This window comes from Ascidia mentula, chromosome 6, assembly GCF_947561715.1.
Source record: "Ascidia mentula chromosome 6, kaAscMent1.1, whole genome shotgun sequence".
In the NCBI taxonomy this organism is placed as follows: domain Eukaryota; kingdom Metazoa; phylum Chordata; class Ascidiacea; order Phlebobranchia; family Ascidiidae; genus Ascidia; species Ascidia mentula.
Genome location: NC_138571.1, coordinates 6,981,692 through 7,091,476, shown reverse-complemented (window position 1 = coordinate 7,091,476; position 109,785 = coordinate 6,981,692). Strand labels below are relative to the sequence as shown.

Here is a 109,785-nt window from a genome sequence, read left to right as displayed (position 1 = left end):
GCTTTTCGCAGCCATAAGTTTAACCGGCTGTAACATTATCTCGTAACTTTAAGCATCTAATCCATTTGTTGAGTAGTAAATAATAAATAAATGCACTTACCTGTTAGGGCAGATATATTCTTCATACAGAGAATAAACACAAAAAGTTTTAAATGCATATTGGTATAGAACGTCGATACATAATCAAAACAATTTGCTGAGCTGTGTGATTTTGTTGCTTAAAGGCCCATTTACACACGAGCTCAGTAGGGCGCAAGCGGTGTTTACTGGAAAATTTGGGACCACACTTGTTTAGTAGTCCATTAAATCTACAAAAACAAACAAGTTTGTTCCAACTAAATAAATTACAAAATGAAAACAGGTACAGGTACCAGTATGGGGATGCACCTGATAAATAACGAAAATCAAATTCATCCGGAGTTCAGACGCTTTGCCAAACACCGACATTTTATTTCGCGTATTTTACAGTTGCACCCGCAATACCGGCACCTTCAAACGATCTCCATGTACTATTGAAATGGAAATTTTGCTCGTCAAGCAACAGCAATCACATGCAAACACAGCAAAAGCTCACAATGAAACAAAAGCAGGGAGTAGTCGGTATTGTAAATAACTCGTTACGTATCTGAAACTATGATACAGTCGATATAGCCAAGCGCCCAAAGTTTGTGCAATCATTAGACAATAAATTAATGACAATATTCCTGCTCTCATACAGGATATGACGTGCGACGATTGCATGAAGAATAACGTTAATCAAACGATCGTATTCATACGTGAGAACACCTGTTGCCTAGCGACGGTTAGCTTTTTCCTCGTCCTTGTGTGTCGCTAAACATTTGAATTTACTTACTTTCATGACGAAGCAAGATAAAAAAACCAAAAGTTTAAACAGGTTTGTTATGACGCTTTGTAAAAACACCACATTAAATCAAAGTGCGATAATCGAAATACTGACCCAAGATTATAGGGTTTTGAATTGCACTCGTTTATGTATTTGTTCTTTTGGCATCTATGACAACATTGTCGTTATAATTCGTTGTATATATTTATGTCATATTTTCATGTTATTTGTGTTCTTTGTTACTACCCACTGAGCAATAAACGATAGTGGTAAAATCACTGCGTACCATGTAAGCATCACTGTCATATGACCTGTCTCATAAACTTATTGGCTTTTCTTCTTTTTAGGGGAACTGTAGTTGCTGTTAATTATGTTTCTGAATCAACTACATATTGTATTTTAGTACAAAAATACATATCAGTAATAAATTTTATACTTATAATATCTTTTTATTTTGCTAAATTAGATAATTCCAATTAATTCACAGTACAATCCATAAACTATACCCAGCATGCAGTTATAGCAATCAACAACTACGCCAACAGCATACCTTCCTCTAACACTGAAGTGCCAAAATAACATCCTTTAACGATTAATTTGCACTAACTATAACAGGGTATACCCTTCTTTTAAATTTAAAGGAAGTCCAACCCAGCGGTACGGGTTACTTCATGAGACTAATTAGATATTAAAAGCTCAGCACATACACATTACCACAGTATAATGTATATTGGTTTCAACACATCCTATCCTTATAAAGTACAATTGTCGCTGTACTGGTATACATTGTACACTGTACAGTGTGAGGCCAAGTAAATTTGCTCGTCAACAAAATGTTTGCGTTGATGTGTTTAACATGATGTTTTCTTTTCAAAGAAACTTATCTAATGAGGAATTCGATTTCAATACTGTAGGACCATACCTCAAGAGCTTATTACAGGTGATTACAGGATAACAGCACAAGCACTTACAACGTAACTTTAACGAAAAGCAAACAGCAAAGAGCGAGGGTCAGAAGCTAGCGAACCACCCCAATAACAAATTCTGTTCCGCTTATTCTTCCTGTGTTATCACACCTGTGGTTTGTGAGACTCCACTTCAATGTTTTTTTCAAGACGTTCTAAAACATGCATTGCAGCGAGACATATTGGATCTCACAATACTGCCTGACAAACCTGAAATAAAAATGTCGTATGTTCTGTAGCAGCTGCGAGCATCTATTTCACTACACAGTCATGTATTTTTTGTCCCTTTCCCACCAATATTTCACCTGCATTTAATGCGTAATTTGCATATGTTCCCGCAATATCGGCACCTCAAGTTTCATGCACTACTGAATGGTGCCGAACTGTACCCTACTGTGCTTGGAATTTTTGCTTATTGATCAATATCAATTAGATCCAAAGACAGTGGAAGCTCACAATGGAACAAAAGAAGGGAGTAGTCGATATTGTAAATGACTCTTTACGTATCTGAAACTATGATACAGGCGATATAGGCAAGCGCCCAAAGTTTGTGCAATCATTGGACAATGAATTGATGACAATATTCTTGCTCTCATACAGGATATGACGTGTTATAATTGCATGAAGAATAACGTTAATCAAACGATCGTATTCATACGTGAGAACACAAGTTGCCAAAGCTTGACGTTATGTTTCAAGGAAGCATCATTGTACACAGCACTTTGCAAATTTAAAAACTTCAAGAAAATGGCTTTAAATTCATTTATGTTTCTGGTAGCCGCCACTAAACCTTTTGTTTAGTTTTTGGCATTGAAGGTTTTGGCATTTATTAGCCTATTTCGGCTCAGATCAATGAGTAATCCGAAATGCCCAAAGAAATCGGCACCAAGAATCGGTTGCGTGACCTCGGCAACAACAAAATGCCAAAAATTTCACCTAAACCAATGTTAAGGTTGATTTTTCGGGGGGGCCAAATGTTGCAAAGGTACTTCCGTTTGCTGCAACAAGCTTCAAGTTTTATTTGACAGCCATTGCGATCCATTCTATTTACAGGAACCACACTTACCGCGGCACCGGAATCAATCAAATATCTCTGACCAGTAGTTTTGTCAGTTCCATGCAGGAGGCGGCGAAAACGACCAGAGGCACAAGCCGCCATTAGTGACTGGTCTCGGCGTTTCCCTTGTGCCTGCAGGGAGAAACGTAGTTTGTTTACCTCTGCCAATTTAGGCTGTGGGTCAAGCAAGTCGATATCATTGTCTGCTTTTTCAGCGAGTTCATTTGAATCCAAATCCAGCGTGGCAAGAACAGTTCGAAGATTTGCTGGAAGTCTTTGCAAAAACAACTCGGGCAGAATATGCTTAGCTTTCACGTTACCAAGTAGATGTTCCATGTCGCGCAACATTTGCGATGGTTTTCGGTCACTTAGTTTTTCGGGTTGAAGAAATTTTTGAAGCCTTGGCGTTGGGACATACCCACTCTTCGCAACAAGGCATTCTTTGTGAAATGTTCTTGTCTGTTTTGATAGCTAAACAAACGCCACTGTTATTTTTATTAAAGATCCCCGTGAAAAACAAAAACTTATTTGTCGTGGACCTAAAAACCGCATCGCGCTTGCACTAGATGTGGTTTCCAACAGGAAAGATTGTTACCAAACATGTTGCATTATTACGAAACAAGTGTCATTTACCGTTAATGTAAAGACGAAATGTATTTTTTCTTGTTTTCTTTTTCTTGTTTTTTTTTAGTGGAAAGTCAATTAGTTTAGTTGATGAACACGTTGCCAATATTGCGCATGTTGAAAAAAACGTTAGCACACGCAAATGTACAAATTTTGCGACTGTCGCCCCTAAAATTCTCTTTTATAAAGTAGACGCACACAAGTTATAGTTCAAAACAAGGTTTTTTTAAAAAATTTCTCTTCAAAACGGTAGGCACCTTGTCGTGGATCATGTAATTATCTCACCATCTATCCACAAATCATGCATTGCAGCGAGACATATTGGCCCTTTGGAATAATATGAACTTCCACATAAAGTAGATGAACCGACCGTTGGACAGTTGGGAGGACAAATAACTCTCGATATGGAATAATTAAGAGCCGATAGTTTGGTGTTGCAAGTCAGTAACCCTGTTTACATGGCCAAGTCGACTTAAGCATCAAGTCGACTCGTGACCCGGTCACGTGATTTTCAAATTCGACCCGCGAAAACGACGAATTTACATGGGGCTTTTAAGTCAGCTTAAGTTAAGCTGTCTCGGGCTGACAGGCTGTAAATTCAGACTCTGTACTAAATAAATTATCAATATTTCTAACCTAGGCATGCAGAGAAAAGTTATTGGCAGTTAGTTTACGCAAATGCTTGCTGCAAATTGGTCCTTGATTATAATGTGAGTTTACTTTTCCAGATATAATAGATGATTTAACTAGAAAGCCTGCTGCAACCCATATTTTTTTAATTTCTGATTAAACTAAAAGGCTGCATTTTCCTGGAATGTGTTCACAACAACGCCATGGTAAGAGTATTCAAGTCAAAATTTCATGTTTAGTAGTATTAATTATCTCTGTCCTTCTTCACAGGATCCTTTTCAGAAGCTGTCTAATCCGGTAATCCCATGTACAATTGAGTGTCAGAAAAGACTGAATGGAATGTTTCATACCAGCCCAATGTTAATTAATTTGAAACAAATATACAGAAGATGTGATAGTTACATAATATAAACTTGTGTCAAACAGAAAAGGTTTACATAAGCCTGCTTTTGTATTTTATGGTTGATTGTTGTTCACATAATCCTTGCATAAATAAGATGCAGTAGCCTAAATATGAATAAACAACCAGTTTGCATTGACTTGTTATATTATAGCACATCCAGCAGCAAATGAAAACAGTTAACACAAGTGCATTCTTCTTTCAAACAATTGTCAGCATTCCTGCAATGCATTTGTTTCCTTCAGGTCTCCAAAATGCAACTTAGGTCCTCAAAACGAATGTTGCTTTTTTGTATCTTGATGCTTGTACAATTCATTTAACACTTGCGCAGTATTTATCAAAATTAACTCGAGTAAGCACATCCTTCTCGCCCCTGCAACATAGAGCATAGTTGTACTAGAACTAGTTTATTACTTTTAAGGTTTATTGTAAACAGCAAACCCTCAACGCACAACCTCATAAACAAATTACCTAATCCTAACTTCTTCGCGGCGGGTTAGTAACCCCGTTTACATGACGGTTTAAGACGGCTTCGAAGCTGACTCGCCGATCCGACTCTCTCGTTTTCGGCGAAGAGAAAAAGGCAAGCGTCTTAAGCCGTCTCGGCCTTCGATCTAACGCGGAGAGTGGTTTACGGGACAGCTTAAGCGATTAAGTCAGCTTAAACCCAGTTGCGACAAGTGCCGCGAAGAAGTTAGGATTAGGTAATTTGTTTATAGTTGTGCGTTTAGGGTTTGCTGTTTACAATAAACCTTAAAAGTAATAAACTAGTTCTAGTACAACTACGTGAGTATGCTCTATGCTGCAGGCGCGAGAAGGATGTGCTTACTCGAGTTAATTTTGATAAATACTGCGCAAGTGTTAAATAAATTGTACAAGCATTAAGATACAAAAAAGCAACATTGGTTTTGAGGACCGAAGTTGCATTTTGGAGACCTGAAGGAAACAAATGCATTGCAGGAATGCTGACACTTGCTTGAAAGAAGAATGCACTTGTGTTAACTGTTTTCATTTGCTGCTGGATGTGCTATAATATAACAAGTCAATGCAAACTGGTTGTTTATTCATATTTAGGCTACTGCATCTTATTTATGCAAGGATTATGTGAACAACAATCAACCATAAAATACAAAAGCAGGCTTATGTAAACCTTTTCTGTTTGTCAAAAAAAAAATATATATATGACAAGAATGCCATGACACAAGTTTATGTTATGTAACTATCACATCTTCTGTATATTTGTTTCAAATTAATTAACATTGGGCTGGTATGAAACATTCCATTCAGTCTTTTCTGACACTCAGTTGTACATGGGATTACAGGATTAGAGAGCTTCTGAAAAGGATCCTGTGAAGAAGGACAGAGATAATTAATACTACTAAACATGAAATTTTCACTTGAATACTCTTACCATGGTGTTGTTGTGAACACATTCCAGGAAAATGCAGCCTTTTAGTTTAATCAGAAATTAAAAAAATATGGGTTGCAGCAGGCTTTCTAGTTAAATCATCAAGGACCAATTTGCAGCAAGCATTTGCGTAAACTAACTGCCAATAACTTTTCTCTGCATGCTTAGATTAGAAATATTGATAATTTATTTAGTACAGAGTCTGAATTTACAGCCTGTCAGCCCGAGACAGCTTAACTTAAGCTGACTTAAAAGCCCCATGTAAATTCGTCGTTTTCGCGCGTCGAATTTGAAAATCACGTGACCGGGTCACGAGTCGACTTGATGCTCAAGTCGAACTTGGCCATGTAAACAGGGTTACTGTCAGAAATATAACAATTGATTAGTGGACACCAGCGTAAATGTAAACACCACGCAAGGAATCTGCATTTAATAAGTCTTCCTTATTATTTCTAATGAAGAAAACCATCTTTCATGAGGGATCTATATATAGTTTTAATGGGATGACAATTTAAAAATTTGAAATGTTGATCTTCATAATAAATCTACGCTCAAAGCAACCAACAGTTCCTGCTTTGTCTAAACATGGCGATTACAATAAAGGAGCAATGTGACAACAAGTGATTGACCAGGTATATTATGTTCGAGGTAAAGCTTTGTTTAAAAAGCCTGTCTTTCTGTGTTTTGAGCTCATTTTGTTTTTTCTTCTTGTGAGATAAAATATTTCGCTCACTAAATGTCATTCATTGACATAGTCGGCCCCAGAAATCTGGGTTTTTCGTAAAGATATTGCTAAATGTTTATTGACATATTTTGCTTTTGAGCAAACTGCAGCCGCTTTCTACATCATAAAGCGATGTTTAAGCTAAATATTTTACATCCTTGAACCCGATTTTTTAATTATTAGTAGCAAGAATTTCGCAGCGATAAGTTTACCGGATGTTACCTTATCCCTTAACTTTCAACATCTAATCCATTTGTTGAGTAGTAAATAATAAATTAAATGCACTTACCTGTTAGGGCTGATATATTCTTTATACAGAGAACAAACACAAAAAGTTTTAAAGGCATATTGTTATAAAATGTCTATAAATGATCAAAACAATTTGCTGGGTTGTGTGATTTTGTTGCCTAAAGGCCCGTTTACACAAGAGCACAGTACGGCACAGGCGGTGTTTAAATTACTGGAAAATTTGGGAACACACTTGTTTAGTAGTATTAAATCTACAAAAACAAACGATTTTGTTCCAAGCAAAATAATGAGAAAATGGAAACTGGTACAAGTACCAGTATGGGGATGCACCTGATAAATCATTCAAATCAAATTCATTAGGAGTTCATACGCTTTGCCAAACACTGACATTTTGTTTCATTACTTGTCAATGCGTAATTTACAGTACGCACTCGCAAAACCGGTACCTTCAACCAATCTCCATGCATTATAAAAGGTGCCGAACTGTACCCTACTGTGCTGAATTTTTGCTCGTCGAGCAAAAACAATCGCATCCAAATACAACAGAAGCTCACAATGAAACAAAAAGGAGTAGTCGGTATTGTAAACAACTCTTTACGTATCTGAAACTATGATATACGTTTCTGAATCAACTTCATATTGTATTTTAGTACAGAAATACATATCAGTGATAAATTTTACACATTTTGTTACATAAGCTAATTTCAATCAATTCACAGTACAATACAAATTTATCCGCAGCATGCAGTTGCAGCAAACAACAAGTACATTAACAGCATACCTTCCTCTAACACTGAAGTATGGCCAAATAACATCCTACCATAACTTTGCAAGGTCTAAAGCAGGGTATACCCTCCCTTTAAGTTTAAATGAAGTCCAACACAGCACGACGGGTTACTTCACGTGTCTACTTGGATGTTAAAAAACTCATACATACAAATTACCACAAGCACATACACATTACCACAGTATAATATGCTTGTCACACCATTTCTTGATTCGCCAACATAACTCATTTGACCAAATTCACGGTAATGTCGACTGGTCCTCCACTTGCTGCAAAACAAAATTCTCCTTAACCTCGAAAGATTTTTGTCGTTTTCCACACGCAATTATCTATACATGCATTGCAGCGAGACAAATTGGACCTTTGGAATAATATGAAATTCCACATAAAGTTGATGAACCAACCGTTGGACAGTTGGGATGACAAATAACTTTCGATATGGAATAATTAAAAGCCGGTAGTTTAGCGTTACACGTCATAACTTTTGACGTCAGTAATAAAATTTCAGTAACAAAAACCTGTTATTTTCAATCGTAGCACGTCTAAACAATAAACAAAATACGCGGTGCTGTGTGGTACGTAACCTATGCGAGCTGTTGTAAACTATCATCTTTCAAAGTATGACTTCCGCTGACACCTTAGTGCCTAAAAGACCCCTTACTATCACAACAACAACAACAACAAATTAATGAGATATTTCCAAGAATTGATTCATCTTTTCAGACTCTCTAGGAAGTTGTTAGCGTATAGTTACGGGCGATGAAAAGGACAACTGGGCGCATGAACTTTACAGCAGAATATTGTTACGAGCTGATTATCCCATGTGCAAGAATAATAATTTTGCCAACACAACAATCACTGGTTAGACATTATTATAATACGTAGAAAACAACTGTTATTGTGCGACTTCTGTGCCTTCTCCAACATTGTACATTATTGTAAGCTTGACGTTTTACAGAAGACAGTTCATGGTCGTACAAAGACATACAGGTGAATGACGCTAAATTCGAATTCGCTTCGCCCAATCGCTCCTCACGTTTTTTTTGCACAAGAGGAACGACGGAGAGCTCAATCCGTTCGAAGGTGGTGGATTGAATTCGCTTCGCTTTCAATCCACTTCGAGAACAGACGAATGCGAAGGGTTTTTGGTGTGCGGTTTTGTTAAGTTTGTCACAGTTTATTTCTTTTTTTTTTCTCCGATTCCATCGCAAACGGCATGTTGTTCGAAAGAACCTCCCTTGTTTTTAGATGTTTGTTTACTTTACCGCTTTTTTGAGCAAGTAAAAATGACCAAACCTCATATGTAAACACATGTGAATTATGGATCGGATTGAGATGTTTCAATTCGTCTTACTTCTGACCAATCCGATTCTCTTCCTGTCGCACTTGTAAACGGGATTTTATGTCCGCTGCACCAGCAAACCAAATATGATACATTTACGATAGCAACGGTAGTCAAGTGAAAGACTTTGTATTACGGCAATTGCTAAATGTATATAAGCACCGATGTTACGCACAGTAAAAAAATACGCGTTTTTATGGAGTTTACAGGCAACAGAATGGAGTTCACAGACAACAGAATCAAGAAAAATGTAGTTATACACAAAACTACTCAGATATCTTTATATATTTAATAATTAGCGCAAAAGGATATCTTAAAGTGCATGTGACATATTAATACTAATAATATTAAATTGGACTATGAACCGCTCTGTTTACACCAGCGGTTCTTAAATTGGGTGGCGAATAAGCTAGAAACCTCTGTAGCTCAAAGTAAAATTGCGACGGTTTCTTTGGTGTCATTGGATTTTACATAAACGCACGCTTCGCGAAAATACTTTTTGTGTGTAATAAAACGTTCTACATCAGTAAGCAGCATTTCAGAAAGGAATGTACCTTTACCCAATACAGTCAAGCCTCTTCCTGGTTTATTCCGCAGTTGATTACAATCTGCCAAAACTAACTTTCTTGAAATCACAATAATTGCTTTGTACAAGTCACAGATATTACAACAAAATGACGTCAAACACGGGTAATAGCTTGCGTAAAAATTAGTTTATTTATTCTGTAATTCGATTATAACCACAGTTAAGCACCCTACGCTATTTCGTTTGACTAATCGTCATACAGAATGTGGAATCCTCAAAATATGACATTATTTTTCTCTTTTCTACTGACCGGTTACAAATGCATCACGGACTCAATCGGTTCGCGGCCCGGAGGTTGGAATCCCTGTATTGATATATTAAAAAACAACGTCAAACTTACAACAGTCAATGCCTTCTCCTGTGTAGTTTTCGTTGCAAGAACATTGAAAACTGCCAACGGTGTTGATGCAAGTTGCATGTTGATGACAGTTGTGCATTACATTCGCGCATTCGTTTATATCTGAATATGATAATTACGATCAATTTCAGTGGACTGTTACATGCTGAGTGGCATTTAGCTCCGAAGTAAACGCGAGGCATGAACTTCATTAACAACAGCACCTTCAACACGGCTATAAGTGAAAGTTCGTAAGGCCGAAAATTCAGAACTATCAAATATTCTGCTGCTTAAACATGAGAAACAATACAACATGAAATAATTAACATTTTCTTTCTGTTGGTTGACGTCAGCTAAGAAAAGATTGGCGCCAGAATCAATGTGAGTTGTAGCGTATTATTTTTTAAGCGTAATTTGCACTTTCAAATCGTTTACGACTTACTTGGCACATTTAGTACCAAATATTTCAGCTTTTAGAGCAATTTCTTACCTATTTCACAGTCTGACCCGATCAACCCGGGGTTGCAAGAACAATGTTGGTCGTTAACTCCAGACAAACATTCACCGTTGTTAGAACAAGTTCTCAAACAATCTTCATCTGAAATATTGATTGGAAAACAAGCGTTATTTCGTTGATAATTTATTTTCACTTTCAATCCCTGTTTATCTGTTAGAAGGCTTTTTGTTAACTTGCGAGTGAACGAAAAGTATTGACTTGATGAACCACACGATTTGCTAGTTACACCACCCTTGGTCGAACCAATAAATGAGCGTCTTCCGTTTCTAGAATAAAACGTCACGTATCTTCCACTTCCTGAAAATATTCATGATTGATTCAAACAAACCACAAAGTGTTAATTACACCAACTTACGCGACAAGATACCAGCGTGAATGGCAAAGGCACAAACCGAGGAATTCTTGTTGTACGAATTTGTTCCACAGACGTAGTTGGACGAACAACCAGGTGGACAAAATACATTCCCGGAGCATAGCTTACTTTCAAATGTGTACGACCATCTTGCAAACGAACAACGCTTGCTTTTCAATCCGTTCCTCTCCAATCCTTTATATTCATGTATTGGATCGCTTTTGTATACTTCAAAGTAGCCTCCGTTGTCTCAAATATTTGGTTTAAGATCAAATAAAAGAGAATCCATTAAATATACTGTAAATGCAACTTACTATCCATCAGTCCTGCATGCATTGCAGCCAGACAAAGGGGACCAGTGGCGTAATCATCACTTCCACACAAATCCGAATATTGTCTCAAGCAGTTGGGTGGGCAGATTACTTTTGAAATTGAGTGATTTAAATCTGATAACCTTGTGTCACACGTTGCTGTGGAAACGAAATATTTAATAGACTTGTAAGCAGTACATGAAAATTTTGTGAGTAAATTTGAAACGCAGCTTACCTGTCAACGAATTGCATTGATTCTTGCATTGTAGATAACAAAGCAGGAAAGCTTGCAAATAATACTTTAACATCATTGCTACATAAAATGAAAGAACACACGCTACAAGAAAACAAGAAATTTAAAGGTTTAAAGCAAATTAAAAATCGCAATATTAATAGTTTTATCTCGTATATATTCCCGAAAATGGATTTGCGATGTTTTTTCTCTCAAAAATATTCCACTGTTTATAAAAAGCTCTGTACACTGAGTTCAAAACTTCGTATCTACTGGCAAAAGCTCAACCTACTGATATCTGTTCATTTGTTTCAATAAACTTTAATTTGCAATTGTTTATAAAGATGACGAAACGACGAAATTTTTGGTTTAATTAACTGCAACTTAAATTGTTAATGACCATCACCCATTCGGGACAGACGCTGTGTGCAATCAATTACTTTGCTTCTCGCGACGTACATTTGATGACGCTTATTATAAATGGATGAAGTTTGCTGAATATAAGCATATATTGAAAAGGTTTAATGTCCCACAATTCATCATTCAGTCTTATGCTATCTCCCCTATTAATCGTCTAAATTTAAACCATTTCTTCCCCATCAACGAATTGCATTCATTTTGTTGCTGCGACAAAAACTAAATGTCTTGCAAACACGCTCCGAAATTCCACTTATACTTTCACCCAGCACACAGAACATAACACACTGTTTTTAATAAAGAACAACGTAACGCGACAGCAAGACACCGGACCTGGAGAGGTTTATAATTAAACCAAAAACACAATATACTCCCAACACCTTTAAGCTGAACAAAAATAACACATTCACCAAGCTGGTTTGCGAAATCATCTGATGCAAAACGATTTTTCCATTCAAAGAAAAATGTGATGCAAGCGCGCCTAAAACACCCCCCACAACATTAGACAGAGTATAGAACACAACATACAATTACTTTGGACATTTAGTGATTTAAATCCGACAACATTTTGACACACGACGATGCGTTTAAAGAGGAAATATATTTAATTACTTTAGAGTCTTTTGAATGGCTTCTTTTCCATCATTTCCTCGGCTAAATTCACACATTGCTGACCGGTCAATAGCATTGCATTCATTTTGGTGCTTCCAGTAAACCGTCAGTATTTTAAAAAAATTGTAAGTAACACTTTAATAATAAAACCAAGTTTTGATTAGAAAAAGGAATCCTGTCTCACTATGAATAATAATCCAAACCCGAAAACCACATAAATTTTGCTTTCACCGCAAAATTTCTTGCAAATGCGCTCTAAAATTCCACCTAAGCCCTCACCCAGCCTTTCTTCTCGTGTAATTTGTTTGCCAATATATAATTTTAATTCTTACGTAAGCCGAGTGTTCCGCAACCTTTTGTTTGTGACATCATAGTTTCAGTAAGTTAAACGTTATGATGTCATAATAGAAGTTGTCGTAAAAATGTCATTTTGATTCAGAGCTATACCTTCACCCAGCACCCAGCACACAGAACATAACACACTATGATTGCTACATAAAATGACAGAACATCGGTTACAAGTAAACAGGAAACGTAAAGATATCAAGAATATTAAAGTTGTATTGCGCTTAAATAAAGGACAAGTTTCTGCAAATATTTTAAATTCACCAAGCAAGCAATCGCAACATTAATAGTTTTATCTCGTAAATATCCACGAAAATGATTTGCAATGTATTTTTCTATTATAAATATTCCTCTGTTAACAAAAGGTCTGCACTCTGAGTTCAAAGCTTCGTATCTACTGGCAAAACCTCAACCTACTGATATCTGTTCATATGTTTCAATAAGCTTTAACCGTTATAGCAATTGTTTATCAAGATGACGAAACGACCAAACCATTTTCAGATGACGGACTGATTTTTAATTAAATCAACTCTAACTGAAATTATTAATGATCATCACTCATTCATGACAGGCGCTGTGTGAATAACCATTAGTTCAATCAAATAATTTGCTTCTCGTGACGTATATTTGATGACGTATGTTTCAAACGGAAGAAGGTTACTAAATATAAGCATATATTGAATAGGTTTAATGTCCCACAATTCATCATTCAGTCATATGCTACGTCACCCATTCTCACACAGATCAAGGCTGAAAAACATCCAACACACTTAAAGGTAATCAGACTGAAGGTTTGTCAGTAACTTGGCAATTACTTTCAAAATTAAGAGAATCCACGCGATGCTTCGTCAACGTAAGCAAAGTAATAGAGCTTTGAACTCTTTCGACAACGTTCTCTTCCATCGCTTGATTGTCTAAATTTAAACCATTTCTTGCCCATCAACGAATTACATTCGTTTTGGTGCTGCGACAAAAACTAAATGTCTTGCAAACGCGCATCTTTTGAAAGGTTTCTGCGCCATCGTTTTCTCGACTAAATTCACACATTGCTGGCCGATCAATGGAATTTCATTTATTTTGGTGATGCGAGTAAACCGTCAGGATTTGGATAATTTACATGTAATACTTTTAGTAATAGTAAAACCGAGTTTCGATGAGAAAAAGTAATCCTGCCTCACAATGATATCTTTTTAATGTGACAACTGGCGTCACTGATCATCCGCCGCCAACTGAGACCACTGACGTCACACCTGATCAGCACAATGAAGCGACTTCTGACGTCGAGGCGGTGCGCCACCACAGTATGCTGAAGCAAGCGTGTAATTGGCAGCGTTGGTCAAGCGCCCGACCCATATACTAAAATGAAAACCTGATTGGGATTCGTGCCCAGGACATTCTGGGTTCCAATCACGGTATGGTAAAAAAAACATAACAAATAATACCGCCTCAACCTCAAGCAACAGCGATGTTACGTTCACGTGTTCACGTAACATGGACATTGGACATTTACGCATATCATGAACATTGATCACAAATAGCCAAATTACGTCATTAAAGTTCGGGACCTCTCAAATTTGGACTGTACTGCGGTAAAATAGGAATGCGCATTCGTTGGTGACCTCATTTCCCAATTTACAGTAGAACTATGCTTTTGCAAACATATCACGCTATTCTCACGCGAAGTTCGTTGCTATTCGCACGCTATTTTCGTTGTTCTGTTTGATTGATAAGTGGTTGGTCACTTCTTGACCACTTCATTAAAATGACCGCTTTTCATGTACGCACGAGATCTCACGCGATTGTTTGCTGAAGGTTCGCTTCTCACGTAATTGAGATGGGCTGCTGTCCATCAAGATAAGAATAGCTTTGTCGTCGTAATTTTGAACCGACTTTTTTTGTTGTCGTAACTTAGAACTGACTTGTATTTTTGTGTATATATGTGCATGCTTTCTAGACTAACCCAGTCACGCTTACTCTCAGCATCTGTCTACTTTAGCTATGCGTTGCTTGTAATCAGTTGATATCGTGATCTCGTAACTTGTAAATTTTGATTCGACATATTCAATATAATCGCATATCCTTAGTCTAATAAATGGTAAAGTAACTTGGTATCAGGTTTGCAATTAAAAGCAGGTCAGGAACACAACGGTTAGAACTCACGAGTGGCCTTATGCCAAATGAAATAGTCAAATAGGATTCTGTTATTAAGTGTTAATCAATCTTGTTAATATCCAACATTAAGTTAACAACATTTGGCATATAGGTCGCAACAAGCGTGCAACCATCTCCATCATCAACTTCCACCCCCAATCCAAATCTCAACGAAGAATTCACGGAAGTTCGCCCCAGCAAACGGAAGACGAGTCCAACTCACCTCAAAGTCACAGAAGATCCCCTGATGCAGTACAGCGTACACGACAGGCGAGAGTATCAAATGACTTTGTTGCAACTTGCACCTTTCGTCAGATGTGGCAACTTCGCCGCAGAAGAGGTTTACCTCAGTCTTTCACGCTACCTCAACATTAAATGTCGGCGACTTTAATAGAATAGGATGTACTTGCGGATCATGTTATAACCTTGCACCGGGAGAGAAATTAGTGTGCAGTTGTAAAGCAGTAATCCCCGATGATTTTAACTCAATATGTTTTTCACCAACCCTCTCCCCCACCATTTTGTTGCGTGTTTATTTATTTATTTTGTTTTATTTAATTTCACACAATGGCTTCGTATTTAAAGATTTGCACCCTTAATCTTAACGGCCCCGGCAAAGCCCCCAATATGAAAGCCTTGTTCCGGTACTTTTCCTCTTTAAACTATGACATTTTTGCCCCCAAGAAAATCGTTTTGCTTCTTCACCCAAACCTCCGTCAATTTTCCCGCTGTGCCCTAAATACACAGTCCAGAATTGATAGAATTTATCTTTCCTCTTCGTAAATTCCCAAAAACATTTATTCACCCCATGCCCTTTGTCGGATCATGACTCTGTTTCGGTTTCCGTTAACCTTATCTCTGTCCCACCCAAGGGACGAGGGAAGAATAAAACTAAATCCCTTAACGACCCTCTTTTTCGCCTCGACTTTCACCGCTTTTACCCTCTATGGTAAACTCTCGCACCTTTCCACTCTAACCCCATAGACTTTTGGGTAACTTATAAATTTAAATTTAAATCACAGATAAAACTCCACTCGAAACGCCTGGGTCAACAATTCCGAGATCAAATCTACTACAACAGCAAACTCGACATCGCCCGCCAAATTCTCAACGACAACCCACCTCCTGAAAACTTCCGTCCTCTCCTATAAAAATACTCTTTACCTTTCTAAATCCCGTTCTTTTATTCTAAAATCCCTTTCCTCCGACTTCCACTTTAAAAATATTACTGATAAACTTCTTTATTCCTGACTGCTACCCTCACGCATCCACACTTCTATACCCGAGCTTCAAGACATCCACGGCCTCCCTCCTCCTGCACCCCAAGAACTTCTTTCCCACACCCAGCAATTCTTCGAAACTCGTTATTCTGATAAACACCTTCCAATACCCGACCCTTCTAATTTATTTGTAAAACTCCTTCTGAAGTAATACCAGATCAAAACCTTGCAACCTTATCGAACCCCATCACACTGCACGAAGTAAGAAAAACACTTTCCCTCTTTCCTTCTGTCAAACGGTCTTAGCATCGAGTTTTACTCGCTTTACTGGGACCTCATCGGGGCCGACCTCACCCAAGCTCTCAACTTTTCCTATTTCAACTCTTTCAACCACAACAGAATTTATCCTATGACATCTGACCATGATCTACATGAAAAACGATCCCACTCTAAAATAAAATCTCTTTTCTCTTTAAATTACTGATGTCAAAATTCTCCATAAACTTTTGAACCTTTGACTTAAACTTGTTGCGACCTCTATGCCAATTATGAGCCTCAATCCGGTACTTAACAATATTATTTATGATCGATGGGAAATCCTATTTGATTAACGCATTTGACATAAGATCGCACGTGAGTTCTAATTGTTGTGTTTTCCTAACCTGACTTTAATTGAAACTTAATGCAAACATTCTAACAATATTTATTACCATGAACAAATTTGGATACGAAATTAACATGCGCAATTATACCAACGCCAAACTGAGTGAACTTACGCCCAAACGCACAGACAGAATTGAACAGAACCAAATCACAAAATCAATGAACTGAGGTGAGCACAGTACAGCTGCGCTGCTCTGCCTCGGCCCGCCTCAGCTCAACGCACACGGAAAGTTACATTACAATCACCGCCTATTGGAATTCCCAACTACTCCGCAGCTTTCCTTCATAGAATATGATCTTGGACTTCCCCTCAGTAATCTCTTTAACCTTCGTACTACAAATTACCTCACACACGCAACAACACCTTATTCCCAATTTATTATTATTATATATCACCAATTATCACTGTCCACGTTTGCCACGCAAGCGTGACTGCTCGGGCGTATAAAAACGAGTAAAATAAAAATAATTCCAAATATATTATAAAAGGTGAGTGTAAGTAAACAAAGAAAAACATGTGAGTAAAAGTGAAGGTGAAGTGAAAATACAAAAAGAAATAAAGCGCGTGAAAAACAAAACGAACAAAGACGTTTACACCCATACGATGACGTCACCGCGTAACATGAAATATTCCAACCGCTTTCGTACCTATTGTTGTCAGCCCTTTTATCCTTAGACTGCCCATCTTTTAACATTGTTATCTGTCTAATATTATTTATTGTACATTTGCATCAATTTATTGCTTCTTCGATTTGGTTGTTTTATAAACACAGTTCCTTGTATGTCTGCGGCAAGCCAGTTGAGGCCTGTGATGTCACAGTTGCTTATTGTTACGTTCCAATTACTGCTATTGTTTCACTGTCGCTCGGTTTAAAAAAGAAACAAACCCTGAATTGGGATCGAGAAGAAATTCATATTTTGAGATCTTGTCGGAAAATTCTGGTTTTTAACATGGCCTGAAACTGACGTCATGCCCCACGTGACAGACGCCACTCAAGGCCACGGCCGTGACGTCATCATTTGGGGTGCAGTGAGGACCTGGGTGTTGACAAGAAACCTTGTTACACAATTTCCCTCACATAAAACCTTTTCCATAAGTTTTTGAGATTGCACCGCGATATCCGGGCATTTCTGTAAATATTTGCGGTAAATTTGCGTGAATGCATTTTTGAGTTTATCAGAGAAACCCAACTGAACTGAATCAAATTTACTGACATCCTCGAATCAGAAATCAACTGTCAAATCTGATGGATCAATGTTTATATTTACAGATTATCAACATAAAGCATGGAAACGGTTACATGCGATATTACAACAACGACATGATATACAAGGAATGATAAAACGGAATATGTTGTCAATATCTAATTGACACGTTGACATAATTCTATGGAAGAAGTGGCATCCGAAACACAGAAAATGTAATAATAAGTAGCGTCGACTTCATATTTACAATTATTACGTTGTGTTTTTTTGGCATCAACCGTTTTTTTATTAACGTCGGATAATAATCACGCTGTAAACCAAGTTTAACTCATTTACAGCGAACGTGCTATTCGTCCGTTGACACTTCCAGCAACAAGCCGCCTTTTTAAATGAGTCACGTTGTAATCCGAACTCAAATAACCTGGTATGCATTTTCTATATAGGCCACATGTATTTGCGTAAAAAGATACGAAGGGACAGAGGACAAAGGACATATAGAACAGAGACTTTTTGTACGCGTGGTTTGTAACGTGTTATTGCTAATCCTCGTGCGCTTGTTTATTATGTATTAAACTGATCGATTGACTTTGGGTTTGATAGCAGCCTTTTTATCAGGAGTCAGATATACTGCAGTGTTATTATTTGTGTAGACGTTTTAAGTAACGCCCTACAAATACCATGATAATAACAAACATGCAGAAAAGTGAAGTTCTCTTAACACAAAAACTGTAAGGATTTGTGAAATTAATTCGGTTCGGTATAATTGCTTTCCTGTTATTTACGATTTAAAGCCTTTATCAAAACAGGTGAAGTATTTACAATGTCTTTCAATAATTGTAAATCAACACAACGTTGCCATGGTAAACGACGCAATGTTAATTTTCGTCACTTTAAACCTCCCCAACATTTATTCGCATTTCACTTTCATCTTAGAACTTATTATTCCGCTCCATGATCCCTTCCAATAATACCAACTCATATCGTTGTAAGCAACACTATTAGAAGTTCTAGACCACAAACCATTGAGGCGGGCATCTGAACAAGCACGATGCCACCAAGCTCCACCATGAGTCACAGCACAATTACCTTCTGACCACCTGCAATTATAATTAGGTCGGTTGTCAACAACTCTGTGTTACAACTTATTTAAACTCATTTACAACTTATGTTTAACTAAAACTTTAACGCAACCCCCTGTTTCCGAGCAATCGATTTTGCAATTGTTGATTTAGGGTTGGCGGTGTAAAGTATTTGCCTTGTCAACGAAAATCAACTATTTGAGGAAATGCATTTTATGTTTTTTAAAACAACTCGATTTACTTCGTTAGTGAAACAGAAATATAATCAGACACGTTGTATCATTTTTACTCACACATCATTTTCTCTGTTGCGTGTTGTAAATCTCATCCCGTTTAGACTGTACTTCCAATTAATCATGGAATCTGATATATTCCCCGAATATCCGGATATAGTAATTGTGTAAGAACTTCCTTCATCGCCAATGCTGAAATTACTGAAAACAACAATGTCATAATGTTTAATTTCATGCAAAGTAATTTAAATAACAACGGATAATTTGTTGTTTTAAATCAATCCGCTTACATTGGTTTGTTGCTCATGGAAATGATTGTTAAAAATAAAACCCTTTATGACGTAATAAACGATATGTGTCATACATTGTGTCGTGTTGTGTGGGATAATTATTTGTCAACCAAGCAATAAACACAAAGTGGGATTAGAAGTTTTGAGAAGGAAACCCAGATATTTTTCAACTATAAGTTCACAAACGACTTGAGGTCAATTTTTAAGCAACCTGAAACCTGTTCCAGCATACGATGCTGACATTGCAAGATGTATTTGGAATAACTTACAGGAGAAGTACAGTTTGAGTTTTGCCGAGACTATTCTGTAACCCGCATTTAACTATGTTGTTTGTGACGGAGTTTCTTAATATTTCTGATCCTACGTCACTGGCAGGGGACGTGTGCCTCGGTTAAACGTTCATTTAAGGCGATTACAAAGAGATTTTATTGTAGCTAAAGAACAAAGCGGATAAATCTAACTTTCCAGTCAAAATGCAACGTTGTGGCAAAGGTCAGTACTTCGCAATCAAGATTTTACCACAAGGAGTTGGGCAACAACGACCGCATAAACTCATCTGGGCAACAGACTTTCCTGCAACACTGCGACTATCGCCTAAGGCAGTGGTTCTCAACATTTTTTATCTCATTTCCCACTTCCAGTGTAAACGGAATCCTTATTTCCCAATGGTATTTACATTTTTTAACTGAGAATTTAATCATTGTATTTTCGCTATATCTGTTAAACTTTTTTTAACTTTTTCTACCGCATGGCATTACCAATTACCAATAAGTGTTCAACACACAGTGAATACAGATCTTTTTATTTCTTTTCCGACTATTTTTGTGTATTTCGGTGCCGACTAATTATCCACGTACAACCCTTAAATTCCCCACAGGATAAGAACCACTGGCCTAAGGAATTAACTCTGCATGCCAATGCACCCATTTTCTTGAATAGACACCCAACAATATCCAATCAACCACGCAACGACCAGCAGCTAACCCAAAGGGTGGGCAAAGAGAACACAGAGTGTTTACACTATACAACTTATACACTGACAATCAAGTTGTGTCAGCGTCTTACACGTCGCGATTACGGGATTTTTTTTGCCTCATTCAAAACATTGGAGCCGAGCATGTTGGGCAGAAAATTGAAATTTCAAATACTGGATTATGCATGGGTGTTAGATGGAGAATATAATATCTTTTTATCCCATATATCGATGCGGAACACAGCACTAATATTCACTGGATTGCTGCCATCAATTGTCAAACGGTTTGGCCGTGGTTAATTTCGCTTGAACTGTCTTCCAGATGCCTACGCTTCAGAAGATTTGGAATCAAGGGAATGAAAATTTTCTGCAGCCACATTCTCTAAGCGCAAAAAGGTGGCGTTCGACCCAATCCGAGCCCCACTGAGCTCGGTCCCGGCAATCCGCGACCAAGCGATCGCGCAAACCTCAAGAGCGGTGATGTGGGGTCGTTACGAGTTGATTACCATCCCTATGTGTGTGCGGTATCTAAACTTTTTGTTTCATAATTTTTCCGAACCGAGTAAATGCATTGAAACACAGCAAGAATATTCTGTGTTGCTTCAAACTTAAAACACGAATTTTGTGAATCTGACGTAATAAGGGGGGTATTCCCCTAATGTCTTTTAAGATTTTGTTAGTTATGACGACATGGCAGCATCGGGTAAATTATCGTTGGAACAAAAGCATTAAATTGAAAACGTTAAATACGTCATAGTCTCACCTATACTCGGCAAAACCTTGACCTCCGGAAAAATCCTGAAGGTCAACACGAAGACGACATCTAGTGGACGCATTGGTGATTTTATGCAGTTTCTCCAAACCTGATAAAATTTGTTGGTTGCAATAATATTGCTGAAAACACTGGAATTTAAATTGGATTAACTGATACTGTTATATTGACTCTAGAATTGTTACGTAGCGTGCTTGAAACGTTTTGCTTGGTAGGCCTGTATATTTAACTGGGTGTGCACAAGTTATAACAATGTGTTCAGTAAAACAAACCAGGAACTCCTGTTGCTGCCAGTCATAATGCAATTTAAAATGTCCTGCTCTTCTGGCATAAAATATACGTGCTGTATTTTACGACGTTTCGTCTGCCATTCAGCGAGACTTCATCAGGTATTGATGCCGCAATTTCAAAGTAAACTGCACTAAAACATTCAGGAAAAAAGAAAAAAGGACAGGTTGACACCGCTTGTCAGATCACGTGACAGAGGCAAAACATGAAAGACTGCGGGAGGCGCAACAGTTACAACAAATTGTTATAAACTGCCGGAAAGTAAACACAGTGTTCTTTGTCGTTGACGCACCCACTATTTTTGTGAATGTGAAGCGACTCAAGAAAGAGCCGCTTGGTGTGATCCAACTCCTTTTTCAGAACTTGGAAAGGGGTTTATCGAAGGCAACTTCGTGTCGCAATGTCACCGCATGCTTGGCCAACGCAGTCTTGCTGGCATTTTTCGATGCGACATCACGGCGATGCTCTTTCAGTCGCATCATAAAGGCCCTTCCGGTTTCGCCGATGAAAATACCATCGCAATATTTGCATGGTATTAAATAGACCACTCTCTTTGGCTCGGAAGCCCCCGTAGCAATGGGTCGTGAAATTAGATTGCCAAGTGTTGTATGGGGCTTAGTGTAGACTTTAATGCTATCCGACATCAATCTTCGCAATGTTTCGTTAAGGTCAGGGACGAAGGGAATAACAACTGCTCCGCTAGTGGGCGTTTCATCCTTACGGGTGACTGCCGGTATATTTTAAGCGTGCCATAACAATGGTGATTGCTAGGGATATCGGTACATTGGTGAACAATGACACCACATTAAAGGATACCATGCTTCCATGTTGCGCCACTCGTAAGCTCCGTACCTCGACTGCAAACTCGCGTGAGTTTTTTACATGGTGCGGACTATTGCCCAGGAATAGGAACGATTATTTTAGCATTTTTGAGTCGCTTCACATTCACAAAAACAGTGGATGCGTCAACGACAAAGAACAATGTGTTTACTTTCCGGCAGTTTATAACAATTTGTTGTAACTGTTTCGCCTCCCGCAGTGTTTCGTGTTTTGCCTCTGCCACGTGATCTGACAAGCTGTGTCAACCTGCCCTTTTTTCTTTTTTGTGCCCCTAAATGTTTTAGTGTAGTTTACTTTGAAATTGCGGTATCAATACTTGATTAAGTCTCGCTGAATGGCAGACGAAACGTCGTAAAATACAGCACGTATATTTTATGCCAGAAGAGCGGTACATTTTAAACTAAAACAAACTATTATTCAAAGTTTTGCAAAATTTGTACTTGGTTAAGGATTGCTTTATTGGAATACAAACCCATCCAAAATTCTGTTGATAGATTCCCAAACCCATTCTTGTAATCCACCCAATCTCTATCGAAACTCACAGATCCATCATAACGACGCTGGAACACCTGGTATTTATCAAGTAAAACACTTGACACTGATTTTCGGTGAATTGGTCTAAAAAAGTTAGATGACCTCTTTGTCAATATATGACTTTTCACATTCATGTGTAATTTCCTGACCTTTATAAACAACACAATCCCGGGCGTATGGTTAAGCATTGTAGTGTGAAACCGTATATTACTTGGCGTGCATATTCACCTCGCTTAACCAACTTAGCGCTGGTGCCATGGATTGTCCACCCCTGTTATATTTACCACAGTATGAATACCTGCCACCCATCTTCACAGTAAACTTCATCTCCCGTTATGAGATGTTGGCGACCTTTAATATCTGAAGTTTTACAGGAAAACGGTGGAAGAGAATCTATGAGATTCCTCCAAAGATCTGCAGACGGTTAAAACTCATCAGATTGGCAGAAGTATTTGAGTTAAACTCATTCACACGCGAGTAGGCGGTGAAAACACAACAATATTTGCACGACCTGCATTATGACCTATACCGGTGCCAGATGGAACCCTCTCTGAGTCGCACCTGATGACGTATATGTTGGGTTTGCCAAAACCTTTGCCCGTAACTCACGTCATGACTCGCTTCTGCTCCTAGTGGTGTAGATTGGTGAGCACGCAAGTATCTACACCGCTAGAGGCAGAAGCGAGTCATGACGTGACTTACGGGCAAAGGTTTTCAGAATTTGACACATATGTGAGATTTATACTTAAATAAAGTAAAACTCAACTGCTGGAAGTGTTACTCAGTTGACCTTGCAGTTGATCCACTCTGTTCGACAACTCTGTGAACAAAACTTACGTTAACGTTGACATGTTTTATGTCACTAGCATTACCCTTGTTACCATGAACTCCAATGAAATCGGTCTGCATTTCTTGGATTTGTTTTTTGTCTTTTTTAAGTTGGCCTGGAAACATGCATGTTTTTCTAATATAACTCTTAAGAAACAAAACAAGGTATTTTTTAGACTAGTCCAGGTCAGTGCGTCTTTGTGTTATTCACCGAAATTAATAAAGTGCCTGATGTTATTTACTGTGCGGACCTTCTCAAAAAATACAACATAATTTTTTCCCAACATCGTATGGAGGAAAACCACATATTGATACTTTTCTTCACGTTTTCTTTGATTATCTGTGTTGTTTATGCACGCAACGCACCCCTGCTATCCCTTTGTTTTCATCGGTTTCCTGCACTCACATGTAATTTTGCACAAGTGTAAAAAAAACTTCACCGGGTTTTCTTTGTATGGTTCAGTTGTATTTTTTTGCTGGTATTAGTTAAGTTGTAAGATATACTCTATACACAAAGGTCATTAATGTAGTCAGTAACTGGATAGCTGCACTAGTAATCACTAGGTGGCGATGATAAGGCCAAAAGGTGGCGCTATAGAAAGATATTTTACTTTGAATATCCACCAGGTCAGTCTGTTGGGTCTGAATTTCCTGCAACTTGTTCGTAAGTTGACCTGAAAGTGCGATCTTTAACGAAAAAGGGAAATATTTTTATTACAAAACCGGTAATATTTAATTCTTTGTTTAAAGTAATTATAACTTCATTTGTATTTAAGTGTCAGCTTTCACAATCTCATAAATTCTCATATTTTCCTACCATTGGTCACGAAGATCTGAATCAAACCCTGAAAAATATTTTGTTTTATTCCGTGATCTTTAATGTGGACAGAATCTAGCCCCTGATGTTGCACAGCCTTAAAACACGTCAGCAATTATCAAATGTTTGAAACCAAGTGTTTCTGATTTCCGCCAGTTGGTTTATTTTTTAATTTGTGAAAAATTGATTTTCGCCTACAGCATCGGTCATCATCACTTTCTGCAAATAAAATGCATTAAAACACTCGAAGCTACATGTACCTAAAATAAACAAACAAATAAAACTGAAATGGTGAACACAATGTCCCCTAACACTGCATCTACACAACTGCAAACACCATTGCAGTGCAAGGCCCTCTAACACGGGAGACAGAAAGATAAGAGAGTGCGAATCAAAACAATGACGACCCGCAGCACGAACGCACGACGTCATTGAACAACATTAAAACAATGGTGAAAGATGTATTCCATCCATAAAACACAACACCAAATAAAACTGCCAGCAACTGCATACGAATTCGGGGAGAATCATTTTTTAATGTTTATTGAAACTTGGGTGCGGTTCAGCCATTTTGGCTTCGCACACATCCAATCCTTCAGCCATAGACTGTTCTACAAACACAACCCACAAAACAACTTGAAATGCTTAGACGCGTTCCTGCCAATGGGTGCGCGTTTGTAAAATGGTGGCGCAGAGCCGTCTTGTCGTTGCTTCCCAACTTGCCTTTGGTTGAATTCCAATCTGTGTTGTGTCCATCTTGTTGAAAATTTATTTTTGGTTTTGCCAACGTATTGATCATGACATGTTGTGCACGTCGCAACATCAATGCTGAAACTCGCACACGTTACATGTTGCAGCAGTTTATATTGTTTGCCTGCTTTTGTTGTTAATGTTGTCGTTTCATTAACCATGGATATGTAGTTACCATGGTGACTGCCCAATGCGAACCGCCCACAAGGGTATACCTATAGCTATAGCTACCAGGACGGTCGTTGCAGTTCGTTTGCAGGACAAGTTGATTGTCCTCGGTGAAGCATTCCGCTTGCGCCGCAACAACGAAAGACAGAACTTGGGGTACAGCATTTCCTCAGGTTCTCAAGCTCACACAAAAAGAAGGGCAATTAAAGATCCAGGCCCAAATCGTTTACAAACGACCCCCCTCCTTGGGCGACATTTTTGGAATTCAACCAAAGGCAAGTTGGGAAGCAACGACAAAACGGCTCTGCGCCATCATTTTGCAAACGCGCATCAACCGACAGGAACGCGCATAAGCATTTCAAGTTGTTTTTCGGTGGTATTTGTGGAACAGCCTATGGACAAAGGACTGGATGTGTGCGAAGCCAAATGGCTGAACCGCACCCAAGTTTCAATAAAAATTTAAAAAATGATTCTCCCCGAATTCGTAAGCGGTTGCAGGCAGTTTTGTTTGGTGTTGTGTGTTTTATGGATGGAGAACATCTTTTACCATTGTTTTAATGTTGTTCAATGACGTTGTGCATTCGTGCTGCGGGTCGTCATGGTTTTGATTCGCACTCTCTTATCTTTCTGCCTCCTGTGTTAGAGGGCCTTGCACTGCAGTGAAGTTAACAGTTGTGTAGATGCAATGGTAGGGGACACTGTGTTCACCATTTCAGTTTTATTTTATTTGTTTGGTTATTTTAGGTACTTCGAGTGTTTTAATGCATTTTATTTGCAGAAACTGATGATGACGTATGTTGTACGAGAATTCGATTTTTCACAAATTAAAAAAATAAACCAAATGACGGTAATCAGAAACACTTTGTTTCAAACATTGTTTTATTCCATTCGTATTTACCCAAGTAGTGGAAGCTTACAAGATCTACGTTAGCTCCCAAACCAGAAAGGAAACTTTCATATTGGTCATGATTGAATATATCTCGTTTCACAAAGCACACGGTTGATTTATTACGCTCCAGCTTACGTTTACCCATAGCATGTTAGCATGCAAAGCTAATTTCTTACTGATATGAAACTTACCAGAGCGAGAGCTGTTGCGATAACCAGACCCTGTACCACCAGCACAATCTTCATTCTTCTAATCTCAGAGCGTAACTGTGGCAACTTCTCTTTCTCCGCGCTTTGCTGAGGTTCCTCGTAAACTGATTGTTGTTAAGTTTACAGACGTGCTTTTAGTTCGGGTAATTTAGCTTCCAACAAAACCTTACGTTACGAGGTCTAGTATCTTTCTCCTTGAGTTTGTCATTGTAATATTCCAAATCACTACTGTCATTTCGGCGAAATATTTTTTTGTTTCAACGAAATATAATTCACGCATGAATGAACACCACTTCAAGGGATTCATCAAAAACAAAACACAACTACATACCCAAATGAGAACACATTGACTATCGAAAAACATCAAATGTAACTTTAACATACCTATGCTATCGAACCTGACAATATTCGTTCACATAAGATATACTTTAAGGTCAGAAAACTTGTAAATTTGATGCGATCATGTATCAAGCAAATAGTGGTGTAGTCGCTTGATATAGGCGAACATTTGAAACCTTTCCGGGCCATAAGATTTTTTTAAATTTTGCACAGAGATGGCCTGGAGCCTGCTGATGAACGTGGTATAAGTTAAAATACCAACTCATTTCAAATTTCCCAGCGAAATGAACTTAACTGCAGGTCACCGCCTGTGACGGCAAAGAGCCCATTCCCAGCATACATCTTGGCGACAAGGTCTCTTGTATAAGCGAACATTTGAAACCTTTCCGGGCCATAAGATTTTTTTAAATTTTGCACAGAGATGGCCTGGAGCTTGCTGATGAACGTGGTATAAGTTAAAATACCAACTCATTTCAAATTTCCCAGCGAAATGGATTTAACCGCAGGTCACCGACTGTGACGAAATAGAGGTCATTGCCCGCATATACCTTGGCGACAAAGTCTCTTGTATAGGCGAACATTTGAAACCTTTCCGGGACATAGGATTTTTTTAAATTTTGCACAGGGCTTGCCTGGAGCATGCTGATGAACGTGGTATAAGTTAAAATACCAACTCATTTCAAATTTCCCAGGGAAATGAACTTAACTGCAGGTCACCGCCTGTGACGGCAAAGAACCCATTGCCAGCATACAGCTTGGCGACAAGGTCACTTGTATATAAGCGAACATGTTCGGTTGGGTTTGGGTATATTTGTTGTTTCGCCTTAAGCAGCTTTGGTTTTGTTTCCGGAGTCCAGCGATTAACTCGGAAAATCATTCCAAATAGTGGTATTCCCGGTTTGTTTTTATTAACGCCGGTGCAGTTGTCTTGTCGCCTGGTCCTCACCGGTGGTTCACGGTGTAAAACTTGCAATGAAAAAATTGACACAATTTGTAAGTACTTGCGTTTACATCGATTGAAAAAGTTTACCACGAAAAGTCGTTTGAACTTTCTTCGTTCCAAAGATCTTTGGACCGGAATGCAAGTTAACAGGCGATTTAAAAAGTTGCTGAATTTTTGTGAAGTCCATAAATTACAAAACACATTGATTCAACGTCTTGATCTTTCTCCACATAGCCCAGGTCACCAAAAGCAAAATTTGTTTTACGCCACATTACCATCTTTAGTGGAGTGCCTACAAGAATGCCCCCACAAGTTAAAACTACCAAATAAGGCCGTAAAAGCAGTTTTGAAACATTGCAAACTTCCAGTAAATGAAAAAAACAGGATGAAAGTGAAAAAGTTTGGCTAGAAGATAAATCATTTCGCAAAACGGCACAGTCGTATTTCAAACAACGTAATTGTTGCGAACCATCACCGAAGTTGTCCACACAGCCCAAAACGCCTTTCGGTGAGGCTTTATTTTGTATTTGTAACGCGCCCTATGATGGCGCTTTAATGGTTGAATGTGAATCTTTCCAGCAATGGTTTCATCCCAGATGTGTATTTGAGGAAACGGCCGTCGCTGTAGGTTTAACGGAAAATCAATGGAAACGGTCGCATTTGGTTTGTCCTGGATTTGATTTGTGCTCGAAATCTTGTTTTGTATAACATAGGCCATTAAAATCCGATGATTTTGCTGTTGGTGGTGATAAAACTGTGACAAACAATAGAGAGCAAAGAGTGATTGACACCGATGAAGAGATGTTTCCATCATCGTTTTCTGGACTAGATTTTCAGTCGCATGTAACAAGTTCACCTGTCGCACTTTTACCTGCTTTTACTACACCCTTGACAGCTGTATACACAATTTAGAAGCATCAAACTGCAGTGAAACAATATCGCGATATGTTTGACAAATTATTGCCAGAGGAACGTTGGTTCGGGGCTTGCACATATTTGCCTTCACAATCAGTTTTAAACAACATTAAATGCGAACATAGTGGCAGCAAACGAATAAGCGATTTATGGTTTGTAAATTTAAATATGCAGCGACTAAAAATGGATAAAAAATTTATTCGTTGTATTTCGGCGCATTTTCCTATGGTGGTAATGTATTCCGACGCACAGATAAAAAAATTTTATCGCGTGTGCGCGTTTGATATTGCGTATTTTGATTCCACTGGCACTGGAACTTCCTCACATATTGGCGCCAATGTCTATTACAATCCGAAATTATGTGAACGTTTGATAGATGTGGTTTTAAGCAGAATATGTTCAACGTCTAAGTTATAACTTATAATGCTTGGGGATTTGTCACGGCAATTCCACGACGGTAAATCCACCAACGAACAGGCCAACATGTTTATTACGTACTCGAAAGATTGCAATGTGATAAAGAGTTGCCTCCACCAAACAATCCTTCACAACAACAAAACTCAAGGAATTATTGAGCAAAATTTTCGAGATTTAAAACGAAACATAATTGATGGAAAGCGAATAGCTCGAATAGACGATTTTGCTTTGAAAAACTATGATGCCATTAAAGTTTTAGAAAAACTCTGCCGATTCGTTAATGAGCTTTCGTGGAAAACCGAACAAATCCCCTTCAAACCCAAACAACACTAAAACCGCTAAACGAACATTGGTTGTGGAGTCAAAGTTTAAAAAGAGGAAAAGAAACAAAACTAGTTTTTACTCTTCGGAAATCATATGTAAACGTTTGAAATACGAAAACCAAAAATCACTTTCTCCACAACCAATGTCAACACTTAAATGCACCCCGACGATGACAATTTTTACAAACTGTCCAAAACAAAATGAAAATTTTTTACGACTGTAAGAAAATTGCAGATTTCGTTTGGAATCATATACCTTTAACCCCAACTTCAATTTTTGACACCGCCCTCGTCATGCCCTGTCGTCAGTCAGTTTCTTGGTTAGATTTGTGTTCCCTTTGCAGTAGACCTCGTGGGAAAACTTATTGTGCTTTAACTCAAAACCCGGCGAAAACACATAACGACTTAACAATTAGTTGGTTAACGGACAACGTTCTAGATTGTTATATTTCCAGAACACTCCGTTATTGTAATTTACGGCGCCTTTGGGTTTGTGTCAACTATTACAGCGGGAGAAATTTTGCAGGGCAAACAATTCAAAAATATTCGCAAAGCACTTCATGGTATGTTTCACAACGAACGTTTGTGTGAGCATGTTTTTATTCCAGTTCTTTTTGAAGGGCATTTTGTGATTTTGTGGTTTAAAAATTTTGAGAACGAAATGGTTCTTTATGATTCTACTGGAAGTTCGCGAAAGGAACTCAGGTCTTTAGTAAGAAAATTTTTAATTTCGATTTTTGTTTCAATAACCGGTCGTGATGTTTCTTTTAAATCCGACTCACTAGTACATCAAAGCGATCTGTCTAGTTGCGGTTTGTGTGTATGTTTCACCATAGAAAAAATTGTAAACAACGTAATTGGGATTGATAAGATGGAGTTCGACGTTGCACGATATCGTATTTGGATGGTGTTTGCGCTTGTCCAGGAATCGATCAGTTGCAGTGACAAATTAAATACTTGGATTGTTAAAAACAAGCTAGTTTTGGCCGGTCTTACAAATTTATACAATAACTGCCGGTTAAATTCTGTGTTACAAGCTCTTCAAAGTTTGTTAGATCGCCCTTGAGTTTTTCCCAGTAAAACAACGATAGAAGGTAGGATTGGTCACTTAGTTTGTCATCTTACACTGAACAACGTTGATTTCTCATCATACTTGCAATTGGTTAAAGACGTTTGTAGTCACCCTAATTATAATTTAAATGAGAAGCAAGACCCCACTGAATTTTTACTGAATTCCCCCCCTTACAATTTCCCAGGATGAAATGAACAATATAATGCGATTCGTTGAATATTCGTTTTGTCGACGTCTCCTGCGTCAACGACTTGTTGGTAGTCAGGTTTTCCGTGAATCATTTTGCGGCTGAGATTTGAAACCAGGTTCGATTGTGGAAGGAAGCATGTTGAGTGAAATGTTGATTGACAAAATACTGAATGTGAACTTTTCCTAAACAACGTTTGGTACTTTGCTATTTAATGAGTACGAGTAGCAGTACATGCGAGGAAACGTGTTGAAGGGTCGGTTTCAAACCATCGATTTGTGTTTAAAAGGACGCAGTTAAATTTGCCAGCCTTCTTATGTATACTTGTTGTTTTCCCGTTCATTTGGTATACATTTTAGATTAACAAAAGTTTTTCGGAAGTGGGTGGCTGACTACAAAATGGTTCTAAACCAGTGTATAGGAACACAACCATGCATGTGAACTAACTTATCACTTATGTTTTTGTTATACATTCAGAATAACACAATATGTTTACATTTCAGATCAGTTCTTTTCTTCATTTGGATGTGATTGCATCCAAATGTAGTTTTATCTGCAAAATAAAACCACTACGATTGCCGGAACTTTGACGTGGTGTACCGGCTTTATACCAATACCGGCATACTGATACAAAATAGGCTAATTCATTACATCTCACATCCAACCGCCTCTATGCAGTCACCCACCATAACCTGCGGTTAAGTCCATTTCGCTGGGAAATTTTGAAGCCCGTTGGAATTTTCACTTGTATCACGTTCACCTGCAACCTCTAGGCAAGCCCTGTGCAAAATTAACGAAATTCTATCGCCCGGAAAGTGATTGAATTTTCGCCTATATGTCCAGATATCTCCGCCGCCATTACGCTCACAAACAGCCTCTATGCCGTTACACACAACGACCTGGGGTTGAGGCCGTTTCGCTGGGAATTATGGAACCGGTGGGTATTTCAACTAATACCAAGTCCACCTGCATGCTCCAGGCAAGCCCTGTGCATAATTTAAAAAAATCCTATGTCCCGGAAAGGTTTCAAATGTTCGCCTAAACAAGAGACCTTGTCGCCAAGCTGTACGTGGCCAATGGGCTCTATGCCGTCACAGGCGGTGACCTGCAGTTAAGTTCATTTCGCTGGGAAATTTGAAATGAGTTGGTATTTTAACTTATACCACGTTCATCAGCAGGCTCCAGGCCATCCCTGTGCAAAATTTAAAAAAATCCTATGGCCCGGAAAGGTTTCAAATGTTCGCCTATACAAGAGACCCTGTCGCCAAACTGTACGTGGCCAATGGGCTCTATGCCGTCACAGTCGGTGGCCTGCAGTTAAGTTCATTTCGCTGGGAAATTTGAAATGAGTTGGTATTTTAACTTATACCACGTTCATCAGCAGGCTCCAGGCCATCCCTGTGCAAAATTTAAAAAAATCCTATGTCCCGGAAAGGTTTCAAATGTTCGCCTATACAAGAGACCTTGTCGCCAAGGTATAAGCGGGGAATGACCTCTATTTCGTCACAGTCGGTGACCTGCGGTTAAATCCATTTCGCTGGGAAATTTGAAATGAGTTGGTATTTTAACTTATACCACGTTCATCAGCAGGCTCCAGGCAAGCCCTGTGCAAAACTTGAAAAAATCCTATGTCCCGGAAAAGTTTCAAATGTTCGCCTATACAAGAGACCTTGTCGCCAAGGTATAAGCGGGCAATGGGCTCTATGCCGTCACAGTCGGTGACCTGCAGTTAAGTTCATTTTGCTGGGAAATTTGAAATGAGTTGGTATTTTACCTTATACCACGTTCATCAGCAGGCCTCAGGCAAGCCCTGTGCAAAATTTGAAAAAAATCCTATGTCCCGGAAAGGTTTCAAATGTTCGCCTATACAAGAGACCTTGTCGCCAAGGTATAATCGGGCAACGACCTCTATTTCGTCACAGTCGTTGACCTGCGCTTGAATCCATTTCGCTGGGAAATTTGAAATGAGTTGGTATTTTAACTTATACCACGTTCATCAGCAGGCTCCAGGCCATCCCTGTGCAAAATTTAAAAAAATCCTATGTCCCGGAAAGGTTTCAAATGTTCGCCTATACAAGAGACCTTGTCGCCAAGCTGTACGTGGCCAATGGGCTCTATGCCGTCACAGGCGGTGACCTGCAGTTAAGTTCATTTCGCTGGGAAATTTGAAATGAGTTGGTATTTTAACTTATACCACGTTCATCAGCAGGCCTCAGGCAAGCCCTGTGCAAAATTTAAAAAAATCCTATGTCCCGGAAAGGTTTCAAATGTTCGCCTATACAAGAGACCTTGTCGCCAAGGTATAATCGGGCAACGACCTCTATTTCGTCACAGTCGTTGACCTGCGCTTAAATCCATTTCGCTGGGAAATTTGAAATGAGTTGGTATTTTAACTTATACCACGTTCATCAGCAGGCTCCAGGCCATCCCTGTGCAAAATTTAAAAAAAATCCTATGTCCCGGAAAGGTTTCAAATGTTCGCCTATACAAGAGACCCTGTCGCCAAGCTGTACCCCAGTCAGAAAATTATCCCGGTATCACTCATGTTTTATCAAGCCATCATTAATTATCATTATAGATTTGCACCCCCAAATTCGGCAATAATTCTGGGATATATCCCCATGTTAATACATGAAAGGTAACACCTGATCATGAATGAATATACTTGACCGTCATGAGTGAGAATATGGGATATATCAGATACTGCTCATGGATAATCACGCTAATGTCGGGTATAACCTAATTCTGCTGCATTTGCTTGAAAAAACGACATGCTCACACAATATATCTTTTCATAACTTTATTGAGAACCAAAACGAACATGTGAGCTCACAACGACATTGACCGACTGCATTAAACCGGACAGAGCGTGTTTTTGGCGTCAGTCGCGGTCGACCTCGTCAAGAGGTTCCATAAAACTACCGCTTGAACTGGCGCATAGCCTTCAACGTTTTTTCCCTCCGTCCCAGTCTTAGGTGTTGGAAAGCACTACCACGATTTCTTTGTTAATATTGGAATTTTTTAATCCTTTCATCCCATAAATTGTAGAGAATCTGCAAAAAAATCAAAAGTATAAATCAATTAGTTCTGGTTGTGTGATGTGACCGCCATCACGACCAGTGAATGTTGGTGCTTAATGGGGTGTGAAACGATGAACAATGGCATAACAAAGCCGTGCGTATAAGGGAGTCCCAGTGGAATAACGCTCCACTTTACCCGTGGTTATGTTCAGTAACAATAATGTAAAAGATTTCCAAATCCTTACCTAACAGTTTGAAGAACAGCTTTGTGTCTTGAAATGCTTTTTTGCTGTGATGGCGCTGATTACCAACTCAAGTCCCCTCCGTGAATAGGCATTCTTCTTTTGTTGATTTTTTCTTCTTGCCCACTTGTTTTCTTGATAATTTGTCACAAGGTTTGTAGAAACTCATATTGCTTTTAGTGCGAGGCATTTTGCTAAACACTTGAAAAATTAAAAGTAGCTAATCCTGCGAAAACAATTATATTTGTATACCGGTAGCCTAGTAAACATTTAGCCCGACGCCACGCATGGTAGCATCGAACATTAACTCAGCAAGTACCTCACCTAACATCCTTCCTTTTGGCGACAACAAAACTAACAGGATACAAACTCACCTTTTTGCACTAATTACTTGCTTGGCCTTAAGCACCTGAGCCGAAGCTTTTATTAATTTGATACAAATACGTATTTCAGTAAGCGTGGCTTATTTCACTGTTAACAAGCAACACTTAAAAAGTTAGAGCATCCTTTTTGTCCCAACTTTCTATAACTTTGTGGCGCACATATTTGGCGCGATTTTTTTCAAATTGAATTTTGAAAAAGGGGGTGACGTCACACACCACCGGCTGCGGCACAGATTGGGAGTTAGCTTGAGGGAATGTGGTGATTCGCTGACGGTTATATCGTAAGCGAACAAAGGAATTGTTGCGCATTTGTTGGGGGAGGGCATCTAAATTCGGCCGTTAATGTCTGGGCGATGGAAACTTTGCGCTGAATATGGAGACACCATGGCTTGTAATGCATAATTGGTAATGCAATGAATTGTATATATTCTATTATTTTACAATGCCTTGATTGCAGTACTCAAACCGAAAGACCTAAATCATTATATTGTCCAAACCCTAAGACCCATAAAATCAGTAAGAACATGGAATTAAATGGTCGGGAATTGCCTAAATTCGTGATTACTCAAATGAAACAAATCCGAAAAAAGATAAAATTTGCGCAGCCAAACAGTCAATACCATATATTACGAGATTTATTCCATATTTTCGTCAGATTACCACAGGGCTTGTGGTATAATTTGGGAATAAATCACAAAAAAATAGTTTACTTGTCATATGCGTGTCAACGATATGATAAACTTCCGATCTTTATTGCCGACAATCAGTGATAACGCCTTTCCGTGACAAACTAGGAAAGATCACAGATAGCCAGTGGTCTCCATTAATGATTCAGTGATACGACTGGGATAAAGTTTGACTGGGACGCGGGCAATGGGTTCTATGCCGTCACAGTCGGTGACCTGCAGTTAAGTTCATTTCGCTGGGAAATTTGAAATGAGTTGGTATTTTAACTTATACCACGTTCATCAGCAGGCCTCAGGCAAGCCCTGTGCAAAATTTAAAAAAATCCTATGTCCCGGAAAGGTTTCAAATGTTCGCCTATACAAGAGACCTTGTCGCCAAGCTGTACGCGGGCAATGGGCTCTATGCCGTCACAGTCGGTGACCTGCAGTTAAGTTCATTTCGCTGGGAAATTTGAAATGAGTTGGTATTTTAACTTATACCACGTTCATCAGCAGGCCTCAGGCAAGCCCTGTGCAAAATTTAAAAAAATCTTATGGCCCGGAAAGGTTTCAAATGTTCGCCTATATCAAGCGACTACACCACTATCTGCCTGATACATGACTGCATCAAATTTACAAGTTTTGTGACCTTAAAGTATATCTTATGTGAACGAATATTGTCAGATTCGATAGCATAGGTATGTTAAAGTTACATTTGATGTTTTTCGATAGTCAATGTGTTCTAATTTGGGTATGTAGTTGCGTTTTGTTTTTGTTGAATCCCTTGTAGTGGTGTTTATTCATGCGTGAATTATATTTCGTTGAAACAAAAAGTCCATTTTTACTGGCGTTTCATTATGTAAAGGTTATGACGTCATAATACACGTTGTCAAATAAATGTCATTTTGGTACAAAGCGTCAATTGTGACGTCAAAAGTTGTTAAAAAATAGTTTTGACTTTTCTGCTTTATTCACACCGGTTGGGAAACCGCGTCAGACAACAATATCTTAGTTTCTCCACACAAAGATAATAAAATCGGTTTGTACGACTTACTGTTTTCCTGGGGAACAGAGCGAGCCGTCATTTCATAACTTTCGCGATTCATTTTCGATGAAAATGTTGATCGACCAGAAAATAAAAACAAACAACCACCTCTACGTGTGCGCAAGATGATCTAACACGAAACTTTTTGGAGTGCAGCCAACAACACAAGGAAGTTATGGTGGCATTTCTTAAGGAGCAGGAAATGCGTCGGTTTCGCTTTTGTTGTCTACGTTATTTCATAACCTTTGTTTTCCACTTTGTCATGCGTTCAAACCTATGCCTGTGGGCATAGGCGTCGATTTTTTAACGTTTTGTAAAATATGAGGGTGACTTTTCCAGGTTTTGGAAACACGCAAAAAACATTTCGTCAGTCGTATTGCCCTAAACATAACGCAAACAACGCAAGTTTCGTTTTGTGTCATTTTGTTGCGTAACAATCCACGAGATTCTTGTGTTTGTCCTGATTGTGACGGTGATAACACAGGTCATTTGAAACTAGCTTAACCCTTTAAGCGCCACGGTGCTTTTTTTGATAAATTATCAATTCCGTTGTGATTGGCCTAGAGACATAAGGTTTTCAGCAACAGACAACTTGAAGCGTGAAGTTTATTGAAAAAAAAAATAAAAATACATTTGTATTGAAATTTTTTAACTAATTAGTCATTCATTTGATGATGATTATCATTATGAACAAACCAGCACAGCAGGTGGTCTGATTGCATGTCCAATTAAATGGCCAACTACCCGTTGGGAGTAGCGCGAAACGTTCTACAGACGAATTGTGCGCGAGGGTCTCAGCTTTCGATCGGCGGTTTCCGTTTCTCTCTATGACGTCACAATGGCGAGATGTGCGCATGCAAATTTTGACTGGTGGTATTGCTGTATTTTTTGCGTACAAAACAACAAAATAGCAGGAAGAAATGTACATAACATGAAATAAACATTATGAGGGTGCAGTATAAAAAAAAAAATAAAGAAAAAAATTATAATAAATAAACAAAAAAATTTTTTTTTTTTCGCCGAAGCAAAAAAAACACCAATTTACAAAAAAAAATAGAACACCTTCATTACTTATAGTTACAGGTTTTTATTCTGGTTCCATAACACTGGTTTTGCTTTCCGGACAATAGACAATTGAGTAATTCTTTTCTCAGCATAACAATCGCCAATGGTTTTCGGAAGGGTATATCTAAAACATATCCACGAAAAGTTCAATGATGATGATTTAGTCATGTCACAGACACCTCTGTAACATCCCTGATGCATAATTTGCTATCAAAGCATCATATATTGAACCATATTCATGCAATTTGTTCAAGAATCAAAGGGTTGTGAGTGTCGTTGAAGGCATGACTCAGTGAATACGGTCGCTTCAATTTCATACAGCTGATTTTTTCCTTGTCTTTTTTCTAGAGTGTCTCTGTCATGCTGTGGCTAAGGCTTATACACTGGTAGTTGGCTTGTATATTCAATTATTGATATTCTTTTCTTTGCATAACAATCGCCAATTGTTTTCGGAAGGGTATATCCAACACAGAACCACAAAAAGTTCAATGATGATGATTTGGTCATGTCACAATCACCCCAGATTGGAAAATATGTCGTGCGCGGAGGATTTATCCTCCGCGCAGAATTTTTAAAATCGGTCGAAAATCCGCGCAATTTTCGTTATTTTACTAGCAATCCGCGCAAAAATTATTAATCCGCGCACAAATCGCTTGCAACACTGATGACTTTTCCCCAAGACCCCAACTGTTCTGTGCCAATGTTCGGTTTGAAGGCTCTTTGGATATGCTTCACTGACCTGAGCGTTGATTTTTTTCTCTCCTTCTCTCGAAAATCACGAACAACGAAAAAAGGACAAGGTCGAACGGGGTGAATGCAGTATTTGCCATCTGTATTTTATAATGGCGAAATTACGCATATTCGTCAAATTTGGAAATCCATTTGATCTTTTTTTGGAAAAACATGCGTTTTTGAATTCTTGGGCCGAGTTTTCTGTGCGCATATATAGGAGGTTACAGTCAACCTTACTTAATGTAGTTTGGGGATTAGCCTATGTTTCAAACTCACTTTGCCGTAATGTTTGATCACATTAAGACGGAAGATTGCGACCCAAGCTAAGAGCCATTTTCTAAAATTGATGTTTCTACAACTCGGTTTCTTGAGTTTTCCTTCTTTTCTAAAACGTTCACCAAAGTTTCTTTCGATGATGGAAGATCGTTTAATGCTGCCTTATTTAACGAAAGAAAGTTTATCCGCGCCATATAGGTACATCGACCCCGAGCTATACGCGAAAATTGGTCAGGAATTTTGCTTGGTTTTTCATATTATGTATGCAAAAACAGGCACTGAAGCAGTTGTCGAGTCAATCTACGAGTAATGGAAAAAAGTTTTGAAGTTCTCAAAAACGGAACAATCGTTGATTGTTCTATGCCCCATGCAATCCAGTGTGACGAGGCGTTATACGAGATGGCCAAACTTTATGTTAAAGGCAGCAAGAAACATGGGATGGCACTCATCCCTGTATCGAAAGGTCGTCGGAGTAAACATAGGCATGGCGCTGCTTCTAAAGTGGTTACACGACAAAAAAATTAGGAACCAAAGTTTCCCTTTCTTGCATAAATTTTCGTGATGGCAACTGGCAAGTTACAAATCAGGCGTAAATAAAGTTAAAACGTTTTGAAACACTTGTTTTTGCTTCACAGTTGTTTGTGGCAAATGGTTTTGTTAGGTTAAATGCGTTGTAGCTCCGTGCCAGAAAGAAGAACACCATTAATAAGTTCCTGGAGAAAAAAGTTGTAACCACGGGATTCCAACTCGCAACCCTCCAGACTAGCTTTCGCCACCCGTGGCAACTACGCCAATTCATTGTACCTGACAGCCGCTTCAAAAGCGGATATAATCATCTGTTAAAAGTGCAATTTTATTTAAGTAAACGCTAATAACATTAAAGTATTATGAATCGGTTCTTAAAAATACATTATTCCAGTGTTTTTTGTCAAAGGGAAAATAGGCTTGTTACTAAAGGCACAGTGCACTAAACAACAAAAAAATCTACTACAATCCGCGCAAAAAAATCGCTATTCCGCGCACAATCCGCGCAATCACCACCGACAGAAAAAAATCCTCCGCGCAGTTTGCAAACTTTCCAATCTGGCAATCACCTATGTAACATCCCTGATGTATAATTTGCTATCAAAGCATCATATATGGAACCATATTCATGCAATTTGTTCAAGTATCCAACAGTTGTGGGTGTGGCTGTGGGCGTCACCCAGTAATTAGGGTAGCTTCAATTTCATAAAACTGATTTTTTTCCTTGTTTTTTTTCTACATTGTCTCTGTTATGTTGTGGAAAAGGTTTATATGCAATGGTAGAAGGCTTGTCTATTCAATTATCAATATACTTTGATGTTATGCCTTCTTTTTCATCAACTTGCTGACATACACTACCAGTTAAACACAAAAAGAAACAAACAAAAAAAATTTTTTTAGAAGTGCTGTCAAATTCATCTGCTATCAGTTAGCAAACGCCTGAGCTGTGTTATAAAGTTTACAAGCCCTTTTACAAGCAATAACTAACAGTATAAGTAGGTTATACCAAAATAACTCCCTAAAATTTCAGTTTACTAGACAGCACCGTCGCTCAAAAATATCAAATGCAGCGACCCAGTCGCTTTATTGCGTCTTGGTGTTCACACTGATTCAGTCAACAGTCGAATTATTTTAAAATTCGCACAATTTCGGGAGTTATGGAAATTTTAAATAGGGTACCTTAAAATTTTAAATAGGAAATTTTAAATAGGGTAGAATTCTTTCCATCAATTTGGCGTCCAACCATGCACTTACATCTTCCCAGAATATTGCAACATTTGTTACACACAAAAAATACATGCTAAATTGTTTCCATTTCGTTTTCGCAAAGAAAAACACATTCACCCGTGCTGTCAACCAGCCTGAAGCCAAATAAAGCGTCATTCGTTACCAATGCCCACAAATTTAACTTTAAAAGATCTTAATTTCGTTTTCAGAGTGCATTTAAAATTATCATAGTAGAGCGACTGCTATTGGGTTTCCGTTAAGGTCGATTCCATGTGGGTTTCCCGTTTGTTTGGTTGTTTTCTTGGGGTTTTTCTATTTTGTTGGAATGGCTTTTATAAGCTTAAGGTCATCTGCGTAATTTTTGCTTGAAGGTTTGAACAAACTACAGACTGCGCTCCATGGTAAACCGGATGCTCGGTATTATCTTCATAAATAAAGTGATGCATAGGCCTACGCTATCGGTCTGCCTATATATCAGGTCTTCGTAGGTACCAACGTCAGGTACGATGACTCAGAAATTCGCAACCGCACCCCAGTCTCTTGGTTTTCAGTGAATATATTGTTCAGTGAAAGAACAACGAATCAGTTACGCTAAATCGTTCACAGATTCGTGATGACAGCAGTGTAGAATGGGTGAGACACAATACATCAGCAACAAGACAGCATTGGGGTAGTCAGTACAAACAGGGCGCAGTTTAGCGCAGTCAGTTATACAGGACACGTTCAGCATTTCTGAAGTCCACAGTACCACGTTTCCAAAGGCACTGTGGAGTTAGCTTAGCGTCTAAATCATACAAACAAACGTGACAAATTGCCAATGTAGTCAACTGGCTTACAAAACATTGAAAGAGGCACATGACAGGACTTTAAGTCTACATAACGCTTCACAAACATTAAAAGTATTACTAGAACCTAGACGAAGTCAAATCTACATTATAATGTTAACGATTACTGTGGCTATTTCCCGCAAGTAAGCCAGCGAGCACGCTTTGTGAGACAAAAGGATGCGATGATGTGTTGCAAATGTGCACATATACACACATGGGTTTAAGCAACATAGAAATGTTATTAAATGGTTAAACTGTTCGTAACGGTAGACACTAAAACCATGCTTAAACCACCTCACGGACGGGCGAAACGGGATTTCCCCGGTTCATCGTGATATGGTTAAACTAGCTTTTCAGACATGTTTGTTGGAAATATCATTCTTTCTGAACTAAAATAGTTATCAAGGCATTGTATAGAGGTATTTTGAAAGCAAGCAAAACATATTCTATTAATGAAACATTTGTTTCGTGCACGAGTTGCTTCGGCAATGCTACACACGTACTAAAGTATCGAAATTTCTCGACTTTAGGCAAATCTACCAAGAAACAAAATGTTCTCAGTGCGTCATAACGTTTTTGCATAAACAAACTAAATATTAGAGTTATAATATTGCAAAGTCTTCGTGAAAACTAATGTTGAGTAGCCACGCATGAAACGGGGAAATCCCGTTTCGCCCGTTCGTAACACTGGGTTTTAATGAAAATGTACGCACAGCGGCACCACGTGGTAACTTTTCAGCATTACAAACGCGCCATTAAAGTACTCGCCAACGAACAGTGATGTTTCCGCTGCAATCAGTACAGTGACATATGTCACTTTTTCCAAGCATGTCACTTCACGTGTCACAAAACTTCAGCATGTCACTTTGCATGTCACCGTTGGTGCGTGTCACTTTGCATGTCACCGTTGGTGCGTGTCACTTTGCATGTCACCGTTGGTGCGTGTCACTTTGTATGTCAGTTTATTTGTTTGTGGTACTGCGTGATCGGTACCTTCTAATACTACAGGTCCGCTAGGTCCGCTAGGTCCGCTAGGTCCGCTAGGTCCGCTAGGTCCGCTAGGTCCGCTAGGTCCGCTAGGTCCGCTAGGTCCGCTAGGTCCGCTAGGTCCGCTAGGTCCGCTCGGTCCGCTAGGTCCGCTCGGTCCGCTAGGTCCGCTCGGTCCGCTAGGTCCGCTGGGTCCGCTAGGTCCGCTGGGTCCGCTAGGTCCGCTGGGTCCGCTAGGTCCGCTGGGTCCGCTAGGTCCGCTGGGTCCGCTAGGTGCGCTGGGTCCGCTAGGTGCGCTGGGTCCGCTAGGTCCGCTGGGTCCGCTAGGTCCGCTGGGTCCGCTAGGTCCGCTGGGTCCGCTAGGTCCGCTGGGTCCGCTAGGTCCGCTGGGTCCGCTAGGTCCGCTGGGTCCGCTAGGTCCGCTGGGTCCGCTAGGTCCGCTGGGTCCGCTAGGTCCGCTGGGTCCGCTAGGTCCGCTGGGTCCGCTAGGTCCGCTGGGTCCGCTAGGTCCGCTGGGTCCGCTAGGTCCGCTGGGTCCGCTAGGTCCGCTGGGTCCGCTAGGTCCGCTGGGTCCGCTAGGTCCGCTGGGTCCGCTAGGTCCGCTGGGTCCGCTAGGTCCGCTGGGTCCGCTAGGTCCGCTGGGTCCGCTAGGTCCGCTAGGTCCGCTAGGTCCGCTAGGTCCGCTAGGTCCGCTAGGTCCGCTAGGTCCGCTAGGTCCGCTAGGTCCGCTAGGTCCGCTAGGTCCGCTAGGTCCGCTAGGTCCGCTAGGTCCGCTAGGTCCGCTAGGTCCGCTAGGTCCGCTAGGTCCGCTAGGTCCGCTAGGTCCGCTAGGTCCGCTAGGTCCGCTAGGTCCGCTAGGTCCGCTAGGTCCGCTAGGTCCGCTAGGTCCGCTAGGTCCGCTAGGTCCGCTAGGTCCGCTAGGTCCGCTAGGTCCGCTAGGTCCGCTAGGTCCGGTCTGTGGAGAGATACCAAAGTCGAGGCAGAAACAAAGAGGTAATTGCTGCGATTACGCGACAAAGGAGACTTAGAAGAAGTAGTGCAGGTAAAAAGACAAAACGCATGCGAGATAACTAGCGAAAGCGTAAAGAAGACGGGGAGTAGTTGTTAAAGAGAAGAGAGGAGTTTGAAAAGATCAAGGTTAAATGTTTCGAGTTATGACATGCCGAATTTTCTACAAGATCAATTATTCCTTTTTCAGTGCTGCAAAATCTGGAATGCGATTGGAAAACTCTCTCGAAAGAGAAGATACTGTAACTTGTACACTCAAGTTGTTGTGCGGGAAACCTTGGGGTGAGTACAAAGGTACGTGGCTCACAGTTTCATCTCGTTCTTGAAGTTTAACATTCAGTGTATATTCAAATGTTTCGTTACGTTCACAAAGCTAAATCCGGGAGCCAAGCAGGTTCTGATAGTTCTTTCATTGTTCCTCTTTTACACAAAACAACATTAACATTAATTCTTTTTATCACTGGTTTTACGACGTGATCAGATTTAAAATCTTTTGCACAGAGAGTCTGTTGGTGGATAATGCAGGGCAATTTAATACAGCTGCCCTTTCTTCGCTGACTTTGCTAAAGATCCACTTCATATGCCAGTCAGGACAGGTGTACCATCAGTGACAAGTTGGGCGCATACAAGTGCTGCGACTTTCAGTGATAAAGTATTATAGCTGGGACTACTTTTCCAGAAAAAGGCGGAATGAGCTACTAACGTCATCTTATTCAAGCACAGAGAAATTTTGCAACGAATGTAAAATTCCGTGGCGGGGCCACATTTGTCCCGCGGGCCAGATTTTGGACACCCCTGTATTAGAAGGTTGAATACAGCGAACCTGTAGTATTAGATCAAACATAGCGGACCTGTAGTATTAGAAGGTACCTAGCGGACCTGTAGCGCATATTAATATGCAATGTCATAAATCAACTATAACTTTTTTCATAGGTCGACAGGAAAGATAATTCTACCACCGTTGGAAAGCTCTTTAAAATCCCTTTACAGCGATACCTAACTTGTGCGCGATTTTTGGGGGGAAATGTGTTTACCGGCCGAATATTAAATATGACCGCCATAATAAATATCAGTCTTTTGCTTATAACTTTGGCTGCAGTTCGACGGGAAAGACAATTCTACCACCATTGCGAAGTTCATTGCAAAACCTTTTCAACGATACCAATTTGTCTTCTCATTCGTGTGGGAATATGTCCCGGAATTTATTATGACCGTCATAAGAAAATCAGTTTTCACTTGTAACTTTTTTCAAAAAAATCTCTAACTCTTACAATTGATTTGAATATCATTATATTTGTGTAATATGTATAAAAATATGCATTTTAAAGAGCTTTGCAACGGTGGTAGAATTATCTTTCCTGTCGACCTATGAAAAAAGTTATAGCAGATTTATGACATTGCATATTAATATGCGCTACAAAATTCGTTCAAAATTAATAATTTAAATTTTGAGTCAATCTATGCATCGTGCCAAAAAAATATCGGAATCCACAGAGAAACTGTAGAGTTGTGTGCGTTTAAAGTTTTGTCGACTAGCGTCTTTCTGGTAGGAAATTGTGTTGGTTTTTAGATAGGGGGTTCTTTGATAAAACACGTGTAGCGTTGTGGCAAATCATTTTGTGGAAAGTTTTTTTGTTTAGGCACCAAAAACAAATAATTTACGTTTAGACGAAGAAATAAGTATGGAATCAACTACACGTAGTGCGTCTGCCGTCTGGCAGCTGCTTTGCATTGAAGTGTGCGTTTGATGTCTCATTAGTAGGGAAAAAATTGCAGCATTTGAAACAAGAAACCCAAAATCAAATTATATATGTGCTCTCCTAATTCTCTAGGTCACTTCGGAAAGTTCGGCAAAAGATATAAAAATTCAAAAAAATTTCCTAGCTCAATGAGAGCTGCAGACAGGGTGTATACACGCACTGTTTCGACCTGTAAGGTCTCATCAGTGCAGCTGTTGATGTAGCACTGTGCTAGCTGGTAGACTAGCAGGCACACAGATTTCCACTTTGTGGTACCTTTCGGTCAATCGTCGATATGTTGGGTACCAAACTGTTGGGTAGCAATCAACACAGACGAACCACGTGGAGCGCACTATGGCCAAAACAACTGTGTGCCTGCTAGTCTACCAGCTAGCACAGTGCCACATCAACAGCTGCACTGATGAGACCTTACAGGTCGAAACAGTGCGTGTATACACCCTGTTTGCAGCTCTCATTGATTATTATGGCTCTTTTGCGCATATAATATGATTTGGGTGAAAGCCGAGCCGATAGCGCTAATGGATCCCAAACAGTTGTTTTGGCCATAGTGCGCTCCACGTGGTTCGTCTGTGTTGATTGTTACCTAGTTTGGTACCCAACATATCGACGATTGGCCGAAAGGTACCACAAAGTGGAAATCTGTGTGCCTGCTAGTCTACCAGCTAGCACAGTGCCACATCAACAGCTGCACTGATGAGACCTTACAGGTCGAGACAGTGCGTGTATACACCCTGTCTGCAGCTCTCATTGATTATTATGGCTCTTTTGCACATATTTCCTAGCTTAGTTGTACACACTTAGAAAAAACACAACAGACAAGCTTTAGTGTCTGCTGTCAGTTTCCATATGATCAAGACTTATTCGCCACAGTAAAAATGCACACAACAGCTTAGTTGTTGCTGTCAGGCACGCTATTTCACATGTTAATTCAAGTATTGGTAATTAAATTCAAAATTGTGCTTTTTCTGAAAAATTAATATTGTTACATTTATTTTCTAGAATTTAAAAGCTTTAGTAATTGACAACTGCAAAATATTATAGTGATGGCAACATCAGCATTGCGGCAACTTGTAAAAAGTTTGGCAGGGGTAAGAAGGTTTGACAGAGTTTGCGAACATATTAATGTTCTATCAGCGGACAATGGCAAAGTAAAGTGTGAAATGCCGGTGCTTGATGAGCACCTTAATTTAAATGGAAATCTTCATGGTGGAATGACTGCGACATTAGTAGACATTGTGTCTACTTATGCTCTTGGCTCAATGGAAGACCCAAAGTTTGGTGTGTCGGTTGACATAAACGTTTCTTACACGGGAAGTGCAAGCAAGGGTGACACTCTTACCATCACATCGGATGTTTTGAAACGAGGGAGAACATTGGCATTTGCAAATGTTGAAATTCGAAACCAAGATGGTAAACTAATTGCCTATGGCAGACATACAAAACATGTTGCATAAGAGCACACATTATTTTATTTCAAATTTTGCAACAATGTAATTTTGAATATTTATTGTGGCAAAAAGCATGATTGCTTACGAGCAATTTGTGTAATGTATGCACAAAATAATCTTTTTACAGTGACCTAATGGACAACTATGCAGTCAGTGTGTAAAATACTGAAAGTTTTTCTGTGTATACAACATATGTAAAAACTAGCATATATAGATGATAAACTTGACACGGGTTATATACCATTAAACATAAAAGTGTTGATCCAGTTTGAATTAGAAATAAGTTTTTTGCAAACAGAATTCAAGAAATTTTTTTTATCCTTGGAACTATGCTGTAAGTGTTGAAAGTTTTCATTCCAAGAGTATTACTGGTGCTGCATGTGTTGTAAATTTGTGTTCCGTTATATAACAGTTGTTGCAATTTGCAGTAGACTGGTAGGTTTCATTGTAATTGGACATGCTCCACTAAATGAGGGTATTTTATTCCAACACTGCTGTGCTCTTATGGAACAATATGAAGCACCCCACAAATAAACATTCCACATTGGACCATTCACTATTAGCTATAACAACCTGTCCAATTAAACAAGCAAGATATAAGACGGGTACGAAATCTGCAAGTTTCATTAGGATGGCAAATACAGATTCAAGGACAAAATCTGCATTGAATTTTTTTGGAACTTCCTCTCCAGCAAACATTCTTAGCAAACCAAGTACAAAGAAGTCATCTTCACATTTCATAAACTCATCGCCGACTTTGAAAAGCAATGAATCCGATAGGCTGCAAAACCATGAACAAAATGAAATGTGGGAAAAGTGCAAAGAACATTTTGTTGCTTTAGACTGTGAAATGGTTGAAAATATATATAGAGGGTCTCAACTTGCAAGGTGCTCAGTGGTAGATCACGATGGTATGTAAAAAGTGTTTTTGAAAATAAATTAACTGACCTATTTTTATTTAACTCTTGTATTTTAATTTACATAGTTGTGGGTATGAAGTTAAAACATTTGGTTTCTGATTGGTATATTTTTTACAGGTGATGTTCTTTTGGATGTTTATGTTCAGCCACAACATGCTGTTGCAGATTACCATTATAAATACAGCGGCATAAAGCCAGAACACTTAAATTCTTCATCTGCTGAAACTTTTCAATCTACCCAAAAAAAAGTAAGTGTGTTGTCATGATCACTCATAATAAAAGTTCCATTGTAACTATTGGTACATGTTGGCATTGCTTGTATGTTTTGTATTACTGCAACATTTATTGAAGAGTTTTTAAGGTACTTTTAACTTGCAATTCAGGTTTTGCGAATTGTTAAAGGAAAGATAGTAGTTGGGCATTCTATTTTCAATGATTTCAATGCTTTGAAATTTTTCCTGCCATCTAAGAATGTTGTGGACATTCATAAGTTGCCAGCATTGCTCAAACTGATGCAAGACAATGGAACAAAAAAGTCAAGTCTTAAAATGCTGTCTCGTGTAATAATGAACAAACACATCCAGGTAAATGTTGTTTTTAGACAGATTTATTTCTTTTACATTATTACATTTTTATTTGCCTTTCTCCTTCAAGCTTTATTACAGATATGGAATATTTTTTGTACACGACTTCTACCGCATGTAAGATTTAACGTATCAAAAGTTTTTATATACCTCACACAACGTCTTGCAACTGCCAGTGAGCCTAGCGAATCATTAAACTTACGTAGGCTATTGCCCAAACTCAAAATACGTGTGATCAAAAATAAGCTTGCGTTAAACTCGAATAATTTATTACTTTTCTGTAATAAATTTATTTACATCGCGTTGAGTAAGTATTGTTTACTATCCGCGATCAGCACTGGTAGCACATACATTTTATAAGCTGTCATATAAAAAAATAAACAATGAGATCAAGGCGGAAACAAATGTTTGGAACCCCATTATAACGTCACTGTACCCGCAAAATCATGCGTCACCTTTAAAAGTGAAAATTGGCTGCCCTGTTTGGAACCAGCAAAGGTATGCAAGTCGTATAGTTTAGACCACGTAACATACGACTAGCAGGGCATCCAACAAAAACAGAATTGGATTCGATTTAACTATTCTGCAATAGTGTATTATTCTGTATTGTCAATCCCTAGGCATGCTGATTATGTGTTTGTTTTTTATGACTCAACAAAACTAGCTGTTTTATTAGGTAGTTTTAAATTGATAGGATTGTGATTCTATAATGCAGATTCCATACCTATAATACCTATTTATGCCAAAATACATGTGGATATAATATTGTGACACACATGGCAAAGTAGATTAACTACTGACAAGGTTTGTGTATTTCCAGAAACACACACATTGCTCCGTAGAAGACTCGCAAGCAACGATGGACTTGTTTAAACATGCGTTTGGTTCTTGGGCAAAAGAAAACAGTGGCATTGTGACGTCAATTTTGGACAATGACACCTATCTAGACGATAAATACTGGGAAGAATTAAATGCAAATGATATTGATGATTTGTAAGTTTTACGTTTTTTAGCAATAAAACTGTGCAAATCGACATATTACGGTAGAATTGTGTTGCAGGAGGTTAAAGTTATTTGTAACCGTTGAATAAAGCAGTTTTGATATTATGTTTTGACATTGACAATAGGGATGTGCCAGATGGACAAAGGTTCGTGCGAACCCGAATAAATAGGAATCATTATTCGCACGAACCCGAATATATTCGTGTGTAAGTAAGACGTGACCAATAGATCACGCGCGCATGTAGCCTGTGTTCCTTGACGAACGATTGTTTTACTGTCATACGACAAAATGATTGCATACAGTTGATTTCTTCAAAGTATGACAAACTTAAAGAAACCAACCACTAAGTCTACTATCGCACAGGCGAATAGTGGCCGCTATACCGCAACTGTTTTGGAAGAACGATACTTTGACCTAACATGACGTAATTGTGCCTTCAGATTGATCAAATATAATGTTAAACAACTCAGGACTTAAGTTGTTTTGTCTTCAAATGCGCTTCTGTGTTTTAGTTTTGCAAACCCGTGCCACGAATAGACTTACTTTGTTGCGCCTATAACTATGATATGATGTTGGACGAAAGGGATTTCGCTGCAAGAGAAACGCTCTTTTCATCACGTTTTGTACATTCATGGTGATTAACCAATAGCAAAAACGACCAGACTTGCTCTCCTAGCGGTATGCTTCTATTGTCGATCATGCAAAAAAGCACTAAACCTCAGTTAGTGTATCACATAACCATATTACGCTCCAATATATATTCGCATACGAATCTTGCTTATTATTTGGGTTCGCACGAATATGAAATCTGTGCTGTTATTCGGCGAATAGATTCGGGCTCGCCTTGGCACATCCCTAATTGACAACATGCGGGTTTTGCGGTAATTTGCAAACGGGAACCAGGTGTGTTAATGATTAGGACAACGAGATAATTCCAATTTTCAAGTTAGACGAATTTCATTAAAATGCCGGTAATTTAAAAAAAAAATAAAGTAACTCTAACTTTTATTCAATTTGTAAAGAATAAACGGATATAACCTAGTTGCCCAAGTTTAGTCAGGTCCATTTTGAGACCACTTGGGATTTTTTAAATTCGAACTATATTCGCAAATTACGGGAAGTGGCTCGCGTACAACCGGTTGGGAAACACTGATTTAGGGTGTCCACAATGCGCGTTCTTTTGCTGAACTGTTGGTCGAATTTACACTACGAAACATGGAGGAAAACATTCAAGTCCGACTTACGCGACTAAAAGTTGTCAATATGAACCTAGTTAGAAGGGCTACTCACTTTTGTTTAATTTCAGCTAAGCTACTTTATGCATAAAATCTTCCAAAAAGATTTAAATGGCATGGTTCTAACCAGCTCGCATCACAACGCTGCAAGGAAAGATTGGTTCAGATAAGATAGTTCTTTAATAAAATGCGTGTAGCGCAGCGGTATAAATCCCTTTTGGAAAAATTTGCGATTAGGCAACTTTGCTTTCAATAAAACAAGCATCCATCGCCAAACCCTTAAATAAAATCGTTGCCCCTTAGCTCTAGATTGAAAATAGCGACTACTAAAAGGCAACCAACAAAACCCTAACCTGGTTCTGTCAATGGCGTGATAAACTGTGATGTTGATGAATATTTTGCAGTTATTTGTTTGCTACGTAGATAACGCGATATTAGTGTAACGCATTAAATATGCCTGAAGAAAACACATTCATACTACAGTTAAGATCGGTCCCCCAATATATTCTTTCCACATTAAATGAATTGATTCTCATTAAATATTCTTTTTATTCACATTTTCCGTTCATTACACTTTAGTTTGGATTTTGCACATCACCGCGCGCAAACGTTGTTTGAAATTAAACCAGTCCACATGTGCAAAAAGGTTGAGAATCACTGGTTTAGAACAAAAACCTTCGGAGTAAACATGTTAATTAGAAACGCTTCTAATACGTGTTCTGCAAGGGATTTGGGGGGTTCACTGAACATGGTTAGATTTTGTGTTCGAAGTTTAACGCAAGGTTTTCACTGCACGTGTGAAGTTAATACTTTGATTGATAGAATAATTTGTTTATATTGTCGTCAGTATTTAAACGAATTCTGCGATAATCTTAACAGATTTTTATAGGATACGGTTTGGTATTTAATATACGTATGAAATGAATCAGAATATGCGATTAAACGGATGTCGTTCATATAAACAAAAAACTGCTTATACCGTATACCCCCGCATTATTCATTTCTTCATTAATTCTCCCAAATATTTTTTTAAAATGTCAAAAATAATAAAAATCGAGATATATTTGGCGCAACGGTTGAATTGCATAAAAATATAATCACGTTAAATCTCCGACATACGACAAAGGAATTTGATCTGGTGTGGTGTTTGGTCTGATACATCGGAACAGCAGGACTGATAAGTTTGGCATGGATACTTCGATGTACTCGCTGGCGATGTGGTGTACGGCACTGCCAAAATTTGCACCAACCGCACAGTGCCACGTCGGTCCAAAGCGATCATCAAAAGTCTTCGGACAAAAAATATGGGTTACTGCAAACGTGAGAACAAGTTTTCAATGCGTCGTTACAAAAACATTTGCTTTGTTTCGTATAGAGGAGCATAAAATGTGTTTTTTATGAATGTTTTAACAAACACAATGGCGCAAAAACTGCAACGTTTTAAACGGCAGTGTGCGATCCAAAATAGAACCGGCAGCACTACTGCGATTCATGTTTATAGCAATTTAAGATCACGCATTTACGCCTATACCTAATTATAAAAGAACAAACTAGTATAAATCAATTGGTATATACATTCTTTACATTCAACGCTATAATTATTAATTACTATACAGTATTCTTTAAAGCAGTGTTTCCCAACCGGCGGTACGCGAGCAACTTTCCGTAATTTGCGGATATAGTTCGAATGTAAATAAATTAAAATTAAAAGTGATCTCAAAATATTCGTTACTTCATCTCCTAGGCTACTTTGTAACACTCCAGGTGGTATGCGTTGAAATTATTGGTACAAGGTTGGGAATCACTGTTCTAAACCAAAATGATGTCAATGTAAATAATGTACGTACAATACGCAAACCTTGCTGCAGGCCTCACTAACCGAAAATTCTGTTCAAATCAGTATCTTACTAGTTTAATGTGTTCAGCAATGTCTTCTTCCAGAGTATATTTCATCAAAGCCTTGACGCATATTTCAGCAGCGGCCTCTTCCATATTTTGCTCCATGCTTGAAAATGTCACCATCTTTGTGTTACGTTGGTCGTCTGGGTACATCAGGTTCCGAGCCATGTGCTGTTACGAACAAACAGTTAATTGAGGTTAAATATATTTAGAAAACATTCTTTTTGTTGTATTCGTTAACCACGTAGTCCCAGCCTATAATAAAAATCCAACGTTAAATTAATATGGTTGGCCATCGGTGTAATAATTCATCATATTGTACGCGTACCTTAGATAACATGCGTTTGCCTTATTAACGAACGTGTACATTATCTAAAGCCTGGCCAACAGTGTCAAAATCCGAATAAGAACGACATCATGTGGAATAATAAGGTATGCGCGCGTTAATGAGCAGCACGTTCGCTACTAGTGTACATGCACGTTAATAGAATACATTTCATGGCCAACCGTGTCATAAGTCAAACTCGTGTACGCGTACCTAATTAAGGAACATGCAACTTATTAACGTACGCGCATGTAAGTTGGCCGATCGTGTCATAGTCTTAGGGCAAATTACTTGTACTGTCATCAGCTAATGTGAGTCGATATATTTGCTCTTGTTTTCTGCGTTCACTTTTGCAAATGTCACGCATGTATTCACCTTAATAAGGCACACGCACATTATCTAAGGTAGGCGTACAATATGACGAATTATGACACCGATGGCCATCCATAAATTAATGTTTAGTTCCGTACAAAATCATTGGTCAGCATTGTTACGGATTTATATAGCATGCACGTTATGTAATGAAAACATAACATGTTTGTTTGGTAGCCTAGTATGTTTCACAGCTGTGTTAAACTTTTGAAACTAGTCCAAATCATTTAAAGTTGACCCCAATATATACGTACCTGCTTAACAGTTTTCGAAACTTTTCTTTTGTTTTCGTCATATTCGAAGTTTGTTTTTGAAATCACAATACCAATAATAAGGGAGGACACCGCTGCCATCGCAGCAAGGTAATACGAAGAAGAGTAGACAGGAACAAGTCCAACAGCCGTGAAAATTCCCTGATGTGCATGTAAGGTTCCAACCACATGAATTCGGAAAGAAGCAATTACGCAACACAAAAGATTAAGTACCCCTGCAAAAAGACAGCAGTGCAAAATTTCAGATATTACAAAACATTGTTTGGCTTAATCATTGACAACAAACTTACCCGTACAAGTGGCAAGTAAAACCAGGTTACTTTTTTCTGTCAAATTTTTAATGGTTTGGTTAAAGTCGTTTACTTCAACAACAACAGTGCACAGTGAAAACATGGTTAGAAACGACAGCAAAGAGGCAAGTGCCGATAAACTGGAGAAATCAGTTTCTGATCCAGTCAAAACATCACGTAAGTATTCGTCGTTAGCACAGCCAAGAGGTGGCGGCAGGGGCAAACAGCTTCCAAGAGCTACAATAAGAAAATATTATGACGAAAATAATAGGTTTTGCTTAAAAAATGGTGCAGTAACGTATCAATACTGCATTTCATTTTTGTTTACAAAGGATGTTGTATGGAGTAGTTCAGACACAACATGTGGTTGTAAATCGTCACCACAAATAAAGCAACATAAGCTTAGAACACCTGAACATTAAAGCCGCTGAAAACTTAAAACTACTACACAGTTTTAATGTTACTTGCTATTAAGACTCATAAAACACTTTAAAACAACTCAAATGCCAGGAAAAACAATATATTTATGCCCTAAAACAAAGATATAGTTTCATAATGAATTTAGTAGTCGAAGTAGGGTAACCTGCAGAAACTGAACCTGATATCTTTTTCCATTTTGCCCAGCTGTTAAAATGCCAAGCTTCAAATGCCGCTACAGTTCCAAGCAAGGACAAAATTATGGAAGAAACGACATGAATTCGTTTTCGATCTCCCGTCATCACATGATATAAGTTTATTTTAGAAAACCTTTATGCGCAAAGGCACTTTCACCGGTATTGCATGTAAGCACCAAACTTTGTGTTGTTCATCATTCATTGTTGATGACGGAACAATAGTAAGGTTTATTAAGTAACAGTGTTTAAATTAATAACGAGCTGATACAAATTACTGTGAAAGTGTTGAATGCAATAAACACTAATAGCATTTTGAAAAATTATTTTAAGCTTGCATTCCATTTGGGCACCAATCTGCAAGGTACTCTTTGGAATATGATTAATCTTCTTTAACCCGAACTTGCCTTTTCAACTGCATGGCGGACATTTGCAATACCTCGTTGTAACATTTTTACTGCAGTCATTATTATTGCTAGTTTCTCTTGCGTTATATTTATGTACATTTATTTCTTACCCTGGTCCGAAGTTTGGACACAAAGGCAGGCAAAGCTTAAGCATATACAGGGGCTAATAAGGTGCAGAGCCGAATAAAAATACTGTACCAAAGCATTCAAGCGGCGTTAAAAGCGTAATTGCAATTTACACAGCATGTTTTGAAGAAAATGGTTTATGTTTGTAATGGTGGTTTTTTTTCACTGGTTATAACATCGTTATTTTGAAAAGTACGCTAACGAAGGCTTTAAATTGCCCATATTAACAATAATTTGAATCACAACAACGCAGTAACATGTCATTATACCACATTAGGCCTTTTTTGCTTGTTATATCACGTTACAATTCCACTGTGCCATCCATCAATGCAAGATTTTAGTATAAGTACACAGCACAAAAAGCAGAATGACAAAATCTACACATCTAACTATCATATTACGCAGGTCATTTTAGCAAACACAAAAGTCCAACAGCAAGTTAGTTATGAAGAAAGTTGTTGCATCTGATTTTAAGACGAATTTCTTCGTCTTCGTTGAACCTTGCAAACTTCATGCTTTCTAGTGCTTCCTTGATGCATTGACGGGCTTCAGTCTCCTTTTTGTTGGGTCTGTGAGTATGGGCATCATTTATCAAGCAATAGGTGAAGACGTTCAGACTCTTTGCGTTTTCGCCATAAGCCTGTCGTAATATCTCCACTCCCTTGCCAACTATACGATCTCGCACACTTCTATCACTGAAGTTTAAAGCAACCCAATGAATGGCACTGTACGACAGTGCTGCTTGTTCTGCCACAACTTTCTCATCCACATCGTCCATACAAATAATTTCGTTTGCTTTTCCTTCCATCCAAGGTAGAACTAGTCTTGAAATAAAACGATTTCCCGCTGGGGGTGTAAAGCTTTTTGGAAACAGTTCTCTTATATTCCACACACATTTCTCAATACTGCGGGCTTCATTCTCTCCTAAGGGTGGGGTTTCACACATGCGTGCCGCTACCTGGTAAAGCAGAAACGCTTGAAGTTTCTGTTCAAGGCCCTCTGTGACATGGTTTTGAGCGGCAACCAACACGTGCGTTATGTTGTACCCCAGCTTCTGAATAATGGTACAAACACCATTCCTGATTTCCACTGCTTCATCAAATTGATTTGCGCGCACTGCGGCGACGTAGAGTTGAACTTGGTAGGGCAAGGCGGCCATATTGGGATTTCCACACCTGCGTTTCAGCCTTTCGTAGTCGTCCTCGAATTGATCCTTGTTCTCGGCATCTGCGTCAAGATTTGCGCGTTATAGAGTAAGGTAAAAAAAGCATAAGAAAGATCGATTACGAACTTACCGCGAATATTTAGCAAGTCTTTGAGGTCTAAGACAGGCGTCTGCCTTTCATCAGCGTGACCATCTGTCAAAAAGCCACAAGGTAAGAAAATTAGCTTGCATTGCATAACTTGGTCAAAATGTAATTACAACTGGTTTAGTTTTTACTTTAAGGCACGTCCTAATGAAATATGCGACGAGAACCTCATTGAAATATTTATTTGAAATATGGTTATTTATATACATAAGCTTCCATTTTGAGAAAACGAGGTAACAGTGGGATTGTATCTTAAAATGCATGATAAAAAGTTATGATGCATGGCATAAACAAAATTATAGTTATATTCGTAAAAGAATGAAATTTGTGCTAGTAATGCGATGCCATTAGTTTTGTTTTAAAGTCATAGCATGTGGTGGCCGCAAATAAACATATATTTATGTGTATAAATTACACTATACTTATTTAATACGTACAAAGATTTTAGAATGGAATCACCCGCAAATTAGATAAAGCAAACGATATTGTGGACAACTTGTACTAACAAAATTGCAAGTGCCTAAAAACAAAAACTATTTTGTCGGCTTCTATAGCTTCACCTTCGCCGATACTCGTAGATTCTCCACTGTACATTGGGACTGCATTCGCATCAACGACTCCATATCCAGTGACCTATAGGGAACATAAACGATTTATTTTTACCAACATGGAAACATGACAATGTTTGCTGGGAAAATTGTCGGCGTATTGTCAATTACCAAGCTGTGAATAAAAACAAATTTCCCACCTTGCCTGCTTCCACTGTGCCACCATCCTCCGATTGATCACTTGAAAGTTGATGAGAACTTTCTACAACGAGAAACAATCGAAATTATTTACACCCGACGAAAACCTGTTCCTATATATATATATATGTACAACTGCTAGAGTATAAAAATTGCCCAAAAGCATACCTGAGGAATATCCGTATGTAGATGGTGTTGAACCCTTCAACAAAACATAAGAAACAATGTAGAAATGAAAAAGGTGGCAAATCGTAAAAAATATGTATTTACATAATTTATACCAACCTGGGGGACTCCATGTTTCAAAATCGTCTTTCGTGTTTCTTTAGCAGAAAACCTCATGTTTTCCATTAAGCTGTCACATTTTGTCAAGCTTTCAAACCTGTCTATCAAAACTTTGTCAAACCTGGACACCTTTTCGGATTTATGCTCCTTCGCATATTTCTCCAAGTGGTCGTTTACAAGATCAAGTATAAAACCGTCCAAGGCGTCCACTATGACCTGTTTTTTCCTCAAATCGTTCAACACTGCTGTAACCTCGAAACAACCTTCTCGTTTACAAAAAGACAACATGAACTCTCCCAACTGTAGATAGCTAGTTAAGGCATCAACGAAACTTTCAGGATCTGCCAATTTCCAAGAATAGTAACCAACACCCTCTTCATTTGCGACCTGGGAATCATCCACACAAGTCGCACAATTTACACCGAAAAACTGCATCGTTATCTTCCACATGTTGTAGATTTTCTGTAACTATGAGATGTGAAAATAAACTAAAATATGTAAAACACTTTTTACTAAGCAGTATAGTTTTTCTTGTGTCACCAACTAAAACAGTCTTATTGGGCTGCAAAATTGACGATGGGCAAATCTATTTTATAGATCATTCTGTGTGCGCATTTTAAATATAAGCTGAATAGTACAGAAAAAAGGGTATTTTGGCGTCAGGTAATGCCACGTTGGCACAAACTGTTCAAATCACAATAGGTCGAAACCTTGGTTTCGCTGCAATACGATATGGATCGTTGGTGTGGATGAAAAGGTGGTTGAGAGAAAACCAAAGTTTCGCTGCAATACAATATGGATCGTTGATTTGGATAAAAAGGTGGTTGAGACGAAACCAAAGTTTCGCTGCAATACAATATGGATCGTTGATTTGGATAAAAAGGTGGTTGAGACGAAACCAAAGTTTCGCTGCAATACAATATGGATCGTTGATTTGGATAAAAAGGTGATTGAGACGAAACCAAGGTTTCGTGCGGGGACGTTACGAAACGGTAGGGTGACAATCTATTCAAATCCACATAACAACCTATCGAATCGCGCCGTTCAGCTTGTTTTCATGCCTGGAGGTTGAGACAAAATCTTGAAATATTTTCCAAATGGGTGAATTAATCACCACAGTTTGACGGCAGCCAGAAAGTAATTTTAAGAATTAGGAAAATGAGCTTTACCCAAACACAAGAGCGTGACCAATTATTTCACAGGCTGTTTAAAATCATGCTTTTTTGTGGGGAATTGAACAGCGGTGCTGCAATGTGCATGTTAGCATTCCTGTGGCGCATGCTCGGTATAGCGCACGTTATCGCCACCGTCGAATCTCGGTCTGTCGTGTTCACTGTGGATACCGGATCACCAGCAAGTGTAATTGGTTACAGCAATCGACAAGGATTCAGGTTGCAGAATATTTCTTTAAATCGCTTTGTTTCAGGCGGATGGGAAAACCTTGCTTCCAACTAACAGCGCTGTATCGCCGTCCTTTAAACTTGGAGGAATACCGAACATGTCTCAGTTTTACATCACAACCGGTCCATTGGTGCCTTTGTTTCCTTTTCACTTTACACAACTACATTACTCTCATGTCCACGCGTGTTTGCTAGTCAAAATTTCGTTATTTCTAAGGGTTTCTATGACCAGGTGGACACTGATCTTGGAGTCAACGTGCAAGTAGCCAAATGGTGGGTATGTTTGAGTCTTTCTAAAAACTGAGTTGTTGTCATCTGCGCTCAATACTTCTGACTCATCGGTGTATTTTAAGGAGAGGGACGATTGTTAATGTGTTGCACCCTGTGACGGGTTTTGGATGGTTGTGAGCAGTGGTGGTGGGTGATGTGGATGCAGTGAACGACGGAGACTATGGCGCACTGCTCGGAAATATGTAGAAACGGTTTGGATTTTGCGACCTTGTTGAAGCATTTCCATTTTGAAGATATCGAAGGTCAATTAAAGAAACTTGCCACAACTCATCTGGTATAACCGTGAAGTATTTTCCAACCATTACGATGATGTCGCCTATAAGAACACAAGAGTGAAACCACAGGCACCTCTATCAAACAGCTTCCAAAACGCACACCTTTAATGCACCGAAAAATAAATCCCGCATTGTTTCTTGATGGAGCTCTCCTGACGTTTTGGTACAAAAACTTTTTTTTTCGTTTTGTCTTTGTGTGGACAAACACAGGGTCGATTTCCTCACGTATTGATGACACCTTACACGCCTTGGTGCTCTTGAGCGGAGAGGATAAAAACAAAACCGCCTTCGATACTCACAATGGTTTGTACGAGTTTAAGCGTTAATCGTTTGGCTTATTGACTTTAGCATGTGTCACCTTTCAACGTTTAAAAAATGTTGTTTTAAAGACCCGTAATAATATTTACCTGTGCTCAATTGACGATATTTTGTGTTGTGCTGCTGTAATAAAAGTCCACAATGTCAATTTGGGTAAAGTTTTAAGCGTTCTGTGCTAAAACTGAAACCATCTGAGTGTCGACTGTATCGTGATAAAGTACCGTTTCTTGGTTATTTGGTTAGCGATCGTAGTGTTTGTCTCAACCCTAAAATGTGAGCTCTGTATTACGTAAGGTTGTTCCCCGATCTGTTTGGGATAATAAAAGTTTTCTTGGCTTAGTTACGTATTATCGTCGTTTCATTCAAAACCTTGCACAAATCGCTGGTCCTTTTTGCAAGTTGTCAAAGAAGAAAAATGGTAATTTCCAGTAGACTGGCATTCACCAGCAGAATCTAAAAGTCATGACTGCACCTGTTTTCTCGAGGATGGGAAATTCACTTTGGACTGTCACTCAAGTGACAGCGCTATTGCGTCTGTTTACTCTCACATGCAGAATGGGGTCGAGTGGGTCACATGCAAATGGGATGTAACTAATACTAACCTCCAGGCGGCATGATAAATTGCCCTATCTTGAGCGTTTCTGTTGTGTAATTATATCGTTTTGTGTCCTACAGTTGACCTAACAAAGGGCGTTTTAGATTCACCATGTAATCAACATGTGTTGCAATGTGACTTGCGCCTGTGGAATTACTGCGCGCCTCGGTAAGAGTTAATTGCGTTCCTGGCGTTATTTGCCTGTTTGCTTTGGCTATAAAACCTGCGCACCGTTTTCTACAAATACATTTCAACTGTTTGTGACTCAAGAAAACAACAGTTTCGAAATTTAAACGATTGGAAGCCTACCGACGATTTGTACGTAACCAAATATGAAAAATTCTTAGACTAAAAAGCCTACTTATCAGGCGATTGTCATCCGCACTCATCCGCACCATGTTTGCCATACGCACTACAAATTTTCATATCCGCACCAGTGCGGATGGTCCCACAGGTTGAAAAGCACTGCCTTAAACTCACTGATCTAAATCATAAACTAGTAATACGTCTATGATAAAAAGAAACGACTGAGCAAAATAGTCGAAACCCAAATTTTTTGAGTATCGTATTTAATATAACGTACGTTTTTCATTCATTGGCTAGGTACCAGCAGGCAGCTGTAACTTCCATTTAAATATTGTTATTTACTTTAGCTTGCCACAGATAACTGACAGCTCTCGTCCATTGGACACAAAAATATTTGCAATCTTTATTTTATGAAGTTGGCACAAAAGCCATGGCCATTGCCCTTTGTGAAATTAGGTCATCTTTAGTCTCGCTGCCAGATATCTTATTTGGAATTCCTGTAATGCATTTTTGTTTAATAAACATATTGCGTCCATTATTACTAATTGAAATAATAGAGAAATAAACTTGTAGGTAATTTTACGGTGTGTAATTTGCGGTATTTCGCCGTTTATTTATTTGTGACGTCAGTATACATATAATATAACCTTTAAAATATGTTCAAAAGACAAATCGCACGTAAACACATTTGTATTGGCTTTCCCAGAAACAGAATTATTTGTGTAACATGAGAGAGCATTCTGTTTAAACCATTAGAGCTTGCTTTTGACAGAGACACCCTGCAGAAGCACTTTTGGAAAGTAGAGTTATGTGTCAAATTGAATTACGATTCTAAGGCGCTGTACAAGTCGATGCGGGTTTGTTTCCTTTTTTCTTCATGAATTTTGTGGTACATTTGTAAACTGTCGCCATTTTCATTCATTAGTGAATTTAGTGCTGAGCTATTCAATTTATCTCCTGCCTTAAAAGCTAAAAAGTGGCAACATACAATAGTAGTATAATTCTGTGATAAGTTTATTCCTTTTTTGACTTGTCAGCCTTTGATAACTTGGATCTTTTGTAAAAATTCTGATTTATGGCAGCTAACCTTTAACGATGGCCGGGAAAATCAGCGCCTTTAGAAAGATTACAAAGTTTCTGCTGTTTATGTTGTTGTTGGAGACCAGTAAGGGAAACAGGGAAAGTAAATGTTCAAGTTATACCATAAACCACATCTACGGATCTGATGGACCAGCAAGTTACCACAACGTAACGACTACTGAAGCAAACACAAGGGGCACACAAGGCCGCACAGGCAGGCCAGGCAAAGCTGGACCTATTGGACCACCTGGACCAACTGGACCACAAGGTCCCCCTGGGATAGGAAACAAGGTTGGCGGATGATGTACATAGATATTACTGCTACCAGACATAATGTAATGTATATTGGTGCTTTTATGGCAATAAGTGGACAATGCTGTGTTTAAATTGTGTAATATTTGTTAGCCATTTGTCGCACCTGATAAAGCGAGAAGTGTCTCGCCAAAGCTAGTTCCATTAAAGTTGTTGTTGTGCAATCAGTTTGTCAAAAAACGTGCACCACCAACTGTAGAAGTATATTCATTAGAACAGCTTGTCTCCAGAAAGTTACGCCGCCTTGCTAACGGCCCCAGGCAATATTAATTGTGTGCAGTACAAACTAATCGAACACAAACATTGGTGGGCCGTTGAAATCATTACCCTAAACTGAAATTATTCTGATCATTTCTAACACGATTCAGTCGCGAGTCAATATTTGCATAGGGTGACCCAGGAGCAGCAGGTGCAGACTGCGACTTGGCGGAAATGCAAAAACTCCGAGATGAATTGAAAGTTCTCAGACGATTTTCCGGTAATTCTTGTTTTGATAGAGATGAAGCTTTGGAGCGAATGTTTTTTTTCTTGTCCTGAACTTTTTTGCATTTGTTTTTTTCTGCAGGCGTCAAGAACAAGTGGACCAATACACTTTCCGGCTGTCGTTGTTACTTCAACCACAGCCGAAATGATTGCGCGTGTTGTAATTGGGATATAGGCGGTTGTCAGTGCGACGTAAGGCATCCTCACAAATGTGTGCGTTGTGGATATGGGGGATTCTGCTCAATTGGTAAATTCAAACTACACTTTTTAGTATTTGTTACACGGTGGGCAAACGATATTGTACGGTCATTGACGCTACCAGGCATGTTTTATTGCTGAATACTGCTATTCTGGCAAATTTTATTGTATCCATGTTTCGGCTGTTATGCAGCAGTCTTCATCAGGAGGTATGAAATGCGCATCAAGCAATGTGTGGACAATGTGGACAATATTGTGGCATATAAACAAAGAAAAAACGCTACAATAGAAAAGAAGAAGTGAAAAAACGAGAAACGTCGACACGATAAAATTTTCCAGAAAAGCAGTATTCAGCGACATTATACGGTTTAGATGTTCCACGTGCGTGTTACGACATAAGTCCGGATTATTCTGGAACATATCTCATTTCACCTGATCCAGATCGTGTTCAACCTTTCTATGTACATTGTGATTTTAGCGGTGAAACAGGTAAGAACTATGTTTGTTTTTACTATTTTTTGAAAAAAACAAAACAAACACTTTGTTTGAAACATTTTCTATCGGCTTTGCTGTCGTGGGTTTTAGGGCAGTGCAACAACAGGGGATTCTGTCCCCTTAAGAGATCCAGTTTTATTGGAACCCACTCTTTATCGTGATATTTATGAACATAGAAAGATCATAATGGTGGCAGTTGACTGTTGTTACGCCAAAAATTCCCAAGAATAGGAAAGGTTGCAAATTGAGTTACTTTTTTCGTTGTAAAGATGATAAATCCAAAGTAAAATGCTATATCGACCTCACGTTTTAATCTGGACGCGTTTTTTCAACGCTAAAGGCAAAATTATTGAAAAAGCAATTTCATGCTGGGATCCATTTGTTGGACTTGATGAGGGTTACAAGAAGTCAGTCCTACCGTCATTGCAGATAAAATGTTAGCTACATAGGGGTCAGCAAATACTTATAAATAATATTCCAGATGACACGAGACCCAAATAAAGGCATAACACATATGCAGTTTTGCTGTAGTCACCTGTGCCTGAAGCACATTCAACATTTAACTGTGAAGTAATAATTGACAAACAGCAAAATCAATGTGTATCCACAATAAACTTCGTGCAAACGATCGTAGGAAAACAAAGGGACTCTCTTGCATACTGGCAATCAGTATTTACTTTTAATTGCAAGAATATTTGGCAAAGTGCGTAATCATTTTGTGTTTTCACATTTAAAACATTTTAATACAACTTTTACGAGGTTTTAGTCCTACAAGTAAAAACAGCACCTTGTTTTCAGCCGTTACCTCAATCCGCCATGACACTCTATCCGAAGGAAGAGTTTCCTGCGAGCAAATCCAGTGCCACAAACGTCCGGTAAAATACAACGTTAACATGGATCAGATTGTATCTCTAACCCGTGCTTCCAACAATTGCCGCCAGTTTATCAAAGTAAGGCATGTTTCTCATTTTTTGTTACAAAAGGCACACGTGGCCTTCGATTCCTCAGACGTTTCGATGTTACGTTTTCTAGTATCGCTGCCTCGCTAGCGTTTTGCTTGCGAACCAACATGGCGCTTGGGTGTCACGTGACGGCGAAACGATGAGATATTGGGGTGGGGCGACGTCTAGAAGAGACAACTACTGTGCATGTGGTGAAACAGGTACTCCATATTTTTTTGTGGGTGAAGCGGACACAAATAGCACCGACAATCTATATATTTTTTGACCACACCGGGGTTTCAACCCAGAATATCCTGGTATATGGGTCGCTTGACCAATGCAGCAAATTACCCGCCCTGATAATCTTTATATTTCTATGACAAAGTAAAATATAAAAGTAACGACGTCGTGCGTATAGGCGTTGTAATAGTTTCTTATTCAATTCAATTCAGTTTATTTTCATCATTACCCGGTAACAAAAAAACACTCCACAGATAGACACAATATTATTCAGACACAAAAACGTCACAGTCTATATTGTGTAGTCGCTTCATATTTAAAAGGTTTACACAAACACGGCATTGGTCAAAGCAATTGACAATTTTTATAAGATCCTAAGGCACCCGAAACGGTTTTACAGGATTTTAGGATTTTTAGAGTTGGGTCCACTCACAGCTTTCTTTATATTCACATTAATCAGATGTAATATAGCATGCAAAGGCTTACAATTGGCTCACATATTGTCAAAATAGTGAAATATAAATGAACATTACAATTGCAATTTAAACGCGAATGAAGAGTCCCGATATTTAGCCTAAAAACTTTTAAAATCACGGTGCAATTATTATTTAAATTTATACTTCCGTCACTTAATGCAGAGGTCCGCAACTTTTTTGCACAACGGACTTGTTTAAGACAGGCAATTTTTGTACGAAGGTATGTAGCGGATAACTGATAATGAACAACATTATTAGAAATGTCGAAAGAACGAACCTTACGAACCTAATTTAACACAACGCTTTATCAAGGGCAACCTTGGCATAAGCTGTTGTTTGCGGCTGAATTAATTAAGTGTACAAAGTGTCTTTGTTGCCGTGGGCATTGGTGTTTATGGCCAAAAACTTGTTGCCTCTGTTGGGACCGGTTGCAAATAACTACGCAACGGTTGGAGACCCTATGACTAAATGCATACATTTTAAGATGTTATTTGTACGATTTCTATTTCCACTATTCAAATAAGAAGTTACGATAATTTTGTATTCGCTTCATCAAACATCCAAAAAATTGATAAAAATCGTTTATTAAACATCTTACTACACTATTGCAGGAACTTGTGATAAGTCAGGCACTCTGTGCAATTGTGACAAAAATTCTGCACCGGAAACTTTTGATGAGGGATTCCTTACTGATAAAACCAAGTTACCGGTGACCAAACTTATGTTTGGGGATGCCGGTGAAACTGGGGAAGCGGGCTGGTTTACTCTCGGATCCCTGGAATGCATGGGTTCTGCATAGTTTTGCATCAAAAACCGAGAAATAATGGTTAACTTTGGTCGTCATTCGTCCTTTGTTTTAATTTTATTTTCAGTTGGTTTACTCTGAAAACACAATCAAAATATATTCACACAGATTGAAGGAGTAGAATTGATTGTTTTTAAGGGTGATAGTGACAGAAGGACAATGGAAGCCTTTTTTATCAGTCAGCACCAGATATGCGAGAAATTGTAATAGTTACGACAAAACGTGGTTTTGCTAACAGTCATCTAGGTCTGTGTTTCCCAACCGGTGGTATGCGTCCCACCAGTGGTACGCGACGGAATTCCAGGTGGGACGCGAGTACTTTTCCGTAATTTGCTGATATAGTTCAAATTTAGGAAATCATTTTAAAAAATTAAAAACAGATCAAAATGTTTGTTACTTTATCCCATATAGGTTACTTTGTAACACTCAACTAGGTGGTACGCGTCGAAATTATTTTACCCGCAAGTGGTACGTAACCACGAAAAGGTTGGGAATCACTGATCTAGGTAAATAAAATAAAAAAGGTTTACGACAACAAAACAAAAATATGCCAGGAGCGAATATCCTTAAATCATGTAATCAAGGGTAATCGACAATTTCTAACTGTGCAACTTGCATGAGAGGCAATTAATAATAATGAAGGAGACATAATTAGCCAAGAAACCAAAATGCCAAATCAAAACAAGAAGCATTCCAGACACGCGAGCACCTCCATGTTGTAGCAGGTTCAGTCCGTTTTTTTTGTCAGATAATTTGTAGTGCTCACAAAGTATTGCTTACTTTGTCCGCAAGGTATCGTGTCGCTTGCCGTATATTCTTCAGCTTGGTCTGGTACAAAAGCTACTACGTATTGATGAAAGAGAAGCGGTGTACCAAAAGAGGTCGCCACACCAGCGCCGAAAAATTTTGGTACGTCTCTTAACAACACTGTAAAGCGCCGCGACGTCTAAAAGTGAAAATTTCTGCTGGTGTTTTCAACTTAACGTGACGAATCCACAGATTTCGCTAATTGTATATATCCTGGTGTGCGACAAATTTTGTAAACATGTCATAATACTTGGTCGGATGAACGGCAGACGTGGTTCCAGCTATAATGGGAATGAATTTCAAGCTCATGCAAGCCAAATATAAAATCATAGAGTGGGAGTCGGCTTGGTTTTCCTGATAATGAATTCAAGTGAGCAAAGGCCTGCTTAAAATCGATCGCCTGGCGTAAGTAAAAATTACAGATTGAATTAAACAGCGTTCGTTGTTGCATTTATGTTATTCGATTTAAAAAATCAAACAGACATCTGATCGAAAATTGAATGGGACTTCGTGGTACCGGTCACGTTGCGTTGGGAAAACACAGAAAGGTTGGGAAACGTCAGTCTGTCTGATAACCAAGGGTGCGAACAGACCACAAGGATTGCAACGTTGCGTATTCTTTATCACCATCCCGATATGATAGCGATAGTGCGACCCACGAACAGCACTTTATTCTTTTAAATTCTTAAAAAAGCACTGCACTGGCAGACACTTGTCTTTCTTTTCATTGAATACGTCCGTAATATTTGTTACCTTAGTTCCGGATAATTAGGTTTATTGGCACGTAAATAACGAAATATTGCGATGTGTAATGTACAATATTCCTATTGCTTTATAAGACCTGTGAACACGACCGTGAATATTTCAAAATGAGCCTCTAACGAAATGGTGTCATCATTTTGATCATTCAAGGATAGTGCTTTTTTCAGGTTTTCTGCCAATATTTCTGCTGGATCTACATTTTTGACATCAAGATCAGTTAAAATGCCTCTTGCGGTTTGTAGCTCACTTTTTCTTTTATTCATGTAATCGGGGTAAGAGCCCAAAGATCGCACAAAACCCTTTGCATCAGAAATGGTCCAATCTCTCCAAATTTGCGTTACAGAAGATCTGTGCTTGCTCGCAGCAGAAATTTTCTTGTATATGCCCGAATATTGGCTTTCCACTTCTTCGGTTTCGGTGACGTATTGGCCGATCAAGCCCTCTATGACTTTTGTTGGGAACATTTCTTTCAGATCGATCATTGAATTCGGGGTCGTATTTGGTAACAATGCAATTTTGGGTGCTGTGTACCCCAGCAGTACGAGTATACCACTTTGCTTCAAAACTCGAGACGCTTCGGCCAAAAACGCCTTTAAATCAAACCATTGTGCAGCTGTGGCAGACAGTAGCAAATCAACGCTATTGTCTTCTACATGAATTTCTTCAGCTTTTCCGACCTCGTATGTAACATGTTCATACTTGTTTTGTTTTCTTGCATGTTTAATTTGCTGCTCGCTGACGTCACTAGCAATAACTTTTTCAAAATAAGGAGCAAAACCTCTGGTTGCTTGCCCGTTTCCACAACCAACATCAACCATAACTTGAAATTTCGGTTTATGTCCAGATTGCTTTTCAACTTGTTGTATCACATAATTAACAACTTCTTCCTCGTACTGAGGTCTATATCTATTATAGTCAGCTGTTAGGTCTTCACCCGTAAAGAGATAACTTGCCATTTTAGTTGCAACAACTAAACAAATGTAAGAAAATAGTACGAATTGCATTAAATCTTAATATCAAAACATGTTCAAAGTTATGAGATGAATCACTCAATTAGTGGTTCCTGAAACCAAGTCCTATTTTTTCTTTAGATAAGGAGAAGGCGCCTTTGTTTGCAGATATCGAATAGTTTCAAACATAGGAGAATCCACAGATTACGTTACCTTAAAGGTCAGGACAGGGTTTTGCATCACACAAAAAATTGTCATTGTGACGTCACGAATCAAATGCTTATTTGTCCCTAAATAGCGGAAGACCAGAGGGTATAGGAGAAACGACATAACTGTGAGTGGACAAAACGACAATGCTAAACTAACGGTTTGTCTCTGTCGTGTTTTCAAAAGTTCATGTATCACGTTAGCGATCATAAATGCTGTAACAACAAGAACACCCTGTCCCAGTAACTGTTTTATTATTACACAACTAAATAAGACATAATAGGTCGAACAGCGGCCATCTGTCTTCAGCTTAAATTAACATCAAAATCCGTTTATTGCACTTGTTCACGTTTTGTCCCCTGTTTAATGCAATATTATGCTTAAACCAGTTTTACAATGTTTTCCATTCCTATGCATAAGGTTTGCTGCCAGCACTCGCGCACGACTGAAGCGCCTTCTTTGACGCCACGCAACAATATCTCGCTTTCGCAAACGTGCGACTTTGATCAGCTGTATCTCAGAAACCAGTCGTCGTATCAAGCTACTTTATTCGCCAAAAATGTTCTAAAGTTATGAACATATCTTAGTTTGATTATTAACATGTTTTATTTTTACGTGTCATATGCACTTTAACATACGCCACATATGTTTCCAACACAATAAAGAATGGACCCTGGAGGGGAAAAGATACTTGTATTTAAAACAAAAGTATGTGGGCTTGTATGAAGTGCAAACAATAATATGCGCATGAAGACTATGAAACGAATTTTTCGCAGAGAGACAAAAGGCGATAGTCTTACATAAATCGTTTAAAACGTTTACGATGCAATCAATTCAACAAGTTAATTGTCTGACCTAATTTTACGAAAAAAATCTATCCCGTAAAATTAGTAATCGTGAAACAATAGAAGGAACAAGTGACCTTGTAAATACAACCTATTGTTCTTTCAGATCCGCGCTTGCGCCACACGACAATGACACACGTTGTCTAGCCACCCGCATCACGTGTTTCAGATACGCTTTGTGTGTGTATTCGTGCAATAAACAAACTTGATAAATCAATTCATGGTAACATGTACGTCAGTGTTTCCCAACCGATAGTATGCGTACCACTAGTGGTAGGCGACGGCATTCCAGGTGGAACGCGAGCACCTTTCCGTAATTTGCGAATATAGTTCGAATTTAAAAAACCGTAAGTGATCCCGAAATGTTAGTTGCTTCATCCCCTAGGTTAATTAGTAACATCCAACTAGGTGGTACGCGTTGAAATTGTTTTACCTCCAAGCGTTACGCAACCACAAAAAGGTTGGGAATTACTGACATACGTTCTACAATGCTACCTCTCTTACGCGCCGCGACGTCCAAAAATTAAAAATTTCTGCTGGTGTTTTCAACTTAACATGACGAATCCGCAGATATCGCTAATTGCATTTAACCTGGTGTGCGTCAAATTTTGGAAAACATGTCATAATAATTGGTCGGATGACCGGCAGACGTGGTTTCAGCTGAAATAGGTATGGATTTCAAGCCCATGCTCATGTGACGTCGAGTTTGTGATTTGTCTCACACATATAATCACCGTTTGTTTTTAGGTGCTACCTTCAAATATGTTGGTCTGTTAAAAGCTGATATCCCAAAAGATCTGGCAAACTTAGCTGATGTTTCGGACAATTTTAATGTCATCAACCCCACGTGAACCTCTCAATTCAAAAACCCGACAGCATTAAGGTGCAGTTTACTTCCAATCTTCCGACATTTGTTTGAAAGTGAGAAATGAATTTTGAAAGCGGATGCTCCGGTCAATGTGACGAAGAAATAATCTGTAACCTCGTATTAATAATAGTAATTGCTAAACGCTGAGTTTTTGAAATATTTTTCGGCTGAACCTTAATTTTTCATCCTTCCCGATCGATCCAGTTTACCTATGAGATGTGTGGAACAAGAAAAGCTCATTGATATTCAGGCTAACGATACTTTAAAGGCAATACAATAAATGTTTTCCATTATTTGTTATACTTCGCTTATACCTCAGGGGTTACTGCAGTCACCACGAGGTTTTTCGGCAATCCAAATATAAAATCATAGAGTGGAAGTCTTTTCCTAAATATGAAATCAATTGCAATGAGTAAAAGATCTGCTTAAATCGATCGGCTGGCGTGAGTAAAAATACAGATCGCACTTTGAATTAAACAGCGTTCGTTGTTGCATTTATGTTATTCGATTCAGAAAATCAAGCAGACATCTGATCGAAATTTGAATGGGACTTGGTGGTACCGGTGACGTTGCGTTACCTCCAAGTGATACGTAACCGTCACAGAAAGGTTGGAAAACGTCGGTCTGGCTGATAACCAAGGGTGCGAAAGGACTACAAGGATTGCACCGTTGCGTATTCTTTATCACCATTCCGCTATGATAGCGATAGTGCGACCGACGAACAGCACTTTATTCTTTAAAAAAAACAGTGCACTGGCAGACACTTGTCTTTCTTTTCATTGAATATGTCCGTAATATTTGTTAACTTAGTTCCGGATAATTAGGTTTATTGACACGCAAATAACGAAATATTGCGATGTACTGTACAATATTGCTATTGCTTTATAAGACCTGTGAACACGACCGTGAATATTTCAAAATGAGCCTCTAACGAAATGGGGTCATCATTTTGATCATTCAAGGATAGTGCTTTTTTCAGGTTTTCTGCCAATATTTCTGCTGGATCTATATTTTTGACATCAAGATCAGTTAAAATGCCTCTTGCGGTTTGTACCTCACTTTTCCTTTTATTCATGTAATCGGGGTAAGAGCCCAAAGATCGCACAAAACCCTTGGCATCAGAAATGGTCCAGTCTCTCCAAATTTGCGTTACAGAATATCTGTGCTTGCTCGCAGCAGAAATTTTCTTGTATATGCCCGAATATTGGCTTTCCACTTCTTCGGTTTCGGTGACGTATTGGCCGATCAAGCCCTCTAAGACTTTTGTTGGGAACATTTCTTTCAGATCGATCATTGAATTCGGGGTCGTATTTGGTAATAATGCAATTTTGGGTGCTGTGTATCCCAGCAGTACGAGTATACCACTTTGCTTCAAAACTCGAGACGCTTCGGCCAAAAACGCCTTTAAATCAAACCATTGTGCAGCTGTGGCAGACAGTAGCAAATCAACGCTATTGTCTTCTACATGAATTTCTTCAGCTTTTCCGACCTTGTATGTAACATGTTCATACTTGTTTTGTTTCCTTGCATGTTTAATTTGCTGTTCGCTGATGTCACTAGCAATAACTTTTTCAAAATAAGGAGCAAAACCTCTGGTTGCTTGCCCGTTTCCACAACCAACATCAACCATAACTTGAAATTTTGGTTTATGTCCAGATTGCTTTTCAACTTGTTGTATCACATAATTAACAACTTCTTCCTCGTACTGAGGTCTATATCTATTATAGTCAGCTGTTACGTCTTCACCCGTAAACAGATAACTTGCCATTTTGCAACAACTAAACAAATGTAAGAAAATAGTACGAATTGCATGAAATATTAATATCAAAACAGTTTTACTCTTGCTTTTCATAGTCTACAGTATAACTTTCTGTGCCTCTTTTGTTAGTAAAAATAAACCCGCTTCATAACCTTTGGAATTAACACAAAACATATAGCTATCTAAAAAAATAACAAACTATAACCTATAAACAAATTCCTAACTTTCTTCGCAACATTTTTTTGGTGCAAGGGGATGTCGTTAAAACCGTTTGTATTATAATCAACATATGTTCAAAGTTATGAGATGAGTCACTCAATTAGTGGTTCCTGAAACCCAGGCCTATTTTTTCTTCTTTAAAGTGCATATGACACGGCCAAGACAACTTTGCGTGAAACTAAAGGTACATCTACAACAAACATATATCTAAAGTTTTACGGTTCTACGTCAACTAAAAAATGTAGAAAACTGCACGAAAAGTAACGGCGACCAAAAATCGTTAACCTTTTGCGCTGAGGAGAAAAGGACATCACATAAGGCGCTTGCGTCGAAAAAATGCATTGTTCAGATAGGAGAAGGCGCCTTTGTTTGCAGATATCGAATAGTTTCAAACATAGGAGAATCCACAGATTACGTTACCGTAAAGGTCAGGACAGGGTTTTGCATCACACAAAAAATTGTCATTGTGACGTCACGAATCAAATGCTTATTTGTCCCTAAATAGCGGAAGACCAGAGGGTATAGCAGAAACGACATAACTGTGAGTGGACAAAACTACAATGCTAAACTAACGGTTTTTCTCTGTCGTGTTTTCAAAAGTTCATGTATCACGTTAGCGATCATAAATGCTGTAACAACAAGAACACCCTGTCCCAGTAACTGTTTTATTATTACACAACTAAATAAGACATAATAGGTCGAACAGCGGCCATTTGTCTTCAGCTTAAATTAACATCAAAATCCGTTTATTGCACTTGTTCACTTTTTGTCCCCTGTTTAATGCAATATTATGCTTAAACCAGTTTTACAATGTTTTCCATTCCTATGCATAAGGCTTGCTGCCAGCACTCGCGCACGACTGAAGCGCCTTCTATGACGCCACGCAACAATATCTCGCTTTCGCACGATTTCGTTCGCAGCGGCAAACGTGCGACTATGATCAGCTGTATCTCAGAAACCAGTCGTCGTATCAAGCTACTTTTTTCGCCAAAAATGTTCTAAAGTTATGAACATCTCTTAGTTTGATTATTAACATGTTTTATTTTTACGTGTCATATGCACTTTAACATACGCCACATTTGTTTCCAACACAATAAAGAATGGACCCTGGAGGGGAAAAGATACTTGTATTTAAAACAAAAGTATGTGGGCTTGTATGAAGTGCAAACAATAATATGCGCATGAAGACTATGAAACGAATTTTTCGCAGAGAGATAAAAGGCGACAGTCTTGCATAAATCGTTTAAAACGTTCACGATGCAATCAATTCAACAAGTTAATTGCCTGACCTAATTTTACGAAAAAAAATCAATCCCGTAAAATTAGTAATCGTGAAACAATAGTAGGAACAAGTGACCTTGTTAATACGACCTATTGTTCTTTCAGATCCGCGCTTGCGCCACACGACAATGACACACGTTGTCTAGTCACCCGTATCACGTGTTTCAGATACGCTTTGTGTGTGTATTCTTACAATAAACAAACCTGGTAAATCAATTGATGATAACATATACGTCAATGTTTCCCAACCGGTGGTATGCGTACCACTAGTGTAATGTACAATATTGCTATTGCTTTATAAGACCTGTGAACACGACCGTGAATACTTCAAAATGAGCCTCTAACGAAATGGTGTCATCATTTTGATCATGCAAGGATAGTGCTTTTTTCAGGTTTTCTGCCAATATTTCTGCTGGATCTATATTTTTGACATCAAGATCAGTTAAAATGCCTGTTGCGGTTTGTACCTCACTTTTTCTTCTAATCATATAATCGGGGTAAGTTCCCAAAGAGCGCACAAAACCCTTGGCATCAGAAATGGTCCAGTCTCTCCAAATTTGCGTTACAGAATATCTGTGCTTGCTCGTAGCAGAAATTTTCTTGTATATGCCCGAATATTGGCTTTCCACTTCTTCGTTTTCGGTGACGTATTGGCCGATCAAGCCCTCTATGACTTTTGTTGGGAACATTTCTTTCAGATCGACCATTGAATTCGGGGTCGTATTTGGTAACAATGCAATTTTGGGTGCTGTGTATCCCAGCAGTACGAGTATACCACTTTGCTTCAAAACTCGAGACGCTTCGGCCAAAAACGCCTTTAAATCAAACCATTGTGCAGCTGTGGCAGACAGTAGCAAATCAACGCTATTGTCTTCTACATGAATTTCTTCAGCTTTTCCGACCTCGTATGTAACATGTTCATACTTGTTTTGTTTTCTTGCATGTTTAATTTGCTGCTCGCTGACGTCACTAGCAATAACTTTTTCAAAATAAGGAGCAAAACCTCTGGTTGCTTGCCCGTTTCCACAACCAACATCAACCATAACTTGAAATTTTGGTTTATGTCCAGATTGCTTTTCAACTTGTTGTATCACATAATTAACAACTTCTTCCTCGTACTGAGGTCTATATCTATTATAGTCGGCTGTTAGGTCTTCACCCGTAAAGAGATAACTTGCCATTTTTGCAACAACTAAACAACTGTAAGAAAATAGTACGAATTGCATGAAATATTAATATCAAAACAGTTTTACTCTTGCTTTTCATAGTCTACAGTATAACTTTCTGTGCCTCTTTTGTTAGTAAAAATAAACCTGCTGCATAACTTATGGACTTAACACAAAACATATAGCTATCTAAAAAAGTTGTCTATGGTGCCACCCACGTGCTTTTTTTTCTGCCGCTAGAGCATGCATGCATCTGTCCGTACTCATGCGTAACTGAAGTAGTTCGTTGATTGTTTTTTCTCGTTATTTACCATTTATGTTTTCTACAACGTCTTTATATTTCCTTATTGCAAATTTTCCTTATTTTCATTGTTCTCTTTTGCAGAATTTTCGTGTTCATCTTTATGTTTTCGTTTTCATTTTTCATCTTGTGTTGTTAAGTAATTAGACCAAGGGTGACGCTTGGCACCGAAAACCTGAAGGTTAATCCAGCGTCCCCCTGCCCACACTCTCGCATTCCCCATCTTTTTATTGCTAAAATGCTTTGGGAAAAAAATAAACCAAATGAAAAAATGAAATGAAATTGATGGTAACATGTAGGCCTACGTCAGTGTTTCCCAACCGGTAGTATGCGTACCACCAGTGGTAGGCGACGGCATTCCAGGTGGTACGCGAGCACCTTTCCGTAATTTTCGAATGTAGTTCGAATTTAAAAAACCGTAAGTGATCCCGAAATGTTAGTTACTTCATCCCCTAGGTTACTTAGTAACATTCAACTAGGTGGTACGCGTTGAAATTGTTTTACCTCCAAGCGGTACGCAACCACAAAAAGGTTGAGAGTTGCTGACATACGTTCTACAATGCAAGGCAGAAAGATTATAACCGTAAAATCACATAAAGCCGATCTCCGGTATGAGTTAGTGGTTGCGTTTATTTGCAAGTTTATATGTTACATTTTTACTGCATTGGTAACCTTTACGCAAACAGATCCATGTTCACTTCGAACAAAGAATTGCATCAGCATTTTTTTCAGCTGCAGGCTGGCCTGCCCCCTGAGTCAGCCAATAGACGCGAGCGAAGGCACTTCTTTTCGTCACGCAAAACCAGAACGAACCGGTTTTACGCTGATTCATTGAACTGACTGAGAGAGAGAAGTGGTGGCTGTCTACTAGAGGAGACTTACAATGGGTTACTTTTGAACATTGCAACAATGGTTTGAAACAGTTTTTATCGCATAAATGTCTTAAAACTTGGCTATTTCCGCATATAATGGTAGCTTCTCTGTGTCATGGTGCGTAATTACAACGTTTCAAATAAGATCAGATACGAATTGTGAAGACAAATTCGTATTTTTTTCTACCCATTGTGCAGTCAAGAAGTTACCAGTTTGGTCACGTGATCGTGTATGGTGCTTGACGCGCAAACTCGGCTGAAACTAATTCATCCCTGTTGTGTTCTGTTTGAAATCAAACACGGTAAACAAGCGTCGTTGTTACTTGTAAGTCGTGTTATTAGTGTTAGGTTGTGCAGGTAATGTTTGCATAAGCAGCCAGTCGACGCCTAATCTATTTCAGTTTTGGTCAACGCCGGCACTTTGTTCAGCATGAGGAGTTGTTTTTGGTTGAGCGGTTCAGGCGCGTTAAGTTGCCTTTGTTATGCACAGGGGCATGCTTTGCTGGGGGCGTATACAATCCACCGTTTTTGGTTGGCCAATGGCTTATTAGCACAAAGTATTGGTATTGTTACCAGGCGTATAAAAGGACCTGCAGACCTTGAGACAGCAGGCTAACCATGAGTAAGGTTTTTGTCATAATGAAAAACTAACTTTTCAGACAACAGCACAAATTACAATAATTTAGAGAATTTAGACCCTACAACTGAATAACAACCCTCTTTGGTGTGTGGCCCAGAAGTTTCAATTTCATCATTCAGCAAAGATCGAATGAAGAATCAAGTGGATTGTTTTAAATCGTCATGATGAACTTTTTTACAACAATATCAGAGGTCCTTGTGGGCACATCATTGAAAGACAATTCTCTGCCACTTTTGCTTTCGGTCAAGGGAGTCACCTGGCTTGGACACAGAATTCTTTCTGTTACGTAGCCTGTTTGTCAACAATATCAGGCCATCAATAAACTGTTTCACTGTTGTGTTTGTTTTTATTTATTTGTTTGACATTTTCCAATTCAAAGAACATTGGATTATCAAAAATGGATCTAACTAGTGTAAGTATATGTTGTAAAAACATTACTTGGACTTTTACAAAGTTTTATTACTTTGATTGTTTCTTTAGAACCCACTTGTAAAGTCTTTCCTTGCGGGAAGTTTCTCTGGAACTTGCTCAATTATTTTGTTCCAACCATTTGATCTGGTAAAAACCAGAATACAAGTTGCAACAAGTCCCGCTTTGGCCGGGCTTGCATCAAATAGGTAATAAACAGTAAATTAAACATGTGTCTCAAAACCAGCATTTGCAAAATTGTATTTGATTTGTAGTGCCCTTCAATCCACTATGTGGAATGTTGGAAGGACAGTTGTGCAAAACGACTCTGTCAGAGGCCTGTGGAAAGGCTTTGTGCCCGTAAGCCTAATTTAAAAGAAATTCCATTGTAAGGATGTGGTTTTTTAATTGATTATTTTTTAGTCCTTCTTACGATGTGTGCCAGGTGTAGGCATGTATTTCTCATCGTTACACTGGCTCAAGCAGCAGTTTCTTAAGTGAGTTTCAAATAATTTTGTGTTGGTTTTTGGATGAATTGCCGAGGTTTTAAAACAACTTATTTATTGTAGTAATGAGAAACCAACAAGTAAACAATCACTGATGCTTGGTGCTTCAGCAAGAACTGTCACAACTGTTTGCATGTTGCCAATGACAGTGATTAAAACTCGCTTTGAGGTAAATGTCATAAATTATTTATCCCTGCCATCGTTTTACAACTGTGTTGCAATTATTATTTATATTTACAGAGTGGAAGATTTGGTTACAAATCTGTCCATGAGGCAATGTTCAAAATATACACCAATGAAGGTGCTGCTGGACTTTACCGTGGCATTTTTGCCACGCTTTTAAGAGATGCCCCATTTTCAGGCATTTATCTCATGTTTTACAACAGCATGAAAACCACGTTTCCATATGAAGGTTTGTTTGTAAACTATTGGTTTATATGTTATTGAGTTCGGTTATAATTATCAGCAATGCCACTGTGAGTAATGATGGCCCAGGTTTAAAGAAACTCTATTTAGTGTGTGTTTCACTTTGCACTAATATTCGACTTATATTGAAGGTCTTGTATTTAATGGACCAATGAACTGTATTTGCTTTCAGGAAATATGACCACATTTGGGTGTGGTGTTGTGGCTGGTGTTGCAGCATCCTGCATCACCCAACCTGCAGATGTCATAAAGACACACAAGCAACTGCACAAATCATCAGAAGGAGTGAGAGACATCGCTCGCTCAATTTACATGGTATAAGATATGTTAAACATATTTAGTCGACCAAGCATTAACTTGCAAATGTTTTGTTGAACAGAAGAGTGGCGTGAAAGGATATTTCAGTGGCCTTGTACCCAGGGTTACACGTAGAACGCTAATGGCTGCAATGGCATGGACAGTCTATGAGCAGGTATTGTTGTTTTATAGTTAATATAAGCATCCAATAACATTAAATGTAACTTTATTCTTTCTGAAAATCTTTGCATTGTTCTGTCAAGATACTTTTACTGGTTTTAGGTTGGAAAAGTCTTAAAACTTTAGAGGAATGACTTCAACTCCTGAATGAAATAAGTCAACAAAAATATGTACTTTGTCTTTGTTGTTGTTGTTGTATCTGTTTCTTAAATTGCAAAGTACCTTGTTGGGTATTTTTTCCAGCCTATCCCCCAATTTGCCTTTCGTATTTCTTGAAAAAAGTAGTGCGGTGTGTTAAAAAACAAAGATTCCTTTACCTTGGCAACAAGTTAGTAAGGATGTAGTGTCCGATTCCACCAACCTAATTGCAAGTTTTGTGTATATCATGATTTTTTTGTACAGCACCGTCGTAAGATTTCTTCATAACTGGGATTTGATCGATCGCTAGTCATCTCCTTTAACTTCTGGTCGGCGTTATAAAATGTTTATTGTGCCTATCATAGCAGAAATTTATTTTTCTAGAAAAGCTCAAATTGCTAAGCCATTTGTGTTGTTCGCTTTGCGAGGTGCTAGTGGAATTGGTTGTCATGATGTAGTGTAAATTTCTACATTAGGCAAACTTCTAAGCTATAGGCAAACATTATTTCACTGCACTAACTCATCTTATACCAAACATGCTTTTGTAAGTTTGTGTAATGTTTCATGTTGAGACTTACGAATTGTTTTTTGGTAAGCGGTCTGATGTAATTGTGCTATGCAAACTCCTGATTTGGAATTAAATCCACGGTGTCACTATTTTATGAAAAATAAAAAGTGACTTTGATTACAAAAAACAGCTCCCCACTTTATAGAAATTGTACCTCAGTTTTTGAAACTAGACGAAAGAAGAATGCTTGCAAGGCGATTCACAGCAATCACTTTTTTGAAATCGTGTGACCAATTAATAGAGGAAGGTGTTTTCCTCTGTTTTATTTGGACAAATTTACACCAAAAAGTCTTGAAATTAAAACCATGTTGTATTGGTCACAAAATATTCGTTTTGTCTTTGGAGTCCTTACTAACGCTCTCTTGTGTGGTGCCTTGCAAAAACGGGTTAGTGGCCTACTGCAGCATGGATGGGGAAGTGTCAACATTAACTAGTCTCAAACCGACCGTTGTTATCATTATCACTTCCTACCGTTTCGTGCCAAGCGTAAGTTATTGTTCCCGGCAAACATCAAAGATGCCCTGTTTATGTTTAAATACGTATAGGAAGCAGTGTTGTGTGCTGCTGGTTAGTGACCGGCGTGAAAAGGAAATCTTGTTACAACAGTTTTGGAGAATAACTCGCAAGTCGCCATCAAATTGCGAAGAGATTGCCACGTATGTTGCGCAATGGAATAAGCAAGCTACATGTAATGGCGACACAATCAATTGCGTCATTGCACTATCGTGACAACGCAGTTATGACCACTGCATGACATAGCTCACGGCGGAACTGGTCATACAACCGAGCTATTATTGTATCAGTTGCCATTGAAGCTCCGTAAATCACATGATTATTCTTTGATGCGATGAACAGTAATTATTCACTAGATTATACTTACCAGCGCAAATACAATATGATGGATACATGGGTAAAATACAGAATGACATTGTGCACATCATATGCGCAGTTTAGCACGACGCGTTTTAGCAGTGTAGACTCTCTACACTATTATGACATTGCATGCTTGTAACGCCGTTAACGAACAAACGACCTTTTGCTTGGCATTTTTATTAGTCTATGCAACGCAATTCCAGTTTATTGTCTTGGACATGAATTCGGATAAAGTTTTCTTGTTACATGGGTCGCGTGACTTGACCAATGTTGCCCATAACCCGCCCAGGAAAATCAATTCCCAATTGTTTTACCACGGCGGGATTCGAACCCAGGACATCCCTCGGCACGAATCCCGATCAGGTTTGCTTCTTGATATCGGGTCGGGCGCTTGACCAAGTCTCACAAGCATAATCTTGATACCACTTGGCAGACAAAGAGAAAAAACAGGCTGACCAAATGATGGCGCAAAAGAGTAATTCATGTGGAGCAAAACATTTTACACATTGACATGAAAACATGCAATTTGAAAGGGAATAATTGGCTTTCTGGTAAATTTCAATTACTTTGCGACTTTACCAAGTTTTTAATAACCTTTCCACGCAATTATTTTAAACCCAAGATTTGATTGTCATGCAGCGACCATCGATAGATTTCAATCATATATTTGGGTTTTAAGTGATTTATTGATGTGCATATGTGAAAACACGTTGAAAATGAAAATGGTGTTGTCCAATCTTGCGAAACCAGATGTATCGTGCATGTTTGAACAATACCGAAATCTAGCTTTGCGCAAAAATAGATGTTTTCGGCAAATTGTTTCGATGTAGAATCTCGCAAGGTTTTGCAGACTTTGGGCAAGTCAACAAAACAAACAAAATAGGCATTTAACTTCAGTAACATTGAACGTAGTCACCCATAAACTACCGTATTTTACGGACCATAAGGCGCAACTTAAATCCTTTTTTTTCCTCATAAATTGATCGTGCGCCTTATAAGCCGGTGCGCCTAATGTATGGATCAAGTGGTGCTTTATTGCCTACACTCAAAACCAGTACCGATACTATTATAAATAAACCACCGTCTTACACAATAAACTACGGTAAAAGCAACTAGCAACTGTGATATTCATACTATTGTGACTTGCTTACATTTATTACGTAACAAGTTTTTGTAATGAGCTTTATACGGTAACCCATACTCCTTAAAATACGTTGCGTTCTATAGCCCGGTGCGCCTTATGTATGAACAAAACACTAATCAAAGCAGTTTATTGACAGTGCGCCTTATAATCGGGTGCGCTTTATGGTCCGTAAAATACGGTAAGTAATATTCTGTTAAACAGCAAGGGTTTTAATTGCATTTCCAGCAAGGCGTTTGAATAACATTCTCTCAGGAAATTTTAGCTAATCCAAAACATCCGTAGACCTTTTCAACTAAATATAAAGTTGCCAATGTCAATTTATTATTCGCGGCAACTTTAACAAAAAACTATCTTTACAACATATTAAAGCATCATTCATCAAAGTTATGTCACGCAAATCATACTTTAAATTGACCCACATAAGAACACACAACCGCTACATTTATTGAAACGCGGCAAAGTTGAAGAGAGAAGTAACACCATGAAAATGTTTGTCCACAGTTTTTCTGAAAAATTCTATGTATTACCGTTTAACAGAATGGATTTACTTTTGGCAGGAACTATGGTGAAACTTGCAACAATAGCAGCAAAGTAGTTTGTTTAAATCTGTTTGCATGACCTCTTTTACTGAATACTTTGTTGAACCGCGAGTAATGAGGATGGATGCTGAATTTGATCAATATCTGGTGGATATGAAACCACACGTTTTGCGTTTGCCCCACAAAACAGGTTTGATGTTGTTTTTCGTTTAAAAGTTTTGGCTGTTATCAATGTCTTTCATTGTTATATATCCCAGTCTTGATTAGAAAGAAAATTTTTTGCACTTTTCAGAAATTTTATAGACTATTTATCCAACCTGCAGAGTATGTCAGCTGCACGCGCAAGTTTTTCCTCGACTTTTTTTTGTTTGTTCTGACTGCACACCAAATTTTTCTGACTGCACGCGTATGTCTAAACATAAAACAATTAAAAGAAAAACGTTTTATCGTTTTCGTTGCACGCGGGCTTAGGGGTCGTGCACGTGCACACGCGAAAAGATTTAGTCTTGCACGCTTGAGATCTTGCCGGGAACTGCCGTATTTTGCAGACTGGCTATTTGTGAGTACATTTATAAAATCATTTTCTAGTCCATGCACCCTTTTTACAATAAAAAATCTTTGTGTAAATCACTAATTTTCCCATCTGAATTGCAGTAAAACATACAGACCAAATTATTTATAGCATAAAAACATAAAATGTGTATAAGCTGGACTATCTCTACTATGTGTATAAATGCTAGTTAAAGTGTTTTTATCAAATTGTAATGTAAAGTTTTCACTTGTCTCTTCAGTGTATACCAGATCATTGGAAAAATGTCGGATATATCCTCTGCACACTTTTGCGAAAATTTACCGATAATTCGAACAATATTAATGAGCTAATGCATTAACTTCAAAAGTTGAAATATTGGGATCTACCCAAAACTGCGGATGCAGGCCAAGCGATCACTGTAACTTATTTAATAATACTAAAAAAAGCAGCAGCCGTAACTTTTTATTACAGGATCAGCCTGGCTTATAATCAGGAATATATATTTCGCCCCATGGGCATCTTCAGTTCCTGCAGTAAACGTAATATATGATATTAAAAACGTCTGAAAAACAATAACAGTAAAGAAAGGGCTAATAATGAAATTGCAAGAGGTCGAAGTTGTGTTTTTTCATTACTAGTCTTTTCTTTACTGTTATTGTTTTTCAGATGTTTTTTAAAATCATTTATTGAGTTTACTGCAAGGAACTGAAGATGCCCATGGGGTGAAATATATATTCCTGATTATAAGCCAGGCTGATCCTGTACTGCCGCTGCTTTTTTTAGTACTAATGCATTAACATACGATAAAACGTTGCAATCATCAGCACAACAAACAATCTCCGAAAAAACAAACTAAAACAAAATATACCTTATTTGAGTGGAATAAACTGTTATTATTACAATGATTTCACAAATTCGTCCTTGTTAAAAATAATTTTCAGGTATATATAAATATTTTTTGAAGTTTGCTATTTTTGAAATAAAGTGGAAGTTGCACTGCACGTTACAACACAGCTAATCGCTGACATCTAATGTATATTTCACATTTTTAATATATCATATAATACACACCACTTTATTATTTCTTGATATCAAAGTTTTTGTTGCAGAAAGACAGCGTTGTGCTTTGTGGATTAAAAAATTGTGTGAACCAATAGGCTCTTCAACTGCTAGGTTTGTAACAAATTTAATTATGTGAGAAGATAATTTCTCTGCTAATGTTAATTATTAAGTGTTTGTTTATATGTTAAACAGTGCAAAAAAAGGCCTTGTGGCCGGTCTCATTAAACTGCTATTAATTGCAATAACCAATCAATCCTCACCCCAGAAAAAATCGGAACATGCACGCAAAAATGCTGCTCAGAATGTTACAACGGGGAGTACTAGATGGCCCTTTTGGTACCAATCCAGAACCTGGGCCTTTAAGTACACTTCCATCCTACATGGTAAACTTTTTGCATTAATATAAAAATTGTGACACAAAAAGAATATCATGTTGTTTCAAAACATGTGCATGGTGATGACAACAGTTTGTGCATTCTGATGGTAATACTTCATATCTTATTTTTAGTCAATATTCTTTGATGATCCACTGGTATACGGAGAAGCTTCGAAACACCGTGATGAAGTTTCTCGTGGCAACCATACGACCACACCAGATTGGGCTAGAGGTGAACTTCAAGATGCTTCTGCAATATTCTCAGGTTTGCCGCAACAACAATTATCTCTTAATTCTGATGGAGACTCCTGTACTTTGTCAGCATCTTTATGCACAATTTTGATATGTCACGGATAACATGTACTTATTGATTTACTGACTGTACTTCTTAGTGAAGCAATTATTTTGGATTGGAAATTTAGGAAACGTTTTTCAAATACATTTCCATATAAAAACTTTACACATGTTTTATTGTAAAGGTCGAATTTATCTGTTGATCATTGAATGTTTAGTTGCTGCATTCCCAGAATATTCACTAACCCACAATTTTTTTAGGTGATAAAGAAAATGATGATTTTTTAACAACTAACCCTTACAGTACTTCATCACCACTACAAACACGAAATGCACAGTACAAGGTATTTTTAGTAATGGTATAATTTCTGAGGTGTATGATTCTGAAATGTCTACTCATGTAAATGGTATTTGCTAAACAAAATGAAACAATACCAGCATACAGAGAATAAACAGGAAAATGTTGTTAACGTAATCTGATATTACATACAATTGATTCCACACCCAACTACACCATTGTAATTATTTAAACCAGCCTAACTACTAGTGTTTCATTACAATAGCTCTACAGAATCAGTTCTAACTTGTTGTCAACAACAATATTTTTTTGTTAATTGTTTGAGGTTTTATTAAAAAGGCATGTCATCTAAGTTTGATGTTACCACTTCCATTATTAAAAAGCAAAAACATCTCCTCTGGCTAATTTTCATTTTTTATTTTTTTTTGAAAAGATGCCTGAGGTTCAAGATCATGGATATGGAGGAAGATTTTCACCTGTAAGTTTCCTTTCAAGCATAATTATAAGATAAAAGTACAGAAATTATGCCACTAATTCAACTTTGTTCACAAAAATTCCTAAGATAGTTTTATCATTTTAAATGTAAATCATTCAAAACAACACATTTAAAGTCTTATTTTATCCCATGTAACTTTATTTTAATCACTGATTTCATTGTGTTAAATTATCAGATTCACAAGTTGGACTCCAAGGACACAATGAAAGGTAAGCTGTTAATTACATTGTACTGCATTATGTTATCATGGCACCTAACAAATTTCTGGTACAGTATTTTTAATCACAGTACATTATAAGTATATATGGAAAATATATCATGCTTATGCACTGACGCATGGTTGCTAAAGTCATGAATATGGTGGAAGTTACTCTGAGACTTTTATTAGCAGTGAAGCAATATGACTGACGAAAACAAAAACTCACAAACAAAATCGAACCAAAAAAACACAGTCTTTTTAAGTATACTTACATGGTCCAAACAAGAGTGATAGGTAATGATTATTTTCAAACAGTTGATAAGTGTTTCCGGCAATTTTCGAAGAAAATGTTTCTATAAAATGCCAATTTCACAGAAGCCGTACACAGATTGTTCTGTGGTTGAAAAAAGCCACACGTTTTAGGTAAACAAGATTATGCAGGTCATGCTTCAAAGTAGAAAGAATAACACAAATTAGCTTGTGATTATATGTAGCTATGCAATATGTATAATGTTAACTTTAAAAGGATCTATGAATGCAAATGTAACACACATGAACTATTCAGTTCAATTGTACCAGAAGTGATTGAAACTGTTTATAAGACAAGAGCTGTTTGAACTTTGCGGTAAAATTCATTTGACTACAGGATTAGAGCATAGATATCACACACTTTCAAAATCACAATTATTGTCGTGTTCTCCTATCTTTATCTCAGCCACCAATGTGTCGAGGCAATCGTTGCCATTGGGTGACGCTATTTCTGCACTGAGATCATCTTGGAAGTATTCGCTATCAGCCTCGTATAGGAAATTGGACAACAAGTTATGCATGAAGAAACCGTAAAACTTGCCGCGAATGATAGCCAGGTAGATCTGAAGAACCACCACAATCGCTCCGTGTAACTTTAGCTGTTGTTTTATTCCCTGCTCAGCTGTAAGCATTTCATCAGGAGTAAGATTTTCTGAACCAGGGGGCAACACGACGTTAACGACCAGTTTAGACTCGTCTGAGCTGGAAACAACCGAAAGAATACCGAAATACAAAGACATTGAGAAGCTTCTCAAAGCGTAAGCAAGCAAACACATGTAGTATCCAAACATGCACATTTTCTTCCAAAATCCTCTGATGCTCCTGTCGTGTTTTCTCAGTCGATTTTCGATTGTCTCCACTTTTACTAACTTAACGATGCTTTCGACCATTCCTAAGCAACCGTATTCAAGGGCGGTTAAGGTCAGGGCTACTATCACTAGATTGTCGTCAAGGTATTCTGGCAATTCGGTTTGTTGGTAAATCAGTTTACGATTTTGAATGTAAACAATGGCGTAAGTTGCTCCTGTCAGAGTCCACACGAAACGCATCCAGAAGATTCTCATCCTATGGTGATAAAGAGTTGTATTGACTTGAGTAAAGGGTTGTTGTGTGTTTGGATGTCAGTATGCTTATGGCGCCGCCAATTGGTAAACTACGTGACAAGCAAACTACGTGACAAGCAAACTACGCCATATCTGAAATAGTTGCGGCGAATTTTTGAAACTACAAAAGTTGGACATAAAAACTTGTTAACTTACTTGAAAAGCCACATAATCCACCGTTTAATGGTAACTTTTGGACTGAGCGGACCAATCACCAAATAAGTAATGACCAAAGACACAAAAATCTCCAGAATGGGAACGAACACCAACAACAATTCTTGAAATGTTTTGTCTAAAAAGTAAATGCCTTTTAAAATCCTAAAGGATGTTGAAGATCCATTTTTAGCAAATGGTGCCCTAGCACAAAGACGAAGAGCTTTAATTTTTTTTTTTTGAGACTATCTACCCCATGTGTTTTGGGCATCGTCATCACAATTCTATTTCTTCCTATTTTTACCAAATGAATCTCATAATTCATATTTTCTGTCAATAAACATCAGGTAAACATAGAAATCGTGCTTGAGCAATTATACAACATCTTTTTCTTACACGAGTCCGATGCTGATAGTTTGGCATTCGTGTCATCATTGGCGTTTGTACTCGCATTTGCAATATTTTGAGGCATCAGGTCGCTCGGTGGACTGGTTGCTGTTTCTTCGTAACTATATGTCGGCATAACCTCGTCAAATGAAGCGATTTGGCCTGTCTGAAGTGTAACGTAAATAATTGAAAGAAATATGTTGTGCTTTTTTTGTGCATACCAAAGGTTTTTGAACCACAGTTTAAGCCAATTGACCAGAGGTGGGCAAAGGTTATGACTTGGGACATAGATGATAAACATTTTGGCAGACGGCTCATGGGTCATACAGGTGTAAAGCGGACAAAGGTTGCTTGAACTTAGTTTTATCAACTGTATTCACAACAAATGAAGTTAATAAAACGTGGAACTTCAAATAAGCAAACAAAAACCATGCACTCTAATACATTTACACCAACAAATAGTTGGCCAAAATAAAACACGACAACATAACGCTTATCTTGGGCGCTTTGCTTGCATAAAACATTTTGTTCCACAAGCCTAATTGGTTGGCATGGCGTTGACTATTTTTTTAAATTGATTAGTTCGGGAATTATTTCAGCATTAAATCCTTACAGACACTACATACGTGATGTCTGTCTAACCGCGTGTCGCTGCGTTATATTTTGAAACAAACGTGAAAATCGATTCGTTTTTGTGGGGCACAAGGTTAGTTCCCACCCAAGGTTATCGCAGTTTCGCGGTATTCCGACATTTACTTGACATAAACGTGTTGCTGTCAACACAGCGCTCATTGTCTGGGTTGGTTTCTTTCTCCGTAACTGCCAGGGACCGAGAATTAATGACGTAGGCTATGTAAGTTTTGAGGCTGCGGAAACGGCGCAACACAGTTGATCAATGACTTTTTCACTGGAATTAGGACATTCAAATGTGTTTGCCGTGGTAGTTAACGGCATTGTTAGTTTGAATGCTTTTGTGTTTATTCAAAAGCCTTTGCAGTCGCATGTATGACCTTTTTCTGTTCAATATTGTAATTTATCCAAAGACTCATTTAGTTGCATGTCCATAAAATTCTCGACGAAAACATCTTTGTCCTCACCAAAGTTCAAAATTGTGCAAAACGCTCACTGAGACTTAGTGCAGGGGACAACAACCCTTCCGCAGCCACTGGCCAAAACCTAAGTTAGGTATGCAAGGTCTAACAGGCCGTACCATTTTATCATTTAAATTTCCGTCAAAAAATTGATATATTGCGCCTTTTATTTATTCAGATTTGGCCGTAGCCTTCACCAGGGGTGGGCCAGCGCAAAGTCTTTTTGTGGTAGAGTTATAGTGTTTTACAATGCCGTAAACTCCCTTCTTTAATAAGATTTTACAGTTTGTTGCTGCTGCTTTCTGTTCACAATGTTACATAACAATGGATATTCTGCGTCGATGAAGATAATTGCTTTTTGGGTCACAATGATTCATATCTAATATAAATGATACAAAATTCTAATGTTCTAAACGAGAGAAAACTATTTATTATGTGGAAATGTCATTATTAAGCCCCAAAATCACTTCAGAGAGCCGCAGATGTCCTTTCATTACAATATAACATTATACCACTCGAGAAACCATATATATAGATGCTACAATTTGTAAATTGGCTGTGGACTGGATGGTTTTGGTTGCTAATATTGGTTACAAACCGTTATGCTACCATAGTCGCATATTATATCACAAATGTATACTTACTCCACTGCCTATGGCGTTGTAGATGAAATACATTGTCGAGCCGATACAAAACAATCTTGTAAACTGAAAAAGAATAAGAACCACCACTCCGACCTTCTTGGCTGGTCGCAAAATGCGTTTCCGCCCTCTAATTATTTTTGGCCTCATCTGGAAAAAAATTTTTTTTTTCAATTTTATGCAATTTACCATTCAGGTAATGGTTCTCAAACGCTTAAGTTCCGACGAACAAATTATAAATATATTAACACTGAAGGCAGAATTTACTTAGTATTTGCCTGCACTTCCCCTCTATTTGTTTAAATTGTTTTGTTACGCGAGTTTGAGTACATTTAATATATAAGGAAATAAATTGAAACACTTTGAGACTTACCTTGGACATCGGCATCTGTCTTACTTGCCAAATTTTATCAATCTAAATCTTACAATAAACCTGCACAAAATTTATAGGTTTGTTAGTGAGCTCTTTATGTGGGGAAAGCCCTTGTCTCGTCATTGATTTAATTCCATTTAATGTTTGGTGCGAACCAAAGTGCTTTTGTAGCAATAAATAATAGATTTGAGCACCTTACAGCCTTAAGATCGATATACACACCACAGTAATTTGAAACAATCCTTACAAGTCGCTTTCAAAAATTCTTGCAACCATTTTTCATTCCCCGTAACAATCAATAACCTCACTGACATTTGTATATTTTAAAATGGAATTTAAAGGCCGCCCCAGTTCCGTTACAATTAGACCGCAAATGCACAAATAACGGTAGCTTTATTTGTAACACGGGTGCGAGATTTGCCAAACGTCGCGTTCTTAACTAACACATCGATCAAATCAAGCAAACGCATTTGTGTGCAATGAAATAACAGTTGCTGGGAAATTGAACTTTGACGTAAAAATGCCATTTTTTTCGCTCCAAGAAGCGATTAAATTAAGTCAGTTATTCCCAACTTGCATGAACCGGTGTCAATTATCTCTCACAAAATCTTATGACGACGCGCTCCAAAAAAAATTGAGATGAATTTACTTACGTAACACAATAATTGTTTTTTATCATTGGAACAGCTAAAAGATCACGCAGTTTTGAATGGAATAGAGACGCCTCTACAAAATTAAAACGACACGGCACAGATTACGAATTAAGTTATTATTTACCTGAAACAACAACAAAGTTTTATTTGCTTCAGAAACATAGTAAAACCACTGTCTTGTCAAACCAAGAAAACCTCAAAAGTATACAAACTGTTCTTCTATTCATGCTTTGTCGCCCAAGCAGAAAAGGCATATCTTTCGTCGCCTGCGTAAGCTATTATTTAATATGAGTCAACGTACTTGAACTCTTAATAAAGCGCATACTCAGTAACATCCTTCCACTTCGTTATATGAGTTCGCCTACCTTTTGTTTTTAATTAGATTCCATGTGACATTTTATTTCTGTATATTTTCAGCAACAGATTTGCTCGACACCTCACAGCTTTCATTCTTAGAATTAAATGTGTGGTTTTACTAAAACACAGTTTTATACCTTGAACTTTCATTCATTGATGAACTACATATCCCTGTTCTTGACTAAATCAGGTCTTATCATATTTTCAGCGTATTTAAGTTTGAATATATAACGACTTTCTGTTGTAAGTTTAATCCGTGCGTAATCCTCTACAGTTGCTTCAGGCGAGGCTGAGTATTTACATTCGATACCGGAGGTGTTTTTGCCTGCGCTGATGCTAAAAGCGGCCTCACGCCTAAATTTTACTGCAGCAACTGCAGGCTTGACCAGACTACGCTCAGTCGGAAACCCTCAAGGCTCAATAAAGTCCTATTTGACCGTTTTCGATCACTGGTTCGTCCAACGCTTCGTTGGTTTTTGCACAGACGCAATTTCGAGATAACGAAAGTATGTAGAAGGCGATTTTAGAGTACCACCGTTCAAAACCTACGTTTTGTAGGGTTCGTTGGTTGGAACTTGCCGTTCAAGTGTTCAACCACTATATAGCATTGAATTATAGTAATTTATTTTGTTATGAAATCATGCGTAAAAAGTTGTCTGTCCATATTCAAAAGACAATTGGTTACTGACTAAAATTACGGCCATACAACAGAAAACATTGAACTATCTGTCCCTGTGCACACAAAACCTGTTTGCACAACTGACAATACTCGGTTGCCTTGACGTGTGTTGTTGACCTTCGAAGTTAAAATTTATCTTTCCGCGATTCCTTCGCTGCTCCTCTTGCATGCGTGAAAAGTAAACCGAATTAACTGGAGGGTTTTGTCGCGCACTTTATAACTTAACTCTTTTTCTCGTTTCGCCTCGTGGCGACTCTAGCACTTTTTTGGGTTTACGACTCTGTCGTGTTTGGTCTGAACGGAACACGAATTGTGTTCGCATTTCATTTCTTGCTCCTGATTTTGCGGACGACGCTCGGTTGGAAAAGGGAGAAAACGGCTTCCGCATTTATCGTGTGTCCGTTACCAAACTTACGAGTTATGTTGTTGCCTTTCCCGCGTTGTGCTGGAGTGGTTCCCATATATAAATATATATACACATCCATGAGAAAATACAAACTGCTGATTTTTTGTATACCTCTGGAATATAACGTTTATAGCCATTAACGGCGCGTTTACGCGATGTGTGAACTTGTTCGTGTAAACTGACCTATATCCATTTAAAAACCTGCATCGTCATCGGTCTGTTAGTGGTAATAAATACATCACTCCATTTGCTTCAGTATCCAGATTGCTTGTTCACATATTTGCATTTTATTGCGCCATAAACTTGTTGCCTGAAAGCTGTAAATTAACGGTGAGAACGAGTGATTTTTCCAGGAGGTGCGCGTAGTAATATTCCATATTGCGTTTTTTGTGACACTGTTGAAAATGAAATGGTGCAAGAAAAATATCATCACGGGTTTAAAACTATCCTTTGAAGAAATAACAAGGCATCGATGTCACATCGTGGGTATGAGCTTAAGATTGCTCGCAAAAAACTTTTTATCGGATTGTGGTTTTGTAAATTCCGCAGGCGATGGCTGCTAACTCCATAAGTGGTTGGTGGTGTACAATGTTCCGTGGAATGAAATTTGAGACAAAATTTTGACCCGAGGCAACGCGATGCAAATTCGTCTTAATACACAAAACGCAAACTTTGGTTGTTGGCCAGGCTGATCAAGTTCATTTTAAACAAGCTCATATGGGTGTTCCATTTACACACTGCACACGAAACCCTTATAATCGTTGATATTTTTATACAGGTTCAACATTTCGGGATGATCAGAGCCTGGTCAGAATACACGAAAAAGAGGTAATTTGTCGTTTTATTGTGGTAAAATTTCGCGTAATTGTCAACTCTATTATGTAAACCCAACCCCAAGCTGTGACTAGGGCGATGTAATTTTTCTTATTTAGTCGCATTAACCTTATTAGGCGTTGGTATTGTGTTGAGTTCTGCCATCTTGTCACGCCATAAGCAGTAGACTGATCGAAAAGATGGGTGTGGATTTCCAGCGAAAATCTGGATGTCTACAGTTTCGCAAAACCGCGTTGCCTGTTGCGTACGTTTGTCTGTCGCATATTTTATTTGCACAAAAACAAGTGTATTTTTATTTTAGCGGCTTGGTTTAATTTTTAATGTTTATCAATCCATATATATCTACTTTTCCTCCGGAGCCTTATGCAAAACACAAACGTTAATTTGTCGCAAGGCGTACTAATATTATAAATGATTAAATGTTGCCAACTAATCCTTCTGAGTTTGTATTTTGGGAACAAATTTTGAAAAACAGAAACTTGTATTACGTCACGTGCACTTGACACCTGAGACAAAACTATTTATTCCTTGATTGCGTTTCGTGTCAAACAACCACACAATGACTCGACGGTTCTAAAGATCCACATGCGCCACTTTCCACTAATTGCAGCACACTTGAAAGGTTTAAAGCTGCCCAATTATGTCCAATTTCCAGTACGGCATTGTCGTAATGTCCTTGTGTTGATGTTTCTGACAAATTATCGTGTGTAGCTTGAGATGAAGACTAAAGTCCTCGAGGCAAGATTTCACGAAGAGAAATTAAAGTTGCAGCACAAACACGACTTAGCCGTGCAAAAGGTAAATATGTTATGTACACATGAACTCATATGTTGGTGTGTCTGGTACGCTAGGTGTGTACAACGCATTTTCAGACACGTATGACGACATTTAATACAAGTTAATTTAAAGCAAAAAGGTAAACGTTTCTTTAAACCAGGACTGCGGTTATTCTACTGAAAGCCTTTTTCTTTCATTAGATTTTGTTTCGTAATATTCTGTTATTGCATCTTGAACAAATGGTAAAAATAATAGTCTTGTTGCGTATATACCGATTAGACACCCACGACATGTGCGTTATAACCACCTTTTGTTATGTCATGAGGTATTTCACAACTATTGAGTATTAACTGTGGGGTAGACTGGGTAACAGGAAAGGGTTTCACAATTGTATTTGTAGATTCTTGACCGAAAAAACAACGAAATTGAGGAACTGAAGGGTCATTATAAGGGGAAAGAAAAGGAGCATGAAGACAACAAGAGAAAGTTGGAAAAGAAAGGTTTTAAATCAAACTATTTCAAACACATTACTTTGAACTTAAACTCGCATGATTCGACAATGCAAAACTATGTTTTGTTCTATTTTTCGTAACTAGTTCCATCTTTTTCAGTACAAACTGCTGCGAAGGAACGTCAGAGTATGAAAGAAGCACACGGAAAGGAAGTGGATGATCTAAAAGGTTTAATTGATGAAACAACGGAGGCTCTGAGATCTGAATATGAAGCCAAGGTAAATCATTTCATTGTTGTGTTAATCAAGTTTCGTAACCTATAACAATTTAAATACAAACCGGTGTAACTTGAATTGGCTCTCTGTCGGTCTCTTTTTCTCTTTAAATGTCCTTGTAAGGTTTGTAACGATTTTTGTTAAATCTTCAACTCACAATAGATCACAAAAATCTTCAACAATAGAAAAATAGTTAGCATTTAATGTTAGTTTCTGATCAATGATTGGAATACTACCATCCGCAAAGATGGTATTTATATATATTTCCTGTTCATTGCTATTTATTAGTCAGCGGTACACACACTGTCTTAACAACGCAGCTTGTGACTACGGACGGCGCCGCAAACAACGAGCGTTATCTGCTGTAAATGTTTCTACATTTTACTATGATTACGAACAGAGTGAAAAATACTTTTCCATTTGCTTAATTCATTCACACTCAGATACACGACATGACGGGAAATATGGAGAGGGACAAATACGAACTACAGAAATCACACACGAAAAACATCCAGGAACTGTTGGATGACACGAACCAGAGACTTGCAAGCATGGAGGACGAATATAATGCACAAACCCAAGCAACTGTAAGTTGTAATATTGAGTAAAACATTACAGAAGTGGGCACAGATTTCGTAACTGTGTTGATTAGAAATCGATTCCTCCGGTTTTTACCCGATTTTCAAAAATCCGTTTCTGTTCAACCTCATGTTAAACCTCCATAGTAATTAGTTATACTTGAATAAGGCACCAAGGATGCCTTCTAACGAAAACATTATGTTTATAGAAAATTGACTAATTTTAACTTAAGAAACATACCTTTCCGCAAATATATTGTGAGGCATTGATACTTGAAATAATTTTTTTTCCCAACATAAATAAAAATGAAAACTTGATTCACATTTTACAATTTCGTTTCACTTTGGGTTTGCGTACCAATTGTACATATTATGATTTTTCTTATCTTGTCCAAATGGCCGACAAAACTTCATTTAGTAGCTTGGACTACAAATTAATTGTTTAACCCTTATTCCAGAAACTTGTTGTTGGTGAATTAGAGAACAGAGTAAGTCAACTTACACAAGAGACTGAAAGTTTGGGGTGCGTTAAACAAAGTCTAATGGCTGAAAAACAACAAGTCACCAATGAACGGGACAGAATGCAAGCCGAGTTAACAGTGGCTTTGGACAGGTGAATTCCGTAACGTGTCTTGAATACTTTCGCTGCTTTTAAAAATACTTCGCTATATGTTAGTTGGTAAAATGCCATATATACGTACTTGTGCAATGAATGATAGTCAGGTCCATAACCCACACATTATAATAAAAAGAAAACATTTGTAGTAAATTTTGTAGCGATTTTCAGCTTAAAAACAAATATATTAAATGTTCATAATAAACAAAACATACACTTTTCTGCAACTTGCTGTAGTAGTACTGATGATGAACCAAGTATAGGTTCGAAACGTTTACTTAAAATGATTAACAGCATCTTAGCTTTGGCTTTTTTATTCAAAGTTATTAACTCCACTTATTTTACACCCAAACAAAACATATTTCTTGCAGTTAGGTTGTTTACACTTTTATGTCTACTATTAAGAATTCTGGCAGTACAAACGAAAACGTTTCAATTACTATACTGCGTTCATCATGAGTGCAATAAAAAACTTTTCCGTTGCATTGCCACAATGTTAACTAGCAAGCTATTAGCTTTAACATTCCTAATCAAAACCATACGATTCAAGTATTTTGCGTCTTGAACCAGCTGACGATGTATTATTTAAAGACCGCTACTCTTCTATTAGATAAATATACAAGAAACTGTAAAGCGGAAAATTAAAAAAAAAGAAATTGCTAAAAGCAGGACAAGCCAGGAAAAGTTTTTAAATATGCTGTATTTCACCATATTGCTATCGTCAGTTACTTATTGAAACACTGAGAATAACAGAAGGTTTTTTAGGTGCGAGGAACTTCGAAATGAATTGCAATCACAGAAGCGAGAAGCTGCAACCGCGAGTAAAAACACCATCAACCGACTGGAAGCAAGCGTCGAGTATTTGAAACAAGAAAACTCACTAACGGCATCCAAAGCACAAGAAACTATCAGGGAATTGGAAGATCAGGTCCAGAGCCTCAAACACGCTTTGCAGGATAGCGATCAACAGAGACAGCGGGAACTGCGGGTTTGACAACTGTTTTTTTTTCGAATTTTAAGGATTTCATACAACGCAGATCAACTTGTTTTTTTGGGCGCAAACAACAAACGAAGGGGATTTGTTACTGCAAACTAGAGTAATATATAAAGCATTCGAGTTAAGTTGTGTTACATTTCGCACCACTACAGACGTCAATATCTCCAAATAAGAGTAATTAATGTGCAAAATGTACGTTTTTTCATGTTGGTTTCATAACCTTAAAGTGACAGAATTTCCTGTTTCGTCAAAACCAGCTCACTTAAACTTATTTATTGGCTCTTTTGTAAAACATGGTATAAACGCTATTTGTTACAAAGTATTTGGTTGTTTTGTTTAGGAGCGTGAGTCGTTACACCAGCAAGATACAATGAACATGCAACATCTCCACGATAAACAAGTACATGGTTTGAAGAGCGAGTGGGAACAGGACAAGTCACAAGCTAACAGAACCATCAAATCCCTTGAGGATGTGATAAAGTAATTATACTTCTACTCTGAGGCCGACTCGTTTTGAGGGAATTGTGATTTGACCTTGAATAGAATTTTATTGTTGGTAAACATGGTATTAAAATTGAACCGTTACGAAAAGTCCAAGTAACTCTGCATAGAATAATTACCGTGTGTGCATTTTTTTGTAGAGAAAAAGACGAACAAATCGTTCGAATGTCGGTGGCCCAGAAACAGTCGAGTCTCCAGGCTGAACAAGCGATTGAAAATTACAAAAAACAGGTTTGCTGTTAAATCACCATATGAGGACTTGCATTTGAAAAAAACTTTTAAATTGTTATCGCAGAGATATGATAATTCTCTTTTTATGGTGTGTTTGCCCAATATTGTAACACCAGAAAAACTGTTTTATGCTTAATGTTAAATACAGGAGATCTCTATTTAATATTTTAGTAAGAAAAGTCAAATGAATTATTAACCAAACTCACGAATGCACAAATATCTGGACTGCATGAAAGTTGAGGTTTAATTGTCTTGTCATAATCACATATCTTACTCAGTAATCTAAAATACAGTCTCTTGTATGAATTTTGTCCAGGTTAATGACGCCCAACACAAGGTTTATAACGACATGAGGGGTCAACTGGATAAGATGGGGGGAGACTTGGAACAGAGCAAACTGACCCGAGACAAACTTCAAGATGAATTCCGCAAACAAATTGAAGAAATGAAGGAAAAACACAATGACGAGGTTCGGTATTTTACTAGATTTTATCTTCGAATTCGCAAGCAAGTGTAAACAGTACAGCTATTAAAATGGGTAACTTTTAATGTCTTTGCAATAAATGTTTGGAGATTTAAAGTTTAAACAATGGTAAATATCAGTTTTTCGCTTTTCCGATCCAAGGCCGGTCCACACTCACGCTTTGCGCCGGCGGATTCTTTGGTTGTTTCAATGTCACGAGCGTACGCCCGCACGCGTATAATGAAACAAACAAAGAATCCGCCGGCGCAAAGCGTGAGCGTGGACCCGGCCTAAGCAACACAAGTCGATATATGAATAGAACGTATCGCCATACGGTTCACATGCAACACACTGCATAATTCACCGCAGTCTGTGTTCCAGAAATTAAAAAAGTTTTGCGTGGTTTTGGTTTAGCTCACAGAGGCAAGAGTTATGTATGAACACGAGAAGGGAATTCTTTCCCAACGATCGACAACCGAACGCGACCACATCGTCCGTGAATACGAAAAACAACTTTCATCATCTGAAATGAGGTTAAGGGAAGCTCTGGAAGAACAAGAAAAAATCGCGGAAGAACGAAGAGTTCAACATCAGGAGGTATGATATTGTAAAATTGTTCCACCTTGTCCAATTATATCAATGCCGCCATATGTTGGTACGTCATTTTCCCGAAGCCACCATCAATAGAGTTGATATTTTGAAAGATATTAATGTTTCGTTGTCTTTCATGAAGTGTTTAAATGTGCCATCTTACTGCTTCGGTTGTTTTTTGTTCACGTTTGTGGCCATTAATGTTTGTCATATAACCCCAGGTTGTGTTATTTTAATTCAACAAACTTCGCTTCGTGTGTTATGACGCAGAAAAATTGTGTCTTAAAGTTTCAGATGAATCGTTTCTACAAATTGGGCGTTTAAAAAATTAAGAAAAAATGCAATCAATTTTACCCATTGCACTCTTGCAGGTCATATCTGGGCTTGAGCAACAAATTCGTGAATTGAGGGAGGAAATTGTTTCGGCGAACGCTCTGCGGCGCCAACAGCTGGTTGAACTTGGTCTTTTACGGGAAGAAGAACGCCAGAAAGCTGCACGTGATAACGATATGGCTGTTTCGAGACTAGAAGCCGAGATTGACCGACAGCGAATGGAGATGCACCAACAACACGCTGCTGAACTCGAAAGACAAACGCAGAAGGTTCGGGTTCAAATGATACAAAAATAGTGCGGATTTCAGAGAAACGTTCTTACATTTTAAAAGTTTGTCATACTTTCCATATTTTGTTTTGTTTTCCGACATAATTACACTAATATTTTGTTGCTCCTTTGGGTATTTTTACATATTTCGCACTTACCACCAGATTCTGCTCTTATAAATAGCGATATAATCTAGTTTCAGAAGCGACTGTCGTACATAATTTTTGTACACATGTATATGGAAAAACAAATTTATTGATAAAAAAACAACTCAAACATGTTTCAATATAATTTAGGCCAAAACTCGTTTGGATCAGATCGAGGAGGATTATCGTCAGCAACTTGATCGAGCTCAGGATCGGATATCGGATGCACAGAGGAAGGAAAATGATCTTCGGGATCAGATGGTTGGGATGCAGAGGGAGATGGAGGAATTGATCGTAAAGAATTCGGCCAAAGTTGATGAGGAACAAAACAAGATGAGGTCTCAGATGGGAGCAGCCATCATGGTGCGTAAAATTGTCCGCAAGGGTTTACATTATATCTACTTCCACACTTCTAAATGGTTTATTGTTTGGTTTCTATTATTGGAATATTAAGAACTTGTATTCAACTATAATATTCACATCATGTGACATGATTAGTCAGTTTAATTTAACACGACTTTTTTGTACTAGTTAAAACGACTCAATTAAGTCAAATCCGATGTCTGTTCTAGCATCGAACTGTTTGGTAACTAATATTTGCTAACATAACATGCTAAAGGGCCATTTTATTGTAGAACCTTTACAATACAACAAAGAGTTATTTGCACTCAAATGGTTATTATTGTGAAAGATTTAAATGATATATGCTGTCTCCGTATATTCCTACACTTCAGGTTAATGTAGTTTTCAGCATATGTTTTGTATTAATATATGATGATTTATTCGAAGAACACTCAAACCGAACTCGAAAATGAGCGAGAAAAGAGTCACGTGATTCAACGAGAGATGCAGAAGATGGAATACGAACTTAAGGATCAGGTAATCAACTTCTTTATATCATAAAAACTGTCACGTTCATTTAAACCAGGTTGATTATATATATATACTGCTTATTAATACACGTATCTCTACTATCTACATTGTGAGGTAGCTTATTTATTGTCACTCATGGTTCAATTTATTCACCTACTGCTTTCCCCGATAAAGATGTTAATGTGGAGACCAAAGAAGTGAATTAAATGTTACAGACTGGTGGACCACAATTTTTCGATTTCGATGCAAAAATGACAATTTTGAATGTTTGTTTCCAGATCACCCGCGTGAAGATGCAATACGAGGAAAGGATGAAGTGCCTTCTCCCCAAATCGATGAAAGATGACCTGGAAGAAACAATTGCTTGCCTCAAATCACAGGTAAGATTAACGTTAACTTACAATGCGACGACTTGAAAGTTTGAGGCGAAGCATTGGGTGGTTGTATGGTGGTCCACTCTTGAGCAATTTTTCGGCTCTTCGTACCTAACTAATAAGTTCACAGCTACTATGTTTAAACGTGTTGTCTACAACTTACACGGTCTGTCTTTATTGGACTTTAATTCATTGTCATTTGATTTAGGTAAAATCCTTACAACAAAGGGTGGAAGTGCTCCGGGATGAAGTGGAGGCCGAACGTGTGCGCTCAAGCATGCAATCAGCCGACTCACTTCACTTATGACGTCACAAAATCCTTTTGTGACATTTTCTGAAAAATTTGTTTTTGTAACGCATCGTGCTGTTGAACATTTAGTGTTACTAATAACATTATTATTGTTGTTGTTTGCGTGTGTATGCATTCATTCCATGATCTATTCAGTTACTGTTGTGTGTGTTTACTCCTGTATCGTCGTTCCAGAGAAAATAAACAAGAAAACATTGCAATTTGTAGTTGAATACGAAAAGTGCACCAACTTGTTTTTAATCTATTCGCGATGTTATTATAACTGAATTACATCCGACAGGACAGCTATACACTGGCGTCAAAATAATGACAAGTTATAATTGAAAGTGTAATGTACTGTTTGGGCCAGCCCGTTTTCCTTATCAATATCCTCTCCATTGCCGAATTTTAAGGTTTACCAACTGGTGATCCGACCGAATTTATAGTCGTTACATGTGTACCGTAAGTTCGCACTGCGTTCAGGTTCAAACCAACATTTATCTTTGTCAATATACATTCATCAGAAAAAAACGACTATGCCTTTAAAATATAATTACTTTTACTATCTTCTGTCATCATAATTTTAAAAACTCAGAATATCCGCATAATTTGTTGACGGAATTTAGGAACCATGATGGTTTCCAGCAGGACATTTAAAGCCATCGCTGGATTACATTTCATGGATATTGTTTATGGGGGTATAATACTGTGGATGGACGAAACAGACATTGTGGTGTATACACGATATTAAATAAATAGTATGTTGTTGGTGCCCAAATTTGTGCCATTATATGTAAAAAAATTACAAATTTGTCGCAGATACTTTTTTATAATAAGCTAACAGGTAAAACCCTTAAAATGTGCATAGGAATCTCCCGACAGTGGACAATAACAACAACAACAGAAAGACAAATGACTTTGGTTTTTATCTTATATAACTTGTTAAGTCTACAGATAGTTCGAAGTTGTATGTTCTATTCAGGTTAACCACAACTCTGCACTACTTTTGCTGATCCATATATTAGGCAACATTCTAATTAACTTTTGTAATAAGGCAAAACATTCATGATCGAGATGTAAATTTTATTATAAAGCAAGTGTAGACAAATAAGAGAGTTTTTACAGAAGAAACATGATGTAAATAAACATTTATAAAGAAAACGAATGGATAGAAATGCATATATGAGTAAATCTCAGTAATCAAGAAAGTTCCACACAATCGCAGTTTTGAAAATAACGATAACTACAAAGTAACATACAGATCTACAGTTTTACTGTAACAGCAAGACCCGATCCGAACACACGGTGGCGCCGCAACTGGGGATAAACTCGGGTCAATGCAACGGCCATGTCATCATTATTATCAGCCAAAACCAACATGTGTCCGTCACTAAATATTCTTACATGAACTGCGATGTCAACAAAATAGAACATGACATAGTTAGGATTGGTTGTTTTTTTTATTTGTTGGTTGGAATCACAAAAGTGTGACATCCAACCCAAACCCGTGGTAACAAGACTGTGTAAGCATATGTTAAACGGGTACCTCACACGACAAAATGCATTGAAAGAACGTAAATTTACTTGACAACCTAGACTTAAGAGTACGTTTAAATATTGAGAGATAGATGCGCATGCATCTCTATAACCATGACCGCTGCTACAAACCATTGTACCATCTTCAAACACAACTGCAAATGCTTCCGAACTACTAATTTTTATCATGATAAATTTGCAATGATATCGTTTGATTAGGATCTTAACGCCAAATCTACACTTAACCGCCTTGCGACTGAACCAACCAGTCTCCATAGAGAAATGTCTGCAAGTAATTTCGTTCCCCTCAAGTCTCCAAACGATATATGGCAAGTTTGGCCGAAATCCCAAACGAATAACATCTTCCTTCATCACGCTGATTTGACTAAGTTTAACAGGAACTGTTAGTAAAAGTGGCTTGGGCAAGACTTATATGCGTACTTACGAATAATTTTCTTCTGTCCTACTTTGCAAGGTTTTTGTTTCACACACTTGTTGCTCTTTATTTTGTAGTTCTGAACAATTCCCTTCAGGAAAGAAACGATTCGTCGCTTCTGATATTGATATCACTTACGTTTGTTATTGTTTGTCTTCTCCCTTGGATTCCACCTTGACGTTCCAACCTCAAGTCCAACCTGCAGCTCGATATTAAAAATGTACCTCACAGCAAAACATGGGTCTCGCAATTTGTCACACATTTCTACAAGAAAAAAAATATTGCGACAAAAGACAGTGAGGTGTAAACCTGTTTAAAAGGCCACACAACAGAAAGACAAACACTTTAGTGTTTATCTGACGACTCATCGATACTTTGTTCAGTGGGAAACTCCCCTTTACAAAACCGATGTTACGCGTCTGTCACTACCACCCTGTTGTTTCTTGGTAACTAATACGGAAGGTCATTTTCCGGAATCATTTGGTACACTGCAACACCTCGACTTTGTGAACAACATTTAAACTAAAACCGCTCACAAACGATTTTACTCTGAAAGAAATGCGTTTCTTTGTAATGGTGTGTTGCGGTTAAAATGTACGAAATCATCATTATGAAATGGTGTACCATAGCACCAGTAATACTTGACCACCATATCCACTCTAAACAATAGGCTCCGTGGTTGTAATGTCCACAGCTCAATATGTGAATTCACCTTCAGATTATTTGTTAAATCATAGGGCTGGGCAATACATTTCTCACAGCAGCTATGATAAAACAATCATAGTGATAATGACTTCAAACCAAAATGTCGTGAACTAAAGAAAGTGAAGAAGCAACGGACTAGATTAACGTGCCAGAGCATTTTTACGGCTAAGGGATTTAACCCTAGGTCAACCTGGACAGGTATCTCAATCAGCTATTCTTGTTGGTAGGCCTATATGGGTCGGGCGCCTTGGCCGATCTTTCCTCATGTGACCTCCAACAATATACCTGTTCGAGACTAATAAAGTGTCTTCTTAATCAAGTGTCTGAAACTACCTAAAATGTCCATTATCAAAATAGTCCGAAAAGCCCACATACAATGGGTCGGACATAGAAATGCACAACCGCGGTAAGCATGCTACCGAAGATCTATGCTACAGCAATAAAGTTCGTTGACCACTTATAATATAATCCTTTCTAATCTGTGAGCACCTGTAGCCTAACCTACAGAGAAAGGCCTACACCGAGATTCAACGAGGTCCTGGCTTTGATGCAATACGTCTACAATTAACGTATCTAAACCTTATTCATCCTATCAATCATGCCATTGCACAAAAAAATACTGCGTTATTCATGAATGGTTTGTAATATAGTTGTTACGCCCACAGCACACGTGGGCAGCGCTTGCCAACTGCCAGTGCTCGTAAACAGGTTATTCAGCGTCGAAATACGCGTTTTTTTTGCAACAAAAATTCAAGCAAGCCATAAATGTCTTTGTATAAGCATACAATTCAATGAGCAATAATTTTCGATAGTTAACTGGCTCCTAGCACATAAAATATATGAAAACAGCAGGATAAAAAGAGCACATTTAGCACAGCCATGTGCAACAACTAAACTTCACGAAAGAAATCACGCCAACAGATCAAGACAATGCCACTGATGTAAGTGAATAACACAGGCAGTGACGTACACACATTATTACGTTGTAAGTACTGCTATTATAAACGTGACAAATATATGGATGGCCATCAGTGTCATAATTCGTCATATTGTACGTGTACTTTAGATAACGTGCGTGTGCCTTATTAACGACCGTGTTCGTTATTTAAAGCCTGCCCAACAGTGTCAAAATCCAAATAAGAGTGACATCATGTGGAATAATGTAGGTACGCGCGCGTTAATAAGCAGCACGTTCGCTATTAGTGCACATGCACCTTAATAGGATACATTTCATGGCCAACCGTGTCATAAGTCAAACTCATGTACGCGTACCTATTTAACGAACATGAAACTTATTAACGTGCGCGCATGTTAAGTTGGACGATAGTGTCATAATCTTAGCCTAAGATATTCAACCTTTTCAAAGACTATCCGCACTTTTCTATGGCACGAAAGTTTCATCCGCATATGCGGCCAAACGCATAACATGATGTAACTAATACTAACCTCCAGGCGGCATGATAAATTGCCCTATCTTAAACGTTTCTGTTGTGTAATTATATCGTTTTGTGTCCTACAGTTGACCTAACAAAGGGCGTTTTAGATTCACCGTGTAATCAACAAGTGTTGCAATGTGACTTGCGCCTGTGGAATTACTGCGCGCCTCAGTAAGAGTTAAATGCGTTCCTGGCGTTATTTGCCTTGGCTATGAAACCTGCGCACTGTTTTGTTCGAATACATTCCAACTGTATGTGACTTAAGAAGGGGAAGGATTAGCGTTGCTTCTATATGCTCTTGTTTTCTGCTTTTAGTTTTGCAAATGTCACTAGTTTAGACCAGTCTGCAATTATTTTTTGGCGCGACTGACAAAAAATATTCCTCATGTCTGGCGACCCCAACTTGCAATGTAAGGTTTTACTGCATTTAACTATGCCTTTTGCAAACTCAACACAATTAAATCGCGACGTATTTAGCCTTGAATACCTAGTTTGTCAATATTGAGCTGAGCAGATAAATTTCACATATCTTTTATCAAGCGGTTCGTAAAGATTTACACACCAAAGGCAACATATTTTTGTCACCAAATCAAATGCAGCTTTTGCCCGGCTGTGCTAAAGGTTGTCCATCCCTGGTTTAATCTATAAGGGTAAGTGCCTATATTAATCTCATTTAGCACATGTTAAGTTGGAATTTTACAAAGTTTTCATCTTTACGTCACAATTTAATTGTGTTAAGTTTGCCAAGAGCAGAGTTGATATCAGTAAAACCTCACGTTGCAGGTTCTCTTTACGGTTGCGAGACAACAAAGTAAACGGCGCGAACTACAGATTTCCACTAGATCAGTGGTTCTCAAACTGTGGTACGCGTACCACTAGTGGTACGCGAGAGCTTTTCAAGTGGTACGCGATTTAGTCTACTCTATACAATTTGCCACACTTTGCAGAAGCCAAAACCGCTGCAAATACATGATGTCGGTTTTCTTTATTGTGTATTTGTGACGCAATAGTATCAACGTGAAATCATAGTATACTCTCATGGTAGTGCAACCATTGTCTCCGTCACGCATGACTTCCAGGAGATCAAATGCGACATTTTGCATACGAAGAGATAGGAAACTCGCAAATAAATTGGAATTACTCAAAACGTGGGTAGAGTTTCGAGCTGAATTTGTAGTATGTTAAAGTTAGTACTATATTGATTCCAATAATTAAAAATATTAAGTATTTCCTACCCTTCTTTCCGAGGTACGGTGATGTTTTGTCGAACAGTTTTTGGACACCATGTGTAAATTGGAAGTTTTAAAGTGTAAGTATACCACCTTATGTAATATTTGGTTTACGGTAAGTATGTATAAACATACCTGTGTTGACGTAATCATGACGTCATTTTATAGGCATAAATACGGTTATAAGGTATCCTATCGTGTAAAAATGCGTTTTTTAGGTATTGTGATTTTCATGCAAGATTCAATTCCTAACTACAATGTACATCAACAGATGACCAAAGGTCGAAATGCTTTGGGGCTGCTTGCTCTGAAATAATGTTTGTGAATCTGGTGAAGTTAAGTAGCCTACCACAGGCAAAATATTGTTTGGAAGAATATACATACAAATTTATGTAATATGATATGTTTCATAATCACCTACAGTTTTTTCTATGTGAGTCAGTTTGTTATGTAGATGTAATCTTGTGTGTATTTGCCATACATAAACATATTTATGAATTCTTTTAAGTTGTTGTTTACAAAATTAACAGTGTGGAGAAACAAACCTAGATAAAAAATAAGCAATACATAAACTTAGATTCAAAAATGTATTTTTCAAAGAAGCTTTGGGTTTCATGTTGTTGAAATATATTCTGATGCTAGCATGACATGAGTATTTCCTTTGCAATTATACATAAACAAAGTATCCTGTTTACTTTTTGTGTGGTGGTTTTTGCTAGACAGGAGTTAGTCATAAATTTTGATTTAGAATTTATTATCATACACCATAAAACTTACAATAATTTTAATTTTTGAACACATTAAATGTTTTCATCAGAGACAGAATTCAAATGATATAAATTTGTGGAGATTGGTACAAAAATCTTGCTTCTTTCATCTGAGAATCCTGAAGATTGTCTGAAATATATTACTTCTGTCATGTTCTGGCAAAATAGTATGTGATAATTTGGACATACAAATTTAGGCAAGGAAGACAGATTAAGTAGAGTTTTACTTTAAACTGCAACATGCGAACTTGTGACATAATACCAAAATCTACTACTTTTGTTTGGTCACTTTTTAGTTTATGGAGTGCATTGATACATATCCAACACATAAAATTGATCAAACCCTATTAAAATATTACATCAAGATGTAAGATACATGCAAAAATAGATTAGCAGCACATTTATAAATGTCTGAAGACCCGGAATAACTTCAAAATATAGTCTACTTATGGCAGACTACGTTATTTTGCCTTGAAACGTCTTTCTACAACAAACAAAGCGGTTTTAGCCAGATTAGTACTCACAATCTGCGTCATGATTACGTCACAGTTAGATTACGTCAGCAGAGGCAAGTTGAAACACACTTAACAACAAAAACAAATGCAAAGAGGCATACTTGCGCTTTTTCATTCCATTTGCACAAGGCCTTCAAAAAATTCTTCGGAAAAACGACGTGTTATTTCAAAAAAGGAAATGATTTATTTCCTATTTTTTTACCCATTCGAATCAGTATAATACTTATTTTAACATACTGAAATTCGTTTTGAAACTCCACCCACGTTTTAAGTAATTCGAATTTGTTTGCGTGTTTCCTATCTCTTCGTATGCAAAAAGTCGCATTTGATCTCCTGGAAATCATGCGTGACGGAGTTTCCCACAGACAATAAAATAGTGAAATTGATGCACAGTGAATACACGATGTCAGAATTACAGTGCAACAATTTCACGTTGATACTACTGCGTCACAAATGCACAATAAAGAAATAAAAGCAACTGGTGATATTGGCTAAATTGTTATTCATTGGTGGTATGCCATACCAGTTATGGTGTAGTAATACGGTGGTACGCTGTGTGATAAAAAACAAAATGAGCGGTACGTGATTGGAAAAAGTTTGAGAAACACTGTGCACTAGATGGATACATGAGTGATATTTGCAATAGTGAAAGCAGAAAACAGAGCATATCGACGCATATAAGCTGTGACTTGAAGCTAACTATTTGTTGTTTAAAAAAAAGACGATGACAGTACAAGTAATTTGACCTAAGATTATGACACTATTGGCCCATTTAACATGCGCGCACGTTACTAAGTTACGAGTACGTTATTAAGTTGCATGTTCGTTAAATAGGTACGCGTACATGAGTTTGACTTATGACACGGTTGGCCATAAAATGTATCCTATTAAGGTGCATGTGCACTAATAGCGAACGTGCTGCTTATTAACGCACGCGTACCTTATTATTTCACATGATGTCGCTCTTATTCGGATTTTGACACTGTTGGCCAGGCTTTAAATAACGTTCATTAATAAGGCACACACACGTTATCTAAGGTACGCGTACAATATGACGAATTATGACACCGATGGCTAACCACACAAATAATGACGGCGAGAATCTACATCCTCCCCTGATAAAATGGGAAGAGCATCATAAAATGCAAATCCAGCTTTTTACACACACTTAAGATTCGAGCGACGCATGTGTTCTTTAGGGTCCCTTTCCGTGGTGTGCTTCTCCGTTCGCTCGTTTGTTATTTTTGTCTGCGCGAACAATCAGGCAAAGTTTGGTTATCGGTCGTCGTACGACCCCAGCCAGCGTAGTCACCTCCACACTCCTGACAATTCCGTGCTTGTCATGAAACTATATAGCTCCGAACTGGACCCAGAAGCCATTGCCCCGGGAAGTGCTGTGATTCGTCACCAGAACGATGTCGTCTACAAGGCCATTGCCCCGGGGAGTGCTGTGATTCATCACCAGAACGATGTCGTCTATAGAAAGGTTTTCCCTTTTGTCATGCAACTTTTGCCTCGACATGATTGAACGTGGGTATTCTTGCACCCAGCGACGCCAAAACATTTCGTCGGCCAGAAATTGTACCGCCCTATAACTGTGTCGAATGTAACATTCGGTTGGCGGTGTCACGGTAGGTGGCAGTCCAACGGATTTCAACGGATTGATCTTCAGCAAATGATTTGGGGTAAGGGGCAAGTCCTGTTCAGCTTCCAGTGGAACGTCGGTTAGTGGCCTCGAATTCACGATGTTTTTAACCTCTAGTAGCAGCGCGTATGGAGAATATCGTCATCCAAAGGCTTCTTGGGGAGTAGTGTAGTCAAAATTCTTCGAACGTAGCGTATCATCCGTTCCCAAGCTCCCCTGAAATGGCTTGCAGAAGGTGGATTAAAGTTCCAGGAGATCGCTTTTTGTCACAGAAAGCTGATTTGTCGCTGGTTCCAGTATTCGATTCTCGAAGGACACGCTCAGCGCCTACAAAATTCGTCCCGTTATCCAAATACATATGAATAACAGGACTGTGGCGAGCGATATGACGTCGCATACCGTTGATAAACGCATCCGTTGAAAGATCCAGCGCAACCTCCAAGTGGATCGTGCGAGAACTCATGCACGTAAAAACGCAGCCGTATCGCTTGACGTCGCTCTCACTGTAAACGGAACAAAAAAGTCTACTCCCGTATTGGCAAAAGGTGGCTCGTCGACTTGAAGTCTGCAGCGGCAGATCAGCCATGCTCTGCTCTGCACCCCTTGCTAAACGCCGTCGAAAAACCAAACACTTGCTCAGGACTTGACGTGTTGCCACCCGAGTATTAACGATCCAAAATTTTCAAGAAAGAACATTTAGCGTGTGGTTAACGCCAACATGGCCTATACCTTCTTGCAGTGACATCCGTCGATTAGCAGATCTGTTAGATGGGATGGCTGTGGAATAATTGCAGGATGTCTCGCTTCATAGCCCATCCGGGCGTTTTCCAATCTTCCTTCCACTCGTAACACACCATTCACCAGTACTGGATCCAGCTTGTAAATGGGCGACGCCTTGTCGTTTGGAGGAGACCTTATATCGCCTCTACCATTGGGAAAATGCGCTGCGTTGTACGTATTCCACAAGCGCGTTTTAGGCAACTTATAACTACTCTGCAGTCACTGAGGCACTTGAAAATTTTCACATTACCTTTTGCGATTTTTTTAAGGTAGGCTGCCTACGAACGCGCGAAATGCAAGCAGTTGCGACCTTAAGACATTTACACGACAAAAAGTGGTCAGTTGGTGCATTATCCGTTGCGGTAAGGAAGATTCCAACTTCTGTGCCAAGGTCTAAACTCTTGTAAATCACTCCAAGGGCAGATTCCTTCGGAAAACAAATTAGGTCATTTCTCTGGTCTCATTTTCAAAACCGGAGGCCTGTCGTGCCATATTCTGACTTGCTTCTGTGGTCATTCCATGCAAAGCTTGATCTGCTGGATTTAAGTGGGTATAGGGACGTATCGCCTGTTGTGCACACACGCGTACCGCTCAATTTGCGCCAAACGGTTACGCGAAAACATTTGCTGTCGGAGTGCAATGACTGCAGTACGATTGAGATATTCCACGCAAACGGAGTCCTCCAAATCCAAGTTCGGGACAACTTCACGGCATCCAAAGCCGCCTTCAATTCCAGTCGAGGAATGGTATGCTTTCCAGATCCCGACAGCAATGAATTCCCTATGACAAAGGAACACGATATACTGCCGTCTTCGGCCGTACTTCTAGGGTAAACAAACGCTAGCGCTAACGACGGACGAAACGCATTATTACGTCATAACGACTGCTACCAGTACCTAAGACCAATACTGGCGGAAAGACCACTTATAATATAATCCTTTTCTAACCTGTGAGCTCCTGTAGCCTAACTTACAGAGCAAGGCCCTACACCCAGATTCGACGAGGTCTTCGGGAATGTGATTCATCGAGGTTTGCTGACTTCAATGCAATACGTCTGCAATAATCGTAGGTAAACCTTATTCATACTGCCAATCACGCCATTGCATGTAATTGGAGTATAGTGTTCGTTGCAAATTTTTAGGAAGTGGTCCATTTAGTATGTTTTTAAAAGAGAACCTGAACGAATCAACTAGTATACGCTGCAACATGGGGCAGAAAGAAATATATGCCGTTCATCAAACCTGTAACATCGAAAATATCACTCGTGCACAACGCTGCGTCACACATGCGTCATTGAATTTTAACACAGTGCCAATTTGGCGTTTTATGTGACATCATAATGCAAACGAACCTTTTTTCCTTCTGCCATGCTTTGTCAAATAACGGTGACGTGTATAAGCGTGCTGTAATTTGTGTCAAAGGCAACAATATTGAAGCTATAGTTGCCTATATTCTATTTGAATAAGTTTGTACAGCAATATTAATCTGATTGGTTTGCCGAGGTTTTTTCGATCTGGTTCAAAACTCCGGTAAGCAATTTTTTGGGCATAATATCAGTGAATCGCTGGGATCATAAATGTACGTTTTCTTCACAGAAAACCGTGTTCGTGTTGTGAAAATGTCATTGAGGCCGTGTCTGTGTCCGTGCCAAATCACTCGTTTTCGGGAATTGAGATTCCTTCTTAGTGTGACGACGGCGCGGTGCCAGACGCGCAAATTTGCCGTTACAAGATCACTGAATGATTTTGGCACAATGATTGTCTGCAATTCAATTTTTTTGCAGACTTATCAACTGCACAGCTTTGCTTGTGTTGTTACTGTGACTGCCAAGCGTAATGAGGAAATCCTCGGTAGACGAAGGCAAAACGTCAATACTGAAAAATTGTCGTTGAGTAACAGAAGTGCATCAATTTGAAATTGTTTTTGTTGTTTATAATTGGTTTTATCGGTGCCCATGTCCTTGTATTTCTTTTATTTATGCTATTGTTAGAAACACAAAAAAATACGTTTATTTGAATTGATTGTTTCACCAAGCAAGAATGTTATATGCTCCAAACACTTCAAATACTGCTTACTTAAACATGACGCAGCAGAATGTTAGTTCCTTACAGCTTTCGCGAAGTGACGTAGTTAGTGTACACCATTGTTGTGTTGAGAGTAAGTTCAGTTTATTGTCAGGCATTGTGCTTTCAATATCTGTTGGGCATTTTTGTTCAAGTGAATGTTATATGGTTGGCAAAAGGCATGTAGTCAGTCCTCTGAGCCTTACATTGACCCCAGATAATAAACAATACGTACATGAGATTATCACATTTTAC

At 38.4% G+C, this 109,785-nt stretch overlaps 14 protein-coding genes across 16 annotated transcripts in view; 5 read left to right on the top strand and 9 right to left on the bottom strand.

Annotated features, from left to right (window-relative positions):
• LOC145906532 (EGF-like repeat and discoidin I-like domain-containing protein 3) overlaps positions 1-302 on the bottom strand; it is a 3,281-nt gene extending 2,979 nt beyond the window's left edge. Inside the window, exon 1 of the mRNA XM_082993963.1 lies at positions 101-302. Within this exon, the coding sequence (XP_082850089.1) occupies positions 101-158 (58 nt within the window). The 5' untranslated portion in view covers positions 159-302. The remainder of the gene's footprint in view (positions 1-100) is intronic.
• Positions 303-7,901: 7,599 nt separating this feature from the next.
• On the bottom strand, positions 7,902-11,466 carry LOC145906666 (cysteine-rich secretory protein LCCL domain-containing 1-like). 2 transcript variants are annotated; one of them, XM_082994114.1, is made up of 6 exons: positions 11,369-11,466; positions 11,137-11,292; positions 10,826-11,071; positions 10,444-10,767; positions 9,957-10,076; positions 7,902-7,957 (listed from the first exon to the last, which is right to left on the bottom strand). In XM_082994114.1, the coding sequence occupies exons 1-6, from the start codon at positions 11,442-11,444 to the stop codon at positions 7,914-7,916; spliced, it is 966 nt and encodes a 321-aa protein (XP_082850240.1). In that variant the 5' UTR covers positions 11,445-11,466; the 3' UTR covers positions 7,902-7,913. The 2 variants fall into 2 exon arrangements, with proteins under 2 accessions (XP_082850240.1, XP_082850241.1); XM_082994115.1 differs by having other exon boundaries at positions 10,826-11,017.
• A 6,710-nt stretch (positions 11,467-18,176) lies between these two features.
• On the bottom strand, positions 18,177-36,300 carry LOC145906554 (ryncolin-4-like). The gene is made up of 11 exons (XM_082993988.1): positions 36,210-36,300; positions 26,632-26,753; positions 24,634-24,661; positions 24,428-24,490; positions 23,870-23,932; positions 23,755-23,808; positions 23,287-23,402; positions 22,927-23,023; positions 21,318-21,417; positions 19,352-19,492; positions 18,177-19,076 (listed from the first exon to the last, which is right to left on the bottom strand). The coding sequence occupies exons 1-11, from the start codon at positions 36,259-36,261 to the stop codon at positions 18,887-18,889; spliced, it is 1,026 nt and encodes a 341-aa protein (XP_082850114.1). The 5' UTR covers positions 36,262-36,300; the 3' UTR covers positions 18,177-18,886.
• Positions 36,301-45,650: 9,350 nt separating this feature from the next.
• Positions 45,651-46,061, top strand: LOC145907073 (acyl-coenzyme A thioesterase 13-like). Its single transcript, XM_082994509.1, has one exon. It carries the CDS (start codon positions 45,651-45,653, stop codon positions 46,059-46,061), a length of 411 nt encoding a protein of 136 aa, XP_082850635.1.
• A 17-nt stretch (positions 46,062-46,078) lies between these two features.
• Positions 46,079-48,577, top strand: LOC145905866 (apoptosis-enhancing nuclease-like). The gene is made up of 4 exons (XM_082993176.1): positions 46,079-46,966; positions 47,093-47,223; positions 47,359-47,559; positions 48,380-48,577. Exons 1-4 carry the CDS (start codon positions 46,525-46,527, stop codon positions 48,554-48,556), a joined length of 951 nt encoding a protein of 316 aa, XP_082849302.1. The 5' UTR covers positions 46,079-46,524; the 3' UTR covers positions 48,557-48,577.
• Positions 48,578-50,894: 2,317 nt separating this feature from the next.
• LOC145907072 (uncharacterized) lies at positions 50,895-53,674 on the bottom strand. Its single transcript, XM_082994508.1, has 5 exons — positions 53,539-53,674; positions 52,956-53,192; positions 52,648-52,880; positions 51,706-51,867; positions 50,895-51,086 (listed from the first exon to the last, which is right to left on the bottom strand). The coding sequence occupies exons 1-5, from the start codon at positions 53,672-53,674 to the stop codon at positions 50,895-50,897; spliced, it is 960 nt and encodes a 319-aa protein (XP_082850634.1).
• Positions 53,675-54,008: 334 nt separating this feature from the next.
• On the bottom strand, positions 54,009-57,013 carry LOC145906038 (uncharacterized). Its single transcript, XM_082993416.1, has 6 exons — positions 56,441-57,013; positions 56,324-56,357; positions 56,158-56,219; positions 55,970-56,042; positions 55,395-55,457; positions 54,009-55,326 (listed from the first exon to the last, which is right to left on the bottom strand). Exons 1-6 carry the CDS (start codon positions 56,888-56,890, stop codon positions 54,539-54,541), a joined length of 1,470 nt encoding a protein of 489 aa, XP_082849542.1. The 5' UTR covers positions 56,891-57,013; the 3' UTR covers positions 54,009-54,538.
• Positions 57,014-60,681: 3,668 nt separating this feature from the next.
• Positions 60,682-64,768, top strand: LOC145905875 (contactin-associated protein 1-like). Its single transcript, XM_082993191.1, has 7 exons — positions 60,682-60,996; positions 61,408-61,495; positions 61,583-61,747; positions 62,071-62,187; positions 62,992-63,143; positions 63,226-63,355; positions 64,462-64,768. The coding sequence occupies exons 1-7, from the start codon at positions 60,721-60,723 to the stop codon at positions 64,647-64,649; spliced, it is 1,116 nt and encodes a 371-aa protein (XP_082849317.1). The 5' UTR covers positions 60,682-60,720; the 3' UTR covers positions 64,650-64,768.
• Positions 64,769-66,286: 1,518 nt separating this feature from the next.
• LOC145907071 (putative methyltransferase DDB_G0268948) lies at positions 66,287-67,180 on the bottom strand. Its single transcript, XM_082994507.1, has one exon. It carries the CDS (start codon positions 67,178-67,180, stop codon positions 66,287-66,289), a length of 894 nt encoding a protein of 297 aa, XP_082850633.1.
• A 2,788-nt stretch (positions 67,181-69,968) lies between these two features.
• Positions 69,969-70,862, bottom strand: LOC145907070 (putative methyltransferase DDB_G0268948). The gene has a single exon (XM_082994506.1). The coding sequence runs from the start codon at positions 70,860-70,862 to the stop codon at positions 69,969-69,971; it is 894 nt and encodes a 297-aa protein (XP_082850632.1).
• Positions 70,863-72,640: 1,778 nt separating this feature from the next.
• On the bottom strand, positions 72,641-73,534 carry LOC145907069 (putative methyltransferase DDB_G0268948). Its single transcript, XM_082994505.1, has one exon. The coding sequence runs from the start codon at positions 73,532-73,534 to the stop codon at positions 72,641-72,643; it is 894 nt and encodes a 297-aa protein (XP_082850631.1).
• Positions 73,535-75,036: 1,502 nt separating this feature from the next.
• LOC145905673 (mitochondrial glycine transporter-like) lies at positions 75,037-77,398 on the top strand. The gene is made up of 9 exons (XM_082992933.1): positions 75,037-75,744; positions 75,813-75,949; positions 76,016-76,100; positions 76,164-76,237; positions 76,310-76,415; positions 76,487-76,658; positions 76,845-76,987; positions 77,052-77,144; positions 77,252-77,398. The coding sequence occupies exons 1-9, from the start codon at positions 75,730-75,732 to the stop codon at positions 77,273-77,275; spliced, it is 849 nt and encodes a 282-aa protein (XP_082849059.1). The 5' UTR covers positions 75,037-75,729; the 3' UTR covers positions 77,276-77,398.
• Positions 77,399-80,433: 3,035 nt separating this feature from the next.
• On the top strand, positions 80,434-98,633 carry LOC145905546 (centrosomal protein of 112 kDa-like). Of its 2 annotated transcripts, none has more exons than XM_082992779.1 (23): positions 80,434-80,601; positions 82,053-82,116; positions 82,271-82,388; positions 82,514-82,646; positions 82,937-83,019; positions 83,407-83,451; positions 83,645-83,678; positions 90,599-90,648; positions 91,366-91,452; positions 91,832-91,931; positions 92,043-92,161; positions 92,602-92,745; positions 93,195-93,349; positions 94,118-94,340; positions 94,690-94,829; positions 94,991-95,081; positions 95,398-95,550; positions 95,959-96,141; positions 96,507-96,737; positions 97,054-97,245; positions 97,672-97,761; positions 98,034-98,135; positions 98,338-98,633. In XM_082992779.1, exons 1-23 carry the CDS (start codon positions 80,487-80,489, stop codon positions 98,434-98,436), a joined length of 2,751 nt encoding a protein of 916 aa, XP_082848905.1. In that variant the 5' UTR covers positions 80,434-80,486; the 3' UTR covers positions 98,437-98,633. The 2 variants fall into 2 exon arrangements, with proteins under 2 accessions (XP_082848905.1, XP_082848904.1); XM_082992778.1 differs by having other exon boundaries at positions 97,033-97,245.
• Positions 83,837-88,411, bottom strand: LOC145905547 (uncharacterized). Its single transcript, XM_082992780.1, has 6 exons — positions 88,379-88,411; positions 87,726-87,785; positions 87,356-87,502; positions 85,630-85,786; positions 85,237-85,372; positions 83,837-85,042 (listed from the first exon to the last, which is right to left on the bottom strand). Exons 2-6 carry the CDS (start codon positions 87,738-87,740, stop codon positions 84,331-84,333), a joined length of 1,167 nt encoding a protein of 388 aa, XP_082848906.1. The 5' UTR covers positions 87,741-87,785; positions 88,379-88,411; the 3' UTR covers positions 83,837-84,330.
• Positions 98,634-109,785: the final 11,152 nt, after the last annotated feature.

Excerpts from the sequence above, each read along its gene's own strand:
- LOC145906666 (XM_082994114.1), bottom strand. The coding sequence starts at position 11,444 with ATGATGTTAAAGTATTATTTGCAAGCTTTCCTGCTTTGTTATCTACAA. Across the intron at positions 11,072-11,136 it reads GCATGCAGGACTGATGGATA|ACAACGGAGGCTACTTTGAA; the intron begins GTAAGTTGCATT and ends CAAATATTTGAG. Across the intron at positions 10,077-10,443 it reads CGGGTCAGACTGTGAAATAG|ATATAAACGAATGCGCGAAT; the intron begins GTAAGAAATTGC and ends TATCATATTCAG.
- LOC145906554 (XM_082993988.1), bottom strand. The coding sequence starts at position 36,261 with ATGAATCGCGAAAGTTATGAAATGACGGCTCGCTCTGTTCCCCAGGAA. Across the intron at positions 24,491-24,633 it reads TCAGATCTTCGTGACCAATG|GTCAACTTACGAACAAGTTG; the intron begins GTAGGAAAATAT and ends TCGCACTTTCAG. Across the intron at positions 19,493-21,317 it reads CAAGGTTTTGCCGAGTATAG|TAATTTCAGCATTGGCGATG; the intron begins GTGAGACTATGA and ends TGTTGTTTTCAG.
- LOC145907073 (XM_082994509.1), top strand. The coding sequence starts at position 45,651 with ATGGCAACATCAGCATTGCGGCAACTTGTAAAAAGTTTGGCAGGGGTA.
- LOC145905866 (XM_082993176.1), top strand. The coding sequence starts at position 46,525 with ATGAGGGTATTTTATTCCAACACTGCTGTGCTCTTATGGAACAATATG. Across the intron at positions 47,224-47,358 it reads TTCAATCTACCCAAAAAAAA|GTTTTGCGAATTGTTAAAGG; the intron begins GTAAGTGTGTTG and ends CTTGCAATTCAG. Across the intron at positions 47,560-48,379 it reads TAATGAACAAACACATCCAG|AAACACACACATTGCTCCGT; the intron begins GTAAATGTTGTT and ends GTGTATTTCCAG.
- LOC145907072 (XM_082994508.1), bottom strand. The coding sequence starts at position 53,674 with ATGACGGGAGATCGAAAACGAATTCATGTCGTTTCTTCCATAATTTTG. Across the intron at positions 51,868-52,647 it reads TTTCGAAAACTGTTAAGCAG|CACATGGCTCGGAACCTGAT; the intron begins GTACGTATATAT and ends TGTTCGTAACAG. Across the intron at positions 51,087-51,705 it reads TTGCTGAACACATTAAACTA|ACTTTTGATGATCGCTTTGG; the intron begins GTAAGATACTGA and ends TTTTGTCCGAAG.
- LOC145906038 (XM_082993416.1), bottom strand. The coding sequence starts at position 56,890 with ATGTGGAAGATAACGATGCAGTTTTTCGGTGTAAATTGTGCGACTTGT. Across the intron at positions 56,043-56,157 it reads GCACAGTGGAAGCAGGCAAG|GTCACTGGATATGGAGTCGT; the intron begins GTGGGAAATTTG and ends TGTTCCCTATAG. Across the intron at positions 55,458-55,969 it reads ATCTACGAGTATCGGCGAAG|ATGGTCACGCTGATGAAAGG; the intron begins GTGAAGCTATAG and ends GCTTTTTGACAG.
- LOC145905875 (XM_082993191.1), top strand. The coding sequence starts at position 60,721 with ATGGCCGGGAAAATCAGCGCCTTTAGAAAGATTACAAAGTTTCTGCTG. Across the intron at positions 60,997-61,407 it reads CCCCTGGGATAGGAAACAAG|GGTGACCCAGGAGCAGCAGG; the intron begins GTTGGCGGATGA and ends ATATTTGCATAG. Across the intron at positions 63,356-64,461 it reads CTGTGCATGTGGTGAAACAG|GAACTTGTGATAAGTCAGGC; the intron begins GTACTCCATATT and ends ACACTATTGCAG.
- LOC145907071 (XM_082994507.1), bottom strand. The coding sequence starts at position 67,180 with ATGGCAAGTTATCTCTTTACGGGTGAAGACCTAACAGCTGACTATAAT.
- LOC145907070 (XM_082994506.1), bottom strand. The coding sequence starts at position 70,862 with ATGGCAAGTTATCTGTTTACGGGTGAAGACGTAACAGCTGACTATAAT.
- LOC145907069 (XM_082994505.1), bottom strand. The coding sequence starts at position 73,534 with ATGGCAAGTTATCTCTTTACGGGTGAAGACCTAACAGCCGACTATAAT.
- LOC145905673 (XM_082992933.1), top strand. Across the intron at positions 75,950-76,015 it reads GCCGGGCTTGCATCAAATAG|TGCCCTTCAATCCACTATGT; the intron begins GTAATAAACAGT and ends TTTGATTTGTAG. Across the intron at positions 77,145-77,251 it reads CATGGACAGTCTATGAGCAG|GTTGGAAAAGTCTTAAAACT; the intron begins GTATTGTTGTTT and ends TACTGGTTTTAG.
- LOC145905546 (XM_082992778.1), top strand. The coding sequence starts at position 80,487 with ATGACCTCTTTTACTGAATACTTTGTTGAACCGCGAGTAATGAGGATG. Across the intron at positions 80,602-82,052 it reads GCGTTTGCCCCACAAAACAG|AAAGACAGCGTTGTGCTTTG; the intron begins GTTTGATGTTGT and ends TTTTTGTTGCAG. Across the intron at positions 95,551-95,958 it reads AGGAAAAACACAATGACGAG|CTCACAGAGGCAAGAGTTAT; the intron begins GTTCGGTATTTT and ends GTTTTGGTTTAG.
- LOC145905547 (XM_082992780.1), bottom strand. Across the intron at positions 85,373-85,629 it reads ACTATCAGCATCGGACTCGT|ACAAAACATTTCAAGAATTG; the intron begins GTAAGAAAAAGA and ends TTTACTTTTTAG. Across the intron at positions 85,043-85,236 it reads TGGATTATGTGGCTTTTCAA|GATGAGAATCTTCTGGATGC; the intron begins GTAAGTTAACAA and ends TTATCACCATAG.